Source organism: Oncorhynchus kisutch, linkage group LG29 (assembly GCF_002021735.2).
Source record: "Oncorhynchus kisutch isolate 150728-3 linkage group LG29, Okis_V2, whole genome shotgun sequence".
Taxonomy (NCBI): Eukaryota; Metazoa; Chordata; class Actinopteri; order Salmoniformes; family Salmonidae; genus Oncorhynchus; species Oncorhynchus kisutch.
Window position 1 is genome coordinate 981,764 of NC_034202.2, and position 144,179 is coordinate 1,125,942.

The 144,179-nt window shown below is 42.9% G+C and overlaps 3 protein-coding genes across 5 annotated transcripts in view; 2 read left to right on the plus strand and 1 right to left on the minus strand.

Moving 5' to 3' along the window:
* The first annotated feature begins 3,589 nt into the window (after nucleotides 1–3,589).
* Nucleotides 3,590–8,540, plus strand: LOC109879256 (zinc finger and BTB domain-containing protein 43-like). The gene is made up of 2 exons (XM_020471432.2): nucleotides 3,590–3,691; nucleotides 5,214–8,540. The coding sequence occupies exon 2, from the start codon at nucleotides 5,233–5,235 to the stop codon at nucleotides 6,646–6,648; it is 1,416 nt and encodes a 471-aa protein (XP_020327021.1). The 5' UTR covers nucleotides 3,590–3,691; nucleotides 5,214–5,232; the 3' UTR covers nucleotides 6,649–8,540.
* A 20,341-nt stretch (nucleotides 8,541–28,881) lies between these two features.
* LOC109879257 (proteasome subunit beta type-7-like) lies at nucleotides 28,882–100,345 on the plus strand. 3 transcript variants are annotated; one of them, XR_004206212.1, is made up of 5 exons: nucleotides 28,882–29,813; nucleotides 36,408–36,556; nucleotides 40,522–40,637; nucleotides 59,079–59,230; nucleotides 100,136–100,345. XR_004206212.1 is itself a non-coding variant. In XM_020471434.2 (4 exons), the coding sequence occupies exons 2-4, from the start codon at nucleotides 36,450–36,452 to the stop codon at nucleotides 59,156–59,158; spliced, it is 303 nt and encodes a 100-aa protein (XP_020327023.2). In that variant the 5' UTR covers nucleotides 28,882–29,813; nucleotides 36,408–36,449; the 3' UTR covers nucleotides 59,159–59,972. The 3 variants fall into 3 exon arrangements, 2 of the variants coding, with proteins under 2 accessions (XP_020327023.2, XP_031665487.1); XM_020471434.2 differs by lacking the exon at nucleotides 100,136–100,345 and having other exon boundaries at nucleotides 59,079–59,972; XM_031809627.1 differs by lacking the exons at nucleotides 28,882–29,813; nucleotides 36,408–36,556; nucleotides 40,522–40,637; nucleotides 100,136–100,345 and adding an exon at nucleotides 41,137–41,408 and having other exon boundaries at nucleotides 59,079–59,972.
* Nucleotides 100,346–137,453: 37,108 nt separating this feature from the next.
* Nucleotides 137,454–144,179, minus strand: part of LOC109879258 (LIM/homeobox protein Lhx2-like) — a 12,411-nt gene continuing 5,685 nt past the window's right edge. The window contains exons 5-6 of the mRNA XM_031808695.1: nucleotides 141,771–141,973; nucleotides 137,454–139,339 (exon numbers count right to left, since the gene is read on the minus strand). Of these exons, the coding sequence (XP_031664555.1) occupies nucleotides 139,043–139,339; nucleotides 141,771–141,973 (500 nt within the window). The 3' untranslated portion in view covers nucleotides 137,454–139,042. The remainder of the gene's footprint in view (nucleotides 139,340–141,770; nucleotides 141,974–144,179) is intronic.

Genomic DNA, 144,179 nt, shown 5'->3' on the forward strand with positions numbered 1-144,179 from the left:
CTTTACCCCTACCTACATGTACACTGCTGCTACTCACTGTTTATTATCTATGCATAGTTACTTTACCCCTACCTACATGTACACTGCTGCTACTCACTGTTTATTATCTATGCATAGTTACTTTACCCCTACCTACATGTACACTGCTGCTACTCACTGTTTATTATCTATGCATAGTTACTTTACCCCTACCTACATTTACACTGCTGCTACTCTCTGTTTATTATCTATGCATAGTCACTTCACCCCTACCTACATGTACACTGCTGCTACTCACTGTTTATTATCTATGCATAGTCACTTTACCCCTACCTACATGTACACTGCTGCTACTCACTGTTTATTATCTATGCATAGTCACTTTACCCCTACCTACATGTACACTGCTGCTACTCACTGTTTATTATCTATGCATAGTTACTTTACCCCTACCTACATGTACACTGCTGCTACTCACTGTTTATTATCTATGCATAGTTACTTTACCCCTACCTACATGTACACTGCTGCTACTCACTGTTTATTATCTATGCATAGTTACTTTACCCCTACCTACATGTACACTACTGCTACTCACTGTTTATTATCTATGCATAGTCACTTTACCCCTACCTACATGTACACTGCTGCTACTCACTGTTTATTATCTATGCATAGTTACTTTACCCCTACCTACATGTACACTGCTGCTACTCTCTGTTTATTATCTATGCATAGTTACTTTACCCCTACCTACATGTACACTGCTGCTACTCACTGTTTATTATCTATGCATAGTCACTTTACCCCTACCTACATGTACACTACTGCTACTCTCTGTTTATTATCTATGCATAGTTACTTCACCCCTACCTACATGTACACTGCTGCTACTCTCTGTTTATTATCTATGCATAGTTACTTTACCCCTACCTACATGTACACTGCTGCTACTCACTGTTTATTATCTATGCATAGTTACTTTACCCCTACCTACATGTACACTGCTGCTACTCACTGTTTATTATCTATGCATAGTCACTTTACCCCGACCTACATGTACACTGCTGCTACTCACTGTTTATTATCTATGCATAGTTACTTTACCCCTACCTACATGTACACTGCTGCTACTCACTGTTTATTATCTATGCATAGTCACTTTACCCCTACCTACATGTACACTGCTGCTACTCTCTGTTTATTATCTATGCATAGTTACTTTACCCCTACCTACATGTACACTGCTGCTACTCACTGTTTATTATCTATGCATAGTTACTTTACCCCTACCTACATGTACACTACTGCTACTCTCTGTTTATTATCTATGCATAGTCACTTTACCCCTACCTACATGTACACTGCTGCTACTCACTGTTTATTATCTATGCATAGTCACTTTACCCCTACCTACATGTCCACTGCTGCTACTCTCTGTTTATTATCTATGCATAGTCACTTCACCCCTACCTACATGTACACTACTGCTACTCACTGTTTATTATCTATGCATAGTTACTTCACCCCTACCTACATGTACACTACTGCTACTCACTGTTTATTATCTATGCATAGTTACTTCACCCCTACCTACATGTACACTACTGCTACTCACTGTTTATTATCTATGCATAGTTACTTCACCCCTACCTACATGTACACTGCTGCTACTCACTGTTTATTATCTATGCATAGTTACTTTACCCCTACCTACATGTACACTACTGCTACTCACTGTTTATTATCTATGCATAGTTACTTTACCCCTACCTACATGTCCACTGCTGCTACTCTCTGTTTATTATCTATGCATAGTTACTTTACCCCTACCTACATGTACACTGCTGCTACTCTCTGTTTATTATCTATGCATAGTTACTTTACCCCTACCTACATGTACACTGCTGCTACTCACTGTTTATTATCTATGCATAGTTACTTTACCCCTACCTACATGTCCACTGCTGCTACTCTCTGTTTATTATCTATGCATAGTCACTTTACCCCTACCTACATGTACACTGCTGCTACTCACTGTTTATTATCTATGCATAGTCACTTTACCCCTACCTACATGTACACTACTGCTACTCACTGTTTATTATCTATGCATAGTCACTTTACCCCTACCTACATGTACACTACTGCTACTCTCTGTTTATTATCTATGCATAGTCACTTTACCCCTACCTACATGTACACTGCTGCTACTCACTGTTTATTATCTATGCATAGTCACTTTACCCCTACCTACATGTACACTACTGCTACTCACTGTTTATTATCTATGCATAGTCACTTTACCCCTACCTACATGTACACTGCTGCTACTCACTGTTTATTATCTATGCATAGTCACTTTACCCCTACCTACATGTACACTACTGCTACTCACTGTTTATTATCTATGCATAGTCACTTTACCCCTACCTACATGTACACTGCTGCTACTCACTGTTTATTATCTATGCATAGTCACTTTACCCCTACCTACATGTACACTACTGCTACTCACTGTTTATTATCTATGCATAGTCACTTTACCCCTACCTACATGTCCACTGCTGCTACTCACTGTTTATTATCTATGCATAGTTACTTCACCCCTACCTACATGTACACTGCTGCTACTCACTGTTTATTATCTATGCATAGTCACTTTACCCCTACCTACATGTCCACTGCTGCTACTCTCTGTTTATTATCTATGCATAGTCACTTTACCCCTACCTACATGTACACTGCTGCTACTCACTGTTTATTATCTATGCATAGTCACTTTACCCCTACCTACATGTACACTGCTGCTACTCTCTGTTTATTATCTATGCATAGTCACTTTACCCCTACCTACATGTCCACTGCTGCTACTCTCTGTTTATTATCTATGCATAGTCACTTTACCCCTACCTACATGTCCACTGCTGCTACTCTCTGTTTATTATCTATGCATAGTCACTTTACCCCTACCTACATGTCCACTGCTGCTACTCTCTGTTTATTATCTATGCATAGTTACTTCACCCCTACCTACATGTACACTACTGCTACTCTCTGTTTATTATCTATGCATAGTTACTTCACCCCTACCTACATGTACACTGCTGCTACTCACTGTTTATTATCTATGCATAGTTACTTTACCCCTACCTACATGTACACTACTGCTACTCTCTGTTTATTATCTATGCATAGTCACTTTACCCCTACCTACATGTACACTACTGCTACTCACTGTTTATTATCTATGCATAGTCACTTTACCCCTACCTACATGTACAAATGACCTCGACTAACACATTTACTCGGTACCGGAACCCCTTTTATATAGCCTCGGTATTTTATTGTGTTCGTTTTTATTTCATTTTTTACTTTATTTTATTCAGTACATTTTTTCTTAACTCTATTTCTTGAACTGCGTTGTTGGTTAAGGGCTTGCAAATAAGCATTTCACGGTAAGGTGTTGGGTGTTGTATTGGGCACATGTGACAAATTACATTCGATTTGATTTGTGACTGTGACTTTGTTGCTGTGTTATCTTGTGGAAACCAGACAGTGGGGGCGGGCTGCCGGTGAGTTTGTTTACATTGCTCATAACGCGCCATGCGATTCCTGGCTACGTGATGACGTAACCTGAAAGAAATCCGGTGGAACTCGGAAGAGAGGTGACTGTTGTATTCTAAATCAAAAGATCAAAATGAAATCAAAGGTGAGACAACTCTATTTTTCATGCATGTACGACACCTAGATATTTACGTATGGCCAGTCATTCTTGAAAACCTAGGAATTCATCATGATCGTAAGAATGTTATGTATTCCGTGCATTCTACTTGGGTTAGCGCCATAGCTCAGCTAGCCAGTTTCTGCAACATTGTTTTTTTCAGCATCTTATGAATCACACGGGAAATGGAAATGTTTACACTTGCACGCAGTGTTCTGAATGCAAATCTGCACATAACAGTTTGTGCAAGACACAATATGTCTTACCTACGTGTTTTCTTCGTTGTGAGTATTCAATTGTATTTGCTTGGTGACAGCTTCTATCATTGAGTATCATTAGCTAGTTGGCGATAGATTTAGTTGGCGACAGATTTCATGCGAATATTCTAAAATCTGCATAAAGAAAATATTTGCATTTTCCGTCAAGTGGAGTGTTTCCACCAAAACTGACTTGTTGCGCAGAAAAAACAGTGCGTGATGACGTAGACACACAGCATTACATTTTTATTACGTTTTCATGTACATAATACAAATCTAAATGTGTTTCCATCGCATTTTCAACTCAAACAATAGTTTTGTCATAAAAACTGTTGCCTAAATAGCCTGCGTCCTCTGGTCTTTGTACATGCGTTCTAACCAACAGTTCGCAGATACAGTGCGCGTAGGCTAGTCTACATTATGAGATTATTATGGATATTTGTTTTTGTCAAGCATCGATCATCATGTCACCATGAGTCCCTCGATATTTTTTGGAAAAGACCATGAAGCTCATAGCGTGCACTTTCAGCACCCTGTGAAGTTCCTCATAACTAACTTCATCTGTACCTAATAAACTGTATGGTTTCCCGAGTCGTAGTGAGAGGACCACACACCATATCATCGCCTGACTCCCAAGTTTGCTTCAATATGATGGTTTTTAAATCAGTATTTGCGCATGAAGGCGTTTCCACCGACATTTCTGGGATAATACATGTTACCGACACAGAAAGGTCCCACCATGTGGAATGAACACGTTATCTGTAGGCATTTATACAATTATACCGAACCTTCCTGTTTCCATCACAGCTGTCATTCATTTTCGTAATAATAATTTAAAAAAAGGTTTTGTACGGTATTACTTTGCTCACATGAACACTGTGGATCGAAGGTGGTTAGTGAGTACACCCCACTTATGTACATTTTATGGCCATCTTTAGCAAGTTCTAGCTACTTCATGTAATCTCATGATTAATAGAATTATGAAATATTTGTCTAACTTCTTTTAAACTGACATGAATAGTTAATCACAAGTATTGTTTTTATCACATCTAGCTAAGTGGGAGTGAAAGTGCATTTTTCTGTTTTGTCAGTGATATAAGGAAGATCACAGAAACTGTGCTCGCAAAGTTAAAACATGAGTGGATTGCAAAGTACTAGGCCTATGTACAGTAATACCTTTATGCTCTAGATCTAGAACCCACATATTTAACTTCAACATAATGAATGACTTGTTGATGTTCTACATGTTCTAGATCTAGAACCCTGGCTGCCATGGAGTCCGAGGGTAACGTGCTCTGCGTGGACTTCCCAAACTTCTCCGGATCCCTGCTTCAGAAGCTCAACCAGCAACGGCAGAGGGGCCAGCTTTGTGACATCATCGTGGTCATCCAGGGCCACCAGTACCGCGCTCACCGGGCCGTCCTGGCCGCCAGTTCGCCCTACTTCTGCGACCAGGTCCTCCTCAAAAACAGCGCCCGCTGTGTTTTACCTGATGTCATGCACCCATGTGTGTTCGAACGCCTCCTCCTCTCTTGCTACACAGGCACCCTGCACCTACCGGCCGGCGAAGTGGTAGCCTTCCTCACTGCAGCAAGCTTCCTCCAGATGTGGCACGTGGTGGACAAGTGCACTGAGCTGTTAGAGGTGGTAGGAAGCGGCGCAAGAACATTAGTGCACAAGTCTTCTGGTGGGCTTGGGGACAGGCCTTCCCCTGGGGACAGCAGCTACCACAGCCCTGGGGATGGCTCCATGGGCCTGGAGGCCGGCGGAGTAGCAGTGGAGGGCTTTGCCAAGATGGAAATGGATCAGCTCCTGGAAAACAGCTTCTCCCCATCCTCTCTGGAGAACAACAGCACCCAGCCCGGCGGCAGCTGCTCTCCGCCGGTCGACCACGACGGCTCAGGTAGCGAGGCCACCAGCCAGGACGGGGATGAGGAGGAGGTTGGTGAGGGGGACTACCAGTACTCCAGACCAGCCTACATCCCACCCAGCATCATGGGCCACAGGAAATGGGTCCATGTGAAGTCAGAGAGGCGTGAGGATTGCGGGGGCAGCGGGGCTCTGTTTAGCGGGGACCCTGCGGTTACTGACCCCGAGCAGATTAACTTTAACCTCTCCCAGGCCTCGGCCAGCAAGAGCTCCCTGGGCCACAGCATCGATGAGAAGCTGGCAGCTCAGCTGGAGGATCGCCTGGAGGAGGACCCGCTGGACTTTTATGGCACATCCATGGAGGGCTTCTCCGCCGACAAGGTCGAAGGGACCCCGCTTGGGCTGAAGAACGACCTGCTAGGAGGTGCAACCGGGGGTGAGGAGAGTGGCAGTGGTTTGGAAGGAAACCCCAGTGGCCTCCAGGAAGAGACTTCCCACTCGGGCTTTGCGTCAGTGGTCTACAAATTGTACCCCTGCCAGTGTGGCAAGAGCTTCACCCACAAGAGCCAACGGGACCGGCACATGAGCATGCACCTTGGCTTGCGGCCATACGGCTGCGCCGTGTGCGGTAAGAGCTTCAAGATGAAGCACCACCTGGTGGGCCACATGAAGATTCACACGGGTGTAAAGCCCTACGAGTGCAGCCTGTGTGCCAAGCGCTTCATGTGGCGGGACAGCTTCAACAGACACACGTCCTCCTGCACCAGGGCCCACCAGGCCCGGACTGCCGTCAACGAGCAGGCTGCCCAGATCTGCTGACCCCAGATCAGATTTTCAACTACAGTTCACCTCGTCATCTCCCACAGTCCCGTATCAGTTTCACTGAGCAGGCTTCCCAGATTTGCTGATCCTGGATCAGATTAACACACTAGCTTGGATGACCACCCTCCAATCAGTTTAGGTGGCTATAGGGTTAAGCCACCCCTTTTGATTTGAACAAAACCTTCCATACATATTTGCCCATTGTAGAAGTGCTCAGAAACAGCTTTTTCTTTTACCTGAATGCCAACATATTCAAAAGATTAAGGTGCTCAAAGTTGACCCATTCTTCATACCCCACCATACCATAAGACATCCATGTCTTCATCACTGGAAAAGATAAAAGGATTAGATTTATATCATTTGAAAAGCTTACAAACAGGGTTGTCAAACTATTTGATATATTTTGCCATCGGTTGAGACACAACATGCTCTTGAATACAGGTTGGGTATAATGGTTTGGCTAATAAATGTAGTAAAATGGGAATAACATTTACATTTCAAGTGGAACCACAAAGATGGTTGGAGGTCCAGACAAGTATAAAAATACTTGTCCCTTGTGGGACTCAAAGCCACAGTCTTGACGGAGCATAGATAAAATAGATAATTGGAAATATAGATAATAGAATAGATATGACGATTTAAGTGTACATTTAATGGTGGGTTGACCGGCGGTCACCTTTGTGGTAGACTGGTAGTAGTTAAAGTTAACATTTTATTCAATGATCATTTCAGTGGTGTACCTGGAGGTTATTCAGTAGTGAGTTGCCTAGTTAAATAAAGGTTAAATATGTTTTATTTTTTAAACCCAGCTAAATTGCAGTGGTCTGAAGGGATAGGTCCATTAAATTTCTATGATTGAAATGATACCCACCTTGTATTCTAGAGCAAGTTGTGTCTCAACTGTTGGTGGGCAAAACACAAAAACCTCAGATGATGTGAAATAGGGCCTAAGCTACATATGCAAATATGAAGAAAAAAAATCAGTTTACACATTTTTAGATAATTGAAGTTAAAGGTTTAGACACGTACCAACAAACGGGTGTGGTCCCTGCAGCGTACGCTCAAACCATTGTGATTAGAATGCTTATTTAGAACATCCAGTTTTGATTGACCCAGCAGTCCGTGTTTGAGCTGGCCACACTGCTTTTTCACAGAAACATTTAGCACAATCACAGTCCTTACAAAGTTATGTACTGAATATGACCAGTTTATTTTTGGATGCAATGTCCAGACATTCACAGAAGTAACAACAGCATAACATAATCATCCAAACCGGAAAATGTAGGCTACATTAGTCCTAGCGCTAACTGAGGAAAGATTGAGGCCTGTTCTGACTACAGATGCACAAATGTCTGCACACTTGATCTGCGGAAACACTTGGGAATTGCTTGGCTTGGGCTCTCCTCGAAGTGAGAAGTTTGTCCGGTTCAGTAAAGTCTCAAACATAAATTGTCCACAACAGTGAAATGGGCTACTTCTATGTGAATTTAATGAGGAGGTGGAACACATCTGAATTCAAACTGTTGTTAGAAAATAAAACTTGTTAGAAAATAATTTTACATTGACTAGTTGAAACATAGCCGATAGATAATTAGCAGGCTGCGAGGATTAACTGTCCTCTTAGTGAACGATCACATTTAGGAACAGTGAGTGCATTCATTGGGGGTGGCAGGTAGTCTAGTGGCTAGAGCGTTAGACTAGTAACCAAAAGGTTGCAAGATCTAATCTACGAGCTGACAATGTAAAAATCTGTCGTTCTGCCCCTGAACAAGGCAGTTAACCCACTGTTCCTAGGCCGTCATTGAAAATAAGAATTTGTTCTTAACCTCTCTAGGGTACGTGGGACGCTAACATCCCACCTGACCAACATCAAAAAAAAAAAAAAAAAATCCAGTGAAAGTGCAGGGAGCCAAATTCAAACAGAAAACACAATTTTAAAGATGAACGTGTTAATCCCACCACAGTGTCCGATTTCAAAAAGGCTTTACGACAAAAGCATACCATGCGATTATGTTAGGTCTGCATCTAGACACAAAAAAACACAGCCATTTTTCCAGCCAAAGAGAAGAGTCATAAAAAGCAGAAATAGAGATAAAATTAATCACTAACCTTTGATGATCTTCATCAGATGGCACTCATAGGAGTTCATGTTACACAATACATGTATGTTTTGTTCGATAAAGTTCATATTTATATCCAAACATCTCTGTTGACATTGGCGCGTTGTTATGTTTTGCCTCCAAAATATCAGGTGAAAGTTCAGAGAGCTTTCACCGGATTCAATTTACAGAAATACTTATCATAAATGTTGATTAAAATACAACTGTTATGCATGGAATTAAAGATATACTTCTCCTTAATGCAACCGCTGTGTCAGATTTCAAAAAAGCTTTACGGAAAAAGCAGACCATGGAATAATCTGAGTACAGCACTCAGAGACCAAAACAAGCCATACAGATACCCGCCATGTTATGGAGTCAACAAAAGTCAGAAATAGCATTATAAATATTCACTTACCTTTGATAATCTTCATCAGAATGCACTCCCAGCAATCCCAGTTCCACAATAAATGTTTGTTTTATTCGATAAAGTCCATAATTTTGTCCAATTACCTCCTTTTTGTTTGTGCATTTAGTACAGTAATCCAAATGCGCAGGCACTTGGTCCAGTCAAAAAAGTTATATTACAGTTCGTAGAAACATGTCAAACGATGTATATAATCAATCTTTAGGATGTTTTTACCATAAATCTTCAATATTATTTCAACCGGAGAATTCCTTTGTCTTTAGAAATTAAAGGGAACAGTGCTAACTCTCACGGGCACGCACCTGACTGAGCACATGGCCTTCTGGCAGACCCATGACTCAATCAGCTCTCATTCTCTCCCACGTCACAGTAGAAGCCTGAAACAAGGTTCTAAAGACTGTTGACATCTAGTGGAAGCCTTAGGAATTGCAACATGACCCCACAGACACTGTATATTGGATAGGCTAAGACTTGAAAATCTACAAACCTCAGATTTCCCACTTCCAGGTTGGATTTGTTCTCAGGTTTTTGCCTGTCATATGAGTTCTGTTATACTCACAGTCATCATTCAAACCGTTTTAGAAACGTCAGAGTGTTTTCTATCCACATCTACTAATAACATGCATATCCTAGCATCTGGGCCTGAGTAGCAGGCAGTTTAATCTGGGCATAATTTTCATCCGGACGTGAAAATACTGCCCCCTACCCCAAAGAAGTTAACTGACTTGCCTAGTTAAATAAAGGTAAAATAAAAAAAATCTGACATCACGTGTATTTAACAACTCACGCTGGTGTGACCGATAGAGATATTTGGAACTCACAAGTGAAAAGGTTAAATATAATATTAAGTAAATCATGAAATAGTTTGATAACACTTTGTCAACTTTTAAATGACATCAAACTCAACCGTTTATCTTTTTTAAAATCAGTAATGAAGACAGGGATGTCTCATGGTATGGTCAACTTTGAGCACCTTTATCTTCTGAATGTTTTGGCATTCAGGTCCAAAAAGTAATTTTCTGATCACTTCTTCCATGGGCAAACATGTATGGAAAGTGTTGTTTAAATCAAAAAGTGATTGACTTCAAATGGATTTACCCTTATAGATTTACAACGGGGCAGCGGCCTGAGCCAACCCTCACATACAAACTGATCCAAGATCAGAATCCTGGGACGCCAGCTTTGCAGTCTAGTCAGCTACTCAGATCTGCCGAGTCAGAATCAGAACCTCAGAAATTGTGGTGCGTGGACTGTTATAGCTACTTAACAGGAGAAACATGGAGTGCATGTACAGTGCCTTCAGAAAGTAATCATACCCTTTTACTTATTCCACATTTTGTTGTGTTACAGCCTGAATTCAAAACATTTAATTTCTTCTACTTCTCACCCATCTACACAATACCCCATAATGAAAAAGTTAAAACATGTTTTTAGAAATGTTAGCAAATTTATTGAAAATACAATACAGAAATATCTAATTTACATAAGTAGTCACACCCCTGAGTCAATACTTTGTAGCAGCTGTGAGTCTTTCTGGGAAAGTTTCTAAGAGCTTTCCACACCTGAATTGTGCAACTTTTGCGTGCTATTCTTTTCCAAATTCAAGCTCTGTCAAATTGGTTGTTGATCATTGCTAGACAACCGTTATCAGGTCTTGCCATAGATTTTCAAGAAGATTAAAGTCAAAACTGCAACCCGGCCATTCGGGAAGATTCACTGTCTTCTTGGTAAGCAACTCCAGTGTAGATTTTGGGCTTGTGTTTTAGGTTCTTGTCCTGCTGAAAGGTGAATTAATCTCCAAGTGTCTGGTGGAAAACACTGAACCAGGTTTTCTTTTAGAATTTTGCCTGTGCTTAGCACCATTTAGTTTATTTTTTATCCTGACAAATTCCCCAGTCCTTAACGATTACAAGCATACCCATAACATGATGCAGCCACCACTATGCTTGAAAATATGGAGAATGATACTTTGTAATGTGTTGCATTGGATTTGCCCCAAACACTTTGTATTCAGGACAAAAAGTGAATTAGTTTACCACATTTTTTTGCAGTATTACTTTAGTGCCTTTTTGCAAACAGTATGCATGTTTTGGAATATTTGTATTCTGTACAGGCTTCCTTCGTTTCACTCTCTCAATTAGGTTAGTATTGTGGAGTAACTACAATGTTGTTGATCCGTCCTCAGTTTTCTCCTATCACAGCCATTAAACTCTATAACTGTTTAAAGTCCCTTCCTCTCCGGCAACTGAATTCGGAAGGACACCTAAATCTTTGTAGGGACAGGGTTTATTGATACATCATCCAAAGTGTAATTCATAATTTCATCATGCTCAAAGGGATATTTAATGTCTGCTTTTTAAAATTTGAACCCATCTACCAATAGGTGCCGTTCCATGCGAGGCACTGGAAAACCACCCTGTTCTTTGTGGTTGAATCTGTGTTTGAAATTCACTGCTTGACTGAGGGACCATACAATTATTTGTATGTGTGAGGTACAGATATGAGGTAGTCATTCAAAAATCATGTTCAACACTATTATTGCACATAGTCCATGCAACTTATTATGTGTCTTTTAAGCAAATGTTTACTTCTGAACTTAATGAGGCGTGCCATTACAAAAGGGCTGAATACTTATTGACACAAGACGTTTCTGCTTTTCAGTTTTAATTCATTTGTAAAAAATGTATAAACATGATTAAACTTTGACATTATCAGGTACTGTGTGTAGGCCAGTGGGGAAAAAAATCTACATTTAATCAATGTTTAAATGAATTCTGTAACACAACCAAATGTGGAAAAAGTCGAGGGGTGTGAATACATTCTGAAGGCACTGTAAATAGACTTTGAAGCATGAATGGGTTTGGTCACACATCTAATGTGGGGTCCATGTTACCTCAATGTTCTCACATAGACACATCAATAGCACACTGGCTAAAGCCATTATATTTACATGAATGGGTTTGGTCACACATCTAATGTGGGGTCCATGTTACCTCAATGTTCTCACATAGACACATCAATAGCACACTGGCTAAAGCCATTATATTTACTTGGTTTAAACCATATATGGGCCTTTCTTTTGTTAACTATATGGTAGGGCGTTTTTTCGCCCTCAGGACTGGATGTTGGAGAGTAGTGCCATTTATCTTGTCAATTAGTCAGCCATTCCCCAGAGGAGTTGCCATTTTGAAACCTTACTTGTTTATCCTCCGATGACTTCTCATATCTGTCACCTTGAAAATCAGAGATTCTCCTGTTCATCGTGTATTAATAGTTTATTTATTCATGGTTTTGGGAGTGGAATCATGTAAATGAGACAGTATATCTTTGACATACTTGTACAGTTGTAGAAAATGATGGTATGTTCAATGATGGTGAGTATGGTTTGTTAAGGTGTGACAATGTACTGTGTAGCCCAAGTTAGGTCAATATAACTTGTGAGGCTGTTGAGCTATGTAAATGGTACTTACGATATTAGCACACGTTTTTGACTTATTGAACATACTTAAAGTAACCATTCAGTGTTTCCAGATTTCTATGAAATATGACCCTAAAATTAATTACAATTTGAGTGAAATACTTTTCCTTCCAAAAATGGGTAATTAAGCATGTTAAAACACAGCTTTTCTGGGTTGGAATTGTGTGTGCGTAACCCAACAACAGAATGGTATGGGTGTACACCGTTCATTAAAAATGTTCATGCAAGTTGACTGAAGATTGCCCTGCTCAGCCAATGAGGCAGGGTGACATCATTCTCTATGGGTAAAGAGCAAGTCTTTTTTAAATGGTCTGTTTGAGATACAAGTTTGAGGTGGAGTTTAAGTGTTTTTCTTTCTCCAATTTATGCTTTGGCCACAAATCTGAGTATGAAACGAGTCAACAAAATGATTTGGGTTTGAGTTAACAGAATATATACTTTTAAAAGTTAGGTTTTCCCTGGGCAGTTACTTTAAGTTTAATGAGTCATGCATTTCAGTTTTGGAAATAGTATTCTTAAAGGCACTTAAACCTAGTTTGAACCAGAGCATGCCTTTCTAGTGACTTTTTGCCAGTAGGCTACCTGCTAGATAGTCTCTTCACACTTTTGTACAGTCAGCCACATAAAGAGTTATGTGAAAAATAATACAAGAAAGGTAGTATGCCTAATTTTAAAATGATGCCTGCGATAAGTCATAAGACTGTTTCGCTTGCTAGGTTTGTGATGCTAGGTCGGTTTTACAGTTTATACTATTTCAATTCACACAGGATTTGACTGATGTTATATTTCCAAACAACAATTGATATGTTTAACTGGAAACCTCAATTACATATACTAAAACCTCAACATATTTATCATAAAATATTTAACTATATTTTCGGGAAGTAGGTATAAATAAATGTACAAATGCACAAAAAGATTACTGTAGTTTGTAGTTACACAATATCTGATAATCAACATATTGAATATAGTTTGTGGTTTCTTACTACTCTTATAGCCTAATAAATATTGTTTTTAGATAATTTATGACTTACATTGTTGATATATTGTTATTTTTTTAATGAGCACGCGTTAATGGATTTTGAATTTAAGATATGATCCTTGTAGAATGAACGTTAAATCCTAAAATGTTTTGTAAAAAAGGTGACAATTGGTACTTATACCACCACAACGAGGAATATGCCACTATCTGTTCACCAATAGCTTTCTAGGTATTGTTAAAGAAAATTCAAGTGGACAGTCTAAGATTTTGCACTAGTTGCTACTTTTGTGACTATGTATTATGGGTGCCCTGGGAAATAAAGAGCAAACTATCTTCATTTTGAGGATAAAAAAACATAATGATTGAACTACAGGACCAACTGAATTTGTTTGGGAAGATGTTTCTGCTTTTGCTTCCTTATATTAGTGATGACATTTTGTAGTATACTGAATAATACGATACTACACCTGTTAGTATCCCTTGATCAGGTTCCATGATCAAACATGTTTTTAGAAATGTTTGCAAATGTATTGAAAATGAAATGCAGAAATGTCATTTACATAATTATTCACACCCCTGAGTCAATCCACGTTAGAATCACGGTTGACAGTGATTACAGCTGTGAGTCTTTCTTGGTAAATCTCTAAGAGCTCTGCACACCTGGATTGTACAATATTTGCACATTATTCTTAAAAAAATATTCAAGCTCTGTCAAGTTGGTTGTTGATCATTGCTAGACAACAATTGTCATTTCTTGCCATAGATTTTCAAGTAGATTTAAGTCAAAACTGTAACTAGGCCGCTCAGGAACATTCAATGTCATCTTGGTAAGCAACTCCAGTGTCTGTTCAGCCTTGTGTTTTTCAGTTATTATCCTGCTGTAAGTTGAAAAGAACCTGGACCAACAAAGGTATTGCAAGTGTCTGGAACAGGTCATTTTTCATTATTTTTCAGGATTCTTGATTACTAGTATGCAAATTGTATTTTTGTATTGGCTGCTAACGAAACAAAAGACAATCATTTTAGAGTGACAGTCTTTTTCATGTGAAAGCTAACATTGGTGCATTTGATTCAAAGTAGGACCTCTATGTCTACTGTATGCGGTACAAAATATGGTATCTGAAATTATGCTACGGTATTTGCTTCCACATTTATCAGAAGTTCTGTAGGTTATCTGGAGAAGTGTAATCTAATTATCAATTGAAAATAAATTCCTCGGAATGATAGGCCTAGGTACTGTTAAATAAAATTAAAGTGAACAGTCTGAGATTTAGCACTAGTTAGTTGCTACTTTTGTGACTGTATTACAGGTGTCCTGGGAAAATAAAGAGCAAGCTAACTTCATTTTGAGGATAAAAAACAATGATTAAGCAATAGGACCAATTGAGCTTGTTTGGGAAGATGTTTCTGCTTCCGTGTCCATTATATTAGCGGTGAAACTAAAACTACCTCACATAAATTAGCATGTGTCTCTAGATTTTTACTATCTAACAAAAGTTGCTCCCATTTTTCCAGAACTCTTTCCTAAAATTTCTTGTCACCATTTTTGATATTTTCTTCTTATAGAAGAACTTTGAATGTTTTGTACAAACAAAATGTTTTCAGCAATAAATGTTTGCTCCCTGTGTAACATTTCATAGGTGATGTTGTTTGGAAATCTCTACTTCACTAGGTTACATGAATTATTTAAATGATATTACCTGTGGACTATTTCTCTTATGCTGTGTAAATGGAACAACCTATGACACCCTACCACAGGGTGGTGTATTTTGAGACGGTCAAATAATGGAGGGTTGTCTTGATACCAGTATTGCGATACTACGGCACTGAGTTTTCCATGGCAAAAAGAAAACACAAAGCAGACTGAACTCTATGGTCCTTTAAAAAACCTGCTGTATGTAAAATATTGTGTGATGTAGCTTGGGAATAAACAAATGTGACTCTAGGTGATAACAGAAGGCTTTGGCCGTGTTTGAGAACATAAAAACCGCCATGTACCATGGGTGACTTGTGATAGGTGTGTGGCAGGAGAGGAGTTCATAAAGTATGACCGGGAGAGGTAGATGAATACAAATGTAAGATTAGAGCCATTATGATAGATGTGTGGCAGGAGAGGAGTTCATAAAGTATGACCGGGAGAGGTAGATGAAGCCAAATGTAAGATTAGAGCCATCCTGATAGATGTGTGGCAGGAGAGGTGGGACAGCAAGCCCAAGGGTCTGCATCTAATGTATACAGTGGTTCCTCAACTAAAAGTTTGAGATTATTCAGCGGGATTTAGAGGTAATTTGTGGTTAAGTACGGTACCCTGTTTCATTGCTTCACACCAGCGCAAGGGGGAGAAAGAGCACTGATTACTCTTTTGGGTCCCAAGGCGCTAATGTGTCTCTACCGTACAATGAATGGCCTATATAAAAATCTAACTTTTTTTGTTGTTTCTATACTGATACTGTTTCTTTCGTCAACAGTATCTATTACAACAAGAGAAATGAAAATGACCTGGATGCCATGCACAGTATTATAGTCTCTAAAATGACCTGGATGCCATGTACAGAATTATAGTCTCTAAAATGACCTGGATGCCATGTACAGTATTATAGTCTCTAATATAACCTGGATGCCATGTACAGTATTATAGTCTCTAATATGACCTGGATGCCATGTACACTATTATAGTCTCTAAAGTGACCTGAATGCCATTTACAGTATTATAGTCTCTAATATGACCTGGATGCCACGTACAGTATTATAGTCTCTAAAATGACCTGGATGCAATGTACAGTATTATAGTCTGTAAAATGACCTGGATGCCATGTACACTATTATTGTCTCTAAAATAACCTGGATGCCATGTACCGTATTATAGTCTCTAAAATGACCTGGATGCCATGTACAGTATTATAGTCTCTAAAATGACCTGGATGCCATATACACTATTATAGTCTGTAAAATGACCTGGATGCCATGTACAGTATTATAGTCTCTAATATTACCTGGATGCCATGTACAGTATTATAGTCTCTGAAATGACATGGATGCCATGTACAGTATTATCGTCTCTAAAATGACCTGGATGCCATGTACAGAATTATAGTCTCTAATATGACCTGGATGCCATGTACAGTATTATAGTCTCTAATATGACCTGGATGCCATGTACACTATTATAGTCTCTAAAATGACCTGGATGCCATGTACACTATTATAGTCTCTAAAATGACCTGGATGCCATGTACACTATTATTGTCTCTAAAATAACCTGGATGCCATGTACCGTATTATAGTCTCTAAAATGACCTGGATGCCATATACACTATTATAGTCTGTAAAATGACCTGGATGCCATGTACACTATTATTGTCTCTAAAATAACCTGGATGCCATGTACCGTATTATAGTCTCTAAAATGACCTGGATGCCATGTACAGTATTATAGTCTCTAAAATGACCTGGATGCCATGTACAGTATTATAGTCTCTAATATGACCTGGATGCCATGTACAGTATTATAGTCTCTAATATTACCTGGATGCCATGTACAGTATTATAGTCTCTGAAATGACCTGGATGCCATGTACAGTATTATCGTCTCTAAAATGACCTGGATGCCATGTACAGAATTATAGTCTCTAAAATGACCTGGATACCATGTACAGTATTATAGTCTCTAAAATGACATGCATGCCATGTACACTATTATAGTCTCTAATATAACCTGGATGCCATGTACAGTATTATAGTCTCTAATATAACCTGGATGCCATGTACAGTATTATAGTCTCTAATATGACCTGGATGCCATGTACACTATTATAGTCTCTAAAGTGACCTGAATGCCATTTACAGTATTATAGTCTCTAATATGACCTGGATGCCATGTACAGTATTATAGTCTCTAAAATGACCTGGATGCAATGTACAGTATTATAGTCTCTAAAATGACATGGATGCCATGTACACTATTATTGTCTCTAAAATAACCTGGATGCCATGTACCGTATTATAGTCTCTAAAATGACCTGGATGCCATATACACTATTATAGTCTGTAAAATGACCTGGATGCCATGTACACTATTATTGTCTCTAAAATAACCTGGATGCCATGTACCGTATTATAGTCTCTAAAATGACCTGGATGCCATGTACAGTATTATAGTCTCTAAAATGACCTGGATGCCATGTACAGTATTATAGTCTCTAATATAACCTGGATGCCATGTACAGTATTATAGTCTCTAATATTACCTGGATGCCATTTACCGTATTATAGTCTGTAAAATGACCTGGATGCCATATACACTATTATAGTCTGTAAAATGACCTGGATGCCATGTACAGTATTATAGTCTCTAATATTACCTGGATGCCATGTACAGTATTATAGTCTCTGAAATGACATGGATGCCATGTACAGTATTATCGTCTCTAAAATGACCTGGATGCCATGTACAGAATTATAGTCTCTAATATGACCTGGATGCCATGTACAGTATTATAGTCTCTAATATGACCTGGATGCCATGTACACTATTATAGTCTCTAAAATGACCTGGATGCCATGTACACTATTATAGTCTCTAAAATGACCTGGATGCCATGTACACTATTATTGTCTCTAAAATAACCTGGATGCCATGTACCGTATTATAGTCTCTAAAATGACCTGGATGCCATATACACTATTATAGTCTGTAAAATGACCTGGATGCCATGTACACTATTATTGTCTCTAAAATAACCTGGATGCCATGTACCGTATTATAGTCTCTAAAATGACCTGGATGCCATGTACAGTATAATAGTCTCTAAAATGACCTGGATGCCATGTACAGTATTATAGTCTCTAATATGACCTGGATGCCATGTACAGTATTATAGTCTCTAATATTACCTGGATGCCATGTACAGTATTATAGTCTCTGAAATGACCTGGATGCCATGTACAGTATTATCGTCTCTAAAATGACCTGGATGCCATGTACAGAATTATAGTCTCTAAAATGACCTGGATACCATGTACAGTATTATAGTCTCTAAAATGACATGCATGCCATGTACACTATTATAGTCTCTAATATAACCTGGATGCCATGTACAGTATTATAGTCTCTAAAATGACCTGGATGCCATGTACAGTATTATAGTCTCTAATATGACCTGGATGCCATGTACACTATTATAGTCTCCAAAATGACATGGATGGCATGTACAGTATTATAGTCTCTAATATGACCTGGATGCCATGTACAGTATTATAGTCTCTAAAATGACCTGGATGCCATGTACAGTATTATAGTCTTTAATATGACCTGGATGCCATGTACAGTATTATAGTCTCTAAAATAACCTGGATGCCATGTACCGTATTATAGTCTCTAAAATGACCTGGATGCCATATACACTATTATAGTCTGTAAAATGACCTGGATGCCATGTACACTATTATAGTCTCTAAAATGACCTGGATGCCATGTACAGTATTATAGTCTCTAAAATGACCTGGATGCCATGTACAGTATTATAGTCTCTAATATGACCGGGATGCCATGTACAGTATTATAGTCTCTAATATTACCTGGATGCCATGTACAGTATTATAGTCTCTGAAATGACCTGGATGCCATGTACAGTATTATCGTCTCTAAAATGACCTGGATGCCATGTACAGAATTATAGTCTCTAAAATGACCTGGATACCATGTACAGTATTATAGTCTCTAAAATGACATGCATGCCATGTACACTATTATAGTCTCTAATATAACCTGGATGCCATGTACAGTATTATAGTCTCTAATATGACCTGGATGCCATGTACACTATTATAGTCTCTAAAATGGCATGGATGCCATGTACACTATTATTGTCTCTAAAATGACCTGGATGCCATGTACACTATTATAGTCTCTAAAACTGAACATAAGAGCAGCGTCAACTCACCATCAGTACGACCAAGAATATGACTTTCGCGAAGCGGATCCTGTGTTCTGCCTTTCACCCAGGAAAACGGAATGGATCCCAGCCGGCGACCCAAAAAAAACGACTTCGTAGAAGGGGGAAACGGAGCGGTCTTCTGGTCAGACTCCGGAGACGGGCACATCGTGCACCACTCCCTAGCATTCTTCTCGCCAATGTCCAGTCTCTTGACAACAAGGTTGATGAAATCCGAGCAAGGGTAGCATTCCAGAGGGACATCAGAGACTAACGTTCTTTGCTTCACGGAAACATGGCTCACTGGAGAGATGCTATCGGAGTCGGTGCAGACAACTGGTTTCTCCACGCATTGCGCAGACAGAAACAAACATCTTTCTGGTAAGAAGAGGGGCGGGGGCGTATGCTTCATGGTTAACGTGACGTGGTGTGATCATAACAACATACAGGTACTCAAGTCCTTCTGTTCACCTGATTTAGAATTCCTCACAATCAAATGTCGACCGCATTATTTATGCTGCAGTAGTTTATGTGTCGGGGGGCTGGGGTCAGTTTGTTATATCTGGAGTACTTCTCCTGTCCTATTCGGTGTCCTGTGTGAATCTAAGTGTGCGTTCTCTAATTCTCTCCTTCTCTCTTTCTTTCTCTCTCTCGGAGGACCTGAGCCCTAGGACCATGCCCCAGGACTACCTGACATGATGACTCCTTGCTGTCCCCAGTCCACCTGGCCATGCTGCTGTTCCAGTTTCAACTGACCTGAGCCCTAGGACCATGCCCCAGGACTACCTGACATGATGACTCCTTGCTCTCCCCAGTCCACCTGGCCATGCTGCTGCTCCAGTTTCAACTTCCACCTGACTGTGCTGCTGCTCCAGTTTCAACTGTTCTGCCTTATTATTATTCGACCATGCTGGTCATTTATGAACATTTGAACATCTTGGCCATGTTCTGTTATAATCTCTACCCGGCACAGCCAGAAGAGGACTGGCCACCCCACATAGCCTGGTTCCTCTCTAGGTTTCTTCCTAGGTATTGGCCTTTCTAGGGAGTTTTTCCTAGCCACCGTGCTTCTACACCTGCATTGCTTGCTGTTTGGGGTTTTAGGCTGGGTTTCTGTACAGCACTTTGAGATATCAGCTGATGTACGAAGGGCTATATAAATAAATTTGATTTGATTTTGATTTGATTATCTACCAAGGGAATTCTCTTCGACTATAATCACAGCCGTATATATTCCCCCCCAAGCAGACACATCGATGGCTCTGAACTAACTTTATTTGACTCTTTGCAAACTGGAATCCATTTATCCGGAGGCTGCATTCATTGTGGCTGGGGATTTTAAGGCTAATCTGAAAACAAGACTCCCTAAATTTTATCAGCATATCGATTGCGCAACCAGGGCTGGAAAAACCTTGGATCACTGCTATTCTAACTTCCGCGACGCATATAAGGCCCTGCCCCGCCCTCCTTTTGGAAAAGATGACAACGACTCCATTTTGTTGATCCCTGCCAACAGACAGAAACTAAAACAAGAAGCTCCCGCGCTGAGTTCTGTTCAACGCTGGTCCGACCAATCTGATTCCACACTCCAAGACTGCTTCCATCACGTGGACTGGGATATGTTTCGTATTGCGTCAGACAACAACATTGACGAATATGCTGATTCGGTGAGCGAGTTCATTAGAACGTGCGTTGAAGATGTCGTTCCCATAGCAACGATTAAAACATTCCCAAACCAGAAACCGTGGATTGATGGCAGCATTCGCGTGAAACTGAAAGCCCGAACCACTGCTTTTAATCAGGGCAAGGTGACCGGAAACATGACCGAATACAAACAGTGTAACTATTCCCTCCGCAAGGCAATCAAACAAGCTAAGCGTCAGTATAGAGACAAAGTAGAATCTCAATTCAACGGCTCAGACACAAGAGGTATGTGGCAGGGTCTACAGTCAATCACGGATTACAAAAAGAAAACCAGCTCAGTCACGGACCAGGATGTCTTGCTCCCAGGCAGACTAAATCACTTTTTTGCCCGCTTTGAGGACAATACAGTGCCACTGACACGGCCCGCAACTAAAACATGCGGACTCTCCTTCACTGCAGCCGACATGAGGAAAACATTGAAACGTGTCAACCCTCGCAAGGCTGCAGGCCCAGACGGCATCCCCAGCCGCGCCCTCAGAGCATGCGCAGACCAGCTGGCTGGTGTGTTTACGGACATATTCAATCAATCCCTATCCCAGTCTGTTGTTCCCACATGCTTCAAGAGGGCCGCCATTGTTCCTGTTCCCAAGAAAGCTAAGGTAACTGAGCTAAACGACTACCGCCCCGTAGCACTCACTTCCATCATCATGAAGTGCTTTGAGAGACTAGTCAAGGACCATATCACCTCCACCCTACCTGACACCCTAGACCCACTCCAATTGGCTTACCGCCCAAATAGGGCCACAGACGATGCAATCTCAACCACACTGTACACTGCCCTAACCCATCTGGACAAGAGGAATACCTGTGTGAGAATGCTGTTCATCGACTACAGCTCGGCATTTAACACCATAGTGCCCTCCAAGCTCGTCATCAAGCTCGAGACCCTGGGTCTCGACCCCGCCCTGTGCAACTGGGTACTGGACTTCCTGACGGGCCGCCCCCAGGTGGTGAGAGTAGGCAACAACATTTCCACCCCGCTGATCCTCAACACTGGGGCCCCACAAGGGTGCGTTCTGAGCCCTCTCCTGTACTCCCTGTTCACCCACGACTGCGTGGCAACGCACGCCTCCAACTCAATCATCAAGTTTGCGGACGACACAACAGTGGTAGGCTTGATTACCAACAACGACGAGACGGCCTACAGGGAGGAGGTGAGGGCCCTCGGAGTGTGGTGTCAGGAAAATAACCTCACACTCAACGTCAACAAAACTAAGGAGATGATTGTGGACTTCAGGAATCCACATTGATGGAACAGTAGTGGAGAGGGTAGTAAGTTTTAAGTTCCTCGGCGTACACATCACAGACAAACTGAATCGGTCCACCCACACAGACAGCATCGTGAAGAAGGCGCAGCAGCGCCTCTTCAACCTCAGGAGGCTGAAGAAATTTGGCTTGTCACCAAAAGCACTCACAAACTTCTACAGATGCACAATCGAGAGCATCCTGTCGGGCTGTATCACCACCTGGTACGGCAACTGCTCCGCCCACAACCGTAAAGCTCTCCAGAGGGTAGTGAAGTCTGCAAAACGCATCACCGGGGGCAAACTACCTGCCCTCCAGGACACCTACACCACCCGATGTCACAGAAAGGCCATAAAGATCATCAAGGACAACAACCACCCGAGCCACTGCCTGTTCACCCCGCTATCATCCAGAAGGCGAGGTCAGTACAGGTGCATCAAAGCTGGGACCGAGAGACTGATAAAAAGCTTCTATCTCAAGGCCATCAGACTGTTAAACAGCCACCACTAACATTGAGTGGCTGCTGCCAACACACTGACTCAACCCCAGCCACTTTAATAATGGGAATTGATGGGAAATGATGTAAAATATATCACTAGCCACTTTAAACAATGCTACCTAATATAATGTTTCCATACCCTACATTATTCATCTCATATGTATATGTATATACTGTACTCTATATCATCTACTGCATCTTTATGTTATACATGTATCACTAGCCACTTTAACTATGCCACTTTGTTTACATACTCATCTCATATGTATATACTGCACTCAATACCATCTACTGTATCTTGCCTATGCCGCTCTGTACCATCACTCACTCATATATCTTTATGTACATATTCTTTATCCCCTTACACTTGTGTCTATAAGGTAGTAGTTTTGGAATTGTTGGAACTATAATACACCATTATAGTCTCTAAAATGACCTGGATGCCATTTACACTATTATAGTCTCTAAAATGACCTGGATGCCATGTACACTATTATAGTCTCAAATACATTTTTTGGCGAGGATCTTTTGCTCGTCATTTTCCTTTCATAATGCATATTTATTTACTAAGAGATTATTATTATTATAATTCGATATTCTCACAGCGCACATTTGAAAATCCCAAACTCTAAAAGCAATTGGAAAGGAGGCTACAAATTATTTGTGACATTGTGGTTACCATAAAGAATGTAAACAAGATGCTGTGTTTTTATTTACAGTAGTGATGGACAGCTGGAGGCATTTTGAAAACTTGTTTTTCACTATTTTACTGTAGTACTGTATTACTGTAGCAGGTAATGCAAACAATGTTTCCTATTAGCCCGACTAAATCAAATCCAACTTTATTTGCCACATGCGCCAAATACAAGTGAAGACATTACCGTGAAATACAATTAAATATAAAAAAGACAAAACCAGATTTAGCAAATAAATACATACTTTTTTATTGAACTTCCTCCTTGTGTCGGTGGCCCCTCCAGCTCTCTTAATTAGGCCCTCACCAACTCCCACAGTCAATGCTTTATACTACTCCTTACTATTCATAACAAGTGGAGCCAAGGTTTTAAGTTTTGATATCCACCTGGATTCAGCTGCTTTTCCCTGGAAGCTTTCATCTCCAGACCGGTAATACACAGGAAGGTTGTAGGGTGCTTTTGAAAGTGTTTTTCCAGGTGTGTTCGTAATATGTTTTATTCAATTGTGTAGATGTGCTGTTTGAGGCGTGTCAAGACTGTGAGACTGCTTTCTCCTATATAAATGTTGTGACATAATGTGCATGTTATGGCATATACAATGTTGGTGCTCTGAATGGTCATGAGTTGAGGAATAGGACTGGAGGTTTGTGCATGTGGATTTTGAATGTGTGGGAATTGTCTATAGTACTGTCGTTCTATAGGTGGTTTATTGGAATATTATGCATAGACTAAGAGATCCCTTAGATTGTGGTTCCTGCAGCATGCTGATATACAGTAGGTCTGAATTCCTGGAGTGGGTATGTTGTTTGGGTGAATGCGGTTTGAGTCTGGAATGAAGGAGTCTGTTTATATTTGAGAAGGTTGTGATGAGGGGTATAATCTGTGGATCTGTATCTTTTGGGGGGATAGGAACTACGGGCCTGGGAAAGGTCTGAGGGTGGAGGACAGGGATAGGATGGGGGGATAGGGATACGGACCCTGAATCGGGAAAGGTTTAACAATAGATGTGGGCGTTTCGCCCAGGTCAGAAGTCAGTGCCTGGTCCAGAGTTCTGCAGGGAAAGTTATGGAGGTTAGGGTTAGGGTTAGGGTTAAGGTTAGGGGGATCAGGCAATCTGTTCTGGGTGAGGCCTGCCAGTGTGTTAGGGTTGGGCGGATCAAGCATTCTGTTCTGGGTAAAGCCTGTTAGTGTGTTTGCCTTTATATACCTCAATGACTGCTTTGAGCATCCCCTCTTCCCCAGTACACTAAAGAGGGTCTGTGTGGCTGAATGAAAGTCTTTCTGTTATGTACATAGTCTACAAAATCGAATGAGTTGTGATTTGACAATGCCAGTGAATGTGTGTTTTTGGGTGATAACTGTACTTGTGGAGTAGGGCGTGTGTCTGTGTCCTTGAAATATACTTTGTTTGTAAAGAGACGTGTCAGTATCTGGGGAAAAAAGGTTGTGTCCAAGAAGTTGATTGTATGTGGGTGAATGACATATTTAACTGTTATGGTCGGATGATGGTAATAGAGTATTTCAATGAATGTTGTGAAATGTACCAGATCATGTTCCCACACTCACAGATATCATCCAAGTATTGTCTATAAAACATGGGACGCAATGGGCATTTATCCAAGGCTGTCAACTTCCAGTCTGCCATATAAATATTATCATAGGTTACCCATCGCCGTCCCAGTAGTGTTTATTATGGAATGGGAAATCATGGTTTCTTAATCCAAGCTCTAGAAGCTGTGTGAGGTCTATCTGGATCTGGATATCTCCGGAGTGCAGATTTCACTGCTGCTAAACCTGACAAAATATCTATGTTGGTGTAGAGAGAATCTATATCTATAGTAAATAGGTGTGCATTTGCTAGGACTGGAATGGAATGTCGTGAAGCGTGTCTATGAAGTGGTATGTGTCCTTCAGTTAGCTGAGGTGCCTTTGTGAGGTGGGATAGAGGAAGTAGTCAAAGAATTAGGCTGCTGACGAGGACACACTCCCACAGTCTGACACAATAGGTCTTCCCTTCGAGACCTCAAACGGGACTGTCCAGGTATCTGGTGCTTGATGGATCTTACTTAGGGATAGCCCCCTTTTTTCAATTTCCGCCTAAAATGACAAATTTACCAAATTTAACTGCTTCTACCTCAGGCCCTGAAGCAAGGATATGCATATTCCTGGTACCATTTCAAAGGAAACCCTTTGAAGTTTGTGGAAATGTGAATTGAATGTAGGAGAATACAACACAATAGATCTGGTAGAAGAAAATACAAAAAGAACACCTACCATGTTTTTTCTACCACCATCTTTGAAATGCAAGAGAAAGGTCCCAGTTCTAGCCATCACTCTGGTTTCCCACGGGGCGCCGATCCCTAAGAAGCTTTTAGGGAGGAGATAGACGAGTCTGTCTGGGTATGTTTGGTCCATCTAGATATTCCCTTTGTCTATGTGTAATGTATTTCTTTCCATAGATTTAATCTGTCTAATTTTTATTTGTGTCTGGATCTGTGTAGAGGCAGGGATAGTAGTAGTATAGTATAGTGCTGTGTGTTAGAGAGTTGGCGGTGGGCTTCAAGGAGGTACTGTTGGTTGTCCATAATCATTATCTTTGAGCCTTTGTCTGCTGGTTTTATGGTTATATGTTTGTGTCTCCTTAATTTAGCTATGGCTTGTCTTTCTTCTACTGTGATATTCTGTTGTGAAGTTATGGTGGCGGTATGGAATTCTCTGATGATGTGTGTGTTGATTTTAATGAGTTTCCTAATGGGTGCTGATATTGTCTGTGATTTTGGAGCTGTGAATGGTAGGGTTTGGTAGTCAGATGTATCGTCAAAGTGATCCAAATGTTTCAGAGCTCTATGATACCTGTTGATGTCCCTCTGGAGGTCCCCATAGTCAGACTGCAGTGGGGATAAAAGTGAGTCCCCTCTCCAGCAGTCGAGTCTCAGCGAGTGATAGGTGAAATGTGGATGAAAGGTTAAGGATGTGTGTGTCTTGGTGGAGGGGCTGTGATGTATGCATACCCTCCCCCACTATTTTAGCTGTTCCATTCAATGTTTAAGTATTTCTGCCGCCGTATCTGATGTCCAATGTGTGTTGTCTTCCTCTGTGTGGAAATCTGAATGGTGGATTTCTAATAGGGGGTTGTAGTGTGTGGCGATGTGTGAATTCATATATTTCAACATGGTTTGTTGTTTCTCTGACAGTATTTTTTTCTTGGTCAATTTTTTGGGGAAGCCTGGCTTCCCTTGACATCCATGAATGAATACACGCCACTGCCGTAAAATTGCTGTCTCAGACAGGGCTTTACCCAAACCCCTGCCCTGTGCAAGGTCCATGACAGGGGTTTGGGGGCAGCCCATATGAGCCCGACAGGGACTCGGAATCCTTCTCCACGCAATCCGTAACTTACATTCACAAGATAATAAGCATAGGCCTATGAGGTTACTTCATTGGAAGTGTGCATAAAACACCATGCCATTACGCACACAATTGTAAGTTAACCTTTCGTTTTGACAAATAGGCTGCTGGCCTAGCTGTTACTCTCTAAGGCAGGATTTACCAAACTCGGTCCTGCCACTTTATTTATCAGTCCTGACACTTTATTCTCTAAATATTCATTTGGGGAGAGGTCGAAAAGCATGAAACATTTATGGCAATTTAGCCAGCTAGCTTGCTGTTGTAGCTAATTTGTCCTGGAATATAAACAATGTTATTTTACCTGTTTCTAGTATCTCTCCTCCTTCAGGTTTCTTCTTCTTCTTTGGATTTTATATGGCAGTTGTCAACCAACTTTAAGGTGCATTACCACTACCGACTGGACTGGAGTGTGGACCTCAGTTCATCTTTCAATCACCCACATGGGTATATGCTCCTAAAAAACAATGAGGAGATAGGAGGGGTGGAACTTGCAGCGCGTCAAGCGTCACGTGACGCAAGCGGTGTGGTTAGCATGTTAGCCTACATTGGACGTGCCCTCGTGGAAATCTAATTAACATAATAAAAAATACCCACCATAGTCCGTCTGTTTAAACTAGAGATAACGTTGTTTTTGTTGATGCATGGGCTGAGTCTCAATCCACCACAGCATCCACCGATATCGCCCTTCCGCATATGTGGTGAAAGGTGCCAGAGCTAGAGGTGTTTGTCAGACCATGAGATATCCCGAAAATCGGTCTTCTCACAAAATCCTATGTAGCTTTCGAACAGTTTGGCCTTCAAACTATTATGACCACTCTTTTGCTCTAGGACGCCCACAAGCCTCAGGAGACTCCTCTGAAGGTCCTGGTACCAGTTAAAAATGGTGGATAAAAAGTGGATAAATACATGTAAAACATGTAAAATACATGATTCCTGTTCTTTCTTGTATCTCTCAGATATAGGACAGACACTTCAGAACAAACTTCCTTTAGATGTTTCTATCGTTCCATGTATTGAATCTTTCTATTGGCTTAGAGCAGTAATGTCAAATTCAATGTTTCATCTAATAATTGTTTTTAGATTATTTTTGATACCTTAAAGGGGTCTTAAAATTCAAAATCAAATAGCTAAATAATCGTTGGTATGATCACTTTAAAAGAATTCCATATGTTAGTTTAGAAACACACACCCCCTCCCAGCTTAGGGTTTAGGGTTAAAGTACTGTCATGCCCCAAAAATATCCATGTACCACACCCATAGCCATTAATGTATTTTTTTCTCTTCACTTGGCCCCAATACTCTTCCATATATTGCGTTATTTATTGTGTTGGGAAGAAAAAAGTGCAATCGTTGCTCTTGAAAATGAAAGACTAGGGACTCAATTCAATCCAACCCGCATTGCCGTATTTAAGCTTTTTTTCCAATAGTCAAATTAACTCAAAGATTGGTCTTGGGTATTCACATTACTATGTTCCTGTATAAAAACCAACAACTAGCTACTACCAGGGCGACCTTCCCATAGGAAAATTCGGTGGTTGTATTCGCTAAAAGTTTTCTGACCATCATCATACAAAAACTCCTCGCTTTTGATGAGCGAAAAAAACGAAAAGCGCCACCTGCTGGAGAAGACAGGTTTTGGGCGCAGTTATGTTCTTCATACCTCAGCCAGTCATCCGTCTCGCTTCGCATCTTCCTCTCTGGCTTTAGAGGCGCGCTTCCCGGAAGCTGGAATTCAGTACAGGAAAAATGTCTACTTTGATAGTGTGCCAGACGCAGCCCGGAAGATTCCGTTTCGAAAATTGCGTCTTTACTATTCGAGAATGAATACAATTAAAAAAACGCGGCGCATGTCCACGTGTTTGGTGACTTTTAAATATTGAAATAATTTATTATTTGATTATTTGATGGTGCCGGTCCATCCTCTTCACGTCCTGCTTAAATGACTCAGACATTTCTAAAAAATGCTTTTCTAAACTAGAATGATGAATGAATGGAACAAACGGATTTCGTAGGCTGCGACAACTTACGTTTTGATAAACTGTGTTCAAACTCACGTAAATAACCCTGACTGAACGTTATCCACCGTTTGACAATTAGTATAGCTAGTTTAGTTAGCCAGCGAACGTTAATTTAACGGACTACCAATTGTTTAGTCACTGCAGTGTTGAATTTCCTAATGAAAATGCATATCGAGTTGCCACATTTTTGGTATCACCTAATTTCCCGTTGACTTGGCTCGCCTTGTTGCACTCAACGCGCAGCCGTAGCCTGAACACCCGACGTTCAGTTTCATTGAATTCGAGCAAAACATTTGCGTTTGGATCAGGACATTTTCCACTCACTACCTCAGAATCTTGAATAACATTTTATTTGAACTTTACCTGTTTTGAGTGTGGTTGGTCCTTTTTCAGGTAGGAATGTGAGACAATCTAATTTATCCACAGGGAAGTATATTTGCATTAACTTTTCAAAGCGCTGGTAGTGCATTCACGTAAAACATGCACACAATATAAAAATAAATGCAGAAGACTTATGCATACTTGCCGAGCTCGGCGACGTGTTTACATGGTTCTACACATGTGATAGAAATATAAATGCACCACCAGGCTTTGAAAAGTTTATTTAATTATACTTTCCTGTGGATATATTGTCTCGCATTACTACCTGCAAAACCACGTGGACAACGGATAAAGTAAGTTAACATATAATTGTATTCAACGTTCTGGCTTGTAGAGTTTGTTAGAGGAAATGTAACAAACGTATAGCATTAATCTGACTGTTAACCAGAGGTATCACAGTCTAATTGTCAGGCAACCCACACCAATAATGCAGCAGATTATCAAACTAGCTACAGTCTGCCCAGGTAAATTGATAGCTATTTAAGATTGTTGTGTGCAATGGGTGAGGAATATTTTGCATTACATTGGATATTGAATTACCACACCATTTTGTCCACATTCGTGTTCAGTGACTTTACTTGGCTCATTGCGCTCTAGCGACTCCTTGTGGCGGACTTGGGCACCTGCAGGCTGACTTCAGTTGTCAAATCAAGTCAAATTTTATTTGTCACATACACATGGTTAGCAGATGTTAATGCGAGTGTAGCGAAATGCTTGTGCTTCTAGTTCTGACAATGCAGTAATAACCAACAAGTAATCTAGCTAACAATTCCAAAACTACTACCTTATAGACACAAGTGTAAGGGGATAAAGAATATGTACATAAAGATATATGAATGAGTGATGGTACAGAGCGGCTTAGGCAAGATACAGTAGATGGTATTGAGTGCAGTATATACATATGAGATGGGTATGTAAACAAAGTGGCATAGTTAAAGTGGCTAGTGATACATGTATTACATAAAGATGCAGTAGATGATATAGAGTACAGTATATACATATACATATGAGATGAATAATGTAGGGTATGTAACCATTATATTAGGTAGCATTGTTTAAAGTGGCTAGTGATATATTTTACATCATTTCCCATCAATTCCCATTATTAAAGTGGCTGGAGTTGAGTCAGTGTGTTGGCAGCAGCCACTCAATGTTAGTGGTGGCTGTTTAACAGTCTGATGGCCTTGAGATAGAAGCTGTTTTTCAGTCTCTCGGTCCCAGCTTTGATGCACCTGTACTGACCTCGCCTTCTGGATGATGGCAGTGGCTCGGGTGGTTGTTGTCCTTGATGATCTTTATGGCCTTCCTGTGACATCGGGTGGTGTAGGTGTCCTGGAGGGCAGGTAGTTTGCCCCCGGTGATGCGTTTTGCAGACCTCACTACCCTCTGGAGAGCCTTACGGTTGTGGGCGGAGCAGTTGCCGTACCAGGCGGTGATACAGCCCGACAGGATGCTTTCGATTGTGCATCTGTAGAAGTTTGTGAGTGCTTTTGGTGACAAGCCGAATTTCTTCAGCCCCTGAGGTTCTGACCATCTCGAATCCCACCGTACCTTCTCCGTTGTGCAATCTGGTTTCCGAGCCGGTCACGGGTGCACCTCAGCCACACTCAAGGTACTAAACGATATCATAACCGCCATCGATAAAAGACAGTACTGTGCAGCCGTCTTCATCGACCTTGCCAAGGCTTTCGACTCTGTCAATCACCATATTCTTATCGGCAGACTCAGTAGCCTCGGTTTTTCGGATGACTGCCTTGCCTGGTTCACCAATTACTTTGCAGACAGAGTTTAGTGTGTCAAATCGGAGGGCATGCTGTCCGGTCCTCTGGTAGTCTCTATGGGGGTGCCACAGGGTTCAATTCTCGGGCCGACTCTCTTCTCTGTATATATCAATGATGTTGCTCTTGCTGCGGGCGATTCCCTGATCCACCTCTACGCAGACGACACCATTCTATATACTTTCGGCCCGTCATTGCACACTGTGCTATCTAACCTCCAAACAAGCTTCAATGCCATACAACACTCCTTCCGTGGCCTCCAACTGCTCTTAAACACTAGTAAAACCAAATGCATGCTTTTCAACCGATCGCTGCCTGCACCTGCATGCCCGACTAGCATCACCACCCTGGATGGTTCCGACCTAGAATATGTGGACATCTATAAGTACCTAGGTGTCTGGCTAGACTGCAAACTCTCCTTCCAGACTCATATCAAACATCTCCAATCGAAAATCAAATCAAGAGTCGGCTTTCTATTCCGCAACAAAGCCTCCTTCACTCACGCCGCCAAGCTTACCCTAGTAAAACTGACTATCCTACCGATCCTAGACTTCGGCGATGTCATCTACAAAATGGCTTCTAACACTCTACTCAGCAAACTGGATGCAGTCTATCACAGTGCCATCCGTTTTGTCACTAAAGCACCTTATACCACCCACCACTGCGACTTGTATGCTCTAGTCGGCTGGCCCTCGCTACATATTCGTCGCCAGACCCACTGGCTCCAGGTCATCTACAAGTCCATGCTAGGTAAAGCTCCGCCTTATCTCAGTTCACTAGTCACGATGGCAACGCCCATCCGTAGCACGTGCTCCAGCAGGTGTATCTCACTGATCATCCCTAAAGCCAACACCTCATTTGGCCGCTTTTTTGTTCCAGTACTCTGCTGCCTGTGACTGGAACGAATTGCAAAAATCGCTGAAGTTGGAGACTCTTATCTCCCTCACCAACTTCAAACATCAGCTATCTGAGCAGCTAACCGATCGCTGCAGCTGTACATAGTCTATTGGTAAATAGCCCACCCATTTTCACCTACCTCATCCCCATACTGTTTTTATTTATTTACTTTTCTGCTCTTCTGCACACCAATATCTCTACCTGTACATGACCATCTGATCATTTATCACTCCAGTGTTAATCTGCAAACTTGTAATTATTCGCCTACCTCCTCATGCCTTTTGCACACATTGTATATAGACTCCCCCTTTGTTTTCTACTGTGTTATTGACTTGTTAATTGTTTACTCCATGTGTAACTCTGTGTTGTCTGTTCACACTGCTATGCTTTATCTTGGCCAGGTCGCAGTTGCAAATGAGAACTTGTTCTCAACTAGCCTACCTGGTTAAATAAAGATGAAATAAAAAAATAATAAAAAAGGTTGAAGAGGCGCTGCTGCGACTTCTTCACGATGCTGTCTGTGTGGGTGGACCAATTCAGTTTGTCTGTGATGTGTATAGGGGGGTCAATGTGGATAGGGGGGTGTTCCCTCTGCTGTTTCCTGAAGTCCACAATCATCTCCTTAGTTTTGTTGACGTTGAGTGTGAGGTTATTTTCCTGACACCACACTCCGAGGACCCTCACCTCCTCCCTGTAGGCCGTCTCGTCGTTGTTGGTAATCAAGCCTACCACTGTTGTGTCGTCCGCAAACTTGATGATTGAGTTGTAGGCATGCGTGGCCACGCAGTCGTGGGTGAACAGGGAGTACAGGAGAGGGCTCAGAACGCACCCTTGTGGGGCCCCAGTGTTGAGGATCAGCGGGGTGAAAATGTTGTTGCCTACCCTCACCACCTGGGGGCGGCCCGTCAGGAAGTCCAGTACCCAGTTGCACAGGGCGGGGTCGAGACCCAGGGTCTCGAGCTTGATGACGAGCTTGGAGGGCGCTATGGTGTTAAATGCCGAGCTGTAGTCGATGAACAGCATTCTCACATAGGTATTCCTCTTGTCCAGATGGGTTAGGGCAGTGTGCAGTGTGGTTGAGATTGCATCGTCTGTGGAACTATTTGGGCGGTAAGCAAATTTGAGTGGGTCTAGGGTGTCAGGTAGGGTGGAGGTGATATGGTCCTTGACTAGTCTCTCAAAGCACTTCATGACGACTGAAGTGAGTGCTACGAGGCGGTAGTCGTTTAGGTCAGTTACCTTCGCTTTCTTGGGAACAGGAACAATGGTGGCCCTCTTGAAGCATGTGGGAATAATAGACTGGGATAGGGATTGATTGAATATGCCCGTAAACACACCAGCCAGCTGGTCTGCGCATGCTCTGAGGGCGCGGCTGGGGATGCCGTCTGGGCCTGCAGCCTTGCGAGGGTTGACACGTTTAAATGTTTTCCTCACGTCAGCTGCAGTGAAGGAGAGTCCGCATGTTTTAGTTGCGGGCCGTGTCAGTGGCACTGTATTGTCCTCAAAGCGGGCAAAAAAGTAATGTAGTCTGCCTGGGAGCAAGACATCCTGGTCCGTGACTGGGCTGGTTTTCTTTTTGTAATCCGTGATTGACTGCAGACCCTGCCACACATACCTCTTGTGTCTGAGCCGTTGAATTGAGATTCTACTTTGTCTCTATACTGACGCTTAGCTTGTTTGATTGCCTTGCGGAGGGAATAGTTACACTGTTTGTATTCGGTCATGTTTCCGGTCACCTTGCCCTGATTAAAAGCAGTGGTTCGGGCTTTCAGTTTCACACGAATGCTGCCATCAATCCACGGTTTCTGGTTTGGGAATGTTTTAATCGTTGCTATGGGAACGACATCTTCAATGCACGTTCTAATGAACTTGCTCACCGAATCAGCGTATTCGTCAATGTTGTTGTCTGATGCAATACGAAACATATCCCAGTCCACGTGATGGAAGCAGTCTTGGAGTGTGGAATCAGATTGGTCGGACCAGCGTTGAACAGACCTCAGCGCGGGAGCTTCTTGTTTTAGTTTCTGTCTGTAGGCAGGGATCAACAAAATGGAGTCGTGGTCAGCTTTTCCGAAAGGAGGGCGGGGCAGGGCCTTATATGCGTCGCGGAAGTTAGAATAGCAGTGATCCAAGGTTTTTCCAGCCCTGGTTGCGCAATCGATATGCTGATAAAATTTAGGGAGTCTTATTTTCAGATTAGCCTTGTTAAAATCCCCAGCTACAATGAATGCAGCCTCCGGGTAAATGGATTCCAGTTTGCAAAGAGTCAAATAAAGTTAGTTCAGAGCCATCGATGTGTCTGCTTGGGGGGGAATATATACGGCTGTGATTATAATTGAAGAGAATTCCCTTGGTAGATAATGCGGTCGACATTTGATTGTGAGGAATTCTAAATCAGGTGAACAGAAGGACTTGAGTACCTGTATGTTGTTATGATCACACCACGTCACGTTAACCATGAAGCATACGCCCCCGCCCCTCTTCTTACCAGAAAGATGTTTGTTTCTGTCTGCGCGATGCGTGGAGAAACCAGTTGGCTGCACCGACTCCAATAGCATCTCTCCAGTGAGCCATGTTTCTGTGAAGCAAAGAACGTTAGTCTCTGATGTCCCTCTGGAATGCTACCCTTGCTCGGATTTCATCAACTTTGTTGTCAAGAGACTGGACATTGGCGAGAAGAATGCTAGGGAGTGGTGCACGATGTGCCCGTCTCCGGAGTCAGACCAGAAGACCGCTCCGTTTCCCCCTTTTACGAAGTCGTTTTTTGGGGTCGCCGGCTGGGATCCATTCCGTTGTCCTGGGTGAAAGGCAGAACACAGGATCCGCTTCACGAAAGTCATATTCTTGGTCGTACTGATGGTGAGTTGACGCTGCTCTTATGTTCAGTAGTTCTTCTCGACTGTATGTAATGAAACCTAAGATGACCTGGGGTACTAATGTAAGAAATAACAAGTAAAAAACAAAAAATGCATAGTTTCCTAGGAACGCGAAGCGAGGCGGCCATCTCTGTCGGCGCCGGAAGTTTTTTTGGATGTCTCTTTCCTCCGACACATTGGTGTGGCTGGCTTCTGGGTTAAGATGGCAGGTGTTAAGAAGCGTGATTTGGCAGGTCAAGCTTCTGAGGATGCATGACTCGACCTTAGCCTCTCCCGAGCCGTTGGGAGTTGCAGTGATGAGACAAGATCGCAATTGAATATCACAAAATTGGGGAGAAAAGGGGGCTAAAAAAAAGTTGGGAGTAGTTCAGAAAACCAGTCAGTATCTGGTGTGACCATGGTTTGTCTCATGCAGCTCTTCATCTCCTTTGCATAGAGTTGATCAGGCTGTTGATTGTGGCCTGTGAAATGTTGGAACACTCCTTTTTAATGGCTTTGTGAAATTGTTGGATATTGGTGGGAACTGGAACATGCTTTCGTACATAACCTCACTGCCACCATGGAGAACTCTGACAATGTTTACTTAAGCAAACCGAAGTTGTCAGGCCGGATCGGACGTACTGACCAATCCCCCAAAACAACGGAGGTGGCTTATGGTGTAAAAATGAACATCAATTCTCTGGTAACAGCTCTGGTGGACATTCTTGCAGGCAGCATGCCATTTGCAGGCTCCCTCAACTTGAGACATCTGTAGCATTGTGTTGTGACAAAACTGCATATTTTAGTGGCCTTTTATTGTCCCCCAGCACAAGGTTCACCTGTGTAGTGATCATGCTGTTTAATCAGTTTCTTGATATGCCACACCTGTCAGGTGGATGGATTGTCTTGGCAAAGGAGAAATGCTCACTAACAGGGATGTAAACACATTTGTGCCCAACATTTTATAGAAATAAGCTTTTTGTGAGTGGAATATTTCCGGGATCTTTTATTTCAGTACACGAAACATGGGACCAACACTTTACATGTTGCCTATATATTTTTGCTCAGTATATTTCACCTCTACCAAAGTGATAAGGATCACACTCCAAAAATGTACTGATAAGACATACTGTGTTTTCCTGAAATAGCCCAAGTTCAGACTGAGCGCTCTATAATTCCACCATTCCATTATCCTGTATCTGGTTAAATGGGATGTCATGTATGAACATTTTTTTAAATTTCAGAGCTATCAAACATTAAGCAAGAAATGCATGCAATGCGGCTACTCTTTTCCAAAAATGTTTTCCAAAAATAGCTATTTATACTATTTGATTGAACTTTGTTTTCATCCCTGAAGGATGGGCTAGTTCTTGGTGCTGACACCAGGGCCACAGAAGGCATGATTGTGGCAGATAAGAACTGCTCCAAGATCCACTACTCCCTGTCCACGGGCCATTTGCCTCGCGTGGGCACTGCCAACCGCATGCTCAAGCAGATGCTGTTCAGGTACACCACCCATCCAGTGTGAGAGTGCAATATTTGCTCATGATTATTTTCAGAATTCTTCAAGTTCTGTCAAGATGTTGGGATCTTGGCAGGACAGTAATTTTTAAGTTTTGCCATAGATTTTTGAAGCAGATTTAAGTCAGAACTGTAACTTTGCCACTCAGGAACATTCACTGACATCTTGGTAAGTATAGTGTAGATTATTTGGCCTTGTGTTGTAAGTTATTGTCCTGCTGAAAGGTGAATTCCTCTCCCAATCTCTTAGTATTTAGGCCAAAAAGTGTGTTGCTTTGCTGTGAATATTTGTATTCTGTATATGAGTTTTCTTCTTTTGGCCCAGCGTTGTCTGGGTTTGGCCGGTGTAGGTTGTCATTGTAAATAAGAATTTGTTCTTCGCTGACTTGCCTAGTTAAATAAAGGTTCAATTTAAGTTGAATCTGTGCTTGAAATTCAATACTTGACTGATGGACCTTACATATGTATGTATTGGGGGTCAAAGGAAGGGTTAGTCATTCGAAAATCATGTCAAACCCTATTATATGTAACTTATTATGGGGGTTGTTACTCTTGAACTAATTTAGGCTTGCCTAAACAAAGGGGCTGAATATTTGTGCAACGATTATATTTTAATTTAAAAAAACACAAGTTGAACAAATCATCCTAAAATCATGGGCATTAATGTGGAATTGCCCCCCCTCCTGCTGCTTAACAGCCTCTACTCTTCTGGGAAGGCTTTCCAATAGATGTTGGAATATTTTCTGCAGGGACTTGCTGGAGCGTGATTCATCACTCCAGAGAACACATTTCCACTGCTCCAGAGTCCAATGGCGGCAAGCTTTACACCAGTCCAACCGACACTTGGCATTGTACGTGGTGATCTTAGGCTTGTGTGCGGCTGCACAGCCATGGAAACCGATTTCATGAAGCTCCCGACTAACAGTTCTTGTGCTGACGTTGCTTCCAGAGGCAGTTTGGAACTCAGTAGTAGTGAGTGTTGCAACCGAGGGCAGGCATTTTTTTCTTTACGCGCTACAGCACTCAGTGGTCCCATTTGTGCACTTGTGTGGCCTACCACTTTGTGACTAAGCCATTGTTGCTCCTAGATGTTTCCACTTCACAATAACAGCACAGTTGATCAGGGCAGAAATTTGACGAACTGACTTGTTGGAAAGATGGCATTCTATGACGGTGTCACGTTGAAAGTAACTGAGTTCTTCAGTAAGGCCATTTCACAGCAAATGTTAACCTATGGAGATTGCATGGCGATGTGCTCGATTTTATACACCTGTCAGAAACGGGTGTGGCTGAAATTGCCGAATCCACTGATTTGAAGCGGTGGTCACATAGTTTTGTGAATGTATTGTATATTCTTCCACTTTGACATTAGAGTATTTTTTTAGTCGACTGATCTATTGTTTGGTTGATAGGCTGTTGTTCGAGCAAGATTTCTTTAGTCGAGCAGTCGCAATTATCATTTTCATTGTGTACAGGACACCTGTCTGATTGACTCCTGTCTCAGTGGACTAATCCATTGCGGAAGCCACAGGGATGGCACAGTCCATCACTCTGAGACATGATACTGAAATAATGGTGCATCACTAATCAATCTAATATTTTATAACAAATGTACTTTCTCCCGCGTTGAATGTGATCGCTGTCCTCGTTTCTGGAACATAATCTTCAGTGCGCCGTAGAATTGGTGTCTTTCCCTATGTTGCTATGTGCATAATTGCAAAAATAACCAGCATATTGGGATTGAGAACAATGTGGGTTGCCTTAAGCCCTATTCGGACACGATTTGTTTTACTGGGGGTGATCGATTATTGTAATTATCTGCTCATGCCCAAACACCACATCTGTAATTTCATTCCCGTCCGAATCAGCCATGTCAGTAATTTGTACATGGCAGGAGAGTAACAGATCCAGCCAGAGTAACCTACTGTTTGGTGAACTCCAAGGTCCTCTGATAATACTAGTCCCATGTGAATCAGCCATGTCAGTAATTTGTACATGGCAGGAAAGTAACAGATCCAGCCAGAGTAACCTACTGTTTGGTGAACTCCAAGGTCCTCTGATAATACTAGTCCCATGTGAATCAGCCATGGCAGTAATTTGTACATGGCAGGAGAGTAACAGATCCAGCCAGAGTAACCTACTGTTTGGTGAACTCCAAGGTCCTCTGATAATACTAGTCCCATGTGAATCAGCCATGTCAGTAATTTGTACATGGCAGGAGAGTAACAGATCCAGCCAGAGTAACCTACTGTTTGGTGAACTCCAAGGTCCTCTGATAATACTAGTCCCATGTGAATCGACATCCCTGTGTTTTCAGAGAAATGTCTGAGTTTGGCAGGTGTTGCTCACGGTTTGAGCAAGAGAACAATAACTGATTTGATAAATTGAACCAAGTGCTACACATAGCCTATATATGATGGGCCTACGTGTATTAACTTACACAGTGAATGCTTTTGTTCATATGTTTTGTGTGTATGAATTGAATATTGCCAAATGCACCAGTAAAAAATATTATGGCTATTTAATGTAACCCTTGCTGTTAATAGATTGCAAAGCAGCATACAAGCATTCACTTTTGCATCCATAGCCTTAAAACGCATCTCAAGTGCACTGTTTAGCTCACATCTGAAGGGCTGGGGGGCATTTACGACATATACTGCAGATTGCTAAAATATCCTAATGATTATGATCACACTTCCTCAATTCAAATATTATGGCGACACTATATCAAAGATGGAATGGGTTAGAAACTTGGGAACCTTGAGTGGGTCGAAAGAACAGGATGACTCTTGGTCGACATACGTTTTTAATTTTTTTATAGGAGACAGCCCTAGAAGAAATCTGAGGGGGTCTGAATTATTTTGCAATGTACTTTATGTATCAAAGGAATGGGAACCTGAAATCAACTGTACCTGTAACAGTAATACTGGGTGTCTATCAATTGAAAAGTAGTAGGGCCCTATGGAATCATGGAATCCAGACATTAAAATAGAATTCAACAATGTAAAAAAAAATTGTAGGGAATCAACTAAATGTTTTTAACTTATTAGTTTGCCTAGTTGATTTGCCCAGTTGATTTGCCCTAGTTAAGAAATGAACAAAATGCATCAGTGATTCATATTTTCCTGCAACTTTCTGAAACGACACAGGAATGACCCTGTTTGTGTGTGCGGTGTGCGCGTATGTCAACAGCAGTGGTCACCAACTGGGCGATCAACTGGTTGATCTCCAAGGCATTCCTAGTCAATCGCCAAACATTTCTGTAAAAACCCAAGGATAAAGCCTGCGTTCCTATACATTTTTTATTCATCTCGCGCTGTTGGTGGTTGGTGCACCGGATTCAGCTGCACTGCTTCCAGGTAGGCAAAGTGTTACCATTTTTAACCATTTCATGTGTCTAGGTACAAACTTTGCCTTGCCGACGGGCCCTGAGAGGAAATCAAGTGCACTATAGGCCTACCGCTGGCAAAATGGATGGCTCAGATGACCGTGTCTGCAGCGACGTAGCAGGCATAAAAGAAGGCTAAAGCAAAGCTGATACTATGAGATGTCAAAACGTTTAAAATCCCTGCAGCTGCGTCGATGCACACTCCACAGAGAGGAAGTGGCGAAGCAAGTGCTTTCACTCTCGCCAAAAATCTGTCCAAAATAAGCCCAATGCTTTTCTATGGGCTTATTTTGGACCTAAGCTTGTCGTCTGCCTTTGGGACAACCACTCCTATTGTAAAGGCGGAGATATAAGCATCTTGTTGTTAATATATATAGGTCTCTGCTCTCCATAAAACCAGCCAGCCATACAAACCGCCTTCCCTCCTGCTCCTAGGTATCTAAACTGCAGTTTCCTTTTATTCAGGATTGGAAATATTTTAGTAGCCTATTTTAAATAGTTTTTGTTGAGCTAGGGTAAAGCGACTGCCATACCCAATTGACACCCCTGTTTGCATCCTCAGATACCAAGGCCACATCGGTGCTGCCCTGGTTCTGGGTGGAATGGACTGCAATGGTCCCCACCTCTACAGCATCTACCCCCACGGCTCCACCGACAAGCTGCCCTACGTCACCATGGGTGAGTCTGCGAGCTAATACTTACTGTTACTCCTCTTGCTCTCATTTCGTTCCAACTATTTTTCTTGTAATCTGTTGCTCTCCATCTCCTACCCTCTTTCTCTCTCCTTTTCCCCACATCACTTTGTATCCCTCTTCTCGCACTCTACATCTGCACTCTTGCTCTCTCTCGGATTATCACTTTGTTTGGAGGTGCTTCAGACCTCAGATACCTGGACTATCTGCATTGAACTCTTTTGACAGTGTTTGCCACATACGCTGCTGCTACTGCATATTATCTATCTATCCTGTTGCCTTGTCAACTTACCCCTAATCTCAGTTACCCAGAAGTTTAATGATTGCGTAGTATGTCACTTCCCGTGTAACTTCTGGGGGGATGTGTTGTGAAATTGTGATTTCCGTTGTGTGAAGGAAGAAGCGAAGTCTCCTCCCTCGCAAAAGGAAACACTCTGCCAATTCCCTTCTTTCTGCTATTTCACCCTTGTTTATGATATGTGTGAACACGCGCCAACTAGTAAACATGTGATTGAAGATGTTTTCAACACAGCTATTTCAAATCTTGGCAGTGTCCATTCAATCCCTGTTGTTTATGCCACTGCAACAGTTCTTAAATATTTTGACTGGCAAAGAGGACGTTTTAGCATGCTTGCCAACTGGCTATGGCAAAAGTTGAATATATCAAGCGATGAATGGAAAAAGTTGTTCAAACCTCCATGTTCAGCAAGCTGTTGATAAGACTGCCAGTGGAAGAAGTGCACACTGTTGTTCACCGGTAAGTCTACATTAAATGAACTCCTTCCTGGCTAGACATTGGCATTACAGCTAGCTAACTATCATTCACTCTGCTTTACTATCAACTGGCCAGCTCTATCGGGCAGCTTTGAGATGCGAGGGAAAGCAAATATGTTTGCTAGCTATCCATCTAATTGATGGAGTTGAGAAAATACCATTAAGATTAACTTGTTCGCTAGATTGAATCTGCTGGGGGAAAGCTAGCTAACGTTAATTCCCACCATCAGTCTTGAGTTGAGTTCACCTTAACTAGCTAAGTGGACTGTAGCTGGGTTTATAAAAAATAACTAGCTATATTTTAAAGACTTGTTCAAACTACTTTGTTCCCCTGTCTATTGTTGAATTGGCAATCTATCTAAATGCCCTCCTGATTTTACTGCAGCTGTGTTTTTAAGATCATTAGGCTGGTTTAGGCTTGTGCACATTTACCTGAGTGTTTCATTAGTTAGCTCAATTACTGACTGGCTAGGGTAATTCTTATTCATCTGGCAATTCAGGTGGAGAGGGAGAAAGCAGAGTGCCGCGGACAGACCAGGGGCCGTATTCACAAAGCATCTCAGAGTAGCAGTACTGATTGTGGATCAGTTTTGCCTTTTACGATCACAATGAATATGATTACATTGCCAAGGGGAAGCTGGTCCATGATTGCTATTCCTATACTTAAGACACTTTGTGAATATGGTCCTGGAATAAAGCTGTTGCCTAATACCTTGCACAGCCGTCGTTTCACAACAGGATCCTGGAGGTATTATTCAATGCCTATTAACTGAATATAAGTGAATTTTGATTTATTGATGACACTAACAAATAGGTAGCATGTACTGTTGATGAAAAATTCAAACATGGCTTTGGTGATGAGAGGTACATGATGCATTTGTCATCTCCCTATCAGGCCACTGCATGCAGTGACGTGGGCCTCGATGGTGGAATCTTCAAGTTGCCTTACTAAATACTGCTGCCTTCGGTGCTACCAGAAGCAAGGGCCTTACCTGGGAGCACAGCAACAGTCTCTCTCACAGCCATTCTGTCAACATGTATTGTATGTAACTACTCAAATTCTTAGAAAGTACTATGGGAAAAAGCACCGACTTAGAGTACAGACCCCTTCCCTATTTCCACATTTTGTTACGTTACAGCCTAGTTCTAAAATGGATAAACGAATATATAATTCATCAATCTACACAAAATACCCCATAATGACTTTGCAAAAAACTAAAGGCCTGTTTATGCTAATGCATAAACAAAACGGAAATATTATTTACATAAGTATTCAGACCCTTTGCTATGAGACTTGAAATCGGGTGCATCCTGTTTTGTTGATCATCCTTGAGATGTTTCTACAAATTGATTTTGAGTCCACCTGTGTTTTAATGAAATTTGTCGGACATGATTTGGGAATACACACAGCTGTCTATATAAGGTCCCACAGTTGACAGTGCATGTCAGAGCAAAAACCAAGCCATGAGGTCGATGGAATTGTCCGACCATCTGCAGCACTCCACCAATCAGTCCTTTATGGTTTAGTGGCTAGACGGAAGCCCCTCAGTAAAAGGGACATGACAGCCCGACTAAGATTCTCTGGTCTGGTGAAACCAAAGTTGAATTCTTTAGCCTGAATGCCAAGTGTCACGTATGGAGGAATCCTTGGGGTGTCGGTTCACCTTCCAACAGGACAACGACCCTAAGCACACAGCCAAGACAATGCAGGAGTGGCTTCGGGAGAAGTCTCTGAATTTCCTTGAGTGGCCCAGCCAGAGCCCAGACTTGAACCAGATCAAACATCTCTTGAGAGACCTGAAAATAGCTGTGCAGCAACACTCCCCATCCAACCTGACCGAGCTTGAGAGGATCTGCAGAGAAGAATGGGAGCAACTCCCCAAATACAGGTGTGCCAAGCTTGTAGCGTCATACCCAAGACTTGAGGCTGTAATCTTTGCCAAAGTTGCTTCAACAAAGTACTGAGTAAATGCTTATGTACATTTTAATATTTCTGTTTTTTATTTTGTATAAATATGCTAAAGCTGCTTTTGCTTTCTTATGGGGTATTGTGGAAAAACAGCTTCTTAATACATTTTAGAATAATAATAAACTTAACAAAATGTGAAAGTTGGGGGGTCTGAACTTTATGAATGCACTGAACAGAAATATAAACCCAACATGCAACTATTTCAAAGATTTGACTGAGTTCATAAGTAAATCAGTTAATTGAAAGGCCCTAATGGATTTCACATGACTGGGAATGACATACCTGGTAACCAATACCTTTTGCCTCATGCAGTGCAACATCTCCTTCGCATAGAGTAGATCACGCTGTTGATTGTGGCCGGGGAATGTTGTTCCACTCCTAAATGGCTCTGTGAAGTTGCTGGGAACTGGAACACTGTCGTACATGTCGATCTAGAGCATCCCGAACGTGCTCAACTGGTGACACGTCTGGTTAGTATGCAGGCCATTGAAGAGCTTGGACATTTTCAGCTTCCAGGAATTGTGTACAGATCCTTGTGACATGGGGCCGTGCATTATCATACTGAAACATGAGGTGATGGCGGCGGATGAATGACACGACAATGGGACTCAGGATCTTCTCACTGTATCTCTGTGCATTCAATTTCCATTAATAAAATGCAATTGTGTTGGTTGTCAGTATCTTACGCTTGCCCATGGAGCACTCTATTCATAACGATGACATCAGCAAACTGCTCCCCCACACAATTGCTACACAGAAACCACAGTTGTCTACTCCATTGTCAACACCTCAATCATATCATTAGGGCAATATAAGTATCTTTAATAATACAATTTATGCATCATGATATTATTAGCTTTTTGGACCAGAATGAGTCTCTACTACCTATTGTTCCTGCAGTAAGGATTCAAACTCTTCATCAATAGTTTTCATAATTTATTTTCAGATAATTGCTGAAAAAGCAGCAGTAGCCTACCAGTATGAAAATTAGGGAGCCAAAGGAACGACTCTCTCGCCATTTCGGTTCCGTTTATCTAAAAGATCCGCTATTCATTCGCAAACCACTCATCACTTGACTACAATGGCGAACAAGTCACTTTAGCTGCCACTGGCAATTCTCGACATGGGTTTCGACTCCTAGGAAAATACAAACAAGATTTGGTAGGATTTATGAATAACAAAGGGATATAGGAGATGGAATTCAGTCAATTCGACACCTTTTTATAAACTAGTCAACACAAGCTGTTCGGTCATTCATCAAAGAACAGTAAATAGCCTATGCGTGCCAACTCCGTGGCTGACTGTAGGCCTATGAAAATAAATGAATGTGCCACAAAATAATACGTAGATTTCAACTCATCGTTACCACATACAGTTGAAGTCGGAAGTTTACAGACACATTTAAACTCAGTTTTTCACAATTCCTGATTTTAATCTGAGTAAAAATTCCCTATTTTAGGTCAGTTAGGATCACCACTTTATTTTAAGAATGTGAAATGTCAGAATAATAGTAGAGTGATTTATTTGAGTTTGAGTTTATTTATTTTTTACAGGGACAGTGCACATTAATCAACATTTCAGTAAAAGTGCCGGTTTTAGCCAGCCGGCTAATTTTCAACCGCAGTCCCTGGGCAGGTTATTAAAAACAATTACAATATAGACAATAGCAACATAGGACAAGCAAGACATAGCATACAGACAGAGCAACATAGGACAAGCAAGACGTAGCATACAGACAGAGCAACATAAAACAAAAAGCAGCAAGACAAAATTCATAAAAGCAACAAAGTGTTTCCACACCTCACAAGCTACAGACAACAGACAACATGGAGAGTGGCAACACACAGCTAGGGACCATGTTCACAAATCTGATTGACCTTTAGCCATGTCTTCAAGCATTTTGTGAAAGTGTGATATGTGGTGCAGTTATGTGTGTCTGATGGCAGTGTATTCCAGACATGGGAAGCTCTCACAGAGAATGCAGATTTACTAAAGGTGCTTTTCCTTAGGGGAACTATACAGTCACCTCTCATGGCAGACCTTGTGGATCTGCTGCCATATGTCTGGGTTTTCTGTTTAACAAAAATATTGAGTGGAGGGGGAGCCAGGCCATTGAGGATCTTGAATACAAGACATGCGTCGGTGTATTGCAAAAGATTTTCCCAACTCAAGAGCTCATGCTTTCTAAGGATGTGACAATGATGATGGCTATTGGGCTTCCTATCAAGCACTTTGAGAGCCTGTTTGTAGACAGACTGAATAGGTTTTAATGTTGTACAGCAAGCTTGGGCCCAACTAGTCAAGCAGTATGTTAAGTGGGGGAGTATCATAGATTTCAAGTGCAGTTTTGCTACCTCTGTAGTCAAACAATTTCGTATAAATCGGAAATTAGCTAGGTTGAATTTGGTTATTTGAATTACCTTTTTCACATGCTTTTTAAAAGAGAGGTTGGAATCAAGTATGATGCCAAGGTATTTCACCTTTAATTTCTTTCATCACATTCCCAGTGGGTCAGAAGTTTACATACACTCAATTAGTATTTGGTAGCATTGCCTTTAAATTGTTTAACTTGGGTCAAATGTTTCAGGTAGCCTTCCACAAGCTTCCCACAATAAGTTGGGTGAATTTTTGGCCCATTCCTCCTGACAGAGCTGGTGTATCTGAGTCAGGTTTGTAGGCTTCCTTGCTCGTACACGCATTTTCAGTTCTGCCCCAACATTTTCTATATGATTGAGGTCTGGGCTTTGAGATGGCCACTCCAATACCTTGACTTTGTTGTCCTTGAGCCATTTTGCCACAACCTTGGAAGTATGCTTGGGATCATTGTCCATTTGGAAGACCTATTTGCGAGCAAGCTTTAACTTCCTGACTGATGTCTTGAGATGTTGCTTCAATATATCCACACAATTTTCCATTCCTCATGATGCAATCTATTTTGTGAAGTGCACCGGTCTCTCCTGCAGCAAAGCACCCCCACAGCATGATGCTGCCACCCCCGTGCTTCACAGTTGGGATGGTGTTCTTCGGCTTGCAAGCATTCCCCTTTTTCCTCCAAACATAACGATGGGCATTATGGCCAAACAGTTCTATTTTAGTTTTTTTAGACCAGAGGACATTTCTCCAAAAAGTATGATCTTTGTCCACATGTGCAGTTGCAAACCGTAGTCTGGCTTTTTTTATGGTGGTTTTGGAGCAGTGGCTTCTTCCTTGCTGAGCGGCCTTTCAGGTTATGTTGATATAGGACTCGTTTGACTGTGGATATGGATACTTTTGTACCTGTTTCCTCCAGCATCTTCACAGGGTCCTTTGTTGCTGTTCTGGGATTGATTTGCACTTTTAGCACCAAAGTACATTCATCTCTAGGAGACAGAATGCGTCTCCTGCCTGAGCGGTTTGTACTTTCGTACTATTGTTTGTACAGATGAACGTGGTACCTTCAGGCGTTTGGAAATTGCTCCCAAGGATGAAGCAGACTTGTTGAGGTCTACAATTTTTTTTCTGAGGTCTTGGCTGATTTTCCCATGATGTTAAGCAAAGAGGCACTAAGTTTGAAGGTAGGCCTTGAAAGACATCCACAGGTACACCTCCAATTGACACAAATTATGTTAATTAGCCTATCAGAAGCTTCTAAATCAATGACATTTTCTGGAATATTCCAAGCTATTTAAAGGCACAGTCAACTTGGTGTATGTAAACTTCTGACCCACTGCAATTGTGATTACAGTCAATTTTTTGTGAAATAATCTGTCTGTAAACAATTGTTGGAAAAATGACATGCTCAAAGTAGTTGTCCTAATCAACTTGTCAAAACTATACTTTGTTAAATTCTTTCGGAACATTGGCACGCTAGCGTCTCGGCTCGACATTTTCCGGTGCAATTGTAGAGCGCGAAATTCAAATGACATAAATAGTAACATTAAACATTCATGAAAATATCGTACATCATTTAAAAGCTTTACTACTTGTTAATCCAGCCGCGTTGTCACATTTCAAAAAGGATTTACGGCGAAAGCACACCATGCGATTATCTGAGGACAGCGCCCCGCACACAATAGCATTACATACATTTTCCAACCAAGCAGAGGCGTCACGAAAGTCAGAAATAGTGATAAAATAAATCACTTACCTTTGAAGATCTTCATCTGGTTGCAATCACAAGGGTCCCAGCTACATAACAAATGGTCCTTTTTGTTCGATAAAGTCCTTCATATCCCAAAAGATTATGTTTCATTGGTGCGCTAGACTCAGTAATCCACTGGTTTCCCTCGTTCAAAATACATACAAATGAATCCCGTAAGTTACCAATAAACTTCTTCCAAACATATCAAACAGCTTTCCTAATCAATCCTCAGGTACCCTAATATATGTAAATAAACGATCAAATTTAAGACGCAGCATACCGGAGACCATTACCAGAGGTAAATAACGACGTACGCGTACTCTCCGGTACGCGCAACAAACACTCCAACCAAAATGGAAGCCACTTACTAAAACTACAAATTCTAGCTCATTTTTCAAAAAACAATCCTGAAACTCTTTCTAAAGACTGTTGACATCTAGTGGAAGCCCTAGGAACTGCAATCTGGGAGGTCTTCCTTTTATACTCCCATTGACAGCCATAGTTATGAAGGGTGAGCTGAAGATAAAAAATTCTGGATGGATTTTCCTCATGTTTTCGCCTGCCATATCAGTTCTGTTATACTCACAGACATTAGAGACTTTAGAAACGTTTGCGTTTTCTTTCCAATACTACCAATTATATGCATATCCTAGCTTCTGGGCCTGAGTAACAGGCATTTTACTTTGGGTGCCTCATTCATCCAAACTTCTGAATACTGTCCCCTAGCCCGAAGAAGTTATTAAGATGAAATTTGTGGAGTGGTTGAAAAACAAGTTTTAATGACTCCATTGGGTCAGCAATGACCAAGCGGCATAGGAAAGATGCAATAGAGGGTATTTAATAGAGTGTATACATATGGGATATGTAAACATTAATAAAGTGACTAGTGAAATCATTGGCCACTCTAACAAATGGATTAAGACTTTATGTAGGCAGCAGCCTCTTTGTGTTTAGTGATGGCTATTTAACAGTCTGATGGCCTTAGCAATTTCAGTCTCTTGGTCCCAGCTTTGATGCACCTGCACTGACCTCGCCTTCTGGATGGTAGCGGGGTGAACAGGCAGTGGCTTGGGTGGTTGTCATTGATGATCTTGTGACATCGGGTGCTGTAGTTGTTCTGTTGACGTTGGGTGAGGTTGTTTTTCTGACTCCACACACCAAGTGCCCTCACCTCCCTGAAGGCTGTTGTTGTTGTTGGTAATCAAGGCTTCTACTGTTGTGTGGTCTGTAAACTTGATGATTGAGGCGTGCATGGCCACGCAGTCATGGGTGAACTGGGAGTACAGGAGAGGGGGCTGAGTACGCACCCTTTTGGGGCCCCAGTGTTGAGGATCAGCGAAGTGGATATGTTGTTTCCTACCTTCACCACCTGGGGGTGGCCAGTCGGGAAGGCCAGGACCCAATCGCACAGGATGGGGTTGAGACCCAGGGCCTCAAGCTTAATGATGAGCGTGGAGGATAGTATGGTTTTGAATGCTGAGCTGTAGTCAAAGAACAGCATTCTAACATAGGTATTCCACTTGTCCAGATGGGATTGGGCAGTGTGATGGCGATTGCATCGTCTGTGGATCTATTGGGGTAGGTATGCAAATTGTAGTGGGTCTAGGGTGACTGGTAAGGTGGGGGTGATATGATCCTTGAATAGTTTCTCAAAGCACTTAATGACAGAAGTGAGTGCTTCAGGGCGATTAGTCATTTAGTTCAGTTACCTTTGCCTTCTTGGCTACAGGAACAATGATGGTCATCTTGAAGCATGTGGGGACAGCAGACTTGGATAGGGAGATGACGTGGCTCTGAGGACGCAGCTATGGATGCTGTCTTGGCCGGCAGCCTTGCGAGCGTTGACACATTTTAAATGCCTTACTCACGTCAGCCAATGAGAAGGAAAGCCCGCAGTCCTTGGTAGCGGGCCGCGTCGGTGGCACTGTATCTTCAAAGCGGGCAAAGAAGGTGTTTAGTTTGTCAGGAAGCAAGATGTCGGTTTCCGTGACGTGGCTGATTTTCTTTTTGTAGTCTGTGCTTGTCTGCCACATGCGTCTCGTGTCTGAGCAGTTGAATTGCGACTCCGCTTTGTCCCTATACTGACATTTTGCATGTTAGATTGCCTTGCGGAGGGAATAACTACAGTTTGTATTGAGCCATATTCCCAGTAATCTTTCCATGGTTAAATGCATTGGTTCGCCCTTTCAGTTTTGCACGAATGCCGCCATCTATCCACGGTTTCTGGTTAGGGGAGGTTTTAATAGTCCTTATAAACTCACTCACCGAATCAGCCTTTAAATTTATATTACTCTGAGGCTACCTGAAACATGTCCCAGTCCGCGTGATCAAAACAATCTTGAAGTGTGGATTCCTATTGGTGTGACAACCAACGAGAATTCTCTTTGGAGATAATGTGGTCGGCATTGTAAGGAATTCTACGTCAGGTGAACAGAAGGATTTGATTTCCTGTATGTTACAATTACATCATGAGTCAATCATGAAACATACACCCTTCTTTATCCCCGAGAGATGTTTATTCCTGTCGGCGCAACGTACGAACAATCCGTGGCTGTACCGACTCCAATAGCATGTCCCCAGAGAGCCTTATAGGACACATCACATCTATACTCTTCTGTAAACTGGGCATTTCTGTATACCAGTTGCAAGACCCACTGGTTAACTTCTTCGATATAGGGGGCGCTCTTTTAATTTTTGGATGAAAAACGTTCCCGTTTTAAACAAGATATTTTGTCACGAAAAGATGCTCGACTATGCATATAATTGACAGCTTTGGAAAGGAAACACTGACGTTTCCAAAACTGCAAAGATATTGTCTGTGTGCCACAGAACTGATGTTACAGGCGAAACCCAGATAAAAATCCAATCAGGAAGTGCTGCATTTTTTTAAACCGCCTCATGCCAATGACTCCTTATATGGCTGTGAAGGAGCTAGGAGTCAGCTTACGTTTTCCACGTTTTCCCCAAGGTGTCTACAGCATTGTGACGTATTTGTAGGCATATCATTGGAAGATTGACCATAAGAGACTACATCTACCAGGTGGTCGCTTGGTGTCCTCCGTTGCAATTATTGTGTAATCTCCAGCTGCAGTATTTTTCCGTTTGCTTCTGATGAGAAGCCAACTGCCACCACTGATAGATTATCGAATAGATATGTGAAAAACACCTTGAGGATTGATTCTAAACGATGTTTGCCATGTTTCTGTCGATATTATGGAGCTAATTTGGAAAAAAGTTTGGTGTTGTAAGTGACTGCATTTTCCGGTCTTTTTCTTAGCCCAACGTGATGAACAAAATGGACCTATTTCGTCTACACAAATAATATTTTTGGAAAAAATGAACATTTGCTATCTAACTAAGAGTCTCGTCATTGAAAACATCTGAAGTTCTTCAAAGGTAAATTATTTTATTTGAATGCTTTTCTTGTTTTTGCGAAAATGTTGCCTGCTGAATGCTAGGCTTAATGCTATGGTAGGCTATCAATACTCTTACACAAATGCTTGTGTAGCTTTGGTTGAAAAGCCTATTTTGAAAATCTGAGATGAGTGTTGTTAACAAAAGGCTAAGCTTGTGTTTGAACATATTTATTTAATTTAATTTGCGATTTTCATGAATAGGAAACGTTGCGTTATGGTAATGAGCTTGAGGCTATGATTACGCTCCCGGATACGGGATTGCTTGTCGCTAGAGGTTAATGCTTATTTTTAAAACGGTCTTTGGCCTCACTCCCCCATCTGAGGTATTTACTACAGCCCTCATCCTCCACATACAACACCCGCTCTGCCATTCACATTCTGTTAAAGGTCCCCAAAACACACATCCCTGGGTCGCACGTCTTTTCAGGATTGGACCATTTTCCAATCCTGCTAAGCATTCAAAATGTAATGAGTACTTTTAAGTACCAAGGAAAATGGTACAATTCATGTAAAAAGTACAGTATTTTCTTTAGGAATGTGAAGTAAAAGTTGTCAAAAATAGTAAAGGACAGATACCAAAAAAAATTACTTAAGTAGTACATGGAATTATGTTTACTTTACACCACTGCTCCATTGAGAATTCCCACACTGCCATGTGTCAGAATGACTATTCTAATTCTATAGTTAGCTAGAATATAATAGTGGGAACTTTGAATACAGTGTTTGAGATGACGACAAATGAAAATGCCAGGAAGGAATAATTGTGACATGGTAGGAACTAAAGTGTTTCCTATGGGACACTAAGTCTTGTCTTCATTGCATGTTTTCTCTAAGCTACTTCATGTAGCTAACATTCTTGCTTTGCAAATTCCTTTTTGATTTAGAAGAGACTGTTGCACAAACAACATGCTGATTTTGGTCTACACTCTCACTGGTATTAATTATCAGGCTGTAATAGCTAGCTATGTTTGATCTTACTCAGTATAATATTAAGTATCATATTAAGAAGCAACGTGAAAACAGCATTGTTGTCATCAACATTGTTACATGTGCTGCATTGAACATGCAGACTGAACTCAAGTGTCTAGTGGTTGAGGAACATCAAATTTATTTTATTTAACCTTTATTTAACCAGGTTGAGAACAAGTTCTCATTTACAATTGCGACCTGGCCAAGATAAAGCAAAGCAGTTCGACACATACAACAACACAGAGTTACACATGGAGTAAAACAAACATACAGTCAATAATACAGTAGAAAAATAAGTCTATGAGCAAATGAGGTGAGAAGGGAGGTAAAGGAAAAAACAGGCCATGGAGGCAAAGTAAATACAATATAGCAAGTAAAACACTGGAATGGTATATTTGCAGTGGAAGAAAGTGCAAAGTAGAGAGAAATAATGGGGTGCAAAGGAGCAAAATAAATAAATACAGTAGGGGGGAGAGGTAGTTGTTTGGGCTAAATTATAGATGGGCTATGTACAGGTGCAGTAATCTGTGAGCTGCTCTGACAGCTGGTGCTTAAAGCTAGTGAGGGAGATATGCGTTTCCAGTTTCAGAGATTTTTGTAGTTCGTTCCAGTAATTGGCAGCAGAGAACTGGAAGGAGAGGCAGTATTGGAGGCTATTTTGTAAATGACATCGCCGAAGTCAAGGATCGGTAGGATGGTCAGTTTTACAAGGATATGTTTGGCAGCATGAGTGAAGGATGCTTTGTTGCGAAATAGGAAGCCAATTCTAGATTTAACTTTGGATTGGAGATGTTTGATGTGAGTCTGGAAGGAGAGTTTTCAGTCTAACCAGACACCTAAGTATTTGTAGTTGTCCACATATTCTAAGTCAGAACCGTCGCGAGTGGTGATGCTGGACGGGCTGCCAGCTATCGATTGAAGGGCATGCATTTAGTTTTACTTGTATTTAATAGCAGTTGGAGGCCACAGAAGGAGAGTTGTATGGCATTGAAGCTTGCCTGGAGGGTTGTTAACAGTGTCCAAAGAAGGGCCAGAAGTATACAGAATGGTGTCGTCTGCGTAGAGGTGGATCAGAGACTCACCAGCAGCAAATGCACTCCTTTGAGTGAAAGGGGGCGTGGCTAGGTCTGTGTGGAAAGTGGCGTGGAGAGGGATGACTCAAGTAGCGAAGTAAACTACAAAAATTGACATTACACATGGCTTATCACATTTAACAAACCAAACATTAAAATATAGGTTTTGAAGGTAAAGTGAAAACACAAACCGATCCCTGCATCAATACCGGTAGATCATGAAATACGGTATACTGCCCAGCCCTATTTGTCATGTTGGGTTGCTACCATGCTGTGTCGGTGTCTTGGATCTCTCTTTATGTAGTGTTGTCTCTCTTGTCTTGATGTGTTTTTGTCCTATTTATTTTTTCATCCCAGCCCACATAGGCCTTTTGACTTTTGGTACGCCATCATTGTAAATAAGAATTTGTTCTTAACTGACTAGTTAAATAAAGGTAATAAAAAATGATTGAATAAAAGAACAAAATAACATGGAAGATCAAACCATAGCACTTTAGCCCCTCTGCTAACTAAAACCAATCTCTTCCATACTAAATGAGACTCAAGCTGTGGGAAAAGTGTTGCCGGCAGGAGTTAAAGCTAGTGGATATTATACCAAACAAAAGTATAAATGCATGTAAGTGTTAAACCCATGTTTTATGAGCTGAAAGTAGAGATCCCTGAAATTGTTCAAACGCACCAAAATGTTGTGCACAAATGTTTACATCCCTGTGAGGGAGTGTTTTTCCTTTGCCAAGATAATCCACCCACCTTGACACATGTGGCATATCAAGAAGCTGATTAAACAACATGGTCATTACACAGCTGAACCTTGTGCTTGAGAGAAAAGGTCACTAAAATGTGCAGTTTTGTCACACAACACAATGCCACAGATGTCTCAAGTTTTGAGGGAGCGTGCAATTCTCATGCTGACTGCAGGAATGTCCACCAGAGATGTTGCCAGAGAACAGAATGTTCATTTCTAAACCATAAGCCGCCTCCAACTTCGTTTTAGAGAATTTGGCAGTATGTCCAACCGGCCTCACAACCGCAGACCACTTGTAACCACGACAGCCCAGGACCTCCACATTCAGCTTTATCACCTGTGGGCTCATCTGAGACCAGCCACCCGGACAGCTGATAACTGTGAGTTTGCTCAACTGAAGAATTTCTGCACAAACTCAAAACTTCTACGGGAAACTCATCTGTGTGCTCGTCATCCTCACCTACTTCAGTGGGCAAATACTCACCTTCGATGGCCACTGGCACGATGGAGAAGTGTGCTCTTCACGGATAATTCCTGGTTCGAACTGTATCGGCCAGATGTCGGTGTGTATGGCATCGTGTGGGCGAGCGGTTTGCTGAAGTCAACGTTGTGAAAAGAGTGCCCCATGGTGGCGGTGGGGTATGGGCAGGCATAAGCTAAAATATAAATGCAACAATTTCTAAGATTTTACTGTGTTACAGTTAATATAAGGAAATTCATAAGACCCTAACCAATGGATTTCACATGACTGGGAATTTAGATATGCATCTGTTGGTCACAGACCCCTTTATAAAAATAAAGAGCGTGAATCAGTCAGTATCTGGTGTGACCACCATTGGCCTCATGCAATGCAACACATCTCCTTCGCCTAGAGTTGATCAGGCTGTTGATTGTGGAATGTTGTCCCACTCCTCTAATGGCTGTGCGAAGTTGCTGGATATTGGCGAGAACTGGAACACGCTGTTGTACACGTCGATCCAGAGCATCCCAAACATGCTCTTTGGGTGACATGTCATGTGAGTAGGCAGGCCATGGAAGAACTGGGACATTTTTAGTTTCCAGAAATTGTGTACAGATCCTTGCGACATGGGGCTGTGCATTATCATGCTGAAACATGAGGTGATGGTGGCGGATGAATGGCACGACAATGGACCTCATCATGGTATCTCTGCATTCAAATTGCCATTGATAAAATCAAATTGTTTGTCCGTAGCTTATGCCTGCCCATACCATAACCCCACCATGGGGCACTGTTCACAGCGTTGACATCGGCAAACCGCTCGCCCACAAGACGCTATACGAGGCCGGTTGGACAATCTGTCAAATTCTCTAAAACGACGTTGGAGCTGACTTATAGAAGAGAAATGAACATTCAATTCTCTGGCAACAGCTCTGGTGGACATTCCTGCAGTCAGCATGCCAGTTGTACGCACCCTCAACTTGAGACATCTATGCAAAACTGCACATTTTAGTGGCCTTTTATTGTCCCCAGCACAAGGTGCACCTGTGTAATGATCATGCTGTTTAATCAGCTTCTTGATAATCCATCCACCTGATGACAGGTGTGGCAAATCCCAGAAATATTCCATACGGACAAAAAATGTATTTCTTTCAAATCTTATGCACAAATTTGTTTACATCCCTGTTATTGAGCATTTCTCAAATGAGAAATGTAAACAAATATGTGCATAAGATTTGAAATAAAAAATGTTTTTGTCCATATGGAATATTTCTGGGATCTTTTATTTCAGCTCATGAAACATGGGACCAAAACTTTCCATGTTGCGTTTATATTTTTGTTCAGTGTATATTAAAATGTACATTATGTAAGTGCAGGAGAGTAGCTATGGTGTCCTCCTTGTGGACAGTACAATACACTAGTGTTTGATCAGCTGAAGCCTCCAAGCAAACCCCCGTGGAACTCACGTCGGTAGCCATGAAGTGCTTTGAAAGGCTGGTCATGGCTCACATCAACAGCATCCTCCCGGACCTCCTAGACCCACTCCAATTCGCATACCGCCCCAACAGATCCACAGATGACGGAATCTCACTCTGTTCGTAACTGCCCTTTCCCACCTGGACAAAAGGAACACCTATGTGATGCTGTTCATTGAATACAGCTCAGTGTTCAACACCATAGTGCCCACGACGCTCATCACTAAGCTAAGGACTCTGGAACTTAACACCTCCCTCTGCAACGGGATCTTGGACTTCCTGACGGGCTGCCACCAGGTGGTAAGGGTAGTTAACACGTCCACCACCTTGATCCTCAACACGCGGGCCCCTCAGGGCTGTGTACCAAGTCCCCTCCTGTATTCCCTTTTCACCCACGACTGCATGTCCAAACACTGCTCCAACACCATCAGACGACACAAACGCCTGATCACCGACAACGATGAGACGACCTATAGGGAGGAGGTCAGAGAACTGGCAGTGTGGTGCCAGGACAACAACCTCTCCCTCAATGTTTTTTTTTTGACCTTTTTTACTAGGCAAGTCAGTTAAGAACAAATTCTTATTTTCAATTGACGTCATAAGAACAGTGGGTTAACTGCCTTGTTCAGGTGCAGAACGACCAATTTTTTTTTTAGCTTGTCAGCTCAGGGATTTGATCTTGCAACCTTTCGGTTACTAGTCCAACGCTCTAACCACTAGGCTACCTGCCGCCCAAATGTGAGCAAGACAAAGGAGCTGATCATGGACTACATGAAAAGGCGGCCCGGACAGGCCCCCCATTAACATCAACGGGGCTGTAGTGGAGCGGTTCGAGAGTTTCAAGGTCCTTGGTGTCCACATCACCAACAAACTATTATGGTCCAAACATACCAAGACAGTCGTGAAGAGGACACAACAAAACCTATTCCCCCTCAGCAGACTGAAAAGATGTGTCATGGGTCCCCAGATCCTCAAAAAGCAGCACAATTTGAGAGCATCCTGACCAGTTGCATCACCGCCTGGTATGGCAACTGCTCAGGATCTGACCATAAGGTGCTACAGAGGGTAGTGCGTATGGCCCATTACATCACTGGGGTCAAGCTTCCTGCCATCCAGGACCTATATAATAGACAGTGTCAGAGGAAAGCCCATACAATTGTCAGAGACCAGTCACCCAAGTTATAGACTGTTTTCTCTGCTACCTTTAAAAAAATCTAAAACAACTTAGCACATGTACAGTCAGGGCAACAACAAAAACATACTAATAATAATCAGGAGTAGCACTGGTGCTCCCAATGTAAAAGAAAAAAAAAGAAACTATTTAGGTGCACCAGAAAATATACACTGATCAAAAAAATAAAGGGAACACTTAAACAACACAATGTAACTCCAAGTCAATCACACTTCTGTGAAATCAAACTGTCCACTTAGGAAGCAACACTTATTGACAATAAATTTCACATGCTGTTGTGCAAATGGAATAGACAACAGGTGGAAATTATAGGCAATTAGCAAGACACCCCCAATAAAGGAGTGGTTCTGCAGGTGGTGTCCACAGACCACTTCTCAGTTCCTATGCTTCCTGGCTGATGTTTTGGTCACTTTTGAATGCTGGCGGTGCTTTCACTCTAGTGGTAGCATGAGACGGAGTCTACAACCCACACAAGTGGCTCAGGTAGTGCAGCTCATCCAGGATGGAACATCAATGCGAGCTGTGGCAAGAAGGTTTGCTGTGTCTGTCAGCGTAGTGTCCAGAGCATGGGGATGCTACCAGGAGACAGGCCAGTACATCAGGAGACGTGGAGGAGGCCGTAGGAGGGCAACAACCCATCAGCAGGACCGCTACCTCCACCTTTGTGCAAGGAGGAGCAGGAGGAGCACTGCCAGAGCCCTGCAAAATGACCTCCAGCAGACCACAAATGTGCACGTGTCTGCTCAAACGGTCAGAAACAGACTCCATCAGGGTGGTATGAGGGCCCGACGTCCACAGGTGGGGGTTGTGCTTACAGCCCAACACCGTGCAGGACGTTTGGCATTTGCCAGAGAACACCAAAATTGGCAAATTCGCCACTGGCGCCCTGTGCTCTTCACAGATGAAAGCAGGTTCACACTGAGCACATGTGACAGGCGCAACATCCTCCAGCATGACCGGTTTGGCGGTGGGTCAGTCATGGTGTGGGGTGGCATTTCTTTGGGGGGGCGCACAGCCCTCCATGTGCTCGCCAGAGGTAGCCTGACTGCCATTAGGTACCGAGATGAGATCCTAAGACCCCTTGTGAGACCATATGCTGGTGCGGTTGGCCCTGGGTTCCTCCTAATGCAAGACAATGCTAGATCTCATGTGGCTGGAGTGTGTCAGCAGTTCCTGCAAGAGGAAGGCATTGATGCTATGGACTGGCCCGCCCGTTCCCCAGACCTGAATCCAATTGAGCAGATCTGGGACATCATGTCTCGCTCCATCCACCAACGCCACGTTGCACCACAGACTGTCCCAGGAGTTGGCGGATGCTTTAGTCCAGGTCTGGGAGGAGATCCCTCAGGAGACCATCCGCCACCTCATCAGGAGCATGCCCAGGCGTTGTAGGGAAGTCACACAGGCACGTGGAGGCCACACACACTACTGAGCCTCATTTTGACTTGTTTTAAGGACATTACATCAAAGTTGGATCAGCCTGTAGTGTGGTTTTGAGTGTTTTAATTTTGAGTGTGACTCCAAATCCAGACCTCCATGGGTTGATAAATTTGATTTCCATTGATACTTTTTGTGTGATTTTGTTGTCAGCACATTATGTAAAGAAAAAAGTATTTAATAAGAATATTTCATTCATTCAGATCTAGGATGTGTTATTTTAGTGTTCCCTTTTATTTTTTTGAGCAGTGTATAATTTTAATTGATTGTGATGCAGCATTTATTGGGGCTATATGAATCCTACCTACTTTTGAAGCACATTAAAGAGCTATGAGATGGCAATGGCATCCACCTTGGAGAGTCTGTGGAAGAGCTCACCTGGGAGCACGGCTCCTCAGCTAGCCATTGTGTTAAATGCATCCGTCAAGTTATGCTTTTTATCACAGGGCCTTGAGAGGAATTTTGGAAATCAGTATGTATCTCTACTTCAGGAAGGCTCTATTGCTGTTACCAGAGGGAGCCCTTGCTTTTCCCATGGCATTTGTAGATTGGTGGGACTCACCACTCGCTACTTACTGCTCAACTTGTTGTTTTCTTCCCATGAGAAGCAGCAGCTCTAGCCCATTTTATCCACGCACAACGATGTGATAGACTTGTGCAAAAGGTTTATATTAAGGGCTCCTCTATCCTCTCAATCTGAAGCAGTAATTGAATACGCATTGGATTAATTCACTCGATACACAATGAGATTGGTGATCATGGTTACAGTAATGATGGTGTTGATGTTCTCTCCTTAGGAGGAAGATGCCAAGCGGCTGGTTCGGGATGCCATCGCGGCCGGCATCTTCAACGACCTGGGCTCGGGCAGCAACATTGACCTGTGTGTCATCACCAACGGCAGGGTGGACTACCTGAGGCCCCACGACATGGCCAACAAGAAAGGGGTTAGGTAAAGCCAACTACCCACCCAAATGTCCTCATAATGTCCTATAACGTAACATGTTCCCATAATGTTCCACATCTGTGGTCCCCCACAGACTGTCCCATTGCTTGTCTCCATGATGTTCCCTTGGTAGTCCCCAACATGTGGCTGCGATGGTCCACACTTTTCAGAGTCAATAATCTGTAGAACACAATTATGTACTGAAGAATTACCTCTAATAAAAGCACAATCGCAAGTGGCACAAACTACTGCATGTTTTGAGTTCAGTCACTTCCAAACCACTGCACGTTTTGAGAGTGCGGTCACTTCCAAACCACTGCACGTTTTGAGAGTGCGGTCACTTCCAAACCACTGCACGTTTTGAGAGTGGGGTCACTTCTAAACCACTGCACGTTTTGAGAGTGGGGTCACTTCTAAACCACTGCACGTTTTGAGAGTGGGGTCACTTCTAAACCACTGCACGTTTTGAGAGTGGGGTCACTTCTAAACCACTGCACGTTTTGAGAGTGCGGTCACTTCCAAACCTTTATTTACCCATGACGGAGAATATTTTTTCCCCATAGCAGTGCATCTTTTGAATAATCTAGTCTAGTTTCTGAATGAGTTGTAATAATTTTGTGGTCTTTAATCTGTTAAGAATGCATGACCTTTTGACATGTTGAACGACTCAACACTTTGGCCTGTTTTTGTTTGAAGACGTGTGAATGAGCTTGAAGCCTTGCCCCACCAGTGAGTAATAAAGACTCGGTGTGAGCCACTTGCCATCCATTTTCTAAATGTTTTGATAAGCACTATTCTTACTGTTCTTATCTTGCTTTTCCTACATGTAAATCATTTCACAGTAAATTATCTTTAACAAAATCAAACCCTTCAATGAATGAAGTCATAAGTAGACAGTCAACTGCATTTTCATTGTCTATAAACGCAATTATGGCATTAGGGCTGTGACGGTCATATACTTTTGGATGAATGTTATTGGTCAGCTAATGTAAATTTACTGTTAATCCGTCTGCATATTTCAGGACATGGCATATGAGGGTGCATTGAGATACCCGATGGGTTGGATGATATTTTTCTTGTCAATCATCTTGAAAAAATGCATGCTTAAACTGGAAATCAACTAATCCTCCGTCGTTAGTGCAATGGAAAGGTAAAATGCTTTAAGTGTTAAGAGAGCGTGGGCGACAAACCAAAATGGTGCAGTTTGAGGGCATGTGGCAGAGAGTGATGCGGGTGCTGGATATGAGGGTGTGAGCAGGTGGGTTTGGGCAGGTGTGATGATGTTTGTGTTCATCTGTATGTATAAAAAAATGACTGGTCGCTGTAATAACCGTTTGACAAGCAAAAAAAAAAAGATATGCATTTTCTCCTCTGACCTCATGTGCTGCTGCTGAAGGGAGGGGGGTGTTGCCTAGGCAGCCATTTTCTCCTCTGCCCCAGACCTCATGTGCTGCTGCTGAAGGGAGGGGGGTGTTGCCTAGGCAGCCATTTTCTCCTCTGACCTCATGTGCTGCTGCTGAAGGGAGGGGGGTGTTGCCTAGGCAGCCATTTTCTCCTCTGACCTCATGTGCTGCTGCTGAAGGGAGGGGGGTGTTGCCTAGGCAGCCATTTTATCCTCTGACCTCATGTGCTGCTGCTGAAGGGAGGGGGGTGTTGCCTAGGCAGCCATTTTATCCTCTGACCTCATGTGCTGCTGCTGAAGGGAGGGGGGTGTTGCCTAGGCAGCCATTTTATCCTCTGACCTCATGTGCTGCTGCTGAAGGGAGGGGGGGTGTTGCCTAGGCAGCCATTTTCTCCTCTGACCTCATGTGCTGCTGCTGAAGGGAGGGGGGTGTTGCCTAGGCAGCCATTTTCTCCTCTGACCTCATGTGCTGCTGCTGAAGGGAGGGGGGTGTTGCCTAGGCAGCCATTTTCTCCTCTGACCTCATGTGCTGCTGCTGAAGGGAGGGGGGGTGTTGCCTAGGCAGCCATTTTCTCCTCTGCCCCAGACCTCATGTGCTGCTGCTGAAGGGAGGGGGGGTGTTGCCTAGGCAGCCATTTTCTCCTCTGCCCCAGACCTCATGTGCTGCTGCTGAAGGGAGGGGGGGGTTGCCTAGGCAGCCATTTTCTCCTCTGACCTCATGTGCTGCTGCTGAAGGGAGGGGGGTGTTGCCTAGGCAGCCATTTTCTCCTCTGACCTCATGTGCTGCTGCTGAAGGGAGGGGGTGTTGCCTAGGCAGCCATTTTCTCCTCTGACCTCATGTGCTGCTGCTGAAGGGAGGGGGGGTGTTGCCTAGGCAGCCATTTTCTCCTCTGACCTCATGTGCTGCTGCTGAAGGGAGGGGGGTGTTGCCTAGGCAGCCATTTTCTCCTCTGCCCCAGACCTCATGTGCTGCTGCTGAAGGGAGGGGGGTGTTGCCTAGGCAGCCATTTTCTCCTCTGCCCCAGACCTCATGTGCTGCTGCTGAAGGGAGGGGGGTGTTGCCTAGGCAGCCATTTTCTCCTCTGACCTCATGTGCTGCTGCTGAAGGGAGGGGGGTGCTGCCTAGGCAGCTATTTTCTCCTCTGCCCCAGACCTCATGTGCTGCTGCTGAAGGGAGGGGGGTGTTGCCTAGGCAGCCATTTTCTCCTCTGCCCCAGACCTCATGTGCTGCTGCTGAAGGGAGGGGGGGTGTTGCCTAGGCAGCCATTTTCTCCTCTGCCCCAGACCTCATGTGCTGCTGCTGAAGGGAGGGGGGGTGTTGCCTAGGCAGCCATTTTCTCCTCTGCCCCAGACCTCATGTGCTGCTGCTGAAGGGAGGGGGGGTGTTGCCTAGGCAGCCATTTTCTCCTCTGCCCCAGACCTCATGTGCTGCTGCTGAAGGGAGGGGGGGTGTTGCCTAGGCAGCCATTTTCTCCTCTGCCCCAGACCTCATGTGCTGCTGCTGAAGGGAGGGGGGTGTTGCCTAGGCAGCCATTTTCTCCTCTGACCTCATGTGCTGCTGCTGAAGAGAGGGGGGTGTTGCCTAGGCAGCCATTTTCTCCTCTGACCTCATGTGCTGCTGCTGAAGGGAGGGGGGGGGTTGCCTAGGCAGCCATTTTCTCCTCTGACCTCATGTGCTGCTGCTGAAGGGAAGGGGGTGTTGCCTAGGCAGCCATTTGCTACCACACTTTGCTTGTTTCATCAAGGAGCAACAACGTTTAATCATGTTATAAAGTCCATGTTAGAGCAGAAACGGACTCAGCTGTTTGTCACATTTTTGTAAACCGGTTTTGATGGTTATTTCATTTTCATGATGGGTCTTTATCCATAACCGTCAGTTATATGGTAATTATGCCAGCTCTATATGACATTGCATCAAGCAACAACATACAAACCAACAAACAATAAGAAACATCCATCACCCAATCAGTTACCTGCAAATAACCATCATTGAAAAATGTAATCAAACGTTTTACAAAGCTCAGGTCATGAGCCTTAACTTTCTATATTGTATATACACAACATGAGCAAAAGTATGTGGACACCTGTTTGTCGAACATCTCATTCCAAAATCACGGGCAATAATATGGAGTTGGTCCCCCCCTTTGCAATAACAGCCTCAGCTTTTCTGGGAAGGCTTTCCACTAGATGTTGGAACATTGCTGCAGGGACTTGCTTCCATTCAGCTGCAAGAACATTAGTGAAGTTGGCAACTGATGTTGGACGATTGGGCCTGGCTCGCAGTCGGTGTTACAATTCATCCCAAAGGTGTTCGATGGGGTTAAGGTTAGGGCTCTGTTCAGGCCAGTCAAGTTCTTCCCAACTGATCTTGATAAACCATTTCTGTATGGACCTCACTTTGTGCACGGGGGCATTGTCATGCTGCAACAGGAAAGGGCCTTCCCCAAACAAAGTTGGAAGCACAGAATCGTCTTAAATGTCATTGTATGCTGTAGTGTTAAGATTTATCTTCACTAAGGGGCCTAGCCTGAACCATGAAAAACAGCCCCAGACCATTATTCCTTATCCACCAAACTTTACAGTTGGCACTATGCTTTTAGGCAGGTAGCGTTCTCCTGTCATCAATGGTGGCAAACTTTTCACCACTCCAGCCGACGCTTGGCATTGTGCTCTAGCAGGGGAGAAATTTGATGAACTGACTTGTTGGAAAGGTGGCATCCTATGACAGTGCTACATTGAAAGTCACTGAGCTCTTCAGTAAGGCCATTCTAGATTTATTTTACGTTATTTTATTTTATCCAATCAAACTTACTATACAAATAGACTCTCAGCAATATGACATATATTTATTTATCCGTTATTTTACCAGGTAAGTTGACTGAGAACACATTCTCGTTTGCAGCAACAACCTGGAGAATAGTTACAGGGGAGAGGAGGGGGATGAATGAGCCAACTGTAAACTGGGGATTATTAGGTGACCGTGATGGCCAGATTGGGAATTTAGCCAGGACACCGGGGTTAACAACCCTACTCTTACGATAAGTGCCATGGGATCTTTAATGACCGCAGAGAGTCAGGACACCCGTTTAATGTCCCATCCGAAAGACAGCACCCTACACAGGGCAGTGTCCCCAATCACTGACCTGGGGCATTGGGATATATTTTAGTCCATAGGAAAGAGTGCCTCCTCCTGGCCCTCCAACACCACTCCCAGCAGCATCTGGTCTCCCATCCAGGGACTGACCAGGACCAACCCTGCTTAACTTCAGAAGCAAGCCAGCAGTGGTATGCTGCTGGCGAATAACAACTTATTTTGTCAGACGTAAGAAGTGCCTAGAGCGTGAGTGCCTACGAGAACATTTCAGTCGGTCTGTACCGTGTGTTGTCAGTTTCCGCAGAAAGAGGACCTCTCTAATGCCAATCAGAGGTGATGAAGAAGAAAAAACTGTCATTAAAACCCCATTTCCTGAGCTCTGATTTGAGTGGCGACACAAGCTGTTGGATTCCTGGCCTTTAAAAACCAAGATAAGGATAGAGAGCAGGACGTGAGAAAGAGAGAATGGAGAGACAGGTGCTGCACTAGAAGTGAGAGGTTAAAAGAAAACAGAACAAGAGCGGGAGAGACTGACAGTCAGACAGACAAGGGCTGCACTCAGAACCAGATGGGGATAGCGGGAACAGGACAAAAAAGAGAGCGATGGAGAGACAGAAATGGTATACCAGAGAGAATGAGAGAAAAAAAGAGCAAGATAGAGAGATGGTGGTGAAGGGCAAAAAGTGCTATGTGTAGAAGGCTAGTCGGTAGAGTGATGATGTACAAGTCTTCATCTGGCCTCATTTAAAGTGCTGTCAGCCTTTCTCCTCTTCTATCGTACAGTGCCAGTGGTGTAATACTGGAGCTAGTCAGTCTTGGACACTGCTCTCTTAAACTGCCAATGTTTGAAAAAAGATGGGCTCAGACTTTTTGAGAGGCCTTTTGTTCTCTGTGCAAACTGGTCACACTTAAGTTTAGTTTTAATTTTAAAGACCTAATGATGAGCTTGTGCTATCGGAGTTATCAGAAACTCAGGACAAAAAAAAAAACTGCTGTAGATCACCCCGATGAGTCATCATAACTTGGAGCTAACAATGTCCAGAAATTGACTTTTAAGAGGTAAATAGAAGTGGGAGATCTCAGGTAGCATGTTGTACTCTAAGTTGGATAATTTTGATTAACACATGAATGCAGGAAAATGAAGCCATAGGCATAGACATCCACATCAATGACCCCTAATGGAGTTCAAATCACCTACTTTAATATTGTCTGAATTGCATGTGAAAATCCATTTAGGCCTAGATTCAACCAGATCGGGTGTTAACCTGCATCCGCATAGCTGTGAGGCTGTTATGAGGGCAAAGGGGGGTGCAACTCAATATTAGGAAGGTGTTCCTCATGTTTGGTACACTCTGTATTTAAATCATTATTCATTTCATCATTACTTCTTTTCTCTAAATCCCTTGTTTCTTTCATCTCTTTCTAAATCTCCCCCAGTTGCCTGGTAATGGTGAGAGGGGCAGAGTGGACCTACCTAGTATAGATGGTTCTATTTTTAATAGGGAGGAATCTGATAATTATTGTCAATAATCCGTTTTTCTGCACAGTTGAATGAACTCACAACATTGACATTGGCACTGTCCTCAACAACAAAACACAAAAATAGATGAATCTCAAAGCAAGCACAGAGTCAGGCAGAAAGAAGAGCTTTGGAGTACGGGCACTAACACTTCTGTTTAACCAAACCAATGGTCTCTTTTCACAGTGTGTGTGTTTTGATTTATTGTATACTAGATGGTTCGATTCACTCACTCACTCACTCACTCACTCACTCACTCACTCACTCACTCACTCACTCACTCACTCACTCACTCACTCACTCTCTCACACACACACACACACAGTAAACCTACCTTCATGGAGAAGACATCCCAGGGACCAAATGTCTGACTTAAAGTTGTAGCCACCCTCGTCGAGAGAGAGAGAGAGAGAGAGAGAGGATCCACATGTAGTACGGAGATCCCCACTAATACAAAAAGGGTCTGGTTTTAGACAACTGGTATTTTTGCAAAAATACATCTTCATTTGAATATGACAAGTGCATGGGTTGAGCAATCATTAATACGTAGCTTTACTGATGACTACAGCTACACTGTGCAATTCACATTGATTTACCAATGGGGATAGAGAAGTAACAATACAAAGTAGAGCACAAAAGGAACAATCATTACATACCTCAAATGATTTAGCCAGTTTTTGATTGAATAGGGCTCCTAAACCAGCAGCTAATGTAAAGGGAATCCACTACCAATATGTGAACACCTCACTAGAGCGGCAATACACTGATGCTCAATTTTGATTGGGTCAAATTAAATCCACAAAACCATAAGGCATCATACACTAATTGGCTCAACACTCATCCCAACTCCAGCCCCACCCCCCTAAAAGTCATCCCATCTATCCATCTCTACCTTAAGGGGAAAAGCAGACGCAGACACTGAATAGATTTGCAAATGCATAGGTCAGCGACCTTAATGCCACTGTGAGCGGTTGCCAAGGAGACGAGAAAGGGCTTGTTTAAAAATGTGCTGTTCTCTGAGGCTATGCCCAAAGTTATTGATGGAGGTTGTCTTGTGTGTGTTACTTTGTGTGTACATGCAGGTCTGCATGTGTTTGTTTTCTCAGAATGTTTGTTTGTTTTTCTATGTGAGGCAGCATGTGTGCGAGAGAACATTTTAGAATGAGTGTATGACTGTTTGAGCATGATTTTGTGTTTTTCTCTCTTTGTGTTTGTACTTGTGGTACCTAGGGGGTGTGTGCACGTGAATCTTCCTGTGCGTCTGTGTGTATGTTCCCGTGTTTATATATTCCTGTGTGTCTTCGTTCCTGCCTGTGTGAGCTCCTGAATATGCGTGTTTGTGTTCCTGTGTGTGTACGTGTGTTACCTAAGGAGTGTGTGGCGGTGGTCTTGGAGCTGAAGAAGCGTCCCAGTCCCAGGTCTCCCAGCTTTACCTCTCCTGTAGCAGGGATGTGACACGTTGGCTGGATTGATGTCTGTCAGAGAGAGAGAACAGACAGTCGGTTATTATTGGATTGTTTCTGTATCCATATGAGTCCCATTGAGATAGAATTCACTTTTAAGGGAGCCCTGGCTGTTAACAATACTGGGATTATTATATAGAATATACATCTAATCTCTTTGCATTGATATGGTAGTTTTATGTTAATTTAAAGATGATAAAATACATTTTCATCTTCTAGGTGAGTGTTTCTCAACCTAAGGACCCTGCGTTGGCACTTGTCCCCGGTATAGTCGGCTATGGCAAAACTATTCCCTCGATTGTGTGAGTGGATGTGTGGGCCACTGGTTTCAAAGATCTGACCGGCCGGTGATTGTGTTGTTGACTGCCTCTGACCCAGCATCACCTCTTCCTGTGAGAGATAAACCTGTGGCAAGGCTGGAGCTGATGTCATGGCAAAAATGTTACCCCTACTCTAATCTGTTTCCTGTATCTACTCTGACCTGAATCACTCCCACCAGAGAACGAACTCACCTACATAGGAAACACATTTCCTCAACAAGCTCTCTGTCTGATGTCAGAATTATATGTTCATCCATGTTTCTCAAACACCACATTTCGAAGTTGTTCAAATTGACACATTTCGAAGTGTTTAAGGTTTAAGTTTAGCATAAAAAAAAAGAGAACTCATGTAAAGTATATTGTGTCCGTAAAATGTACAGTATATAGTATGTATAAGATGGAAGTGTTGTTTTCCATTAGTTTACTCCAATTAGGGGAGGGGTTTATTTTTTTTAAATAAAAAAATACAAATGTAAAGTGCTCTAGGATGCCTAGAGGCCTGATGGGAGTTGTCTGAAGTCGGTACACCCGATTTGCTAACTTCTGTCTGTAGCGTCTGAACCGTTTGGGATTCACGTTAATATGACCCCTCTGTGGAAAGATGAGACTCTCACGTACATGTCGGTTGTTTTGCTCTAGAACGCCCACAGGCCTGATGGGAGTCGTCTGAAGGTCCCCCGGTATCAGTTGAAAAAATTAATGGAAGTATACAGTATATTTATTTTTATTTCACCTTTATTTAACCAGGTAGGGAAGTTGAAAACAAGTTCTCATTTACAATTGCGACCTGGCCAAGATAAAGCAAAGCAGTTCGATACATACAACGACAGAGTTACACATGGAGTAAAAAAAACATACAGTCAATAATACAGTATAAACAAGTCTATATACGATGTGAGCAAATGAGGTGAGAAGGGAGGTAAAGGCAAAAAAGGCCATGATGGCAAAGTAAATACAATATAGCAAGTAAAACACTGGAATGGTAGAATGTGCAAAGTAGAAATAAAAAATAGTGGGGTGCAAAGGAGCAAAATAAATGAATACAGTAAGGAAAGAGGTAGTTGTTTGGGCTAAATTATAGGTGGGCTATGTACAGGTGCAGTAATCTGTGAGCTGCTCTGACAGTTGGTGCTTAAAGCTAGTGACCGAGAAGTGTTTCCAGTTTCAGAGATTTTTGTAGTTCGTTCCAGTCATTGGCAGCAGAGCACTGGAAGGAGAGGTGGCCAAATACATAATTGGTTTTGGGGGTGACCAGAGAGATATACCTGCTGGAGCGGGTGCTACAGGTGGGTGATGCTAGGGTGACCGGCGAACTGAGATAAGGGGCGACTTTACCTAGCAGGGCCTTGTAGATGACATGGTGCCAGTGGGTTTGGCGACGAGTATGAAGCGAGGGCCAGCCAACGAGAGCGTACAGGTCGCAATGGTGGGTAGTATATGGGGCTTTGGTGACAAAACGGATGGCACTGTGATAGACTGCATCCAATTTGCTGAGTAGGGTTTTGGAGGCCACTTTGTAAATGACATCGCCGAAGTTGAGGATTGGTAGGATGGTCAGTTTTACGAGAGTGAGTTTGGCAGCATGAGTGAAGGTGAAGGATGCTTTGTTGTGAAATAGGAAGCCAATTCTAGATTTAACTTTGGATTGGAGATGTTTGATGTGAGTCTGGAAGGAGAGTTTACAGTCTAACCAGACACCTAGGTATTTGTAGTTGTCCACATATTCTAAGTCAGAACCGTCCAGAGTAGTGATGTTGGACGGGCGGGCAGGTGCAGGCAGCGATCGGTTGAAGAGCATGTATGTAGTTTTACTTGCATTTAAGAGCCATTGGAGGCCACGGAAGGAGAGTTGTATGGCATTGAAGCTCGTCTGGAGGGTTGTTAACAGTGTCCAAAGAAGGGCCAGAAGTATACAGAATGGTGTCGTCTGCGTAGAGGTGGATCAGAGACTCACCAGCAGCAAGAGCGACATCGTTTAAGGAAACAGAGAAGAGTCGGTCCAAGAATTTAACCTTGTGGCACCCCCGTAGAGACTGCCAGAGGCCCGGACAACAGGCCCTCCGATTTGACACACCAAACTATATCAGAGAAGTAGTTGGTGAACCAGGCGAGGCAATCATTTGAGAAACCAAGGCTATCGAGTCTGCCGATGAGGATGTGGTGATTGACAGAGTCGAAAGCCTTGGCCAGGTGAATGAATATGGCTGCACAGTGTTGTCTCTTATCGATGGCGGTTAAGATATCGTTTAGGACCTTGAGCGTGGCTGAGGTGTACCCATGACCAGCTCTGACACCAGATTGCATAGCGGAGAAGGTATGACTTGGCTTTCGAAGACCTTAGAAAGGCAGGGTAGGATAAATATATGTCTGTAGCAGTTTGGGTCAAGAGTGTCCTCCCCTTTGAAGAGGGGGATGACTGCAGCTGCTTTCCAATCTTTGGGAATCTTAGAGAGGTTGAACAGGCTAGTAATAGGGGTTGCAACAATTTTGGCAGATAATTTTAGAAGGAAAGGGTCCAGATTTTGTCTAGCCCATCTGATTTGTAGGGGTCCAGATTTTGCAGCTCTTTCAGAACATCAGCTGATTGGATTTGGGAGAAGGAGAAATGGGGAAGGCTTGGACAAGTTGCTGTGGGAGGTGCAGTGCTGTTGACCGGGGTAGGGGTAGCCAGGTGGAAAGCATGGCCAGCCGTAGAAAAATGCTTATTGAAATGGTCAATTATAGTGGATTTATCGGTGGTGACAGTGTTTCCTATCCTCAGTGCAGTGGGCAGCTGGGAGAAGGTGCTCTTATTCTCCATGGACTTTAGTGTCCCAGAAACCTTTTTGAGTTTGTGTTGCAGGAAGCAAATTTCTGCTTGAAAAAGCTAGCCTTGGCTTTTCTAACTGCCTGTGTATATTGGTTTCTAGCTTCCCTGAAAAGTTGCATATCACAGGGCTGTTCGATGCTAATGCAGAACGCCATAGGATGTTTTTGTGTTGATTAAGGGCAGTCAAGTCTGGAGAGAACCAAGGGCTATATCTGTTCCTGGTTCTAAATTTCTTGAATGGGGCATGCGTATTTAAGATGGTGAGGAAGGCATTTAAAAAAAATAATAACCAGGCATCCTCTACTGACGGGAGGAGATCAATATCCTTCCAGGATACCCTGGCCAGGTCGATTAGAAAGGCCTGCTCGCTGAAGGGTTTCAGGGAGCGTTTGACCGCTGACCCATTACGGATGCAGGCAATAAGGCAGTGATCGCTGAGATCTTGGTTGAAAACAGCAGAGGTGTATTTAGAGGGCAGGTTGGTTAGGGTGATATCTATGATAGTGCCCGTGTTTACGGCTTTGGGGTTTTACCTTGTAGGTTCATTGATAATTTGTGTGAGATTGAGGGCATCAATCTTAGATTGTAGGATGGCTGGGGTGTTAAGCATGTTCCAGTTTTAGGTCGCCTAGCAGCATGAGCTCTGAAGATAGATGGGGGCAATCAGTTCACATATGGTGTCCAGAGCACAGCTGGCGACAGAGGGTGGTCTATAGCAGGCGGCAACGGTGAGAGACTTATTTTTAGAGGTTGATTTTTAAGAGTGGAAGTTCAAATTGTTTGGGTACAGACCTGGACAGTTATACAGAACTTTGCAGGCTATCTTTGCAGTAGATTGCAACACCGCCCCCTTTGGCCGTTCTATCTTGTCTGAAAATATTGTAGTAAGTGATGGAAATTTCTGAATTTTTGGTGGTCTTCCTTAGCCAGGATTCAAACACAGGCAGAATTTAACTGCAATCGTGACTAGGTCGTTCGGCGGAAATAAAATTAGAGGCTTTGTCGCCGGCAAAGCATTTAATATACTGAAGTTGGCAAAGATAGGCGGGGTTTGCTAAAATTGGTGGAAAAACATTGGTTTAAAAGTCTTAAGAGAGAAAAGGTAGTGCAAGAGATAAAAAAGAGGAAGAATTAGTGAATGTGTGGCTTGTTTACCACAGTGCATGACTCTGCGGGAGTGCATGTGCTCCAGGGTGCTGCAAAATATTTCCATATTGTCCTCTCCGGGATGTGCCGCATCTTTTTCTTAAAGTACTGCAGGAGAGGGAGAGAGAGGAAGGGGAAGTTAGAAAACAATAGATAGAAACAGCTGCGAGGAACACCTGTATTCCCCTTACACACGCTCTCAAACCCCCTGATTTAATGTCAGACAGCCCCCAAAATAGTGTGGAATATCTGACAAATTATTAATCTGTGCATTACCATTTAGCCCCTTCCCTACCTCTGTTTGAGTGCGTAATGAGAAGCCATTTGGCAGAGGAAGCCTAACGAGAGTTGACACCACCCACGCACAGAGCCAAGCACCTAATTAACACTAATCTGGCTAATTAAACTGCCAAAACCTTGTTTAATGACCCAAAACAACAAATGTTTATTTTCTTCCCGCTTTTTACTGCCACCAAACTTCAGTTTTTTTTTTATTGAGCGCATATTTTAATAATAGCTATGAAATTTGCAGCCAGCAAGAGATGTTTTTGACTGATCTGCATATTGGTTGAGCTGAGAGCTTGGAATTAGGAATCTCTTTCTACATCATTAATTTTTTTATTTCACCTTTATTTAACCAGGTAGGCTAGTTGAGAACAAGTTCTCATTTGCAACTGCGACCTGGCCAAGATAAAGCATAGCAGTGTGAACAGACAACACAGAGTTACACATGGAGTAAACAATTAACAAGTCAATAACACAGTAGAAAATGTAAAAAAATAAAAGGGGAGTCTATATACATTGTGTGCAAAAGGCATGAGGAGAATAATTACAATTTTGCAGATTAACACTGGAGTGATAAATGATCAGATGGTCATGTACAGGTAGAGATATTGGTGTGCAAAAGAGCAGAAGAGTGAATAAATAAAAACAGTATGGGGATGAGGTAGGTAGCGATCGGTTAGCTGCTCAGATAGCAGATGTTTGAAGTTGGTGAGGTAAAAGTCTCCAACTTCAGCGATTTTTGCAATTCGTTCCAGTCACAGGCAGCAGAGAACTGGAAGGAAAGGCAGCCAAATGAGGTGTTGGCTTTAGGGATGATCAGTGAGATGCACCTGCTGGAGCGCGTGCTACGGATGGGTGTTGCCATCGTGACCAGTGAACTGAGATAAGGCTGAGCTTTACCTAGCATGGACTTGTAGATGACCTGGAGCCAGTGGGTCTGGCGACGAATATGTAGCGAGGGCCAGCCGACTAGAGCATACAAGTCGCAGTGGTGGGTGGTATAAGGTGCTTTAGTGACAAAACGGATGGCACTGTGATAAACTGCATCCAGTTTGCTGAGTAGAGTGTTGGAAGCAATTATGTAGATGACATCGCCGAAGTCGAGGATCGGTAGGATAGTCCGTTTTACTAGGGTAAGTTTGGCGGCGTGAGTGAAGGACGCTTTGTTGCGGAATAGAAAGCCGACTCTTGATTTGATTTTCGATTGGAGATGTTTGATATGAGTCTGGAAGGAGAGTATACAGTCTAGCCAGACACCTAGGTACTTATAGATGTCCACATATTCAAGGTCGGAACCATCCAGGGTGGTGATGCTGGTCAGGCGTGCGGGTGCAGGCAGCGAACGGTTGAAAAGCATGCATTTGGTTTTACTAGCGTTTAAGAGCAGTTGGAGGCCACGGAAGGAGTGTTGTATGGCATTGAAGCTCGTTTGGAGGTTAGATAGCACAGTGTCCAAGGACGGGCAGGAAGTATATAGAATGGTGTCGTCTGCGTAGAGGTGGATCAGGGAATCGCCCGCAGCAAGAGCAACATCATTGATATATACAGAGAAAAGAGTCGGCCCGAGGATTGAACCCTGTGGCACCCCCACAGAGGCTGCCAGAGGACCGGACAGCATGCCCTCCGATTTGCACACTGAACTCTGTCTGCAAAGTAATTGGTGAACCAGGCAAGGCAGTCATCCGAAAAACCGAGGCTACTGAGTCTGCCGATAAGAATATGGTGATTGACAGAGTCGAAAGCCTTGGCAAGGTCGATGAAGACTGCTGCACAGTACTGTCTTTTATTGATGGCGGTTATGATATCGTTTAGTACCTTGAGCGTGGCTAAGGTGCACCCGTGACCGGCTCGGAAACCAGATTGCACAGCGGAGAAGGTACGGTGGGATTCGAGATGGTCAGTGACCTGTTTGTTGACTTGGCTTTCGAAGACCTTAGATAGGCAGGGCAGGATGGATATAGGTCTGTAACAGTTTGGGTCCAGGGTGTCTCCCCCTTTGAAGAGGGGGATGACTGCGGCAGCTTTCCAATCCTTGGGGATCTCAGACGATATGAAAGAGAGGTTGAACAGGCTGGTAATAGGGGTTGCGACAATGGCGGCCGATAGTTTCAGAAATAGAGGGTCCAGATTGTCAAGCCCAGCTGATTTGTACGGGTCCAGGTTTTGCAGCTCTTTCAGAACATCTGCTATCTGGATTTGGGTAAAGGAGAATCTGGAGAGGCTTGGGCGAGTAGCTGCGGGGGGGTGAAGCTGTTGGCCGAGGTTGGAGTAGCCAGGCGGAAGGCCGTTGAGAAATGCTTGTTGAAGTTTTCTATAATCATGGATTTATTCATGACTGCTGCTCCAGTTTCAACTTCCATCTGACTGTGCTGCTGCTCCAGTTTCAACTGTTCTGCCTTATTATTATTCGACCATGCTGGTCATTTATGAACATTTGAACATCTTGGCCATGTTATGTTATAATCTCCACCCGGCACAGCCAGAAGAGGACTGGCCACCCCACATAGCCTGGTTCCTCTCTAGGTTTCTTCCTAGGTATTGGCCTTTCTAGGGATTTTTTCCTAGCCACCGTGCTTCTACACCTGCATTGCTTGCTGTTTGGGGTTTTAGGCTGGGTTTCTGTACAGCACTTTGAGATATCAGCTGATGTACGAAGGGCTATATAAATAAATTTGATTTGATTTATCGGTGGTGACCGTGTTACCTAGCCTCAGTGCAGTGGGCAGCTGGGAGGAGGTGCTCTTGTTCTCCATGGACTTCACAGTGACCCAGAACTTTTTGGAGTTTGAGCTACAGGATGCAAACTTCTGCCTGAAGAAGCTGGCCTTAGCTTTCCTGACTGACTGCGTGTATTGGTTCCTGACTTCCCTGAACAGTTGCATATCGCGGGGACTATTCGATGCTATTGCAGTCTGCCACAGAATGTTTTTGTGCTGGTCGAGGGCAGTCAGGTCTGGAGTGAACCAAGGGCTATATCTGTTCTTAGTTCTGAATTTTTTGAACGGAGCATGCTTATCTAAAATGGTGAGTAAGTTACTTTTAAAGAATGACCAGGCATCCTCAACTGACGGGATGAGGTCAATGTCCTTCCAGGATACCCGGGCCAGGTCGATTAGAAAGGCCTGCTCACAGAAGTGTTTTAGGGAGCGTTTGACAGTGATGAGGGGTGGTCGTTTGACTGCGGCTCCGTAGCGGATACAGGTAATGAGGCAGTGATCGCTGAGATCCTGGTTGAAGACAGCGGAGGTGTATTTGGAGGGCCAGTTGGTCAGGATGACGTCTATGAGGTGCCCTTGTTTACAGATTTAGGGTTGTACCTGGTGGGTTCCTTGATGATTTGTGTGAGATTGAGGGCATCTAGCTTAGATTGTAGGACTGCCGGGGTGTTAAGCATATCCCAGTTTAGGTCACCTAACAGAACAAACTCTGAAGCTAGATGTGGGGCGATCAATTCACAAATGGTATCCAGGGCACAGCTGGGAGCTGAGGGGGGTCGGTAGCAGGCGGCAACAGTGAGAGACTTATTTCTGGAGAGAGTAATTTTCTAAATTAGTAGTTCGAACTGTTTGGGTATGGACCTGGAAAGTATGACATTACTTTGCAGGCTATCTCTGCAGTAGACTGCAACTCCTCCCCCTTTGGCAGTTCTATCTTGACGGAAGATGTTATAGTTGGGTATGGAAATCTCAGAATTTTTGGTGGCCTTCCTGAGCCAGGATTCAGACACAGCAAGGACATCAGGGTTAGCAGAGTAAAACAAACTTAGGGAGGAGGCTTCTGATGTGGACATGCATGAAACCAAGGCTTTTTCGATCACAGAAGTCAACAAATGAGGGTGCCTGGGGACATGCAGGGCCTGGGTTTACCTCCACATCACCCGCGGAACAGAGAAGGAGTAGTATGAGGGTGCGGCTAAAGGCTATCAAAACTGGTCGCCTAGAGCGTTGGGGACAGAGAATAGGGTAGCCTAGTGGTTAGAGCATTGGACTAGTAACCGAAAGGTTGCAAGTTCGAATCCCTGAGCTGACAAGGTACAAATCTGTCGTTCTGCCCCTGAACAGGTAGTTAACCCACTGTTCCTAGGCCGTCATTGAAAATAAGAATTTGTTCTTAACTGACTTGCCTAGTAAAATAAAGGTACATTTTTTTTTTAATAATTATAAAAGGAGCAGATTTCTGGGCATGGTAGAATATATTCAGGGCATAATGCGCAGACAGGGGTATGGTGGGGTGCGGGTACAGCGGAGGTAAGCCCAGGCACTGGGTGATGATGAGAGAGGTTGTATCTCTGGACATGCTGGTTGTAATGGGTGAGGTCACCGCATGTGTGGGAGGTGGGACAAAGGAGGTATCAGGGGTATGAAGAGTGGAACTGGGGGCTTCATTGTAAACTAAAACAATGATAACTAACCTGAACAACAGTATACAAGGCATATTGACATTTAAGAGAGACATACAGCGAGGCATACAGTAATCACAGGTGTTGAATTGGGAGAGCTAGCTAAAACAGTAGGTGAGACAACAACAGCTAATCAGCTAGCACAACAACAGCAGGTAAAATGGCGTTGACTAGGCAGGGAGGGTCGGATTAACTACACACAGAGCCTGAGTGCGGCTGGGGCCGACAGATAAAACATAAACAAGCAGAATGGAGTACCGTGATTAATGGACAGTCCAGCATGCATCAGCTATGTAGCCAAGTGATCAGTGTCCAGGGGGCAGCGTTGGATGGGGCAGGGAAGCTGGACTGGCGAGTGTTATCCAGGTAAAAAAAACTGTCTGGCTGTGCAGAAGGTAAAAGGTAAAAGCCGCTAGCAGTGGCTAACAATGACTAAATAGCTTGTAGCTAGTTAGCTGGTTAGCTTCTAGAGGTTCTTGAGTGTGTTCTAAAAATTTAAAATAATAGTGATTCCGTATCACATTGGGTGAGGCAGGTTACCGGAAGGTATAAACAAATAAAAAATCTTGAAACAGATAGAAAGTAAATATGGGTCCAGTGAGTGTTAGGGACGCGGCGATTCAGACGGTTAGCAGGCCTGTGCTAACAAGCTAACAGTAGGCCGGGACTAAGCAAGGTAGCAGTTAGCGGACCGGGGCTAAACAAGGTAGCGGTTAGCGGACCAGGGCTCAACAAGCTAGCAGTTAGCAGGCTGAATTAGCAAGCAAGGAGATAGCAAGGGCTAGAAAGTTAGCCTTTGGGGGACGCCGCGATGGGGTGAGTCTGTTTATTCCTCTTCATGCGGTGACATCGATAGACCGGTCGTGGGTCCGGAAATTGTAGCCCAGGAGAATGCTTCGGTGGTAGCACAGGAGCTCTGGCCGGGCTAGCTTCAAGCTAAGTGGGTGGAAACGCTAGCCAGGAGTAATCATCCGGGGTTGCGGTTAGCTAGATAGCTAGTTGTGAAGATCCAGCTGGAAATGTTCCGTTTGCGGTGGGAATCCGGTGGGAATCCGGGGATAAAAAATACAATTAAAATAATAGGTCCGTTATGCTCTGGTTAGAGTCGCGTTGTTCGAACTGGCGAGAGCTTTCCGAGCTAAAGGTTAGCTGATGACCGGTTAGCTGAAGACCGCTAGCAATGGTTTGCTGACTGATAGCTGGTAGTTAGCTGGTTAGCTTCAGTTGAGGGCTTCCGGATCCGAAGTAAATATAAATACTTTCGAAAAAATAGCTACATTGGGGTGAGGCGGGTTGCAGGAGAGTATTTAGATGTTGAGGTTTAGCAAAATGTTTTAAAAGATATGCGAAGAAAAATATGTTTAAAAAAACGATATATACAAGGGACACGACACGACGTCTGACTGCTACGCCATCTTGGATAACAGTTATAATGATGCCTTGATAAAAGAAAAGACAAGGAGAAAGCCTGAAGATGGGGAACCGTTTGGATGTGAACTTTTTGGGAACTTTGCAGAGAGAGAAAGATGCGCCGAAAGACATATGCACGTTATGAGTACAGTTCTGTACAGCGTGTGAACTGGAGAGACTGAGTGCCTTCAAGGGTAAAGTTTTGAGTGAATTAAGAAAGAAAATTAGGAGAGAAAAAAAATGTCAGGAACAGGGAGAAAGAAGAGAGACTTTACAGTGGTGGAAGAAAATAACAAAATAGAAAAGGAGGAAAAGTAGAGCTTTGGAGAGGTAGAGAAGGGTTGGCCAATAATCCATGAGGAAAGCTGAGGATTGGGGTGATGCATGAGGAGAAAATAACAAAGATTTGTGATTTGTGGCAAAGAGAGGAGCAGGACAGACAAGGACATGAGTTGAGAGGAGAAGAGAAGAGAGGACAAAGAGCGGACAACGTGCAAAGATGAGGAACAAATGAGGAGGAAATGCAGAGAGGGGCAAGAGGAGAGGAAAGCGAGATAAGAAGACTTGAGAAAAACAGATGCGGAGGGACAAAGAAGGAGAAGAGAATAGATGAGGAAAGTCAAGAAGAAAGGAAGGTGGACCGATGAGGAGAGAGATTGTGTGGAGGGTGTGTGTGTGATGGGGTGTGACAGTGTCAGGCCGTAGGAGCCTCAGGGAGGCCAAGGAGAGGTCTTGTCTGTCAGACGTGTCAGAGCCTTGGGCTCTCCTTTCCTCATCCCTCTCTCTCTCACACACACATCCCACCAAAACAAATGGCATCTCCCTAAACAAACACACGCACACAATCTCTCTTTCACTCGCTCTCTCTCTAACCTCGGCACTCACCTTGATCATCTGGGAGAGGTCACCAAAGTCTGCCAGCTCCAGTACGATGTTGAGCTTGTTGTCCTCAATGTTCAGATATTTAATCACGTTGGGGAATTTCAACTGCTGTGAGATGCCAGGAGAAAGAAAAAGCGTCAGTCCAGGTTCTATGTTCTAGGGATGGATTCAATCCGTACAGCGGATTGCGTTAAAATGTGAAGGTAATTTCCGATTGAGCTGAGAACATTGCCTTTCAATTTAAATGGAGCTATAACGTGATCTTCCACAATACTTTTGTGATAATATTTAAATCCAGCCCCTAGTCTGGTCTCTGTTGGTTGACATTTAAACAGAAAAACTCTGTCATAGAATTTGAATAACAGTTTGTTTTTGGAAATATAGCTAGGTTCAAGAAGGTCTGTGGTGGGAGTTTTCCATCTGGTGTGTTGTAATTTTTTTGAAGATTGAACAGATTGAAACAGGAAGAGACTGAGAAAGAAAAATACTTTTTTTCCCCGTTGCAAAGTGTTTTAAAACGTTTTCTATTGGATGGCCCAATGTACATGATCTGGTCTTGTTGACTATACTTCCCCGGAAAAACCAAAGGACAAATATAGTTACGGTATACCACAACAAGTGCAGTACTCTATCCAGCCATAATACACTCCATTGAAGAGGAGAGTATTATGGCTACATAATAGCATGCCTGTTCAAATAAAATAAAATTGTATTTGTCACATGCGCTGAATACAACAGGTGTAGACCTTATTGTGAAATGCTTACTGACAAGCCCTTAACCAACAAGAGTTAAGAAAATATTTACTTAATAAACAACAGTAAAAAATAATAAAAAGTAACACAATAAAATAACAAGGCAGGGGGCACCGGTATCGAGTCAATGTGTGGGGGTACAGGTTAGTCGAGGTAATTTGAACATGTAGGAATGGGTAAAGTGACTATGCACAGATAATAGACAGCCCATAGCAGCAGTGAAAAAAACAATGGGGGGGGGGGGTGTCAATGTAAATAGTCTGGGTGGCCATTTTGATTAATTGTTCATCAGTCTTATGGCTTGGGGGTAGATTAAGGAGCCTTTTGGTCCTAGACTTGGCACTCTGGTACCGCTTGCTGTGCGGTAGCAGAGAGAGCAGTCTATGACTGGGTGACTGCATTCTTTGACAAATTTTGGGCATTCCTCTGACACCTTCTAATATATAGGGTAATGCCGTAAGCATTACCCTCTGTAGCACCTTACGGTCAGATGCCGAGCAGGTGATGCAACTAGTCAGGATGCTCTCGATGGTGCAGCTGTACAACATTTTGAGGATCTGGGGACACATGCCAAATCTTTTCAGTCTCCCGAGAGGGAAAAGGTGTTGCCGTGCCCTCTTCACGAGTGTCTTGGTGTGTTTGGACCATGATAGTTTGTTTGTGACGCTCCACTACATAGGGGCCTGTTCGGCCCATCTTTTCCTGTAGTCCACGATCAGCTCACATTGAGGGAGAGGTCATTGTACTTGCACCACACGCCAAGTCTCTGACCTCCCTATAGGCTGTCTCATCGTTGTCGGTGATCAGGCCTACCACTGTTGTGTCGTCAGCAAACTTAATGATTGTGTTGGAGTCGTGTTTGGCGACTAAGTCGTGGTTGAACAGGGAGTACAGGAGGGGACTAAGCACGCAGGTGTTGAGGATCAGTGTGGCAGATGTGTTTTTGCCTACCCGCACCACCTGGGGGAGGCCCGTCAGGAAGTCCAGGATCCAGTTGCAGAGGGAGGTGTTTAGTCACAGAGTCCTTAGCTTAGTGATGAGCTTTGTGGGCACTATGGTGTTGAACACTGAGCTGTAGTCAATGAACAGAATTCTCACATAGGTGATCCTTTTGTCCAGGTGTGAAAGGGCAGTGTGGAGCATGATTGAGATTGAGTCGTCTGTGGATCTGTTAGGACGCGAATTGGAGTGGGTCTAGGGCGAATGCCAACTGGAGTGGGTCTAGGGTGTCCGGGAGGATGCTGTTGATGTGAGCCATGACCAGCCTTTCAAAGCACTTCATGGCTACAGATGTGAGTGCCACGGGGCTGTAATCATTTAGGCAGGTTACCTTTGCTTCCTTTGGCACAAGGACTATGGTGGTCTGCTTGAAACATATATAATAATATAATAATAATACTTCCGGCGCCGACAGAGATGGCCGCCTCGCTTCGCATTCCTAGGAAACTATGCAGTTTTTAGTTTTTTTTACGTGTTATTTCTTACATTGGTATCCCAGGTCATCTTAGGTTTCATTACATACAGTCGAGAAGAACTACTGAATATAAGAGCAGCGTCAACTCACCATCAGTACGACCAAGAATATGACTTTCCCGAAGCAGATCCTGCATTCTGCCTTTCACCCAGGACAACGGAATGGATCCTAGCCGGTGACCCAAAACAACGACTTTGTAAAAGAGGGAAACGAAGTGGTCTTCTGGTCAGACTCCGGAGACGGGCACATCGCGCACCACTCCCTAGCATACTTCTCGCCAATGTCCAGTCTCTTGACAACAAGGTTGATGAAATCCGAGCAAGGGTAGCATTCCAGAGGGACATCAGAGACTAACGTTCTTTGCTTCACGGAAACATGGCTCACTCGAGAGACGCTATCGGAGTCAGTGCAGCCAGCTGGTTTCTCCACGCATCGCGCCAACAGCAACAAACATCTTTCTGGTAAGAAGAGGGGCGGGGGCGTATGCTTTATGGTTAACGAGACGTGGTGTGGTCAACAATAACATACAGGAACTCAAGTCCTTCTGTTCACCTGATTTAGAATTCCTCACAATCAAATGTCGACCACATTGTCTACCAAGGGAATTCTCTTCGATTATAATCACAGCCGTATATATTGCCCCCCAAGCAGACACATCGATGGCTCTGAACTAACTTTATTTGACTCTTTGCAAACTGGAATCCACATATCCTGAGGCTGCATTCATTGTAGCTGGGGATTTTAACAAGGCTAATCTGAAAACAAGACTCCCTAAAGTGTATCAGCATATCGTTTGCGCAACCAGGGCAGGTAAAACCTTGGATCATTGCTATTCTATCTTCCGCGACGCGTATAAGGCCCTCCAGGATGTCTTGCTCCCAGGCAGACTACCTTTTTTGCCCGCTTTGGGGACAATACAGTGCCACTGACACGGCCCGCAACCGAAACATGCGGACTCTCCTTCACTGCAGCCGAGGTGAGTAAAACATTTAAACGTGTTAACCCTCGCAAGGCTGCAGGCCCAGACGGCATCCCCAGCCGCGCCCTCAGAGCATGCGCAGACCAGCTGGCTGGTGTGTTTACGGACATTTTCAATCAATCCTTATCCCAGTCTGCTGTTCCCACATGCTTCAAGAGGGCCACCATTGTTCCTGTTCCCAAGAAAGCTACGGTAACTGAGCTAAACGACTACCGCCCCATAGCACTCACTTCCGTCATCATGAGGTGCTTTGAGAGACTAGTCAAGGACCATATCACCTCCACCCTACCTGACACCCTAGACCCACTCCAATTTGCTTACCGCCCAAATAGGTCCACAGACGATGCAATCTCAACCAACTGCACACTGCCCTAACCCATCTGGACAAGAGGAATACCTATGTGAGAATGCTGTTCATCGACTACAGCTCAGAATTTAACACCATAGTACTCTCCAAACTTGTCATCAAGCTCGAGACCCTGGGTCTCGACCCCGCCCTATACAGCTGGGTACTGGACTTCCTGACGGGCCGCCCCCAGGTGGTGAGGGTAGGTAACAACATCTCCACCCGCTGATCCTCAATACTGGGGCCCCACAAGGGTGCGTTCTGAGCCCTCTCCTGTACTCCCTGTTCACCCACGACTGCATGGCCACGCACGCCTCCAACTCAATCATCAAGTTTGCGGACGACACAACAGTGGTAGGCTTGATTACCAACAACGACGAGACGGCCTACAGGGAGGAGGTGAGGGCCCTCGGAGTGTGGTGTCAGGAAAATAACCTTGCACTCAACGTCAACAAAACTAAGGAGATGATTGTGGACTTCAGGAAACAGCAGACGAAACACACCCCTATCCACATCCATGGGACATTAGTGGAGAGGGTAGTAAGTTTTAAGTTCCTCGGCGTACACATCACAGACAAACTGAATTGGTCCACCCACACAGACAGCATCGTGAAGAAGGCGCAACAGCGCAGGCCCCGGGCTTGGCACCCTCGCTGCGGGCCCCGGGCTTGGGACCCTCGTTGCGGGCCCCGGGCTGGGGACCCTCGTTGCGGGCCCCGGGCTGGGGACCCTCTTTGCGGGCCCCGGGCTGGGGACCCACGTTGCGGGCCCCGGGCCGGCCACCCTCGTTGCGGGCCCCGGGCCGGCCACCCTCGCTGCGGGCCCCGGGCCGGAGGCAGGGGGTGAATACTTTCGCAAAGCACTGTACACTCTCATCACTTATTCTGTGGCAGTCCCTCCCCCCACAACTTGTGATGACACACACACATACACAAACACAGCACAGCTGACACTAAACAGTCCCTCCACTCACAACTTGCGATGACATACACACACGCACACACTTCTCAGCCATTGTGAGACACGGCAAATACACTTGGAGTGTCAAAACAGAGGCTCTCTTTGATCCCAAACAATGACAAAGAGTAACACACGTGATCAGACAGATGGAAAAACTATATTCCACTTACATATAAGAGTGTATACAGTATATGCCACAGTGTAAGTGTGTGTTTGTCAATGAGTATGTGTTTATACGATAATGTGCGAAATACTAACTAGACTAGAAGTAGTTAGTGAACCAAGCGAGGTAGTCATTAGAGAAACCAAGTCTGTTAAGTCTGCCAATAAGAATACGGTAATTGACAGAGTCGAAAGCCTTGGCCAGGTCGATGAAGACAGCTGCACAGTACTGTCTCTTATCGATGGCGGTTAGGATATCTTTTAGGACCTTGAGAGTGGCTGAGGTGCACCCGTGACCAGCTCGGAATCCGGATTGCATAGCGGAGAAGGTACGGTGGGATTCGAAATGGTCGATGATCTGTTTTGTTTACTTGGCTTTCGAAGACTTTAGAAAGGCAGGGCAAGATGGATATAGGTCTGTAACAGTTTGGGTCTAGAGTGCCTCCCCCTTTGAGGAGGGGGATGATCGCGGGCACATTCCAATCTTTAGGAATCTCAGACGATACAAAAGAGGTTGAACAGACTAGTAATAGGGGTTGCAACAATGGCGGCGGATAATTCTAGGAATAGAGGGACCAGATTGTCTCAGCCCAACTGATTTGTAGGGATCCAGATTTTGCAGCTCTATCAGAACATCAGCTGTCTGGATTTTTTTATTTTATTTTTTATTTCACCTTTATTTAACCAGGTAGGCAAGTTGAGAACAAGTTCTCATTTACAATTGCGACCTGGCCAAGATAAAGCAAAGCAGTTCGACACATAAAATGTGTTACACATGGAGTAAAACAAACATACAGTCAATAATACATTAGAAACAAGTCTATATACGATGTCAGCAAATGAGGTGAGATAAGGGAGGTAAAGGCAAAGGCCATGGTGGCAAAATGAATACAATTTTGCAAGTTAAACACTGGAATGGTAGATTTGCAGTGGAAGAATGTGCAAATTAGAAATGTATTTTATTTATTTATTTAATGGGGTGCAAAGGAGCAAAATAAATAAATAAAATAAATACAGTAGGGAAAGCGGTAGTTGTTTGGGCTAAATTATAGGTGGGCTATGTACAGGTGCAGTAATCTGTGAGCTGCTCTAGCAGCTGGTGCTTAAAGCTAGTGATGGGTTTGGCGACGAGTATGAAGCGAGGGCCAGCCAACGAGAGCGTACAGGGTAGTATATGGGGCTTTGGTGACAAAACGGATGGCACTGTGATAGACTGCATCCAATTTGTTGAGTAGGGTATTGGAGGCTATTTTGTAAATGACATCGTCGAAGTCGAGGATTTGTAGGATGGTCAGTTTTACAAGGGTATGTTTGGCAGCATGAGTGAAGGATGCTTTGTTGTGATATAGGAAGCCAATTCTAGATTTAACTTTGGATTGGAGATGTTTGATGTGGGTCTGGAAGGAGAGTTTACAGTCTAACCAGACACCTAGGTATTTGTAGTTGTCCACGTATTCTAAGTCAGAGCCGTCCAGAGTAGTGATGTTGGACAGGTGGGCAGGTGCAGGCAGCGATCGGTTGAAGAGCATGCATTTAGTTTTACTTGTATTTAAGAGCAATTGCAGGCCACGGAAGGAAAGTTGTATGGAGGGTTGTTAACACAGTGTCCAAAGAAGGGCCAGAAGTATACATAATGGTGTCGTCTGCGAGGAGGTGGATCAGAGAATCACCAGCAGCAAGAGCGAAATCATTGATGTATACAGAGAAAAGAGTCGGCCTGAGAATTGAACCCTGTGGCACCCTCATATAGAGACTGCCAGAGGTCCGGACAACAGGCCTTCTGATTTGACACACTGAACTCTGTCGGAGAAATAGTTGGTGAACCAGGCGAGGCAGTTAGTTGAGAAACCAAGGCTATTGAGTCTGCCGATAAGAATGTGGTGATTGACAGAGTCGAAAGCCTTGGCCAGGTTGATGAAGATGGCTGCACGGTACTGTCTTTTATCGTGGCGGTTATGATATCGTTTGAGGACACTGTCAGTGAACAAAGATTTGATTCGATAAAAATAAATGTCCCTTTTTCAGGACCCTGTCTTTCAAAGATAATTCGTAAAAATTGAAATAACTTCACAGATCTTCATTGTAAAGGGTTTAAACCCTGTTTGTTCAATGAACCATAAACAATTAATGAACATGCACATGTGGAACGGTCTATAAGACACTAACAGTGTACAGACGGTAGGCAATTAAGGTCACAGTTATGAAAACTTAGGACACTAAAGAGGCCTTTCTACTGACTCTGAAAAACACCAAAAGAAAGATGCCCAGGGTCACTTCTCATCTGCGTGAACGTAGCCTTCGGCTGAGAGAGGCTGGACTGAGGGTTTGTTGTCCTGTTGTAAGGCAGGTCCTCACCAGACATCACCGCTGTTGCCTACGGGCACAAACCCACCGTCGCTGGACCAGACAGGACTGGCAAAAAGTGCTCTTCACTGACGAGTCACTGTTTTGTCTCACCAGGGGTGATGGTCCGATTCGCGTTTGTCGTCGAAGAAAGGAGCATTACACCGAGGCCTGTACTCTGAAGCTGGACCGATTTGGAGGTGGAGGGTCCGTCATGGACTGGGGAGTGGGGTGTAACATCTCACAGCAAGAACTGGCAAATCTGGTGCAGTCCATGAGGAGGAGGAGATGCACTGCAGTATTTAATGCATCTGGTGGCCACACCTGATACTGACTGTTACTTTTGATTTTGATTTCACATCAGTTACACCCACCCCCCTTTTTGACCTCCTCCTTTTCCGCAGCAAGCAACCAGTGATCCGGGTCAACAGCATCAATGTAACAGTTTAATTTTCGTCTGTCCCCTCGCTCGAACCAGGGACCCTCTGCACACATCAACAACTGTCACCCTCGAAGCATCGTTACTCATCGCGCCAAAAAAAGCCACGGCCCTTACAGAGCAAGGGGAACAACCTCTTCAGGTCTCAGAGCACGTGACGTCACCGATTGAAATGCTATTAGCTATTAGCGCGCACCACTGCTAACTAGCTAGCCATTTCACATCGGTTACACAAGGATATACCATGTCATTTCACATCGGTTACACAAGGATATACCATGTCATTTCACATCGGTTACACAAGGATATACCATGTCATTTCACATCGGTTACACAAGGATATACCATGTCATTTCACATCGGTTACACAAGGATATACCATGTCATTTCACATCGGTTACACAAGGATATACCATGTCATTTCACATCGGTTACACAAGGATATACCATGTCATTTCACATCGGTTACACAAGGATATACCATGCCATTTCACATCGGTTACACAAGGATATACCATGTCATTTCACATCGGTTACACAAGGATATACCATGTCATTTTACATCGGTTACACAAGGATATACCATGCCATTTCACATCGGTTACACAAGGATATACCATGTCATTTCACATCGGTTACACAAGGATATACCATGTCATTTCACATCGGTTACACAAGGATATACCATGTCATTTCACATCGGTTACACAAGGATATACCATGTCATTTCACATCGGTTACACAAGGATATACCATGTCATTTCACATCGGTTACACAAGGATATACCATGTCATTTCACATCGGTTACACAAGGATATACCATGTCATTTCACATCGGTTACACAAGGATATACCATGTCATTTCACATCGGTTACACAAGGATATACCATGCCATTTCACATCGGTTACACAAGGATATACCATGCCATTTCACATCGGTTACACAAGGATATACCATGTCATTTCACATCGGTTACACAAGGATATACCATGTCATTTCACATCGGTTACACAAGGATATACCATGTCATTTCACATCGGTTACACAAGGACATACCATGTCATTTCACATCGGTTACACAAGGACATACCATGTCATTTCACATCGGTTACACAAGGATATACCATGTCATTTCACATCGGTTACACAAGGATATACCATGTCATTTCACATCGGTTACACAAGGATATACCATGTCATTTCACATCGGTTACACAAGGACATACCATGTCATTTCACATCGGTTACACAAGGATATACCATGTCATTTCACATCGGTTACACAAGGATATACCATGTCATTTCACATCGGTTACACAAGGATATACCATGTCATTTCACATCGGTTACACAAGGATATACCATGTCATTTCACATCGGTTACACAAGGATATACCATGTCATTTCACATCGGTTACACAAGGATATACCATGCCATTTCACATCGGTTACACAAGGATATACCATGTCATTTCACATCGGTTACACAAGGATATACCATGTCATTTCACATCGGTTACACAAGGATATACCATGCCATTTCACATCGGTTACACAAGGATATACCATGTCATTTCACATCGGTTACACAAGGATATACCATGCCATTTCACATCGGTTACACAAGGATATACCATGTCATTTCACATCGGTTACACAAGGATATACCATGTCATTTCACATCGGTTACACAAGGATATACCATGTCATTTCACATCGGTTACACAAGGATATACCATGTCATTTCACATCGGTTACACAAGGATATACCATGTCATTTCACATCGGTTACACAAGGATATACCATGTCATTTCACATCGGTTACACAAGGATATACCATGTCATTTCACATCGGTTACACAAGGATATACCATGTCATTTCACATCGGTTACACAAGGATATACCATGTCATTTCACATCGGTTACACAAGGATATACCATGTCATTTCACATCGGTTACACAAGGACATACCATGTCATTTCACATCGGTTACACAAGGACATACCATGTCATTTCACATCGGTTACACAAGGACATACCATGTCATTTCACATCGGTTACACAAGGACATACCATGTCATTTCACATCGGTTACACAAGGACATACCATGTCATTTCACATCGGTTACACAAGGACATACCATGTCATTTCACATCGGTTACACAAGGACATACCATGTCATTTCACATCGGTTACACAAGGACATACCATGTCATTTCACATCGGTTACACAAGGATATACCATGTCATTTCACATCGGTTACACAAGGATATACCATGTCATTTCACATCGGTTACACAAGGATATACCATGTCATTTCACATCGGTTACACAAGGATATACCATGTCATTTCACATCGGTTACACAAGGATATACCATGTCATTTCACATCGGTTACACAAGGACATACCATGTCATTTCACATCGGTTACACAAGGACATACCATGTCATTTCACATCGGTTACACAAGGATATACCATGTCATTTCACATCGGTTACACAAGGATATACCATGTCATTTCACATCGGTTACACAAGGATATACCATGTCATTTCACATCGGTTACACAAGGATATACCATGTCATTTCACATCGGTTACACAAGGATATACCATGTCATTTCACATCGGTTACACAAGGATATACCATGTCATTTCACATCGGTTACACAAGGATATACCATGTCATTTCACATCGGTTACACAAGGATATACCATGCCATTTCACATCGGTTACACAAGGATATACCATGTCATTTCACATCGGTTACACAAGGATATACCATGTCATTTCACATCGGTTACACAAGGATATACCATGTCATTTCACATCGGTTACACAAGGATATACCATGTCATTTCACATCGGTTACACAAGGATATACCATGTCATTTCACATCGGTTACACAAGGATATACCATGTCATTTCACATCGGTTACACAAGGATATACCATGTCATTTCACATCGGTTACACAAGGATATACCATGTCATTTCACATCGGTTACACAAGGACATACCATGTCATTTCACATCGGTTACACAAGGACATACCATGTCATTTCACATCGGTTACACAAGGATATACCATGTCATTTCACATCGGTTACACAAGGATATACCATGTCATTTCACATCGGTTACACAAGGATATACCATGTCATTTCACATCGGTTACACAAGGATATACCATGTCATTTCACATCGGTTACACAAGGACATACCATGTCATTTCACATCGGTTACACAAGGATATACCATGTCATTTCACATCGGTTACACAAGGATATACCATGTCATTTCACATCGGTTACACAAGGACATACCATGTCATTTCACATCGGTTACACAAGGATATACCATGTCATTTCACATCGGTTACACAAGGATATACCATGTCATTTCACATCGGTTACACAAGGATATACCATGTCATTTCACATCGGTTACACAAGGATATACCATGTCATTTCACATCGGTTACACAAGGATATACCATGTCATTTCACATCGGTTACACAAGGATATACCATGTCATTTCACATCGGTTACACAAGGATATACCATGTCATTTCACATCGGTTACACAAGGATATACCATGTCATTTCACATCGGTTACACAAGGATATACCATGTCATTTCACATCGGTTACACAAGGATATACCATGTCATTTCACATCGGTTACACAAGGATATACCATGTCATTTCACATCGGTTACACAAGGATATACCATGTCATTTCACATCGGTTACACAAGGATATACCATGTCATTTCACATCGGTTACACAAGGATATACCATGTCATTTCACATCGGTTACACAAGGATATACCATGTCATTTCACATCGGTTACACAAGGATATACCATGTCATTTCACATCGGTTACACAAGGATATACCATGCCATTTCACATCGGTTACACAAGGATATACCATGTCATTTCACATCGGTTACACAAGGATATACCATGTCATTTCACATCGGTTACACAAGGACATACCATGTCATTTCACATCGGTTACACAAGGATATACCATGTCATTTCACATCGGTTACACAAGGATATACCATGTCATTTCACATCGGTTACACAAGGACATACCATGCCATTTCACATCGGTTACACAAGGATATACCATGTCATTTCACATCGGTTACACAAGGATATACCATGTCATTTCACATCGGTTACACAAGGATATACCATGTCATTTCACATCGGTTACACAAGGATATACCATGTCATTTCACATCGGTTACACAAGGATATACCATGTCATTTCACATCGGTTACACAAGGACATACCATGTCATTTCACATCGGTTACACAAGGATATACCATGTCATTTCACATCGGTTACACAAGGACATACCATGTCATTTCACATCGGTTACACAAGGACATACCATGTCATTTCACATCGGTTACACAAGGACATACCATGCCATTTCACATCGGTTACACAAGGACATACCATGTCATTTCACATCGGTTACACAAGGATATACCATGTCATTTCACATCGGTTACACAAGGATATACCATGCCATTTCACATCGGTTACACAAGGATATACCATGCCATTTCACATCGGTTACACAAGGATATACCATGTCATTTCACATCGGTTACACAAGGATATACCATGCCATTTCACATCGGTTACACAAGGATATACCATGTCATTTCACATCGGTTACACAAGGATATACCATGCCATTTCACATCGGTTACACAAGGACATACCATGTCATTTCACATCGGTTACACAAGGATATACCATGTCATTTCACATCGGTTACACAAGGACATACCATGTCATTTCACATCGGTTACACAAGGATATACCATGTCATTTCACATCGGTTACACAAGGATATACCATGTCATTTCACATCGGTTACACAAGGATATACCATGTCATTTCACATCGGTTACACAAGGATATACCATGTCATTTCACATCGGTTACACAAGGATATACCATGTCATTTCACATCGGTTACACAAGGATATACCATGTCATTTCACATCGGTTACACAAGGATATACCATGCCATTTCACATCGGTTACACAAGGATATACCATGTCATTTCACATCGGTTACACAAGGATATACCATGTCATTTCACATCGGTTACACAAGGACATACCATGTCATTTCACATCGGTTACACAAGGACATACCATGTCATTTCACATCGGTTACACAAGGATATACCATGTCATTTCACATCGGTTACACAAGGATATACCATGCCATTTCACATCGGTTACACAAGGATATACCATGTCATTTCACATCGGTTACACAAGGATATACCATGTCATTTCACATCGGTTACACAAGGATATACCATGTCATTTCACATCGGTTACACAAGGATATACCATGTCATTTCACATCGGTTACACAAGGATATACCATGTCATTTCACATCGGTTACACAAGGACATACCATGTCATTTCACATCGGTTACACAAGGATATACCATGTCATTTCACATCGGTTACACAAGGACATACCATGTCATTTCACATCGGTTACACAAGGACATACCATGTCATTTCACATCGGTTACACAAGGATATACCATGCCATTTCACATCGGTTACACAAGGACATACCATGTCATTTCACATCGGTTACACAAGGATATACCATGTCATTTCACATCGGTTACACAAGGATATACCATGCCATTTCACATCGGTTACACAAGGATATACCATGCCATTTCACATCGGTTACACAAGGATATACCATGTCATTTCACATCGGTTACACAAGGATATACCATGCCATTTCACATCGGTTACACAAGGATATACCATGTCATTTCACATCGGTTACACAAGGATATACCATGTCATTTCACATCGGTTACACAAGGATATACCATGCCATTTCACATCGGTTACACAAGGACATACCATGTCATTTCACATCGGTTACACAAGGATATACCATGTCATTTCACATCGGTTACACAAGGACATACCATGTCATTTCACATCGGTTACACAAGGACATACCATGTCATTTCACATCGGTTACACAAGGATATACCATGTCATTTCACATCGGTTACACAAGGATATACCATGTCATTTCACATCGGTTACACAAGGATATACCATGCCATTTCACATCGGTTACACAAGGATATACCATGTCATTTCACATCGGTTACACAAGGATATACCATGTCATTTCACATCGGTTACACAAGGACATACCATGTCATTTCACATCGGTTACACAAGGACATACCATGTCATTTCACATCGGTTACACAAGGATATACCATGCCATTTCACATCGGTTACACAAGGACATACCATGTCATTTCACATCGGTTACACAAGGATATACCATGTCATTTCACATCGGTTACACAAGGACATACCATGTCATTTCACATCGGTTACACAAGGATATACCATGTCATTTCACATCGGTTACACAAGGATATACCATGTCATTTCACATCGGTTACACAAGGATATACCATGTCATTTCACATCGGTTACACAAGGATATACCATGTCATTTCACATCGGTTACACAAGGATATACCATGTCATTTCACATCGGTTACACAAGGATATACCATGTCATTTCACATCGGTTACACAAGGATATACCATGCCATTTCACATCGGTTACACAAGGATATACCATGTCATTTCACATCGGTTACACAAGGATATACCATGTCATTTCACATCGGTTACACAAGGATATACCATGCCATTTCAAATATGAATAAAACAGTTATATGGGCCCCACAAAAAAGTCAGTACAATACAGTCAGAGGCTCCATGTGTAGCAAGTGAGGTGGGAGATTTCTAATCGATGCAAAATGGAATTATAATTAACTTGGCTAAGTGAGAAGGAGTAGGCTACAATGATCAACCAACCGGTAGGCTGTTGTTGAATATGAATAGAGTGGTTGTTGTAGACAGGGATGGGGAGCGCAGCAGCATACCCTCAATTAGCTAGCTAGTGTAGCTAGCTAGCTAATACAGACACTACCACGAGATGACAGATAACCTATTTCAGCAACAAGTTTGTCTCACCTGCGAGAGTTCGCAGACTTTCTCTCTCCACCCTCTATCGCACCAGGCCCTGCTCCTCTTCTGCCCCTCCCCCACCTTCTGTGCTGAAACAGAGTGCACCCTCCCCCCAATTTTTTAAAAGATATATACAGTATTTCAAACACATGTTTTTAGACTATCCAGATATCAGAAAAAACAGTCTAGGGACTGGCTAGGGACTGGTTGAGTGTTTCTTTAGAAAACAACAGGTTAACTGACAGTGGCCCACTGAACTATATCTCTGTGAAGGGATGATGGATGAGAGCCAGCTGTCCCCCACAGCGGGGAAGAGAGGAGAGGGAGAGAAGGGGGAAGAGAGAGAGAGAGGAGCAACGCCGTCAGCAACTACTACATTTTTAGCAGCCTCATTCCTTACACACATTTCTCTCTCTCGCTTAGGGGCTTTTCTCCTTGCCGAAAGTTTAAGGAGAAACAGCGCGACTAGATTTCAATTTACATCATTTGTACATTTAATTGTGCCGAGATGGGGTTTGGGGCTTGGCAACAGACATTTACCGTAAACATCCCAGTGTCGCCAGTAAGCGGGCTTCTACTATGCAAGTGACTTTTCATCTTAAATAATGTTGCACTCTTAAATAATGCAACAATTCACAAGCATGTGCAGACAATTAAAGGGTCTAATGCAATTTATTTTAGGCGAGGGAGCTTTTCTTTTAACGACATTTCTTAATCAACGTTTGTACCGACTGATGTAGCCTATTTAATATAATTGTAGGCTAGCCCTAAACATAAAATGCATCCTCCAATTGCAACTTCTGCCTTTGCCAACAGATATTGTCTCAAACACCAACATTTCAAAATAGTCCATCACTGTCATTCGTGAAAGACATTTGTTCACATTTTACTGTTTCGCGAGCAAATGAAAGCAGACGATGTTGACATACTATTAGCCTCTCTTGTAGGCCTATTTGTTCCAATCAAAGCTTCAGATAAGAAATGACTGGGGAGATGTTTCTGGTGTAACATTACTGCTGCTATGCTAAAATACTAATGAACCATTATGTGATCTTGCAAGACATCGATTCAGCTTTGGTATAACTTTCCTAAACGAGCACCATTGTGATAAGTTATCTATTTGTAATAATAATGTGATGGATAGGACTATTAGGCAACAGATCTTGATGAGGGTTATTTTAAGCGATTTGAGCGTCCTTCGAATCGTGGTGCTGAAAGGACAGCACAGTAACCAAGTAACCACATATATTTCTGAGTTCCACTGAACAAGAGGGGGTCTGTGGAGTTTTATGAACATTAAGGCAAACAGAGGGTACATTTGGATCCCGTTGGTGTGATGATGAGGTTCATCCAGTGGATCAGCTTGTGTTTATACGCAATAGAGATGGTAAGTTTTTTTGTAAGTTAAGCACTTGGACAGTTCAAGTGCGTGGCACACTAGCAAACTGTTTTGAGGACAGACATATTAGCAACCCCTGGTAGAGTTTTCTGTCTGTGTCTGTTCTTTTTATGTCGGATTTGGCCCGATCAAGTAGTCAAGCCTCCAACCGACGGGCCTCTGCACACACACCTACAGTTATTCACTGACAGAGTGAGAGAAGACAGGGAAGAAATCACCATTTACCTACCTATAGGCTGCTATAGCCTACATATTTATTTACTTTGTCATTCTATCGTTTTCATGGAATTTCAGAGGTAATTAAATAGAATTTATTTAGAATGTATCAGAATTCATTGTTACATTTAAGCTTCAAGACAAAAGCTCAGGTGCTAACAGCATGTCGTCATCAAGTAACGTTAGCCTATCAAAAATCAATGATTAACCCATTTAAGCTTCAAGACAAAAGCTCAGGTGCTAACAGCATGTCGTCATCAAGTAACGTTAGCCTATCAAAAATCAATGATTAACCCATTTAAGCTTCAAGACAAAAGCTCAGGTGCTAACAGCATGTCGTCATCAAGTAACGTTAGCCTATCAAAAATCAATGATTAACCCATTTAAGCTTCAAGACAAAAGCTCAGGTGCTAACAGCATGTCGTCATCAAGTAACGTTAGCCTATCAAAAATCAATGATTAACCCATTTAAGCTTCAAGACAAAAGCTCAGGTGCTAACAGCATGTCGTCATCAAGTAACGTTAGCCTATCAAAAATCAATGATTAACCCATTTAAGCTTCAAGACAAAAGCTCAGGTGCTAACAGCATGTCGTCATCAAGTAACGTTAGCCTATCAAAAATCAATGATTAACCCATTTAAGCTTCAAGACAAAAGCTCAGGTGCTAACAGCATGTCGTCATCAAGTAACGTTAGCCTATCAAAAATCAATGATTAACCCATTTAAGCTTCAAGACAAAAGCTCAGGTGCTAACAGCATGTCGTCATCAAGTAACGTTAGCCTATCAAAAATCAATGATTAACCCATTTAAGCTTCAAGACAAAAGCTCAGGTGCTAACAGCATGTCGTCATCAAGTAACGTTAGCCTATCAAAAATCAATGATTAACCCATTTAAGCTTCAAGACAAAAGCTCAGGTGCTAACAGCATGTCGTCATCAAGTAACGTTAGCCTATCAAAAATCAATGATTAACCCATTTAAGCTTCAAGACAAAAGCTCAGGTGCTAACAGCATGTCGTCATCAAGTAACGTTAGCCTATCAAAAATCAATGATTAACCCATTTAAGCTTCAAGACAAAAGCTCAGGTGCTAACAGCATGTCGTCATCAAGTAACGTTAGCCTATCAAAAATCAATGATTAACCCATTTAAGCTTCAAGACAAAAGCTCAGGTGCTAACAGCATGTCGTCATCAAGTAACGTTAGCCTATCAAAAATCAATGATTAACCCATTTAAGCTTCAAGACAAAAGCTCAGGTGCTAACAGCATGTCGTCATCAAGTAACGTTAGCCTATCAAAAATCAATGATTAACCCATTTAAGCTTCAAGACAAAAGCTCAGGTGCTAACAGCATGTCGTCATCAAGTAACGTTAGCCTATCAAAAATCAATGATTAACCCATTTAAGCTTCAAGACAAAAGCTCAGGTGCTAACAGCATGTCGTCATCAAGTAACGTTAGCCTATCAAAAATCAATGATTAACCCATTTAAGCTTCAAGACAAAAGCTCAGGTGCTAACAGCATGTCGTCATCAAGTAACGTTAGCCTATCAAAAATCAATGATTAACCCATTTAAGCTTCAAGACAAAAGCTCAGGTGCTAACAGCATGTCGTCATCAAGTAACGTTAGCCTATCAAAAATCAATGATTAACCCATTTAAGCTTCAAGACAAAAGCTCAGGTGCTAACAGCATGTCGTCATCAAGTAACGTTAGCCTATCAAAAATCAATGATTAACCCATTTAAGCTTCAAGACAAAAGCTCAGGTGCTAACAGCATGTCGTCATCAAGTAACGTTAGCCTATCAAAAATCAATGATTAACCCATTTAAGCTTCAAGACAAAAGCTCAGGTGCTAACAGCATGTCGTCATCAAGTAACGTTAGCCTATCAAAAATCAATGATTAACCCATTTAAGCTTCAAGACAAAAGCTCAGGTGCTAACAGCATGTCGTCATCAAGTAACGTTAGCCTATCAAAAATCAATGATTAACCCATTTAAGCTTCAAGACAAAAGCTCAGGTGCTAACAGCATGTCGTCATCAAGTAACGTTAGCCTATCAAAAATCAATGATTAACCCATTTAAGCTTCAAGACAAAAGCTCAGGTGCTAACAGCATGTCGTCATCAAGTAACGTTAGCCTATCAAAAATCAATGATTAACCCATTTAAGCTTCAAGACAAAAGCTCAGGTGCTAACAGCATGTCGTCATCAAGTAACGTTAGCCTATCAAAAATCAATGATTAACCCATTTAAGCTTCAAGACAAAAGCTCAGGTGCTAACAGCATGTCGTCATCAAGTAACGTTAGCCTATCAAAAATCAATGATTAACCCATTTAAGCTTCAAGACAAAAGCTCAGGTGCTAACAGCATGTCGTCATCAAGTAACGTTAGCCTATCAAAAATCAATGATTAACCCATTTAAGCTTCAAGACAAAAGCTCAGGTGCTAACAGCATGTCGTCATCAAGTAACGTTAGCCTATCAAAAATCAATGATTAACCCATTTAAGCTTCAAGACAAAAGCTCAGGTGCTAACAGCATGTCGTCATCAAGTAACGTTAGCCTATCAAAAATCAATGATTAACCCATTTAAGCTTCAAGACAAAAGCTCAGGTGCTAACAGCATGTCGTCATCAAGTAACGTTAGCCTATCAAAAATCAATGATTAACCCATTTAAGCTTCAAGACAAAAGCTCAGGTGCTAACAGCATGTCGTCATCAAGTAACGTTAGCCTATCAAAAATCAATGATTAACCCATTTAAGCTTCAAGACAAAAGCTCAGGTGCTAACAGCATGTCGTCATCAAGTAACGTTAGCCTATCAAAAATCAATGATTAACCCATTTAAGCTTCAAGACAAAAGCTCAGGTGCTAACAGCATGTCGTCATCAAGTAACGTTAGCCTATCAAAAATCAATGATTAACCCATTTAAGCTTCAAGACAAAAGCTCAGGTGCTAACAGCATGTCGTCATCAAGTAACGTTAGCCTATCAAAAATCAATGATTAACCCATTTAAGCTTCAAGACAAAAGCTCAGGTGCTAACAGCATGTCGTCATCAAGTAACGTTAGCCTATCAAAAATCAATGATTAACCCATTTAAGCTTCAAGACAAAAGCTCAGGTGCTAACAGCATGTCGTCATCAAGTAACGTTAGCCTATCAAAAATCAATGATTAACCCATTTAAGCTTCAAGACAAAAGCTCAGGTGCTAACAGCATGTCGTCATCAAGTAACGTTAGCCTATCAAAAATCAATGATTAACCCATTTAAGCTTCAAGACAAAAGCTCAGGTGCTAACAGCATGTCGTCATCAAGTAACGTTAGCCTATCAAAAATCAATGATTAACCCATTTAAGCTTCAAGACAAAAGCTCAGGTGCTAACAGCATGTCGTCATCAAGTAACGTTAGCCTATCAAAAATCAATGATTAACCCATTTAAGCTTCAAGACAAAAGCTCAGGTGCTAACAGCATGTCGTCATCAAGTAACGTTAGCCTATCAAAAATCAATGATTAACCCATTTAAGCTTCAAGACAAAAGCTCAGGTGCTAACAGCATGTCGTCATCAAGTAACGTTAGCCTATCAAAAATCAATGATTAACCCTCTCATAGAAATATAAAAGTACAGTAGGACATTACAACAAACTAGTTTTGATCAATTTCATGCAAATAATTACATGTGGCAAAAGCAACATTTTCGAGTTTCCTAGTTCCAACTAGCATGTGAAAGTGGCATAGTATAGTATATTGAGTTCGTGTTCACACACACACCCACTATATTATTTTGACCATCTTGTGCAGTGCTATATAATGAAGCGTGCTCCATTCCCAAACAGTTGTCTGACTAAAAGCTGCTTTTTGCTCATTAAGACTTGTTTACCATCTAATGCTAAAGACCAGATGCTTTCTGGGCTGATCAAAGGATCACAGCGGGAGCTGCTTCTCCCGCTTACTGTAAATGAGTAGTACGCGGCCGGCTTTCACCACACTCATCTCTTTCTTTTCGTGTCAGGGCCTCAACCACAAACTAAGCCCCTCACAGACACACATCCATGACAGCGCCACAACAAAGGCTTCAGATTGTAAAAGCTTCCAAGACCAGCGGCTGACAGACAGACAGATGAGCCACTCTCCTATACAGCAATACTGCACTCAAGGCTGTTTCTGACACACACTCAGTCATACAAACCTGCAATACCCATGTGCAATGACACACACACACACATTTAAACCACCAGGCCTAATTAGACACTCAACTTCACAGTAGTAGGTACACCCGCCCCTTCCCCATTTCCCCACACAGTGACGACTGTGTGAGGGGGGGAGCAAAATGATTGACATCTGCTCCATCTAAAAGATGGGGGGTTCTAGGATTAATGAGGATGGTCCTTGTAAACCATGTTCTGGCCCCGCCCCACCCACCCACTTTTACTGATTAAGGCAATTAAAAGCAATTGCCCAATACTCTCTGCTTTCATCCTGCACTAGGAGGACAATGGATACCCAGTGGTAACTGAGTGACATTAATGACTTCCAGTTGGCTTGGCTTTGCCCTGGGCATGGGTCAATGGCACTGAATGGGAGGAGATCACCCGGGTGACCTGCCAGACTCAGCTTGGGATGCAGTCCGTGACCTTTGACAGTTTTGACAGCGTTAAACTAAAGTGAATTATTCGACAGATTTACCACTTTTCTTGTTCCTCGCATGACACAGATGCAATTAACCAAGTTCGTTGGATCTACTTAAATTACAAACTACCTAGTTGGAAGAAAACATGAGTCACAAAATGACCCAGTATGATGAGAAATGACCTAATTCTTGAGAAAGGAAAGGACCCCACATGGCTCCTTAACCTAATCCGTGTTTCCTGATAGTCTTCAACACATCTACCTTAACAAAAGTATACACCGCACACACAATGATCTTAAAAAAAGAAGACACATGCACTAAGTCAGATATAGAGTTGAAATGTATTCAATTTTGAGTTTGTATCCCACTATTACACTTTATATACATCACAGAAGACTACAGTGGGGACTGTAGTGCCCCTACATGGTGTTCAATTGAGGAATTAACCACTTGGGCTTTAGCTCGGCAGGCTATGGCTCTCATGTTGTGGTTGTGCATTATGCCACTTTAACACAGGTTTGGCTTGTCTTCTGCTTCGATGCACCCTGGATGGGGAATGCATCGCAATTACAATTGTTATACATGAATCATATCTCACTTTTCAAGTCTTCCTGTCCAGCATATAAATCAAAATCCAAGTAGGGAACTCCAGCAGTAGATGTTCCCTGTATTTTGTTTTATTTCAATCTTCTCCACAGATCAAATTAAGAAACGCATCAACAAATAAATAATCATGGCAACAGCAGCAGGGGGACACCAGGAGGTCCTTTCAGAAACGGAGTCGTCTTCTACTCTCCTTTCATCTCTCATTCAGTGAAAACAGTGAAAACAAACGGCGCGTTTAAAAGAGAGCGAGCATCTCTATTAGGCACAGTGCTAGCGACGTCACTAATATCAGCTCCAGCCCCTTGCGGCTGTTACCCCTTCTCCCGTCAGCGTTCAAAAATAGCTGGTAGCGCTGCCCACTTTAAGCATCCCAAGAATACCTGGGAAAGTTCTGAGGGGGAGAACAGACTGGGGATTCTCCAGATTACAATGGCTAAGGCCCAGCCCTCTACCACGGAGGAGAGGAAAAACTGTTTATTTTGCACATCTTGCCTTGTTTTGGGTTTTAATTTGCGTGTTTAGTTTAGTCTTTTTACAACATTCAGACTAAGTTATAAGAGGGGAAGTATATTATTTTTGTGTGACTGTGAAGAAGTGATCATTTGTAGGAAGAAGGTTTTGGGGAACCGGCAAGATTGGGTTGATTGAGCGCAAGGTCCTTTATTATCCCATAATGATACTATGTATCAGAGCAGCAATACCATCTTTGGTAGGTAGCTATTGCCCATACCTCTATAAAGATACTCATTCATTCCTCTTTCTCCCTCCAGCAGTCCTTCATCCAGTTTAAAGCCCACCTCCTGACCTCTACGGGTGTCACTTTGACTGTGACCAGATATACGGTGCCTTCAGGAAGAATTCATACCATTCATACTTATTCCATGTTGTGTTACAGCCTGAATTGAAAATGTATTCAATCGTGTTTTTATTCTCACTAATGACAAAACATGTTTTTAGAAAAAAACAGGAATAAACTGAAATACCACATCTACATAAGAATTCAGACCCTTTACTCAGTACTTTTGTTGAAGCACCTTTGGCAGCGATTACAGCATTGAGTCGTTTTGGGTATGAAGCTACAAGCTTGGCACTGTATTTGGGGAATTTCTCCCATTCTTCTCTGCAAATCCTCTCAAGCTCTGTCAGGTAGAATGGGGAGCGTCTCTGCACAGCATTTTCACATCAAACAGGGCTTCCGGGTTCCAGGCACTCTCAGCTGCCAACGTGCGAAAATCCACTGCGTGGATAAGGAATCACTTAAGGAATCCTGACATAGTTGGAGCAGCTTTCAATCTGCCTCTCTCCCGGACAACGGAGAATCTAACACTTTCCGCAACTCTGCCACAAACTCCTCCAATCTGAGGCAAACGGTGGATTGTTGCTCCCACACCGCCATAGCTCAGGCAAGTGCCCTTTCGGACATCAGCGTAATCATGTACGCTATCCTCGAGTGATCCGAGGGAAAAGAAGCAAAGATGAGAGAACACTGGGAGAACGCACCAGCGTAGCGCTCCAGAGGAGGTAAGCAGGGGTAGATTGGGGAGAAATGCTGCTGGTCGCGGGTTAATTGACAGTCTGGGGGTTACTATACTGGCGGGCTGCCTCACCCTCCCAGACAATCTGTGGACAATCTGTGGACCTTTACTGGTCGGGCCGTCACTGGCTGAGGGCGGCAGTGTTGTACGTGACCGTCCACGAAGGAGGACAGGGCCTGGGATGGCTGCTTTCCGGCTAAAGGCGGTGCAGAGACTGCTGTACCATTCTGATGTTGGCTGGAGGGAACCAGCATGCACACTGCTGAGGAGAGCTGGCCGATTAGGGTTGGACCGGCAGCTGTTCCTCATGAAGCTGGAGAGGCTGAGTACAGCAGGTCTCTCAGACGTTTACCCTGCAGTGCTGAGGGCCTGGCAGCTGCTAAGGTACACACGAGAATGGGGTGTGGAGCCTAGGCTCCTCCCACAGCCCATCTTCAACAACCCAGCCATCCCTTTGAGATCGGTTCAGTCGGCCACCCTGCAGAGGCAACTGATGGCAGCGGGTTTACAAAGGCTGGGTGACCTGAGACTGCTGGGAGAGGAGGGGTGGAAAACCCCGGATGTCTTGGCACAACAAACAAGAATAAACTTACACAAACGCTTGGATTGCTTTCGCTGTAAAGCATATTTTCAAAATCTGACAAGACAGGTTTTTTAACAAAAGGCTAAGCTGTGTTTTGCTATATTGCACTTGTGATTTCATGAATATAAATATTTTTAGTAATATTATTTGTGGTTGTTGATGACAATTATCCCGTTAACAACAGACAAACAGAAAACACAGGTATAAATCCACCGGAGATAATGGGGAAGATGGGTGACACCTGGAGGGGGGTGGAGACAAGCAGAAGACAGGTGAAACAGATTAGGGTGTGACTGTACCCCCCCCCCCCCCCCTCTAGGGATGCCACCTGGCATCCTACCCTGGCACATACCTGGTTGACCGGGATGCAGGCAGTGGAATTCAGGATGTTCCAGGATGTTCCTAGCGGGGACCCAGCACGTCTCCTCTGGACCATAACCCTCCCAGTCAACCAGGTACTGGAATCCCCTACTCTGATGTCAAACCCTCAGGAAACGCCTCACCGTATAAGCCGGATGGCTGTCGATGAGAAGGGGGAGAGGGGTGGGCCTAGAAAGAGGAGACTGGGCTGTGGGACAGAGGTTTAATCCTTGATACATGAAAAGCGGAATGTATGCACAGGCTACGAGGCAACAGAACACGAACAGCATAGGGGCTAAGAATCTTGGAGATTGGGAAAGGGCCTATTAAACGGTGGGGGGGGGGGGGGAGTTTGCGGGACTCCACCCGGAGGGACAGATCCCAAGTGGACAGATCCTGAGTCTCTGCCTGAGATGATAACGGGGAGCCAGGGTCTGGTGGTGGTCTGCCTGCCTGCCATCGAAACCTGGACGTACCGCAAGGCTCTCCAGAGAGTGGTGCGGTCTGCCCAACGCATTACGGGGGCAAACTACCCACCCTCCAGGATACCTACAGCACCCAATGTCACAGGAAGGCCAAAAAGATCCTCAAGGACATCAACCACCCGGGCCACTGCCTGTTCACCCCGCTATCATCCAGAAGGCGAGATCATTACATTTGCATCAAAGCTGGGACAGAGAGGCTGAAAAACAGCTTCTATCTCAAGGCCATCAGACTGTTAACCTCTCTGCGCACGGAACCCGCTAGCGGGCTGAAATTCCACAACATACGGTGATCGCTACATAAATAGTCATATTAAACATTCATGAAAATACAAATATCTCACATGTATCGAAAGCCTAGAATCTTGCTAATCCAATTGCGTTGTCAGATTTTTAAAAGGATTTACTGCGAAAGAATACGATGCGATTATCTTAGCATAGAGTCCCATAAAATATATATTTTTTAACCAGCACAGGTGTAACAATCACAAACGGCATTAAAATAAATCGTTTACCTTTGACGATCTTCGTCTGTTTGCAATTCCAATGCTCATTGTTACATAATGAATGATCTTTTGTTTGATCAAATCTGTTTTTATAGCCTAACATGAAACATTTTGTGAACCGCTTGTGTCGTGAATTCCGTCTCATTCCATTTTCGACGACACATTAGAGGTAAATACACACACAAAACGTGACTTTTCCAGCCATGTTTGGTTTCATTGCAATCAACTGGTTTGTTTGTAACACAGCCAAACCTGACATTCCAGGTAAATAACCCACACAGAACGTGACTGAAAGAAACCGATTTGAAGACAACAAGTCATGACATCATTGTGCACCAATGATTTGCCCGCTGTTTCATTGATTGACTGTCTTTTAACCCAATGACCACTGATCATCTTGAAATCTAGCTGGGTAGATAGCCAATGAGATGAGCTAAACGGCAATACGCCATGTTTATGTGTTGCAAGACCAACCCATGTAGTAAGCTCCAGTGTAAAGTAAGTCATTCGCTATTGAAGTTTCATACCAGAAGGAGAAACACATATTGCGCACTGCATTGTTTAGTGAACACTCAGAATCAGCTGTTTATATATCAATCATTATGGCGACTAAGTCAGGGAAAGCTAAATCTAAGTCTAGATATACAGATGTACACACAATTTTAGAATAAATTAATTGGGAAGGTGAGACAGAGATTGTTGTAGGATGTTTCATTTAGAGATTGTGGAGGAATATTTTTTGAACGGGAGAGGACATTGTTTTGGACTGGTAAGTTCTTCTCATGCTAATGCCCTTGTTTGAAATTAATAATATAAATTATTATTTTTTTAAATTAAAGAAGCAATATATAAACATGTAATGTCATGAAATGTGAGATGCGTGTGTCTGCCGCCCCACCCCAACCCACATGAAATAGCCTATTTGAGGCTGTTGAGGAGAGGGCAGGACCACATCAATGGCCAAAGTGAAATGGAGACAGTAGATACAGCTGGTCTGTTGTAATATAATAAAGACAGTAGATCTAGCTGGTCTGTCATAATATAATAGAGACAGTAGATCTAGCTGAAATGTCATAATATAAAAGAGACAGTAGATCTAGCAGGTCATAATGATATATTCAACCTTATGTTCCCTGTACTCTCTCTATATATCTGTTTATTATACCTGTTGATACAGGGCTCATATGTGAAACTATTCTAACTGAACATTTTCTTTCACAGTGACACTGACTCCGAATGGGAGTCTTATCCGGTGTCCTGTGTGAATTTAAGTATGCTCTCTCTAATTCTCTCTTTCTCTCTCTCGGAGGACCTGAGCCCTAGGACCATGCGTCAGGACTACCTGGCATGATGACTCCTTGCTGTCCCCAGTCCACCTGGTCTTGCCGCTGTTCCAGTTTCAACTGTTCTGCCTGCGGCTATGGAACCCTAAACTGTTAATTTTTACTCTTGAGGTGCTGTCCTGTTGCACCCTCTACAACCACTGTGATCTCCACCCGGCACAGCCAGAAGAGGACCACCCCTCATAGCCTGGTTCCTCTCTAGGTTTCTTCCTAGGTTTTTGCCTTTCTAGGGAATTTTTCCTAGCCACCGTGCTTCTACACCTGCATTGCTTGCTGTTTGGGGTTTTAGGCTGGGGCTATATAAATTGATTTGATAGAGGACAGAGGGTCTTCCAAATATTGAAAGTATAGTTATTTGTTTCAAAATGTATACCTTCACCAATTTGGCCTCTTGGGTACATTTGGGCTACTTGTGTGGGAAACCTGGGTGATTTTTCACTGACATTGTCCCCAACATCCTATCTGAATGTTTGTTTTATCTTGTTCATTTTAAAGATGATGATATAAAAATAAAAAACGTATGTTTTTTTTCATTGTTTTATCTAAACCAGATCTATTGTGTTATATTCTCCTACATAATATGCATATCCTTGGTTCTGTGCTTGAGCTACAGGCTATTAGATTTGGGTATGTCTTCCGGCGGAAATTGCACAAAGTAGGGGGGAGCTGTAAGAGGTTATTAAACAGCCATCACAAGCACATTAAAGGCTGCTGCCTATAGGCATAGACTAGGAATCACTGGCCATTTTAAGGAATGGAACACTAGTCACTTTAATAATGTTTACATATTTGGCATTACTCATCTCATATGTATATACTGTATTCTATACTATTCTACAGTATCTTAGTCACTTAATGTTTACATATCTGGCATTACTCATCTCACGTGTAAATGCTGTTTTCTATACTATTCTATGGTATCTTAGTCACTTAATGTTTACATATCTGGCATTACTCATCTCATGTGTAAATACTATTCTACTGTATAATAGTCCGTTCCGCTTTAACATCGCTTGTCCATATACATTGTGTGTATTGGGTATATGTTGTGTAATTTGTTAGATATTACTTGTTAGATATTAATGTACTGTTGGAGCTAGAAGCACAAGAATTTTGCTACACCCGCAATAACATCTGCTGTCTTGAGAACAGCAGACTAGGCTCTCTACCAGGTACAGCAATAGCGGCAGATGAACATCTGGGCTGAGGGTATGCTGAGCACCTCCTCTTGCTCAGGGAGGAGCGGTGGCTGATAACCCATCGAGCACTCGAAAGACGCGAGACCAGTGTCTGAGTAGGGGAGGCTGTTGTGGGTGTACTCTACTCACACGATCTCCAAGTGGTGGGGTTGGCGGAGACAAGACAACGAAGAGTCGTCTCCAGGTCCTTATTGGCTCGCTCTGACAGGCCGTTCGACTTGGGGTGGAACCCAGAGGACAGGCTGGCCGACGACCTAATGAGCGTGCAGAACACCTTCCAGAACTGGGACAAGAACTGAGGACCCTGGTCGGAGACCATGTCCACCGGAAGTCCATGGTCACCACAACGCCGGAAAATATTCCAAATTAGCTCCATAATATCGACAGAAACATGGCAAACGTTGTTTAGAATCCATCCTCAAGGTGTTTTTCTAATATCTATTCGATAATATATCCGTCGGGACAATTAGTTTTTCACTTGGACCGATTGGAGTAATGGCTACCTCTGTATTTTACGCGAGAATCTCTCTCGGGGCCACCATGTGACCACTTACGCAATGTGGCCGCCTACGGCTATTCTTCAACAGAAATTTGTTAAAATACGTCATAATGCTGTAGACACCTTGGGGAATACGTAGAAAGCATAAGCTCGTTGATGGTATATTCACAGCTGAATAGGGAGTCATTGGAACGCAGAGCTTTCAAAACCTGGGGCACTTCCGGATTGGATTTTTCTCAGGCTTTCGCCTGCAACATCAGTTCTGTTATTCTCACAGACAATATCTTTACAGTTTTGGAAACATTAGAGTGTTTTCTATCCAAAGCTGTCAATTATATGCATATTCTAGCATCTTTTCCTGACAAATTATCCCATTTAAAACGGGAACGTTGAAAATACTGCCCCCTAACACCAAGAGGTTAAGGATAGGGAGACGCTAGCGTCTCAACTGGTCAATTGCCTGGGGAAATGCAGAGCGCCAGATTCAAATAAAACGCTATAAAATTCAAACTTTCATTAAATCACACATGTAAGATACTCAATTAAAGCTACACTCGTTGTGAATCCAACCAACATGTCAATTTAAAAAATGCTTTTCGGCGAAAGCATAAGAAGCTATTATCTGATAGCCTGCACCCATCTGAATCAGTAGTAAACAAAAGAGCTAGCATAGCAGGCGCTACACAAAACGCTGAAATAAAATATAAAACATGCATTACCTTTGACGAGCTTCTTTTGTTGGCACTCCAATATGTCCCATAAACATCACAATTGGTCCTTTTGTACGATTAATTCCGTCTATATATGTCAAAAATGTCCATTTATAAAACCCGTTTCATCCAGAAAAAAACAGCTTAGAAAAACGCAAATTCGCTACAAAATATTTCAAAAGTTGCCTATAAACTTTGCCAAAATATTTCAAACTACTTTTGTAATACAACGTTGGGTATTTTTAAACGTTAATAATCGATCAAATTGTAGACGGGGCAATCTGTATTCAATACATCAACGAAAAGAAAAAAGCTCTGCTTTACACATCTTGTGCACCTCACAAAAGGGTCCCCCGTTCCGAATTGGCCTACTTCCTGCTAAGACAAAGAAATAACCTCAGCCATATTCCAAACACTGGCGACATCATGTGGAAGATGTAGGAACTGAAAGTATGGAAAAAGACAATATAGGGAAGCGAGATAAAAAAATAAAAAAAAGTTAGTTAGTCCTCAGGGTTTTGCCTGCTACATAAGTTCTGTTATACTCACAGACATGATTCAAACGGTTTTAGAAACTTCAGAGTGTTTTCTATTCAAATCTATGAATAATATGCTAATCTTATATTCTTGGCATGAGTAGCAGGAAGTTGAAATTGGGCACGCTATTTATCCAAAAGTGAAAATGCTGCCCCCTATCCCCAAGAGGTTTTAACCTTTGTTGCGCAGGGGTTCCGCTAGCGGAACACATCGACAACATTCCGCTGGAAATGCAGCGCGAAATTCAGATTTTTTTGGGGAAATATGTAACTTTCACACATTAATAACAAGTCCAATACAGCAAATGAAAGATAAACATCTTGTTCATCTACCTATCGTGTCAAATTTCAAAAATTATTTACAGCTAAAGCACAACATATGATTATGTTAGATCACTGCCAAGTCGAAAAAACACAGCCATTTTTTCCAGACAAAGATAGGAGTCACAAAAAGCAGAAATATAGATTAAATTAACTTCCTTAAGCGGGATAATTGTCATCAGCAACCGCTGAATAGCATAGTGCCACAGTCAAATAATATTACTAAAAAATATTCATATTCATGAAATCACAAGGTCAATATTGCAAAACACAGTTTTCACTCAAGAGACTCCCAGGTACACAACAAATGTTCCTTTTGTTCCATAAAGATAATTTTTATACCCAAATACCTCCGTTTGTTTGTTGCGTTATGTTCAGAAATCCACAGGAAAGAGCGGTCACGACCAACGCAGACGAAAATTCCAAATAATATCCATAATGTCCACAGAAACATGTCAAACGTTTTTTATAATCAATCCTCAGGTTGTTTTTAAAATATATATTCGTTAATATATCAACCGGGTGTGTAGGTTTTTCAATAGGACCGGGAGAAACAATGGCCGCTTTACTCAGTTGCGCAAAACTCACTCTGAGAGCCCCCACCTATCCACTGACGCAATGTGATCTGTCTCACTCATTCTTCCAAATAAAAGCCTGAAACTATGTCTAAAGACTGTTGACACCTTAGGGAAGACATAGAAAAAGGAATCTGGTTGATATCCCTTTAAATGGAGGATAGGCATGCATAGGAACAGAGAGGTTTCAAAATAAGAGGCACTTCCTGATTGGATTTTCCTCAGGGTTTGCCTGCAATATCAGTTCTGTTATACTCACAGACAATATTTACAGTTTTGGAAACTTTAGAGTGTTTTCTATCCTAATCTGACAATTATATGCATATTCTAGTTTCTGGGGCTGAGAAATAGGCAGTTTCAAATGGGTACGTTTTTTTTGCCAAAAATGAAAATACTGCCCCCTGCACGCAAAAGGTTAATCACTAACCTTTGATGATCTTCATCAGATGACACTCATAGGACATCATGTTGCACAACACATGTATGTTTTGTTCGATAATGTGCATATTTATATCCAAAAATCTCGGTTTACATTGGCGCCTTACGTGCAGTAATGTTTTGATTCTAAAACATCTGATGATTTTGCAGAAATATTAATAATAAACGTTGATAAAAGATACTAGTGTTATTCACAGTATTAAAGATAGACTTCTCCTTAATGAGGCGCGAGCATTTTATCCAGACAAAAACTTGAAAAGTTCCGTTACAATCCTTTAGAAACATGTCAAACGATGTATGGAATCAATCGTTAGGATGTTTTTAACATAAAACATCAATAATGTTCCAACCGGAGAATTCCTTTGTCTTCAGAAAAAGCACTGGAACGCGAGGTAACTCTGTCGGGAGCGGGAGACCAAGGCTCTCTGCCAGACCACTGACTCAAAGAGGTCTCATGAGCCCCTCTTTTATAGTAGAATCCTCATTCAAGTTTCAAAAGACGGTTGATATCTAGTGGAAGCAACCTAATCCATATCTCAATGTGTACTCGGTAGGCCAAGCTTTGAAAAACTACAAACCTCAGATGTCCCACTTCCTGGTTGGATTTTTCTCAGGTTTTCGCTTGCCATATGAGTTCTGTTGTACTCACGGACATCATTCTAACAGTTTTAGAAACTTCAGAGTGTTTTCTATCCAATACTAATAATAATATGCATATATTAGCATCTGGGACAGAGTAGGAGGCAGTTCACTCTGGGCACGCTATTCATCCAAAAGTGAAAATGCTGCCCCCTATCCCAAAAAGGTTAATTAAGAACCACTCATCGCCTCGGCCTTCGAGCCACTCCAGGGGGACACTATTTTCTCTAAGTTGGACCTGCGGAATGCCTATAATCTGGTGCGGATACGGGAATGGGACGAATGGAAGGCAGCCTTCAACACGGTCAGCGGACACTGAAAATATCTGGTTATGCCCATTGGTCTGACCAACGCTCCAGCTGTGTTCCAGGCCCTGGTTAATGACGTTTTGTATACCTCGACGACATCCTCGTTTTCTCCTGCTCAGCCCAAGACCACATGCTCCACGTCCAACAGATCAGCACTAGCCTGGAGAACCAGCTTTTTGTGAAACACTTCCTGCGATTTGCCCATTTTTATTGTCGCTTTATCCGGGGCTACAGCACCCTGGTTTCCCCCCATTCTGCACTCACTTCTCCTAAGGTTCCGTTCACGTGGTCCCCAGCTGCTGACCGGGCGTTCCTGGACCTCAAGCACCACTTCACCACAGCTCCCATATTAGTCCATCCTGACCCCATCCCGTCAGTTTGTGGTGGAGGCCATCTTGAAATGAGGTCATCAGCTCGGCCTGCCCCTATAAATTCGTATGCCTGTATACAATGCCTTCAGAAAGTATTCAACCCCTTGACGTTTTTTTCACTTTTTGTTACATTACAGCTTTTTTCTTGAATGGATTCAATACAAAAATGTCCTCAGCAATCTACACACAGTAACCCACAATGACAAAGCAAAAACAGATTTTTAGAAATGTTTGCAAATGTATAAAAAAAGGATACCTTATTTAGATACATATTCAGACCCTTTGCTATGAGACTCGAAATGGAGCTCAGGTGCATCCTGTTTCCATTGATCATCATTGAGATCTTTCTCAACTTGATTGGAGTTCACCTGTGGTAAATTTAATTGATTGGACATGATTTGAAAAAGCACACACCTGTCTATATAAGGTCCCGCAGTTGACAGTGCATGTCAGAGCAAAAACCAAGCCATGAGGTCGAAGTAAACATCCTCACCTCGATGGTGTCAACTGTGCTTATGTCTGAATAATGAAAAAGTAGGGAAAAAATGAAAACTTCTGACTATTTCTGGTTTAGCGATCGATGACAAACGAGCTCGCTGCCCAGACTTAAATAATTACCAAGAGGAGATTCTCCTGCTTACAATGGTGCCCGTGTAATAATTTTACTACTGTCTCTCTCCTCGCCCTTACCTGGGCTCAAACCAGGGACCCTCTGCCCACAGACAACAGCCACCCTCGAAGCATCGTTACCCATCCCTGTAGCGTACGATCAATTCGGTGTGATTAGAATGCTTGATTAGAACGCTTATTTAGAACGGCCAGTTTCGAATAACGCAACAATCAGTATTTGAGCTGGCCACACTTTTTTTCCAGAAACATTTAGCACAAACATGGTCCTTACAAAGTTATGTCCAGAATGTGAGCAGTTTATTTTTGGATGCAATGTTCAGACATTCACAGAAGTATCTACAGCATAACACAATCATCCATACCGAAAAAATGTAGGCTATATTTGTCCTAGCACTACCTGAGGAATTTATTTATTTATTTATTTATTTTACCTTTATTTAACCAGGTAGGCAAGTTGAGAACAAGTTCTCATTTACAATTGCGACCTGGCCAAGATAAAGCAAAGCAGTTCGACAGATAAAACGACACAGAGTTACACATGGAGTAAAAACAAACATACAGTCAATAATGCAGTATAAACAAGTCTATATACAATGTGAGGTGAGAAGGGAGGTAAAGGCAAAAAAGGCCATGATGGCAAAGTAAATACAATATAGCAAGTAAAATACTGGAATGGTAGTTTTGCAATGGAAGAATGTGCAAAGTAGAAATAAAAAATAATGGGGTGCAAAGGAGCAAAATAAATAAATAAATTAAAATTAAATACAGTTGGGAAAGAGGTAGTTGTTTGGGCTAAATTATAGGTGGGCTATGTACAGGTGCAGTAATCTGTGAGCTGCTCTGACAGTTGGTGCTTAAAGCTAGTGAGGGAGATAAGTGTTTCCAGTTTCAGAGATTTTTGTAGTTCGTTCCAGTCATTGGCAGCAGAGAACTGGAAGGAGAGGCGGCCAAAGAAAGAATTGGTTTTGGGGGTGACTAGAGAGATATACCTGCTGGAGCGTGTGCTACAGGTGGGAGATGCTATGGTGACCAGCGAGCTGAGATAAGGGGGGACTTTACCTAGCAGGGTCTTGTAGATGACATGGAGCCAGTGGGTTTGGCGACGAGTATGAAGCGAGGGCCAGCCAACGAGAGCGTACAGGTCGCAATGGTGGGTAGTATATGGGGCTTTGGTGATAAAACGGATTGCACTGTGATAGACTGCATCCAATTTGTTGAGTAGGGTATTGGAGGCTATTTTGTAAATGACATCGCCAAAGTCGAGGATTGGTAGGATGGTCAGTTTTACAAGGGTATGTTTGGCAGCATGAGTGAAGGATGCTTTGTTGCGAAATAGGAAGCCAATTCTAGATTTAACTTTGGATTGGAGATGTTTGATATGGGTCTGGAAGGAGAGTTTACAGTCTAACCAGACACCTAAGTATTTGTAGTTGTCCACGTATTCTAAGTCAGAGCCGTCCAGAGTAGTGATGTTGGACAGGCGGGTAGGTGCAGGTAGCGATCGGTTGAAGAGCATGCATTTAGTTTTACTTGTATTTAAGAGCAATTGGAGGCCACGGAAGGAGAGTTGTATGGCATTGAAGCTTGCCTGGAGGGTTGTTAACACAGTGTCCAAAGAAGGGCCGGAAGTATACAGAATGGTGTCGTCTGCGTAGAGGTGGATCAGGGACTCACCAGCAGCAAGAGCGACCTCATTGATGTATACAGAGAAGAGAGTCGGAAGAGAGTCGGTTGACACACTGAACTCTATCAGAGAAGTAGTTGGTGAACCAGGCGAGGCAATCATTTGAGAAACCAAGGCTGTCGAGTCTGCCGATGAGGATATGGTGATTGACAGAGTCGAAAGCCTTGGCCAGATCAATGAATACGGCTGCACAGTAATGTTTCTTATCGATGGCGGTTAAGACATCGTTTAGGACCCTTGAGCGTGGCTGAGGTGCACCCATGACCAGCTCTGAAACCGGATTGCATAGCAGAGAAGGTATGGTGAGATTCGAAATGATTGACATAACACAAGCGGTCAGAATTTTATAACTCTTGTCTGACATAATATACAATATGAATTAGCTAATAGCAATTACTATTATAATGAATCACATCACGGTTGAGCACGCCATTGGCCGGAATAATTGAGTAAATCACTTTCTAGAAATCACAAGTAATCCGATGATGGGTAGTTTGTGCTTCGCCATACATTTTTTCTCTCACAGGAACCAAAGATAATAATAGAAGACGACATGAGTTTGATCTGTTTATAGTATGCACATTGAAGGGGTGTGTCGTCTACCATTGTTCACATCCCACTATTCACTTCCGGACGTTCTCAAAAAATTATAACATCTTTGGTCCGACAGACGATTATGTGACACCCAGAATGCATTGTATGTTAACATGACTCCACACATAGCTGGAATTAGCTTAGCTCATCATAATAAATACAACCTTCAAAAAATAATTTTACACACATAATAAAATTGAAGGTGGAAGTTTACATACACCTTAGCCAAATACATTTAAACTCAGTTTTTCACAATTCCTGACATTTAAGGAAAAAAGCCCTGTCTTAGGTCAGTTGGGATCACCACTTTATTTTAAGAATGTGAAATGTCAGAATAATAGTAGAGAGAATGATTTATTTCAGCATTTATTTATTTCATCACATTCCCCAGTGGGTCAGAAGTTTACATACACTCAATTAGTATTTGGTTGCCTTTAAATTGTTTAACTTGGATCAAAAGTTTCGGGTAGCCTTCCACAAGCTTCCCACAATAAGTTGGGTGAATTTTGGCCACTCCAATACCTTGACTTTGTTGTCCTTAAGCCATTTTGCCACAACTTTGGAAGTATGCTTCGGTTCATTTTCCATTTGGAGGTTGTTATTACCTAGCCTATGACTTAAAGTTTACAACGTAGGTGCACAGGTTGAGAGAAAAAGTAAAGTAATCAAGGGGACGGACAGTGACACATTCAATAGCGCCTGCATCTAGCTGAGGGTGTAATCATTAGTCCAACAGTTGCAAATGAATACACCACTGATCACACACAAACACAGTTCACTTACATTTTTCTCGTTGAATAATTCCTTCTCACATCTACACGCTCTCCTCCTCTCACCTGTTCCCTTCGCTTGTGGACTTCACAACACATCAGCTGTCTGTGACCAGGCGAAAAAACTTTTCCGAGCCAAACCTTCATCTCATAACCGGTAAGCACTACAGCAGTATACCAGTTATACTGGCGAGCCCTGGTGGCAATAAATTAATAAAACCAAAAGTTTACCTTGACTTAGAAAAGTTCCAGTGTTGGATAGCCATAGCCAGCTAGCTAACATAGCATCCCTCTCTGTTTGAGCCGGGTGTATGAGTAGGCTAAACTAGCTGGCTAAGTGAAAAGAATACAACTAAATATATCTATCTTGCTTCTCCTTCATTTTTAAAGAAATACATTTGTTCAAAACTGTTCAACTATTGTATTTTTCGTTCTTTGAGTCAACTACTCACCACATTTTATGCACTGCAGTGCTAACTAACTGTAACTTGTGCTTTCAGTATTGGGTGGACAACATGTCAGTTCATGCTGCAAGAGCTCTGATAGGTTGGACGACAGCCTCCGGAAGTTGTCATAATTACTTTGTAAGTCTATGGAAGCAGGTGAGAACCGAGAGCCTCCTAGGTTTTGTTTTAAAGCCAATGTATCCAGAAGAGGACGGAATCTAGCTGTCCTCTGGTGCTACACTACAGAGTGCTGTTGACTCTAATGTAGACCTTCATTGCAAAAGAGTGTGTTGTAATCAAACATTTGTTGGCGTGAATATATTTAGTATAGTTTTATCTAAAAAATTATGTTTCACTATTTAAAAAAAAAAATGTACTGAGGAGGATGGTCCTCCCCTTCCTCCTATGAGGATCCTTCACTGTTACAGACCCAGCGTGCAACAGAGCTGTAGGAGTTGTGGGTTGTTTTGTTGTAGTTTTGTCCAGGGGGGCATATTGGGAAGGGAGTGCTGTCACCTCCGTGTACAGATTAGGTGTTTGTCCCCCTGTGTGCTGAGAGTGTCAGGTTCTTGTCCAGTTCTGGAATTTGCGTCACCACTAGTATATGTCCCTGGGCCTGGAAGTGTTTTATCTCTCCCTCATTAAACATGAGGAAATGTTTTGTCTTTTGAGATCATTTCCGTATTTATTTCTAGTTAGAGTGGGTTACGTCTTCTCTATACCAAATTAGCATACTCCCTGAGTCTCTTCCCTGTTTCACACCTGGTAGTTTGGCGATTGGGACTACCTAGAGGGCAAGCAGGGGGTCGGTCTCCTCTATACCATGTTTCTTGTAGGATGACGATGTCTGTATATCCAATTTCTTTGACGTCTGGGTTCCTGCTCTTTAGGCCAAAGGCAGATGAACTCAGACCTTGTATAATCCAGGGTGAGATCGTAAAAGCTTTGTGTTTCATAGTGTCTAGTGTTGTTTTCGTGTGGTTTAGGCTCATGCCATTACAGTAGGTGTCATGTGGCTCAGTTGGTAAAGCATGGTGCTTGCAATGCCAAGGTTGTGGATTCGATTCCTTGCTGGAGGGGATCTGGCTGGTGATGTTGTAGTCTGGGTGTAGGTTCTTTTGGTGTGTGTGCTCTCAGTGCAGGTCCTTCAGGAGCGGGTCTTGATGTTACTCGCTAGAATCATAGAGGAAAAAAAGGAAAACAAAACTTTTGTATAAGATGACAGTATTTGTTAGATGCCCGGCTATGAACGTCAATTAAATTAGTAGCAATCTAGGGTATTTTTAACTTTGAATAATACATTTTTTAAGAGACACTTTGAATAACTTGGTCTCTAAAGGAGTGAGCTCCAAGGAAACGCAGTGTTCTGGACTATTAATCAACAAAGTTAGACACATGCACACACACACAAGGCCGTTTGTGTGTCTCAGAATGGACAGACCTCGGTTTGACCCTGTCTGCAGCATTTCTCTGAAACACCAGAAAAGCTTAAACAAAAAGGACACATTACCTCACCCTGCAGACAGAAAATCTCAGTTAAACTCATTCACAACCTTAACAGCAGAATTAGCCAACCCAAAGACAACCCCAAAATCTCCCTGTCCGTTGAAAATGGCTACAATTCTTCTCAAAAGAGAACGAGTGACAGAGAGCAATAGAAGAGGACAGTCAGAGAAAGCGAAGAGGAGTAGGAGATGGAGGAGGAGGAGTAGAAAAGCCCCTGTGAATTAAAAGCTTCTCGTCCTTTGTGTGATGCCTTGTTGGGCAGCAGACTGAAGAGATGTCCCTTAATAGAGATGAACATCCTTGTCTATTCATTCTCTGACTGCCAGGGTCTTTCACATTATCACAGACAGACAGGGCCAAAGGAGGGAGAGCACGAGGGGGTTGTTGGGGGGGACAATGGCCAATACAATTTGACAGCCTTTCCTCCCGGTGTGGCCCATTTGAAGGAGTCTGGAGCATAGAGGGCTTGATGGAGCTACTATAACCCTAACCCCCTTTCAGAACACCCCTGCATCCCTTCACCTGAGTGAGTGACAGGACTAAAGGGGGCAGCAGCCCCCAAGCTTTGTGGCAGGCGGGGAGGCAGCCCAGAGCTTTGAGAGAGACGGGAAAGTGAGAAGGAGGGAGAGAGAGGGCCAAAGAGGTCCCTTTGCAACCCTATGAAACCAGATACATCAAGAGCGTGTGTACGTCTCATAGACACATCAAAGGGTAAGATTTTACAAACATACAGTAGTATATCTACAGTGCCTTGCGAAAGTATTCGGCCCCCTTGAACTTTGCGACCTTTTGCCACATTTCAGGCTTCAAACATAAAGATATAAAACTGTATTTTTTTGTGAAGAATCAACAACAAGTGGGACACAATCATGAAGTGGAACGACATTTATTGGATATTTCAAACTTTTTTAACAAATCAAAAACTGAAAAATTGGGCGTGCAAAATTATTCAGTAGTCTATGTCCAGTTTCTGCAGGTGCGGTCCATGGTTCCATGAGGTCCCGTGAATGTCCTGTGTTGTGGTCCCCATTGCTTGATGGAGTGGGCAGATTCTTTTCATCTCTCACCATACATGAGCAATGCTCGGTAAACAGCTAACAGCTAATGCTAACCTGTAAATACTGTGAGACAACTCAATCTGGATCATTCTAAAAACCTTTGGGTGCATTCTCTAGTGTACACTATATCAAACCGTAGAAAAAAAATTGCAACGAAAATGAGAGTTTCTAATTGGACAAGTTCAGGTTGGTTCCTCCATGTTTCGCCCCGTTTGGTGACGAGAGAATTAATCAGAGCTTGGAACCCCTGACTCATTAGTATCTGAGCTTTGTGCCCGTATTCATAAGTGTCTCAGACTAGGAGTGCTGATCTAGTATCAGGTCCAACCTGTCCATATAATATCATTCATTATGATCTAAAGCGCAAACAGATCCTAGGTCAGCACTCCTAATCTGAGACACTGAGTTTGGGCCTAGGCCTTGGTGATGCCATTCACCCAGTAGACCAGTAGAGGTCATCTCAACACAACCCAAAGACAACCTGTAGCCTGCAGCTACAGTGGATACACCACCATGCAAGAGGAGGCTTTCCACGGCAGTTTCTCTACAAAAAACATTCTCCAGCTCAGCACTAATACACTAGACGTCACTAATGACTGAAGGCAGGGAACAGTGGGAGAATAGAAGAGTATGGACAAGCATAACTCTGTGCATAACTGGATAGACACAAACACCACGTTCAGTGACGACACACTTCTCAAACAAATGCCTATGGTATAAACTATTGTGTGTAGAAAGGATTCTAATCTGTTAGCCATACATGCAATGCCAATAATTATGGTATTGCATAGACGTTATTGTTAGTGGACAAAAAAATCATAAGCAAGCAATGTCAAGATCGATGCATAGCAAGAAAAAAACTATAGCAGGCATTCTGTTAGCATGCAGAGAAATGTGCAAGAATCCACTTCTCCTGTGCAAAAGTGACCAGACCCACACCCCACTGGTTAGCTAGGTATCAGCGTAGTCCAAAATAGGGTGCGTTCCCTTAGTCCCTTACAGGAATGGCCCACTCACCTAATTAGGCATAATTGCCATTAACGAAACACTGCCTCCCCTCCTACGGGGCAGTCCCACTCGGAGGGCCTCCGCGATCACTTGTCCCGCCCAGAGATTGTCAGCGATGTGACAGGAGGGTGAATCGTAAAACTGCTTGGCTGTGTGCCAAAAACCAATTTATCATTGTCATTTTGTCAAGGCTGTATGTATGCATCACATAACCCTATCGCACGTGTTTGTGTTTCTGGATTGTAGGTTGGAACACGTCTGTGTGTGTGTGCCTATTTGGGGTCTCTAATTAACGAACCCAGGGGTCAGGAGAAACATTTGCGGCTTGGAGGATAAGAGTCCTAATCGCCCCTAAATGGTCAGTTAATGGCCTCGGCCCCCTGATCTGCATACACCCTCATTTTTTCATTACGCATTACACTCCAGGACCCCCTCCACCCCCTCTCTCCCCCCTCCTCTATGAGCACAGTCAATTGGGCGGCCAGGGTTTTTAATTGCTGTGGCCATGCTCTCTTTCCCTCTCTCTTTCCCCCATACTTCTATACACATGATTGGGGCCCAGTGGATAGTGAAGGGTTGAAGGGACGGGGGGAAAGGGGGAGGGGGGGTAGACTCTTCAGCTACATCTGCGTGCTTGACTGACAATGCAGATTTGTGTGTCCTGTAGTGTGTGTGTGGCTGCGTGGGTGCTTCTGTGTGTGTGTCTATACTATGCCATGGCCCCCATCCGCTACACAAAGCTACACAAAGCTACACAATGGTAGTAGTGAGCTGAGACCTAAGGCTCAGTGCATTTCTAATGTCCAGTCTGTTCTCCTTTCTTGCCTCTGAACTAGAGAGTTTAACATGATAATAGGCTTAAGGAGATTTGCATTGATTTCATTCTGTCATCTCTTTTACCCCTGCTGTGTATTGGTTTTGAGATAGAACATAAGGAGGAATGGAAAAGCTAAGGATACCAGAAACCATCAACAAAATGTGCTAGGCTAGTTAAAATGCCGTTGAAAATGCGGTTGAAATGTGCTTGATCATCTCATTATTGTATATAAAAAATGATTGCCATACCTCAACATTTGAATTTATGGTAATGTGCATGTAAGATAAACATATTGTATGTAGCTTAATCTTAGTTAATCTCGGTTACTAGCTAGGTATCAGCGTACTCCAAAATAGGTTGCGTATTGATGGTTTAACGTGCAATCAATTTTTGCAATAGGCCCCTTGTTATTTGATAATATTCCAATACATTCTGTAGGCTACCGTCAGCCTACCCATTGTCACATCATTAACGGTGTGAAAACCGATAATATGCTACTGTTTGTGTTTCCCTGGCTGAGTTGATGAGCTGATTTGGGCCGTCAGTTGATTGACAGATGTAGGCCTACTGTAGAACGATACATTTTACTCCAGTGTGGATGCTCGTTCATGTTTTATAGTTAGGCTATGTATCATTTGTCAATATGGTTAAAGGATCTTTGGTGTGCATGGCCCTTACAGTAGGTGTTATTTCCATTGCTAAGCTGTTATGCACTGGCTACAGTAGCATAGGCCTACTGCACTTTCAGGTTGATGCCTGCATTTGAAGTCATCCTTGTTGTGGATTGAAAGCCTGTATTGTGTGGCTTTAATAGGTCATTTCGTAAAGCTGGTCAGATGTTTATGCATTTGAGCAATTCCAAAGATGATTTTATTGAGCTGAGGCACTTGTCAATTATTAGACTATTGGTTTTGCTTCTTCAAAACATTTCGATTAATGCAATCAACTTGTGTGCCTAACGTAGGCTATAGTCTCTCTAAACTAATTTAAGTAATTAAATTACTTTTTTTGAAGAGGAAAGACAAGGGGAGGTGAGTCAAAGGGCAGTGGGCCAGATTCGAACCCACTCTGGCATACAGTATGTGTAGTGGGGTCCAGCGGCTGTAACCGATGGACCCCACAGGCATTGAGGCCACCCATGGTTTGCCTTGAACATACTGTATATTAAAACAGTTGACAAAAAAAAGATTTCCCCTAACGAGAGATGCATCTACCCCCTACAAATATGTCAATTTATTATAATCCACATAAGAATTCTTACGAGATGCACTGTAGCCTGCATGTAGCCTAAATATCATAGGAGACTGGTGGGAGGAGTTATAGGAGGATGGACTCATTGTAATGGCTAGAATGGAATAAACGGAACGGAGTCAAACGTAATTTCCATATGTTTCATACCATTCCAGCCATTACAATGAGTCGGTCCTCCTATATATCATCCTACCAGCCTCCACAGTTACATACACTACTTGGCGCCCAGTGGACCTGCAGTCTAAGGTACAATGTAGGTATGGGACTGCAATGTGGGTGCTTCTAAATATTTCTTCAGATATTCAAATTCTCTTGCTGCAGGATTATTTTCCTCCTGCGACGAAACAGGTCAAATTAAGATCGACATTTGTATTTGATGATACTGAGCACAAGACCAATTCATTCCTAATGAGAGGTTATATAGCATTTTTTTCAATGTTGTTCTCTGGATGTTTCCTCAGAGTATGCGGATGGACCTATAGTCATATATTACAATAGGAGATGTCAGCCTGGTGTCGGTTTATATGCATCACATGTTGAAGCTTTTGAAAATGATATGCACAGATGTAGGCCTACAACACCTGACAAATTGCAGGTGTCTGTCTTCGCCTTACAGCTCTCTACACCTTCAACAAAGAGTGATCCACAGGACGCCGATAAAGAATGTTTTTCAGAATAGAATCCTAATTCTTCATAATCAGTTTACATTTCAGAGCTCACTAAATGGCACCGCTGCCCAAATCATTATCTCCCCCAGACTCCTACTCCAAAGTCCAAAGCATTTTAAATCCCATTTGTGACCAACCGGCTCGATTCGGTCATATGTAGTTGAAATTATGTTTTCTACATTGGATAAAAGTAGAGGCTCAGAGCTAGAAAATGGTACATCATACACTACAGTTGAGGGACAATGGGTAAGTAATTCGGCTTTGATAGTTGATAAACTTGTAACCTCACCTTTGGCCCTTGAATGTTTTGGTACCTATTGGAGAGCTCTTCTTTGTCTACACCCATTCAGCATCATTCACACCCTTTTAAGTTTTAGCCCCACCCATCTCTTTAAGGATTCACATGTGAGTCGATGCACGAAAAAAACAAAGATTTCAAGAGAGAGAATGTCAAGAGTGTGCAAAGCTGTCATCAAGGCAAAGGGTGGCTACTTTGAAGAATCTCGAATTTAAATATTTTGATTTGTTTAAGACTACTTTTGGTTATTACATGATTCCGTTTGTGTTATTTCATAGTTTTGATTTCTTCACAATTATTATACAATGTAGAAAATATTTAAAATAAAGAAAAACCCTTGAATGGGTAAGTGTGCCCAAACTTTTGACCGGAAGTGTAGGTATTCAGGCCATTTACTCAGTAGTTTATTGAATCATCTTTGGCAGCGATTACAGCCCTGAGTATTCTTGCGTATGACGCTACAAGCGTGGCACACCTTTATTTGGGGAGTTTCTCACAATCTTCTCTGCAAATCCTCTCTTGCTCTGTTATGTTAAATGGGGAACGTCCCAGCACAGCTATTTTCAGGTTTCTCAAGAGATTTGTCTCAAAGCCACTAATGCGTTGTCTTGGGTGTTTGCTAAGGGTCGTTGTCCTGTTAGAAGGTGAAACTTCAACCCAGTCTGAGGTCCGGAGCACTCTGGAGCAGGTTTTCATCAAGGATCTCTCTGTACTTTGCTCCGTTCCATCTTTCCCTCAATCCTGACTAGTCTCCCAGTCCCTTCTACTGAAAAACATCCCCAGAACATAATGCTGCAGCCACCATGCTTCACCGTATGGAGCCAGGTTTCCTCCAGATGCGATGCTTGGCATTCAGGCCAAAGAGTTCAATCTTGGTTTCATCAGTCCAGAGAAACTTGTTTTTCGTGGTCTGAGAGTGTCACGAATATCACCGAAGGTGGCTCCCCTTCCCGTTCGGGTGGCGCTCGACAGTCGTCGTCGCCGGTCTACTAGCTGCTACCGATCCCTTTTTCCCCTTTTCGTTTTGTTTAGTCTAATTGGTTTCACCTGTTCCTTGTTGGGGTTTTTGGGGTGGGGTTATTTAAGTTCAATTAGCCCACCTGTGTCCGTGCAGGCTTGTTTGCTGTTTTGTCAAGGAGTGTTCCTGTTTTTTGTTGGGATTGTTGCTGTACAGCGTATGTACCAGTTACTACATTGTTGGAGTGTTTAACGCCTGTGTTTCGGCATCACCCGTTTGTGCGCTGTTACTACACGGAGAATAAAGCGTTTTCCTGAATCCTCTGCTCTCTACGCCTGACTCCACACCCATCACTCTTCAAGCGGTACAGAGAGTCTTTAGGTGCCTTTTGGCAAACTCCAAGCAGGCTGTCATATGCTTTTTACTGAGGAGTGGCTTCCATCAGGCCACTCTACCATAATGGCCTGATTGGTGGATTGCTCCAGAGATGGTTGTCCTTCTGGAAGGTCACCTCCCTGACCAAGGCCCTTCTCCCCCGATTGCTCAGTTTGGCCGGGCGGCCAGCTCCTGGAAGAGTCCCGGTGGTTCCAACCTTTTTCCATTTAAGAATGATAAATGCTACTGTGTTCTTGGGGACCTTCAATGCTGCAGAAATGTTTTGGAACCCTTTCCCAGATCTGTGCCTCGACACCGTTCTGTCTCATAGCTCTATGGATAATTCCTCGACACAATTCTGTCTCATAGCTCTATGGATAATTCCTTTATGGATAATTCCTTTTACCTCACGGCTTGTTTTTTATTTTATTTGTATTTATTTTTAATTTAATTTAATATCTGAAACATACAATATACTTGCAGTGAAGCCACTCAACAACTACACCAGTCATCCAACAGACTCCCATCCAGAGCAACACACAGAAGCATCCACGGTCAATGGCCTGCTCAAGGGCACGTTGACAGATCTCCCACCAGGCCAAAAAACGTGAACCTGAACCCTCCAAGATCCCCACACAGTTCCCCAATAGCTGTCCCTCAACCATTCGAGACCCCTCCCACAGTCCCGCCACAACATGACATTTTTTTATTAAAATAAAAAATTCAATGAATCCCATTCCCCACCCCCAAGAACCTCCCAATGCACCAACAACCAAGAAATTAAAATTATAACAGCAATGCCAACTGTATATGATTGTGTGCACTATTACATGTATGTGTGTGTTCTTGTATGCGTTTATTTGAATGAGAGTGTGTGTATATGCATGTGTACAAACACCTGCACGGCATCAGCCTCAGGCAAACCGGCATTAGCTGTAAAAACACTGTCCCCCAGTGTCATTCAAACATACTCTTTATTATGTTTTATTTTGACTTTATCTTTGACCATCATTCTATCTCCCGCACAGCAACTCCACTCCCACTTGTCTCCAATTCCACATCCCAACCCTCAGCTTCCCTCAGCCCATCCCACTTATCTCTGCTGGCCACCCTCTTCGGATTTCTATGCAACATATATCTTTCAACTATGCAGTGATGTTTAACGTACAATTTCAATCTATCTAATCGAATAGATTCCACATATTGCGAGTTGACAATAAATACTTCTACTAAGAATATTAGTAATTGACTGACCCGGTCTCTCCAGATCTCCTTACAGTACTATTTCCAGGGTCAATTTTAAATCAATGCTATGCATTTTCAGCCATTCCTGAACCAGAGAGCAGAAACAGGCTTCCTGAGGGCAATACCAAAATAAATGGTCAATTGATTCTGTTTCCTCACAACAAAATCTGCAGAGCTTCGATGATTTTATGCCCCAAATATTCAACATTTTGTTGGTGGCAAGAATTCTATATAATAATTTTAGCTGAAAAGCACGAAGTCTTGAATCTTGCGTTGTTTTCTATATCAACTCGTACCATGGAATCGGTACATCTGTCATGCATAGGTGTAATAGGTGGCAGGGAAGTCAGGCGCAGGAGAGTCAAATGGAGTGTAAAATGGAGTCTTTTAATAAAGTCCACGGAGTATGCTCCATAACACTAAATGTACATAAACACACAAACATGGGTACGAGGACCCGACGCTCACCTATAAAACAATCTCTGACAAAGACATGAGGGGAAACAGAGGGTTAAATACACAACAGGTAATGAATGGGATTGAAAACAGGTGTGTGGGAAGACAAGATAAAACCAATGGAAAATGAAAAAAGGATCAATGATGGCTAGAAGACCGGTGACGTCGAACGCCGAGCACCGCCCAAACAAGGAGAGGCAACGACTTTGGCAGAAGTCGTGACAGTACCCCCCCCCCTGACGCGCGGCTCCAGCTGCGCGTCGACACCGGCCTCGGGGACGACCCGGAAGGCGAGGTGCAGGGCGATCCGGATGGACACGGTGGAATTCTGATAACATGGAAGGATCTAACACGTCCTCCACCGGAACCCAGCATCTCTCCTCCGGCCCGTACCCCTCCCAGTCCACGAGGTACTGAAGGCCCCTCGCCCGACGTCTCGAATCCAAAATGGATCGAACAGAGTACGCCGGAACCCCCTCGATGTCTACAGGAGGAGGAGGAACATTACGCACTTCAGCCTCCTGGAGCGGGCCAGCCACCATCGGCCTGAGGAGAGACACATGGAACGAGGGGTTAATACGGTAATGAGTGGGTAGTTGTAACCTATAACATACCTCGTTCACTCTCCTCAGGACTTTAAACGGCCCCACAAACCGCGGACCCAGCTTCCGGCAGAGCAGGCAAAGGGGCAGGTTTCGGGTCGAGAGCCAAACCCTGTCCCCTGGTGCGAACACTGGGGCCTCACTGCGGCGACGGTCTGCGGCAATTTTCTGGCGCCTTATGGCACGCTGAAGGTGGACGTGGGCTGCCTCCCAGGTCTCCTCAGCGTGCCGAATCCAATTGTCCACCGCAGGGGCCTCGGTCTGGCTCTGATGCCAAGGAGCCAGAACCGGCTGATACCCTAATACACATTGAAAGGGAGTAAGGTTAGTGGAGGAGTGACGTAGCGAGTTCTGAGCCATCTCTGCCCAGGGCACGAACTTCGCCCACTCCCACACCGATCCTGGCAATAAGACCGCAGAAACCTACCCACATCCTGGTTAACTCTCTCCACCTGCCCATTACTCTCGGGGTGAAAACCTGAGGTAAGACTAACCGAGATCCCCAGACGCTCCATGAACGCCTTCCAGACCCTTGATGTGAACTGGGACCCCGATCAGACACTATATCCTCAGGCACCCCATAGTGCCGGAAAACGTGTGTAAACAGGGCCTCTGCAGTTTGTAAGGCCGTAGGGAGACCGGGCAAAGGGAGGAGACGATAGGACTTAGAAAACCGATCCACAACGACCAGGATCGTGGTGTAACCCTGTGAAGTTGGAAGATCAGTCAAAAAATCCACTGACAGGTGCGACCACGGCCGTTGAGGAACGGGTAGAGGTTGTAGCTTACCTCTGGGCAGGTGTCTAGGAGCCTTGCACTGGGCGCACACCGAGCAGGAAGAAACATAAATCCTCACGTCCTTAGCTAAAGTGGGCCACCAGTATCTCCCGTCAAGACAGCGCATCGTCCGACCTATCCCAGGATGACCAGAGGAGGGTGACGTGTGAGCCCAATATATCAATCGGTCGCGGACAGCAGACGGAATGTACAGACGACCAGCTGGACACTCAGGGGGAGAAGGCTCTGCACGTGACGTCCGCTCAATGTCCGCGTCCAGCTCCCACACTACTGGCGCCACCAAACACGAAGCTGGGAGTATGGGAGTGGGATCCATGGACCGCTCCTCTGTGTCATACAGCCGAGACAATGCGTCTGCCTTAACGTTCTGGGAGCCTGGTCTGTAAGAAAGAGTAAACACAAAACGAGTGAAAAACATGGCCCACCTTGCCTGGCGAGGATTCAATCTCTTCGCCTGCCAGATATACTCCAGATTGCGGTGGTCAGTCCAGATTTATTTTTTTTAAATTTTTTTTATTTCACCTTTATTTAACCAGGTAGGCTAGTTGAGAACAAGTTCTCATTTACAACTGCGACCTGGCCAAGCTATTTACAGATGGGCTATGTACAGGTGCAGCGATCGGTTAGCTGCTCAGATAGCTGATGTCAAGACAAAGAAAAGCAGTGCAACAAAAACAACAGGGTGGAGTTACACATAAACAAACGTACAGTCAATAAAACAATATAACAATCTATGTACAGTGTGTGCAAATGTAGAAGAGTAGGAGGTAAGGCAATAAATAGGCCATAGAGGTGAAATAATTACAATTTAGCAAAAACATTGGAGATACTGGGGTGCAAAGAGCAAGAAGATAAAAAGCAATATGGGGATGAGGTAGTTGGGTGTGCTATTTACAGATGGCTATATACAGGTACAGTGATCGGTAAGCTGCTCTGACAGCTGATGCTTAAATTTAAAGAGGGAGATATAAGTCTCCAGCTTCAGTGATTTTTGTAATTCGTTCCAGTCATTGGCAGCAGAGAACTGGAAGGAAAAGCGGCCAAAGGAAGTGTTGGCTTTGGGGGTGACCAGTGCAATATACCTGCTGGAGCGTTTGCTACGGGTGGGTGCTGCTAGGGTGACCATTGAGCTGAGATAAGGCGGGGCTTTACCTAGCAAAGACTTATAGATGACCTGGAGCCAGTGGGTTTGGCGACGAATATGTAGCGAGGGTCAGCCAACGAGAGCATACAGGTCGCAGTGGTGGGTAGTATATGGGGCTTTGGTGACAAAATGCATGGCACTGTGATAGACTACATCCAGTTTGCTGAGTAGAGTGTTTGAGTTTATTTTGTAAATTACATCACCGTAGTCAAGGATCGGTAGGATAGTCAGTTTTACGGGGGTATGTTTGGCAGCATGAGTGAAAGATAGTTTGTTGCGAAATAGGAAGCCAATTCTAGATTTAATTTTGCATTGGAGATGCTTAATGTGAGTCTGGAAGGAGAGTTTACAGTCTAACCAGACACCTAGTTAATTGTAGTTGTCCACATTCTAAGTCAGAACCATCCAGAGTAGTGATACTAGTCGGGCGAGCAGGTGCGGGCAGTAATCGGTTGAAGAGCATGCATTTAGTTTTACTAGCATTTAAAAGCAGTTGGAGGCCATGGAAGAAGTGGTGTATGGCATTGAAGCTCATTTGGAGGTTTGTTAACAGTGTCCAAAGAAGTGCCAGATGTATACAGAATGGTGTCGTCTGCATAGAGGTGGATCAGAGATTCACCAGCAGCCAGAGCAATATCAGAGATATTTACAGAGAAAAGAGTCGGCCTGAGAATTGAACCCTGTGGCACCCCACAGAGACTGCCAGAGGTTCGGACAACAGGCCCTCAGATTTGACACACTGAACTCTATCTGAGAAGTAGTTGGTGAACCAGGCGATGCAGTCATTTGAGAAACCAAGGCTGTTGAGTCTGTCGATAAGAATGCAGTGATTGATAGAGTCGAAAGACTTGTCCAAGTCGATGAAGATGGCTGCACATGATATCGTTTAGGACCTTGAGCGAGGCTGAGGTGCACCCATGACCAGCTCGGAAACCAGATTACATAGTGGAGAAGGAACGGTGGGATTCGAAATGGTTGGTAATCTGTTTGTTAAGTTGGCTTTCGAAGATTTTAGAAAGGCAGGGCGAGATGGATGTAGATCTATAACAGTTTTTTGGGGATGGGGGATGACCTTGGCAGCTTTCCAGTCTTCGGGGATCTCAGACGATACGAAAGAGAGGTTGAACAGGCTAGTAATAGGGATTGCAATGATTTTGGCGGATAATTTTAGAAAGAAATGGTCCAGATTGTCTAGCCCAGCTGATTTGTAGGGATCCAGATTTTGCAGCTCTTTCAGATTTATCGGTGGTGACAGTGTTTCCTAGCCTCAGTCCAGTGGGCAGCTGGGAGGATGTGCTCTTATTCTCCTTGGACTTTAGTGTCCCAAAATTTTAGGAATTAGTGCTACAGGATGCAAATTTCTGTTTGAAAAAGCTATCCTTAGCTTTCCTAACTGACTGTGTATATTGGTTCCTGACTTCCCTGGAAAGTTGCATATCACGAGGGCTATTCGATGCTAATGCAGAACGCCACAGGATGTTTTTGTACTGGTTAAGGGCAGTCAAGTCTAGGGTGAACCAATGATTATATCTGTTCATAGTTCTATATTTTTTGAATGGGGTATGCTTATTTAAGATGGTGAGGAAAGCACTTTTAAAGAGCAACCAGTCATCCTCTACTGATGGGATGAATTCAATATCCTTCCAGGATACCCGGGCCAGGTCGATTAGAAAGGCCTGCTCGCTGACTTTTTTTAGGGAGCGTTTGACAGTGATGAGGGGTGTTTGTTTAACTGTGGACCCATTACAGACAGTTGGTCAGGATTATATCTATGAGGGTGCCCATGGTTACAGATTTAGGGTTGTACCTTGTAGGTTCTTTGATAATTTGTGTGAGATTGACGGCAATCTAGATTGTAGGACGGCCGGGGTGTTAAGAATATCCCAGTTTAGATCACCTAACAGTACGAACTCTAAAGATAGATGGGGGCTATAAATTCACATATGGTGTCCAAGGCACAGCTAGGGGCTGAGGGGGGTCTATAACAAGCGGCAACGGTGAGAGACTTGTTTCTGGAAAGGTGCATTTTTAAAGTAGACGCTCGAACTGTATGGGCACAGACCTGGATAGTATGACAGAATTCTGCAGGCTATCGCTGCAGTAGATTGCAACTCCGCCCCCTTTGGCAGTTCTATCTTGTCAGAAAATTTTGTCGTTTGGGATGGAAATTTCAGGATTTTTGGTGGCCTTCCTAAACCAGGATTCAGACAGAGCTAGGACATCAGGGTTGGCGGAGGGTGCTAACACAGTGAATAAAACAAACTTAGGGAGGAGGCTTCTGATGTTAACATGCATGAAACCAAGGCTTTTACAGTTACAGAAGTCAACAAATGAGACTGCCTGGGGAATGGGCGTGGTGCTGGTGGCTGCAGGGCCTGAGTTAACCTCTACATTACCAGAGGAACAGAGGAGAAGTAGTAGTAGGATCTCAATGTTACCTCCTCCCCTTGGTACAGTAACATGCTCGGTGCCTATGTATTTGAGGGAAGAGGTGGGATGGGTAGCTTCAACAAAGTGAGCTTCTACTGGATATTCAATGTTCTTACACCTGATTGAGCTGCAGTGCTCAACTATGCGTTGTTTTAATTGTCTTTTTGTTTGTCATATGTAGGCTTTCCCACGTGAACAGGTGATGAGATAGATTACTCCCTTGGTCTTGCATGCCTTGTCTATTGCTGTTTTGGTTAGTGATTATTGTCTTATTTCACTGTAGAGCCCCCAGGCCAGCCCAACATGCCTTAGATAGCCCTTTTGTTCCACCCCCCACACATGCGGTGACCTCACCTGGATTAACTGGTGCCTCTAGAGACAAAACCTCATTGTCACTCAATGCCTAGGTTTACCTCCACTGTACCCACATTCTACCATACCCTTGTCTGTACATTATGCCTTGAATCTATTCTTCAACGCCCAGAAAACCCCCGCCCTTTTACTCTGTTCCGAACGCACTAAACGACCAGTTCTTATAGCCATAACCTTATACTACAAAGGGAGACTTACTGGATATCCTATCTAAAAACATTGACCCCTAGTGGTCGGAATAATGACTTTGATCTCAGGACTTTCTTATGAACAATTCTCTCTTTTATGAACAAGCCTTATGAATTGATATATTCCTTCTATCAGCTTATCAGCGTACACCCAATATGTTCCCCCTGTTTTGATGATGCTTATTATGCATTATGTTTGAACCAAAAGATTACTTGTAACAATTTTTTTTATGAAATAGGAAACAATTAAACATGTGAAATTGACATAAAAAATAATGTATGTTGATGCTAATATTTACAATATTCAATTATGTTTCCATATGATAACAATAGCCTAGTATATTCAATATGCCATAAACAATTGTTTTTTAACAGTTTCACTCAATTCATTCCAATTAACTTAATAATTATGACACACCCCTCACTATTATCATTGGTTGCACTAATTGCACTGTTTGTCTACATAACCCGGTTCAAGCATTCATGACATTACCATGAAGAAGGCACAGTGATGCTGAAAACATTGGTGATTTACCCAATAAATTACTGTGAGTTTATATATGTAGTGTGGCTCTCCTTACTTTTATAGCTTATAGCTAATTCACCGTTAGTCAGCACCTCTACATAAAATAATTTCCTCTGTTTTTATTTTTATGTGGTCTGCCACTGCGAGGACAATCAGCTGTCCATCCTGTCTCCCTGTAGCGCTGTCTTAGGCGTCTCACAGGACTGACATTGCAATATATTGCCCTGGCCACATCTGCAGTCCTCATGCCTCCTTGCAGCATGCCTGAGGCATGTTCACGCAGATGAGCAGGGACCCTGGGCATCTTTCTTCATTAGTCATTAGAAAGGCCTCTTTAGTGTCCTAAGTTTTCATAACTGTGACCTTAATTGCTTGCCCACGAAGAACCGCCATGCCACCTTTGTCACGCCCTAACCTAAGAGAGCTTTTTATGTCTCTATTTTGGTTTGGTCAGGGTGTGATTTGGGTGGGCATTCTATGTTAATTTTCTATGCTTTGTATTTCATTGTGTTTGGCCGGGTGTGGTTCTCAATCAGAGGCAGCTGTCTATCGTTGTCTCTGATTGAGAATCATACTTAGGCAGCTTTTTCCCACCTGTGTTTTGTGGGTAGTTGTTTTCTGTTTTGTGAACTGTTTTGTTCCATGTTGTTATTTTGTCTCAGTGTTCAGTTTAAATAAATTATCATGAACACGTACCACGCTGCTCTTTGGTCCACTCCTTCTTCATACAACGACGAGCGTTACAGAACTACCCACCACCAAAGGACAAAGCAGCGTGGTAAGGAGGAGCAGCGTGGTCAGAGGTATGAGACAACCTGGGAGGAGGTAGAGAGGTGGTCGGTCGACCCAGGGAGAGTGCCAGAGCCCGCCTGGGAGTCAATGAAGCAGTGCATAGAAGTATACCGGAGGATGGAGTTGGCGAGATGAACACGGCTGGCAAGGAAGCCCGAGAGGCAGCCCCAAAAATGTTTTGGGGGATGGCATACGGGGAGTGTGGCAGAGTCAGGTTGGAGACCTGAGCCAACTCCCCGTGATTACCGTGGGGAGCGTCGTACTGATCAGGCACCGTGTTATGCGGTGTCTCCGTGTTATGCGGTGTCTCCAGCTCCCCGCATCATCCCAGCTCCCCGCATCTGCCGGGCTAGAGTGATTATCCAGCCAGGACGGATTGTGTCAGCCCTACTCTCCAGACCTCCAGTACGTCTCTACGGCCCAGGATACCCTGCGCCGGCTCTGCGTACTGTCTCCAGTGCATCTGCACAGCCCAGTGCGTCCTGTGCCTGCGCCCCGCACGTGCTGGGCCAAAGTAACCATCCAGCCAGGACGGGTTGTGCAGGCTCCTAGCTGTCACGCCCTGACCTTAGAGAGCTTTTTATGTCTCTATTTTGGTTTGGTCAGGGTGTGATTTGGGTGGGCATTCTATGTTAATTTTCTATGCTTTGTATTTCATTGTGTTTGGCTGGGTCTGGTTCTCAATCAGAAGCAGCTGTCTATCGTTGTCTCTGATTGAGAATTATACTTAGGCAGCTTTTTCCCACCTGTGTTTTTCCCACAGAATTGTTTAGTTTTGTTCGATTTTGTTATTTTGTCTCAGTGTTAAGTTTAAATAAATTACCACGTACGCGCTGCGCTTTGGTCCACTTCTTCTTCAAACAACGACGAGCGTTACAACCTTCCTGTTCAAGTGAGCACAGGACAACAAGGTGAGTCCAAAAAGGCCTCGTATGCTGCTGCATAAACGATGTAGTATACCAGGGAGATATGTACACTGTAGCTAAGAGAGTAATACTAAGTGTATATTGTGTAGTAAGCTGTTAGTATGCCATGTGTTTAACCCTAATAATTTGGTCTATTTTCCCCTATTCCTTGACCCAGAAAATATAAAAAACTATCGGCCTATATCGAATCTTCCATTCCTCTCAAAAATTTTAGAGAAGGCTGTTGCGCAGCAACTCACTGCCTTCCTGAAGACAAACAATGTATACGAAATGCTTCAGTCTGGTTTTAGACCCCATCATAGCACTGAGACGGCACTTGTGAAGGTGGTAAATGACATTTTAATGGCATCGGACCGAGGCTCTGCATCTGTCCTCGTGCTCCTAGACCTTAGTGCTGCTTTTGATACCATCGATCACCACATTCTTTTGGAGAGATTGGAAACCCAAATTGGTCTACACGGACATGTTCTGGCCTGGTTTAGATCTTATCTGTCGGAAAGATATCAGTTTGTCTCTGTGAATGGTTTGTCCTCTGACAAATCAACTGTAAATTTCGGTGTTCCTCAAGGTTCCGTTTTAGGACCACTATTGTTTTCACTATATATTTTACCTCTTGGGGATGTTATTCGAAAACATAATGTAAACTTTCACTGCTATGCGGATGACACACAGCTGTACATTTCAATGAAACATGGTGAAGCCCCAAAATTGCCCTCGCTAGAAGCATGTGTTTCAGACATAAGGAAGTGGATGGCTGCAAACTTTCTACTATTAAACTCGGACAAAACAGAGATGCTTGTTCTAGGTCCCAAGAAACAAAGAGATCTTCTGTTGAATCTGACAATTAATCTTAATGGTTGTACAGTCGTCTCAAATAAAACTGTGAAGGACCTCGGCGTTACTCTGGACCCTGATCTCTCTTTTGAAGAACATATCAAGACCATTTCGAGGACAGCTTTTTTCCATCTACGTAACATTGCAAAAATCAGAAACTTTCTGTCCAAAAATGATGCAGAAAAATTAATCCATGCTTTTGTCACTTCTAGGTTAGACTACTGCAATGCTCTATTTTCCGGCTACCCGGATAAAGCACTAAATAAACTTCAGTTAGTGCTAAATACGGCTGCTAGAATCCTGACTAGAACCAAAAAATTTGATCATATTACTCCAGTGCTAGCCTCTCTACACTGGCTTCCTGTCAAAGCAAGGGCTGATTTCAAGGTTTTACTGCTAACCTACAAAGCATTACATGGGCTTGCTCCTACCTATCTCTCTGATTTGGTCCTGCCGTACATACCTATACGTACGCTACGGTCACAAGACGCAGGCCTCCTAATTGTCCCTAGAATTTCTAAGCAAACAGCTGGAGGCAGGGCTTTCTCCTATAGAGCTCCATTTTTATGGAACGGTCTGCCTACCCATGTCAGAGACGCAAACTCGGTCTCAACCTTTAAGTCTTTACTGAAGACTCATCTCTTCAGTGGGTCATATGATTGAGTGTAGTCTGGCCCAGGAGTGGGAAGGTGAACGGAAAGGCTCTGGAGCAACGAACCGCCCTTGCTGTCTCTGCCTGGCCGGTTCCCCTCTTTCCACTGGGATTCTCTGCCTCTAACCCTATTACAGGGGCTGAGTCACTGGCTTGCTGGGGCTCTCTCATGCTGTCCCTGGAGGGGGTGCGTCACCTGAGTGGGTTGATTCACTGTTGTGGTCATCCTGTCTGGGTTGGCGCCCCCCCCCCCTTGGGTTGTGCCGTGGCGGAGATCTTTGTGGGCTATACTCAGCCTTGTCTCAGGATGGTAAGTTGGTGGTTGAAGATATCCCTCTAGTGGTGTGGGGGCTGTGCTTTGGCAAAGTGGGTGGGGTTATATCCTTCCTGTTTGGCCCTGTCCGGGGGTGTCCTCGGATGGGGCCACAGTGTCTCCTGACCCCTCCTGTCTCAGCCTCCAGTATTTATGCTGCAGTAGTTTGTGTCGGGGGGCTGGGGTCAGTTTGTTATATCTGGAGTACTTCTCCTGTCCTATTCGGTGTCCTGTGTGAATCTAAGTGTGCGTTCTCTAATTCTCTCCTTCTCTCTTTCTTTCTCTCTCTCGGAGGACCTGAGCCCTAGGACCATGCCCCAGGACTACCTGACATGATGACTCCTTGCTGTCCCCAGTCCACCTGGCCATGCTGCTGTTCCAGTTTCAACTGACCTGAGCCCTAGGACCATGCCCCAGGACTACCTGACATGATGACTCCTTGCTGTCCCCAGTCTACCTGGCCATGCTGCTGCTCCAGTTTCAACTTCCACCTGACTGTGCTGCTGCTCTAGTTTCAACTGTTCTGCCTTATTATTATTCGACCATGCTGGTCATTTATGAACATTGAACATCTTGACCATGTTCTGTTATAATCTCCACCCGGCACAGCCAGAAGAGGACTGGCCACCCCACATAGCCTGGTTCCTCTCTAGGTTTCTTCCTAGGTATTGGCCTTTCTAGGGAGTTTTTCCTAGCCACTGTGCTTCTCCACCTGCATTGCTTGCTGTTTGGGGTTTTAGGCTGGGTTTCTGTACAGCACTTTGAGATATCAGCTGATGTACGAAGGGCTATATAAATACATTTGATTTGATTTGATTATTCATTTAGCCTAATGTTTTGACTTGGTGGTGCAAATGTAGCCTATAACCTGTTTTAGAGAAATGTCTTTATCAAAAATTGTAAGAACTTTCATTATCTGATTATACGCTCCTTTATTTATCCTATGGTTCTGACTTGGTGTAAAGGGAGAACACTGTAATAATGGCCCAGGTTCTGAATTCTGTCGCTGTACATTTCAAATGTGCTGAACAAATAATTATACTGACTACGTTTGTCCTAGCTCGCTCATTAATGTCTTAATCGAAATTACAGATTGCCTCCGCTTGTCTTCCCCTTATGCCATAGTTTGTACATCTCAATTGTCAGTAGAAACCACATTTGTTTAAGCAAGTCAGCCATATCAGCTATGTTTTTTTTAAAGGCAGTAAATGAGGCTGAATTAATTGTTTCGCTGTCAGACAACGCTCCGCTGATAGCGAGGTGTAGCAGTACTTTTGGGACTCTGCTGTTGGGACAGTTTTATGTAGGTTTGTGGGCACCGTTTGTCACCGTTATAGTGCAATTAACGTATTGTGTAGTGGCTTTGCTGGCTTGCATCCTAAACAAAAAAAAATCCCCACCAAGATGGATATGCTAAAATCGCACCTGCTCAGGATATAGATTATAATAGTAAATTAAAGAAGAAGAAAAAATAAAGATGCTCTCGGTGGTGCAGCTGTAAAACTTTGGAGGATCCAAGGGCCCATACCAAATCTTTTCAGCCTCATGAGAGGGAAGAGGAGCTGTCGTGCCCTCTTCATGACACAGGTGAACCATGTTGCGTCCTTAGCGTCTACGCCTACAGCGTTTTAGTAGCCTATGAAACAAAGGAATGGGGTCTGGTATGAACAAGGGAACACCGGAGTTGGAGTTGAAGTCGGATTTGAAGTAGAAATCAAGGTTAGTAACTGTCAATCTGCCAGAAGAGCTTGATGGCCGTATGTGAAACTATTATGATCTCTCTGTACAAAATTAAAGATAAACATGAAGAAAGTCACTAAATAGCAAAGACAGGTTGGAACTGTTAAAATGTCACCCTTCTCCATCAACGCCATCTTACATTTTAGCTTGCCAGGTATAGTAGAACCAATAGTCCCAAAAACAGGACTATTAGGAATGTCCTCCCATAATATTAGAACTTCTTAATAGTAAGTAAGTAAAATTGTATGTATTCTTATTATTATGATTATTATTATGATTTAATATATTGTGGTACATTAGCAATTACCTGTACTTTTGACCTTTTGCTGTTTACCACACCTCAAAACTGTAAGTCAGGCGCAGGAGAGCAGAACTGGGTAATAACCGGAGCAGTTTAATATGCAAAACCAACGGCACCCAGAACAACAAAATATGGGTACAAAATAACCTGTCGCGAACCAGTCAGAGTGCACAAACACTTTACAACAAACAATTTCACACACAGACAAGGGGAAAAACAGAGGGTTAAATACACGACAAGTAATGAGGGAATGTAAATCAGGTGTGTGGGAAACCAAGACAAAACAAATGGAAAATGAAAGGTTGATCGGTGCTCGAACAAGGAGAGGAACCGACTTCGGCTGAAGTCGTGACAAACTGATAACTTCCTTTCTTTTTTGATATTTTTTTTTTTAAAGCTTGACTGTTAAAGTTTCAGTTTATATTTATTTTACAAAAGTCATTTGAATACGTTTTTAAGAGAACATTTTTCAGACAACAGTCATTCGACTCAGCCGGTTTGGATGACGCTGGTGCCATGTGAAAATGTAACACATATTGCTCGTGCACATGCATCGTGTGTGTGTGCACGCACGGGTGCGTGTGGTCGTGTGTGTGCATACGTACAGTTGAAGTCGGAAGTTTACATACACCTTAGCCAAATACATTTAAACTCAGTTTTTCACAATTCCTGACATTTAATCCTAGTAAAAATTACCTGTCTTAGGTCAGTTAGGGATCACCACTTTATTTTAAGAATGTGAAATGTCAGAATAATAGTGGAGAGTGATTTATTTCAGCTTTTATTTCTTCCATCACATTCCCAGTGGGTCAGAAGTTTACATACACTCAATTAGTATTTGGTAGAATTGCCTTTAAATAGTTTAACTTGGGTCAAACATTTCAGGTAGCCCTCCACAAGCTTCCCACAATAAGTTGGGTGAATTTTGGCCCATTCCTCCTGACAGAGCTAGTGTAATGGAGTCAGGTTTGTAGGCCTCCTTGCTCGCACACGCTTTTTCAGTTCTGCCCACAAATTTTGTATGGGATTGAGGTCAGGGCTTTGTGATGGCCACTCCAATACCTTGACATTGTTGTCCTTAAGCCATTTTGCCACAAGTTTTGAAGTAAGCTTGGGGTCATTGTCCATTTGGATGACTTATTTTCGACCAAACTTTAACTGATGTCTTGAGCTGTTGCTTCAATTTACGTATATCCACATCATTTTCCTACCTCATGATGCCATCTATTTTGTGAAGTGCACCAGTCCCTCCTGCAGCAAAGCACCCCCACAACATGATGCTGCCTCCCCCGTGCTTCACGGTTGGGATGGTGTTCTTCGGCTTGCAAGTCTCCCCCTTTTTTCTCCAAACATAACAATGGTCATTAAGGCCAAACAGTTCCATTTTTGTTTCATCAGACCAGAGGACATTTCTCCCAAAAGTACGATCTCTGTCCCCATGTGCAGTTGCAAACCGTAGTTTGGCTTTTTTATGGCAGTTTGGAGCAGTGGCTCTTCCTTGCTGAGCGGCCTTTCAGGTTATGTCGATATAGGACACGTTTTTCTGTGGATATAGATACTTTTGTACCTGTTTCCTCCAGCATCTTCACAAGGGCCTTTGCTGTTGTTCTGGGATTGATCAGCACTTTTCGCAACAGAGTACATTCATCTCTAGGAGACAGAAAGCGTCAACTTCCTGAGTGGTATGACAGCTGCGTGGTCCCATGGTGTTTATACTTTATGTGTGTTTATGTGCTATTGTTTGTACAGATGAATGTCTTCAGGCATTTGGAAATTGCTCCAAAGGATGAACCTTGGGAGCAAGGTCTACAATTTGTTTTCTGAGGTCTTGGTTGATTTCTTTTGATTTTCCCATGATGTCAAGCAAAGAGGCACTGAGTTTGAAGGTAGGCCTTGAAATACATCCATGGGTACACCTCCAATTGACTCAAATTATGTCAGAAGCTTCTAAAGTCATGACATCATTTTCTGGAATTTTCCAAGCTGTTTAAAGGCACAGTCAACTTAGTGTATGTAAACTTCTGACCCACTGGAATTGTGATACAGTGAATTATACGTGAAATAATCTGTCTGTAAACAATTGTTGGAAAAATGACTAATGTCATGCACAAAGTAGATGTCCTAACCGACTTGCCAGAACTATAGTTTGTTAACAAGAAATTTGTGGAGTGGTTGAAAAACAAGTTTTAATGACTCCAACCTAAGTGTCTGTAAACTTCCGACTTCAACTGTACATGTGTGCGTTTGTCATATGATCATATCCTATAGGTAGTAACTTTTAAAAAAACAACAGAGACCAGGTCAAGTTTTGCTCACCATTTTACCTTTTGAAATAAATTAATGCTTAATTACATCAAAAGGGGGCAACTGCACAAGAATGGGAGGACAAACAAAGAAAAGACTGGTTAAAGGGATGATGAATCCCAAACAGCATGTACACAAGTGTAAAGATAAAGTAAGAGCACCCTCCTCATTCATGAGTGAAGGTAATCACAGTCAAAAGGAAGGCATCTTGATTCTCCATGTCAGAAACCCTTATAGTCCTACCAGCTTCCAGGGTAATGTTCAGTAGGCACCAAGTGGAAGAAAACAGTTTGAAACAAGGAGGTACTATCTGACTTTGTCCAATAAGAAACACTCGTTTACGTTTTCCATTACAAAACATGTTGCTACTGTACGGTCCTAATGAGCAGGACCCAGGTAAAGTTGGTTTATTTGCCAACTTCACAAATCCCTGATTAGTTTCTCTGTACCTACACCAATATTCAGGCAGGTTCCCACAAGGAACCGTTTTGTAGGGGCAATTCCAAATAAGTATTTAGAAGTGGTGTCTTGGATTTATTTTTGATTGCTGGTACCATTGTTGGATCCCAAACAGCATCTATGTTTTAAATATATTTATTTTGTGTTAAATTCCTACAGACTTTTAGAATTTCAAAATGTGATACCACGCAAACAGAGCCATAACCTTGGTGTCTACCCAAAATCAGAGTGCTGGTTTTCAGAAACAAGAACAGAAAGACATTTAGACTGAGGTAAGTATGGTGTGTGGAAGTGCATCTGGTACACAAGTGCTGAAACAAACTACAAATGTAGTGATGAATGTGACAATATTCAAATAGCCAGACATTATTCCACAATCTAAATCCATATGTTTCTCCTATCAATTCATAATCCAAAGAGTGTGATGCTCAAAAAGCACTAGATGTTGTAGCTATTTTTGCTTGAAATGTATATGTGTTACTGAGATATTAAATGGTGACTGCAAATAGAATCAATGCAATCCCTTCAGCAATGAGTCAGATATCAATATATATATTATATTTCTGTGTATGACAGTTTCTTGTTACAAAATATTAAAGCAAAGTCTGAGTAAAGGATAGTGACCATGATATCTCTATAAACTGTATCAGTTTAATTCTAATTCTCATCTATGCCCTATCTATCAATATACATTTTCTTGCTGACATCAGACCCTTACTCTGTACAGACTGAATTGTAAAGTAGATCCGCTTTGATGGCCATGTCTTAAGCAAATGCAATTGTCAGTGGGGCAACCGTTCTTTAACAAAATATTTTAAGAAATATGCCACCTAGATGAGACATTTATCAGATCAGGGATTCCTCGGTGTGATTAAAATGTATAAGGCACGCTAGAGTCTTCCGGATAACCTTGCTACAGTACTTTGCATTTGCATTTTACACTCCCCAATGCTTTTACCTATTTTTTTGTTTTGTTTTTTTACAAATCCCTACCTAGAAACAGAATGGTCAGGATGGAGTGACAGGGTGGAAGCCTAAGGTCCAGGGTCCAGGCGGAATATCATTTATATAAGTGACTCCCTCTTGAGTGAGCTGGTTTATGGGCGGATCGGGTGGGGTGGGTGACATCAGAAAAGGCTGGTAAGGGTGGTCTGGGAAGGGCTCACACTCATGGAGTCATGTAGGTCCATGCCCCCCGGCACGGCGGTCAGTACAGGGTTAGCCGATGTCATAGAGGGGCTGGTCATGTCCGTGAGGGTGGTATGGGTACTGGAAGGGCTCATTGAGGAGTTGGACAGCTCGGAGGGAGGGCCTGAAGGCGACCCCCCTGATAGAGTGGACCCATCCAACAGCTTGTCCAGTCCTGTGCTCTCCTGACGTAGAATGTTCCGTCGAAACTTGGCCCGGGCGTTTTGGAACCAAACCTTCACAGAAAGAAAGAGAAAGATCGTGTAAGGGTGGTGAACCGAAGCCTGGGCTGTGGGGGTAAAGGTTTAGAAACAGAGAGATACCTAAGGAGAGGGGGGTTCAAATCAAAATGACAAACATGAAAATGGAATTCATCAAAGCAAAGAGTCAGCTTTGTTTTTCTTCAGTTTGTTCATTAAATCTGTGTTTTACACCTGTCTGTTTTTAAAAAACATATCATTTGCAGTTGTTTATACTTTTGCAAATGGTCCGTTGCGTGTTTTTGAATTCCCATATCGAATGCTAAACATTTGGTATGATAACTCGGTGACACTTTCTTTAAAAAAAAAAACAAATAGGTCATGACTTAGATCAAGGGATATCTATACTGACTGTGTGAGGACTAAATGTTTTTACTCTTGTGAAAATTATGTTCAACGGGATGGAAATAGGTGGGTCATTTCAATTTACAATTTGTTTGGGATAATCATAACACTTGAACAATTATACTAATCAAAAACTTCCCTGATAGATTTCTCTGTCTTATTGCACTATTATTAAGTTCATTATTACCACAGATACAAAGAATGCAATTTCAAATATTGTCATTATTTACTACTACTACATGTAAAACAACTATGAGGGAATTGTTGAAATACTGAGTACATAGCCACACATACATTTTTCTACAAGGGCTGCAGGTACCATCATCAATGTACAACACTTGACAATAACCTCACAAGCATAAACCACTGTTTCCATTTGCGACACAGTCGAGTACTATTGTACAAGGCCTAGTATCCCAAGAGCTTTCATAGTTTGTGTAACATTAAAGATGCACTATACAGAAATCGCTTCGCCATTTCCTGGTTGATAAAATTCTAACTGTTCATCTAATTTCAGTTTATGTGAAAAAACAAAAGTAGAGTGTAGAGAATCATTGTGCCATCTAAACCGCTGTGAAATATATTTTCTATAACCAAAAATATTGTATTTTCAGCTGTTCTAGGCTGGTGTTCAAAACCGAAAGTCAAAGACTCAAAAACTAAACTTAAGGACGGGAAGCATAGAAATAGCCCACACAGAACAGATCTACTGCTTCTTAGACTTGCTTTCAATGAGAAGGAGAATGACAGATCTATAACTCACATTTTTATGTAAATTTGGTCAGGTCTCCCAAAAATGTACATGTTGCAGCTTTAAGTTAATTATTTTTGTAGTTCCTACAGTCAGTTGCATCGTTAGCATCAAAAGGAACATTGTTACTCTAAACTAATTCCTTTCTGTTACACCGATTAATCACTTTCCCTCTGTGTGAATGCTGAGTGTTAGTAGTTAAAGGGATAGTTCACCCAAACTACAAAATCACTTTGTTTCCTTCCCCTGTAAGCAGTCTATGGACAAGTTATAACAGCACTCCATGCATTGTTACTCTAAACTAATTCCTTTGTTACACCGATTAATCACTTTCCCTCTGTGTGAATGCTGAGTGTTAGTAGTTAAAGGGATAGTTCACCCAAACTACAAAATCACTTTGTTTCCTTACCCTGTAAGCAGTCTATGGACAAGTTATAACAGCACTCCATGCTTTGGTTTTGTTTAACTGGACATTGTTTCCAAATACTAACTTTGCTGAGATACACAATCCATTTTAGACACTTAAGGATCCATTGGACATGAAGTGCAAAAAATGCTAATATAGTGACTTGCATTGGATTGTAATGATGTAATAAAAAAGTAAAATGGTATATTTAATTAGGTGGAATTTTGCACTAAACCGAAACATACAGATAACCAGAGCAAAAAAATGATGATTTACAGTATTTGTAACTGGTGAAATGCGATGCAGATTTCACTTACCAAATGAGCATCAGTGCCAGTATTTGTCTCAGAGTAGGACTGCTGGTCTAGGATCAGGTCCCCCCTATCCATATAATCTTATTCATTATTATCTAAAAGGACAAACTGATCCTACTCTGAGACACTTGTTCAATATGAGCCCAGAAGTGGACTATATACAATAACATACAGGTAACTGCCAAAATAAAGAAACCCCAACATAAAGTGTTTTAACAGGGCGCTGGGCCACCACAAGCCAGACCAGCTTCGATGCACCTTGGCATAGATTCTACAAGTGTTTGGAACTCTATTGGAGGGATGCAACATCATTCTTCCATGAGAAGTTCCATCATTTGGTGTTTTGTCGATGGTGGTGGAAAACGCTGTCTGAGGCACCGCTCCAGAATCTCACATAAGTGTTCAATTGGGTTGAGATCTGATGACTGAGTTGCCAATGCCATATGGATTACATAGTTTTCATGCTCATCAAACCATTCAGTGACACTCGTGCCCTGTGGATGGGGGCATAGGCATGGTAGCCACTATTTTGGCAGTTACCTTTACCTGTGTGTAACTAATTGTCCTTATGAAGGGAATCTTCTTTCTCACCTGCAGCACGCGTTTGGAGAGACCCGTCTTCTGGGCCAGCTGTTTCAGGTCTTTGGCGTCTGGATTGTGGTTGATGGCAAAGTAGGACTTCATGGTCCTCAGTTGGTGGTGTTTGAAGGAGGTGCGCATGCGCTTGGACTTGGAGCTGGAGGAGTAGTGGGAGTCACGGTCCAGGTGGTCCCCATCCTCACTGCAACTTAATGCTGGAGGGGAGGGACAACACACACAGGTTTGTTTCTGGTTAAGATACGATACAATACAATATGACACAATACTTTGGTGACCATTTTCATGGAATTTAGTTTATGGTTACGATCATGTTATCATTGGGATTACGATCATGTTATCATTGGGATTACGTATTCAGACTATTCCAATGTGTTGTTTTGTTGCCGTTGTGAACGCTATGGCAGACAGACCGCGTGTTTTATTTGTTGACAGGAAAGCTCCTGACGGACTGGACTTTACAAGGTTGTGGTTAGTGGAGGCTAAACGGCTCATCAAAGTTAAATATTTTTGAGTCTAGTGAGATTAAAATATCAACTGAAACTGTAAGTCAAAATAAGCAAATGATGCATTAAAGGGGTAATTTTACAGAGCAATCATTGCACTAGAATATTTTCTTTCTAGCTAATCAGATTATATTATTATCATTATTACTATTATTGGTAACAGTACAGTTATCTATATCTATAAACTATTGTGCTAATTTCAATGAATTCATAATGACAACTTTTGTATCAAATTGAATCAAGCAAGAGCACGACCTATATGTTTACATTCTGTAGTTTACAGCATGGGCAAAACTGTCTGCAAAACACCTACAACACATCTGACAGTCTACAAGTACTCTGGAAGCTCTAAATTAGAAAGCATGTTAGTGGCAAAACTGTCTGCAAAACACCTACAACACATCTGACAGTCTACAAGTACTTTGGAAGCTCTAAATTAGAAAGCATGTTAGTTGCAAAACTGAATACAAAAAGAATCAATGTGATTACTCTTAAATACCCACAACACTGAGTGAAAATGCCTAAATAAATCAATAAAATGTCAACCCAAAAGATTGACTGGACACAACAAATACCTTACCTTAAGTGTTCTTATTACTTTGTAAGTAGTGCAGTGTTAAAAGTATTGCATTTGCTCATTATTGGAAATCACTTTTTCCCTTTTTTCTTCTGTAAGTACAGTAAGTATTGTATTTACTAGAATAATGACTCTAAAGTGTTACTAATAATTCCTTAAAAAACGGGGACAGCAAATTCATATGTCAAAATATTCAAGTGAGTAAAAAAAAATTGAAATGTCAATTGCATGTCAAAAAATTTGCCAATAGTTATGGAATTCACCACACTGGGAACGGAAAGGCACTGGAGCGACGAATAGCCCTTGCTGTCTCTGCCTGGCTGGTTCCGCTCTCTCCACAGGGATTCTCTGCCTCTAACCCTATTACGGGGGCTGAGTCACTGGCTTACTGGTGCTCTTCCATGCTGTCCCCAGGAGGGGTGCGTCACTGGAGTGGGTTGAGTCACTGACGTGATCATCCTGTCTGGGTTGGCGCCCCCCCTTGGGTTGTGCCGTGGCGGAGATCTTTGTGGGCTATACTCAGCCATGTCTCAGGGTAGTAAGTTGGTGGTTTGAAGATATCCCTCTGGTGGTATTGGGGCTGTGCTTTGGCAAAGTGGGTGGGGTTATATCCTGCCTGGTTGACCCTGTCCGGGGGTATCGTCGGCCGGGGCCACGGTGTCTCCCGACCCCTCCTGTCTCAGCCTCCAGTATTTATGCTGCAGTAGTTTATGTGTTGGGGGGCTAGGGTCAGTCTGTTATATCTGGAGCATTTCTCCTGTCTTATCCGGTGTCCTGTGTGAATTTAAGTATGCTCCCTCTAATTCTCCCTCTCCCTCCTCTCCCAGAGGACCTGAGCCCTGGGACCTTGCCTCAGGACTACCATGCCTGATGACTCCTTGCCGTCCCCAGTCCACCTTGTCGTGCTGCTGCTCCAGTTTCAACTGTTCTGCCTGCGGCTATGGAACCCTGACTTGTTCACCGGACGTGCTACCTTGTCCCGGACCTGCTGTTTTAGAATCTCTTTCTCTGCCGCACTTGCTGTCTCAAACTCTGATCGCTCAGCTATGAAAGTCCAAATGACATTTACTCCTGAGGTGCTGACCTGTTGCACCCTCGACAACCACTGTGATTATTATCTGACCCTGCTGGTCATCTATGAATGTTTGAACGTCTTGGCCATGTACTGTTATAATCTCAACCCGGCACAGCCAGAAGAGGACTGGCCACCCCTCAGAGCCTGGATCCTCTCTAGGTTTCTTCCTAGGTTCTGGCCTTCCTAGCCGCCGTGCTTCTACACCTGCATTGCTTGCTGTTTGGGGTTTTAGGCTGGATTTCTGT

Bases quoted from the DNA above. Each gene is read 5' to 3' on its own strand.
- LOC109879257 (XM_020471434.2), top strand. From the start codon at position 36,450: ATGATTGTGGCAGATAAGAACTGCTCCAAGATCCACTACTCCCTGTCC. The intron at 36,557-40,521 runs GTACACCACCCA...TTGCATCCTCAG, and splicing joins CTCAAGCAGATGCTGTTCAG to ATACCAAGGCCACATCGGTG. The intron at 40,638-59,078 runs GTGAGTCTGCGA...TTCTCTCCTTAG, and splicing joins GCTGCCCTACGTCACCATGG to GAGGAAGATGCCAAGCGGCT.
- LOC109879256 (XM_020471432.2), top strand. From the start codon at position 5,233: ATGGAGTCCGAGGGTAACGTGCTCTGCGTGGACTTCCCAAACTTCTCC.